The sequence below is a fragment of the Notamacropus eugenii genome, chromosome 3 (assembly GCF_028372415.1).
Source record: "Notamacropus eugenii isolate mMacEug1 chromosome 3, mMacEug1.pri_v2, whole genome shotgun sequence".
NCBI classification, from domain to species: domain Eukaryota; kingdom Metazoa; phylum Chordata; class Mammalia; order Diprotodontia; family Macropodidae; genus Notamacropus; species Notamacropus eugenii.
Genome location: NC_092874.1, coordinates 166,939,068 through 167,083,246, shown reverse-complemented (window position 1 = coordinate 167,083,246; position 144,179 = coordinate 166,939,068). Strand labels below are relative to the sequence as shown.

General features: G+C 38.0%; 1 protein-coding gene and 1 non-coding gene across 8 annotated transcripts; one reads left to right on the top strand and one right to left on the bottom strand.

The window, feature by feature from the left end:
* Window positions 1-34,788: 34,788 nt before the first annotated feature.
* LOC140533499 (protein FAM107B) lies at window positions 34,789-125,527 on the bottom strand. Of its 7 annotated transcripts, none has more exons than XM_072653258.1 (5): window positions 123,817-123,946; window positions 90,955-91,038; window positions 50,961-51,144; window positions 39,123-39,276; window positions 34,789-37,675 (listed from the first exon to the last, which is right to left on the bottom strand). In XM_072653258.1, the coding sequence occupies exons 3-5, from the start codon at window positions 51,086-51,088 to the stop codon at window positions 37,559-37,561; spliced, it is 399 nt and encodes a 132-aa protein (XP_072509359.1). In that variant the 5' UTR covers window positions 51,089-51,144; window positions 90,955-91,038; window positions 123,817-123,946; the 3' UTR covers window positions 34,789-37,558. The 7 variants fall into 7 exon arrangements, with proteins under 7 accessions (XP_072509359.1, XP_072509360.1, XP_072509361.1 ...); XM_072653259.1 differs by lacking the exon at window positions 123,817-123,946 and adding an exon at window positions 96,160-98,583; XM_072653260.1 differs by lacking the exons at window positions 90,955-91,038; window positions 123,817-123,946 and adding an exon at window positions 124,822-125,527.
* Window positions 86,879-86,985, top strand: LOC140497968 (U6 spliceosomal RNA). The gene has a single exon (XR_011964963.1). It is a non-coding gene; the product is annotated as a U6 spliceosomal RNA (small nuclear RNA).
* Window positions 125,528-144,179: the final 18,652 nt, after the last annotated feature.

Here is a 144,179-nt window from a genome sequence, read left to right as displayed (position 1 = left end):
CTAAATATGTTACAAGGGAGGAAGTAGATCCAAGAGTATAAATGGGATTCCAATGGGAAAGCTCCCAGACTGCCATTCAAATAAAATTTCATAGGAGAAGTCCCTAACCTATGGAGCAGATAGCATTTCAAGACCCTGGGAGTTAAGGGATAGTGAGGGACTATAGCCCTCTACATGTAGATAGCTAAAGCATAAAAATTTCTTTGTTTCATGCATAACTGAAGGCTTTGCACTGGTAACACTGCAAATGGTAGTTCCCAAAACATATAAACCACCTAGGGGGACACAGTGACTTGGAGATTCTCTTACCACACCCTACAAGACTGTCCTGGTCATGACTATAGATGTTGCCTCTGTGAGGAGAGGTCTTGTGCTCAACTGAACCAGAAATGAGTCTGTACTAATAATAGAGGACCAGAACCAGAACCAGCAGCAGGGACTATAAACAAGCATCCTTGCTCCGTATTCAATATCAGCATCTTTATGAATGAATGTAGCCTGCAGGCTAGATTGTAATCACAGAGCCCCCAAGGGAAATGTAGTTCCCTATGCATCCTTGCCATTTCTCCAGCCTGGGGAAAAATGAAGGAAACACCAAATGAGATCTGAGGGAAAGAGGGAGAGTTAGGAGTTTGAGTGGAAAGAGATTTGGGACGAGAGTCATGCTGTAAGAGAAAGAGGGAAGCCCAAAGATTGTGGACCATAAAAGGGCTAATGACTGGGATCCTTCTCCCCCTTCTCCCCCCAGGAAGCAGTGTTATCCATGCTATCACAAACTGGAGCCTGAGGAGTAGTAGACTTTTTCTAAGGGGGCATCATCTTTTTCCTCGCCTCTCCCCACTCCTGTCTACTTTAGAGTTAAAAGAAAATTGTCTCCCAGTTGCCCTCCCTGCCTCTCCCTTCACCATCCCCCCCCCCCAAAAAAATCTACTTTGTAAGACTGATTCTTACTTATATAAATGAGTTTAAACTATATGAAGGCCATGTGGCTCCTTGTGATTAGAGTGGGATGAAGAGGGGGTAGCTGAGCCCTGAGGGGTTCTCATATTGTACAAAGTATATTAACTAAAATCCTCCAGATTTGGGGAGGTCACAAGATTCTCCCTGGGGGCTACCAAGCAGCAGCAGCAGCATATTTTTATAAGTAATTACATAATTATCTCACCAAACAGAACTTCTAAAATATTAATTCAAAGTCACTAACTTTTATTATTAAAAAGAGCCTCACCATCCGTTATTATTGAAAGCAAGAGTAAAGAGTTTGGCCTTCCCTTTGTGCTTGAAGCTACTGCTAAACTTCCTCTCCTACACTTGTGAGGGTTAGAGAATGAAGTGAGGAGTGAGTAGTGACCAGGAGAGATCTACCCTCCTCCCCACCCCCCAGCTTGCTCCAGAAAGTAGAGCTAGGCATAGTCTATGAGGATCTCAATCCATATTCTTTCCTATACTCTCCTTGCACTGGACAATCATTTATGACAACCAGATACTTGGGCTTAGAGCTTCTTCAGCCTCTGTAGCCTTTTCTAGCTAAATTTACAGCTTCTACCATGAGCTCCCAGGAACTAGTACTCAGCCATTAAAATTGCATTAAACCTCTGACAAGCCTCAGGATGGCACTAAAAGTATTGGAAGGACATGGAAGAAAAGGAGCTGTTGAGGGCCAGGGGTGCTGGGACCCAGAAATAGTGACATGCGGGTCTTGCCCAAAGAATTTGATGTAAGTCTTCCTTCCACCAAAGAAAAACAAAGTTTATCAAAGATCCTCCATATTGGGTAGACTTTTAAGAAATCTGAGTATTTGTATCTCTAACATAAACAGGACAGAGAGAATCCGAGCAGCTTCATAGTGGCAAGATAGATCTTATAGAAACAGAAAGACTATGGGACTGTGGGATCTAGGGTTGACCAAGTAGTTTGGGGAAGAGGGAGTCTAGGGAGGATCCTGGTGTGAGCGGCCAGTAGACTGGAGTGACTAGAGATAAGAGGCTTGGAACCAAGATAGGTTTAAGGGCTAGAAGTAGCCAAAGGAGAGCCGGTAACAGACAAGGGAAGGCTAGGCTAGGTTAAGGATAACGGAGATTTGAACATAGTGATAATAGAAAGCTTATGACCTCAGTAGAAAGCCAGATCAAGTGAGAAGATTCAAGGAGAGTTCAAGGAGGTGCCCAGAGCCCATACCCCATCAGAGCCACTGCCTGTATTCCACTGTCATGTTCAAGGATTGGTCCTGCCATACACAGTCAAGTATGAAGCAACATTAAAGTCCATGGAATACTCTCAATACCTCTTTCCCTTCAGAATTCCTTTAAAGCTCAGCTCAAACACCAGCCATTCTGGATTCTCGATAACAACTTTCCCTCACCCATACCCTGTTTTTTGTGAAGTTATTTCATTTGTGTTAACTTTGTGACCCCATTTTCGATCTTCTTGGCCAAGATGCTGGAGTGCTTCACCATTTCCTTCTCCAGCTCATTTTACAGGTGAGAAACTGAGGCAAACAGGGTTAAGTGACTTGCCTAGGATCACATAGCTAGTAAGTGTCTGAGGCTGAATTTGAACTCGGGTCTTCTTGACTCCAGTTCTATCTGGAACTCTATCCACTGCATTGGAACTCTAACTCTATTAACTGCCTCCACATGACCTTTACAAAGTATTTTGTTTCATACCTCTGATGCACATGTCTATCTGTTTTTATAATTAGCAGTATTATGTATCTTACCTTCCTATAACTTAGTGAGAGTTGGGAATTTTTCTTGACTAAGTTTGCATCTCTGTCAGGTCATGTCCAATGATCGTAAGATCTTGGATTCACAGATCTAAGGCTGGAAGGAATTTCTGAGGCTATCTAATCTAACCCCCTCATTTCACAGATAGGAGCTTACTAAGTGTATGTTAATTTGAGTTGAACTGGAGTCACAGACATAACTTGAGTAGTAAACTGACATAAGCTTAAACGGAATCTCAGCCTTTGCAACAGATGTCCCAATAATGTTGATGAGCAGATAAGCTGTGGGCTGTCACTTGGGAAAATGTGGACAGTGTGGCACCTCCACAAACAACATGAATGTGAATTCGTAACTCTCCAGGGGCATTTTCCTAAACCAGAAAAAGAAATATGTTTATAGTGAGAAGTGTTTCCACACATAGCATTTACCTCCAAGGAGGTCAGAGCAATTCCCCAAAGTCATGACCTTTTATAACTTCTCTATTTCTTTTTGTCCTATATATTGATAAAGCTCAAAATTTTGGATCAGGAGCCTCTCGTGGAAGTAAGCAGCATCTATGGAGGGTCTCTTCACTAAATGCTTCTTATTCCAAGAGTGAGTAACAACCCAACCAGGAAACCTGATCCTTCTTTCTCTCTGCTTAATTTCATCCAATCCTAGAAGATGACATCGCTCTATTGTGTAAAGAATATTTTTTTCATGGTGAGAGAGGGAGAGGATTTTGGCTAATGAAGAGCTGTTTGATGGTTGCATAAAAGAGTGAGGAACAGAGAACAGTGGTCAATTGCTAAAAAGCTCACCCAAATTTTAAAAATTAAATGCAGTACTTACTCTAGTGACCAGTGCAAGTGAATTCAAAGCAATTTCTTTTGACTAACGTATTCACCTCTGAACCTAGTTAGCCTCTTTCTCACTTCTATCTTTTTATTTCTTTCTGTCTCTTTCTCACTCTTTTCCCTTTTCTTTTCCTTTTAGCTATTTTTCATTTTCCTCAAAGCATTCTCTTTCCTTTTTCTCTCCTACTCCTCTATCCCTTCTGTCTCTTCTCTTTTACCTTTTCTCATCAGTTGTTTTTTTTTCCTTTACTAAGATTGGAAATTTTAAATCATACTTTGAATAATTTTGCTGTTCCTTATTTGAAAAAAAGAGTCTCCATTGAAGCTAACCCTTTTATATAGCCAAGAGGAAATCTAGGGTGTGTTCCAAGTCTATACTTCAGTTTTTTTCTCCATGCAAAGTAATATTTTGGGATGTCTACCATTTAATACAGGCTACATCCCTAAAGTTATCTTTGAAAGGAAAAATGTGGATAAGCATAGACTAAAAATCATGAAAATTGTAGGCCACATTTAGGGTTTGGAGGAAAAAGTATGGTCTATGTTGGAACCAATAAAGCATTTCATAGGAGTGTCCAGGTGGTCCTGGGAGCAGTGACAGGGACTGTAAGGAGCTGTGGCTCAGAAAGTGCCACATATAAGGTGAACTTCACAACTGAGCACTCACAATGAGCCTCTGTCAAATGATGGCACAAAGGTTCTTTCCTACCCAGATGGGAAAATGAAAACCTGGTGAGATGAAGTGATGCAAAGACCACATTTATTAGGCACTTATTATATGTCAGGCAGTGTGGTGAAAACTGGAGATAGAAAAAAATGCAAAAGAAGAAAAAGAAATTACAGATAGGCCAAAAAGTCCCTGCTTTCAAGGAATATACAATCTAATAAAGAAGAAAACATGTAAAATCTGAGTACATTCTAACTATATACAGAGTATATGATCATAACCTGAAAAGAGAAGGCATTAGCAGCTATGGGGATTAGGACAGGCTTCTTGTAAAAAACTGAATTTTAAGGAAGCCAGGGAAACTAAGAAGTCTATAGGACAACCGGTTTGAGGTATCTAAGGGAAAGCTGAAAAAAATATGATTCAGAAATAACTATATTGAGTCTTAGATGTAAGGGGGCAGAGTTGTGAAGGTAGGAAGGGGGTGAGAGAAAGAAATAATAGGGAGATAAATATGTGTATATTATATAGATATATTTAATATCTATATATAACATCCTATATATCTTAAACACACACTTAAGTGCACATTTATATGTATTTCCACAAAATACTAATGTGTTAATATTTTTTGTGGTCAATGCCTTGTCCTTCTCTCTAGACTAAGCTTATGGCTCAGGCCCTCAGCACGAGATTTAATTTGCGACCTGCAAAGAATTTGCAGCTGTGAATTTCTTCTCTTTTGCTTTACTTATCTTATTCCACAGCTGGAGTTGACTGAATTCAGAAAGACACATGAATGTGATCCTATGAAGAGAGGGACCTCTAGTGTTAAACTAGTTTTCTGCCTCGTAGTAATGACCTATTTATGAGTATTCTTTTCACAATACTCTTCAATTCCATTCAACATTTATCTTAAACACCTACTATGTATCTTTTAGCTGTGCTAGACTCAGGACACTGGGATTTCAAATACTGTATTAAAAAAGGAAATAAGTCCTGTGCTTCTTCTGGGGGTTGGAAAGGTAAGTTAAAAATATAATAGAAATGACTTAGAAAAGATTAGATTAAAAAATATAATAGAAATAATTGAGCAAAGAGTATTTATTGAGCATCTAGCATATGTCCATTATTATGGAAGACACATTTTCGCCCTAAGGAACCTTCCAGTTTAGTTGGGAATATGAGACTAGCATGCATTAATATATATATACATACATACATGTATACATATATGCATACATGTATACATATACACATATAGAGAGGAGAGACAGAAAGAGAGAGAGATGAGTGGCAGCATGGGGTAATAAATAGGCGAGACAAACCCAAAGCCATCCTTGTTGAGTATCCTTTCTATGTTACTGAGCTACTAGGGGAGGAGGGACCTGTGTGTCAGGCTCTGCCTATTCCACTGGCTCAGTTGCCAATCTTCTTAGACACAATGTCAAGTCATGGAGATACTCAAGGATTAAGTAGAAGTCACTGGTTCCTGGTGTCCTTTATCAAGGAGCCAAAATGTGGGGCCTACCAGAAGGGGCCAGAGCACATGCTAGGCTCCACAGTAAGTGTTTCTGTCTAGTAGATTGGGGTGAGAGGACCTTCAATGAGTCCATCCATTACAACACTATTCTTTTCTGACTTCTTCATTGTTGCTCTTCCCCTTATTTTTATAGTTGAAGAGGTAAATAATTTGCTCCAGTGGAAGTCAGTGAAAGTCCTTGCACAAAGTAGATACTTAATAAGTGTTTGTTAAATTGACATGAGCTAAATTGGATTGAGAGAAGAGATTGTTGCCATACTGGCTCAGGGGTCAAACCAAAAGACAAGGGGGCAGATCATCAATAACACTAGTGTTATTGAGTAAAATCTGAGGCCACTGCCACTAACACTCAACCATTTCTTGCCAAATGTCACTTTTCCACTTCCCTCTCTCTTATTATTTATTTTGTCCTTTTTATCCCATGTCTGTGCTTTAGAACTCCCAGCGGTAACACAGGGTTGTCACAGTCAAGGCTGAAAAGGTTGCTGATTCCTTGGGTAATATTGGACTTAGAGTCAGAAGACCTGGGTTTTAAGTTCTCAGTTTTCCACTTGATGGCTGTGTGATGTTGGTCAAGTTGATTTACCTCTTTGGGCTAATCTGTAAAGTAAAGAAATTGGACCAAGAAGTTGTTGTCACTCAGTCATTTCAGTCATGTCCAATTCTTCATGACCCCATTTGGGGTTTTCTTGGCAGAGATATTGCTGTGACTTGTCTGCAACTCATTTTACAAATGAGGAAATGAGGCAAACAAGATTAAATGACTTGCCCAGGGTCACATAGCTAGTAAGTATCTGAGGCCAAATTTGAACTTGGGTCTTCTTGACTTCAGGCCCAGCACTCTATCTATAGTACCACTTAGCTAGTTGGACCAAGAGGACATGAGATCAAACCTTACCTCTTGTGTTTACTACAAATGTAAATCTTGGGCAAAGACGTGTAACCTCTCTGGGACTTAGTTTCCTCAACTTTTAAGTGAAGGGTTAGATCAAATGCCCTTTGTCCCTTTCAACTCTAGGTCTATAATTAGGGCACTGAAGTTAGAAGATGATTCTATGCTCCCTTCCAGCTCTGACAGTCTGTGATTCTCTATGGATATTTTTCTGTTATAACAGGATAATAGATTTGGAGCTGAAAAGGACTTTAGAGATACTGAATTCAACCCTTTCATGAGGAAACTGAGGCAAAAAGAAGTTAAATAACTTGCCCAAGGTCCCATAGGTAACGTAACAAAGCCAAGATTTGAAACTAGGTTTTTGAGCTCCAAATGACCATATTCATTCCACCATGTTGCCTCTCATTCTAATCCAGGTATCTGCACTTATTGTCAGTAGCTTATGTGCTATTTCTAGTTGTCACGTTCTTCTTTGTAGGAAGGACGAAACCAAAATATGTTTTAAATAATTCTTTAGCTACTGTAAAGCTATTTGCATTCATAGCCTTCTATAAATCACCCCAGAGGATACCTGAATGCTAAAAAGTAACTGAGCTTTTAACAAAGTGATGTCAGCAAGGAAGCAGAACCCGATACAATGTAGTCACTGAGAACAATTCTGTTTTCATTTCACCTGTGAGTAATGATGACCCTTTTGCCATATGGCAGCTATAAGCTCATGAACAAACAAAACAAAGGACCTTGCCAGTGATAATCAAGTGGAAGCATTAGCTGCTAAGAAGATCTACGGCTTAGGAATTTTGAATCAGTTACATCTGTTGCAAAAATGGCAGCCATTCAGATTCAAAAAGTGTAATATCTGATCACCTGGGCTGTATTAAGCCTTAAGAGAACTCACTGGCTTGCATGGCCTCAAATGGATTTTTCAATGGAATGTGGATTTACTAATAAATAATGGACCAATGAGTAGAGGGCTGGCCTTGGTTTCAAGATCTGTCCCTCACTCATATTGGCTTTCTGACCCTGAGCAAGTCACTTAATCTTCCGGTTCTCTAGGCAGCTCTTTAAGACTCTACGTCATGGACAAATTGCTGATCTGTAGCTCTTGAATTCCCTACATCAAGAGAAAGAGATACTTTCTATCAACAGCTTGGCGCACTTTTTCCCCCAAGTAGGGAGAATCTAGCTTACACACGTTTAATGAACACTTAATACTCACAAAACCTAAACCTTAGAAAAATGTACCATGTAATGCATTGATCTTGAAGTCAGAAGATTGGGGTTACAGTCCTAACTCTAATACATATTAGCTGAGTTACCATGGGCAAGTCCTCTTATCTGTCTGAGCCTCAATTACCTCATCTATGAAATGGAGATAATAATACACTACTTACCTCATTGGGCTGTAATGAGAAAAGTATTTTCTAAACCTTAAAATACTATAAAAATATGAACTTGTAAAATGAATGATATCAAGGGATATTGCCACTAAGCTAAGGCAGCCTAAGGCAGTCTGAGTGCTCTTCACTATAAAAGCTATAACTACAAAACAAAGATCCACCACAGATACTTATTATGTGTATACATTGACTCCCTATTAGACTGTAAGGACCTTGTGGGCAAGGATTATTTTCATTTTACCTTGGTATCCCCAGATCCTTGCTCACTATGTGGCACATAGTAAGTTATTAATAAACATTTGTTGATTGGTTGGATAATCTTATTATCGATCAGTGAGGGCAGCCTCTCTAATGGACATTGTCAGTCCTGTGGAAGGAAGGAAGGAAGGAAGGAAGGAAAGAAGGAAGGAAGGAAGGAAGGAAGGAAGGAAGGAAGGAAGGAAGGAAGGAAGGAAGGAAGGAAGGAAGGAAGGAGGGAGGGAGGGAGAAAAGGAGGGAGGAAAGAATCAAAGAAGGAAACAAAAAAGGAAAGGAGAAAGGTAGGGAAGGGGAGATGGAAGAAGAAAAGGAGGGGGAGCCAAGATGGTGGAGTAGAAAGATGCACCTGCTCTAGCTCTCCCCCCATAGCTCATAAAGTACCTGTAAAAACTGACTCTAAATAAATTCTAGAGCAGCAGAAGCCACAAAACAATAGAGTGAAAGAGATTTCTAGCCCAAGACAGCCTGGAAGGCCAGCAGGAAAGGTCTATTGTACCAGGTTCAGAGTGGAGCACAGGCCCACCTTGGTCACACTGTATGGCACAGATAGAACTGGAGCAGGCTTCAGGGTGCAGAATCACGGGTAGCAGCTGCAATTTCCAGATTTCTCAACCCACAAACGCCAAACACAACTTCAAAGGTCAGTGAGAAAGCTCTTTCATCTGGGTAAGAGGGGAGTATAGTCTGGCCCTGCCCCTGGGCAGCAGCAGCATCCACTTTTCGAGCCTTCAGTCTAAAGACTCTAGAGGAATGGATCAGTTGATCTGAGTCTCGGTTCTGAGTGGTAGTCCTGGAATAGTGGAATTGATGGAGACTGTATAGAGGGAATCCTACTCACAGATCCTGGAGAAAAAAGAGTGCTTGTGATTGCTCATAGACCAGAGCACTGGCCAGGAGAGGAGAAAACTCTTCTCCCTTGATTGTGCCACCTTGGAGGAACTGAGGATTTATAGGTCCCTAGAGTATACTCTCTACTTGACAAAGGACTCAAAATGCCCAAAAAAGGGAAAAAAGCAAGACCATAGAAGGTTTTTAGTGATAAGGTATTTTCTTCCATTCTTTCAGATGAGGAAGAACAAAGCATACCATCAGTGGAAGACATAAAAGTCAAGGCTTTTACATCCAAAACCTCCAAAAAAATATACAATGGTCTCAGGTCATGGAAGAGCTCAAAAATGATTTTGAAAATCAAATAAGAGAGGTGGAGGAAAAATTGAGAAGAGAAATGAGAGTGATGAAAGAAAATCATGAAAAGCAAGTCAACAGCCCAAAAAACTGCTGAAGAAAATAACACCTTTAAAAATAGACTAACCCAAATGACAAAAGAAGTCCAAAAAGCCAATGAAGAGAAGAATGCTTTAAAAAGCAGAATTGGTCAAATAGAAAAGGAGATTCAAAAGCTCACTGAAGAAAATAGTTCTTTAAAAATTAGAATAGAGCAGATGGAAACTAATGACTTTATGAGAAACCAAACCATAAACATCCAAAAGAATAAAAAAATAGAAGGGAATGTGAAATATCTCATTGGAAAAACAACTGACCTGGAAAATAGACCCAGGAGAGATAATTTAAAAATTATTGGTCTATTTGAAAACCATGATCAAATAAAGAGCCTAGACATCATCTTCCATGAAATTATCATGGAAAACTGCCCTGATAGTCTAGAACTAAAAGGTAAAACAGAAATGGAAAGAATTCACCTGCTGAAAAACATCCCAAAAGGAAAACTCCTAGGAATACTGTAGCCAAATTCCAGTTCCCAAGTCAAGGAGAAAATATTACAAGTAACCAGAAAGAAACAATTCAAGTATTTTAGAAATATAATCAGGATAACACATGATTTAGCAGCTTCTACACTAAGGGAACAAAGGGCTTGGAATATGATATTCCAGAGGTCAAAGATAGGATTAAAACCAAGAATCATCTACCCAGCAAAACTGAGTATAATATTTCAGGGGGAAAAATGGAATTTCCATGAAATAAAGGACTTCCAAGCATTCTTGTTGAAAAGACCCAGAGCTGATTAGAAAATTTGATTTTCAATAAAAGAATCAAGAGAAACATGAAAAGGTAAACAGAAAAGAGAAGCCTTAAAGAATACATTAAAGTTGAACTCTTTACATTCCTACATGGAAAGATATTTGTAACTCATGAGACTTGTTTCAGTATTAGGGTAGTTAGAGAGAATATATATGTAGGTATATATGAGTATGTATGTAATTGTATATTATATATGTGTAGGTATGTATATGTACATGTGTGTATATGTGTGTGTATATATACACACATGTATATGTGTGTATACACACACAGACAAAGGGCACAGGGTGAGCTGAATATGAAAGGAAAATACCTAAAAAAATAAAATTTACTGTTGAATGGAATGTACTAGGAGTAAGAGAAAGGGAGAGGTAGAATGTAGCATATCATCTCACATACAAGAGGAAAGAAAGAACTTTTACAATGGAGGGGAAGGTGGGGAGATGAAAGGAAATAATTGAGCCTTGCTCTCATGGGATTTGGCTTAAGGAGGGAATACCACACACTCAATTGGATGTGGAAATCTATTTTACCCTACAGGAAGGCAAGGGGGAAGGGGATAGGAGAGGGAAAGTAATGAAAGGGACAGCGAATTGGCAAAGGGGATAATCAGAAGCAAATACTCTTGTGAAAGGACAGGTCAAGGGAGAAAATGGAAAAAATTGAGGGCAGGATAGGACAGAGGGAAATGTGGTTAGTCTTTTACAATATAACTATTAAGGAAGTGCTTTGTATTGTTACCCATGTATGATCTATATTGAATTGTGTGTTTTCTCAATGAGGGTGGGTGGGGAGGGAGGAGGAGAATATGGAACTCAAAGCTTTAAGAAAGAATGTTAAAAACTGTTTTAGCATGCAACTGGAAATTAAGCTATATAGGCAATCGAGTATAGAAGTCTATTCTGCCCTACAGGAAAATAGAGGGGAAGGGGGATGGAAGAAGTGTGGGTAATAAAAGGAAGAACAGACTGAAGGAAGGGGTGGATGGGGGTGCATGCTGTCCTGGGGTGGGGGCGGGGAGAGATGGGGAGAAAATTTTGAGTTCAAATTCTTGTGGAAGTGAATGTTAAGAACTGAAAAAAAACATTTTTTTGAAAGAAAAAAAAAAGAAGGAAAGAAGGGTCCTAACTATTTTCTATGCTATCTGACAATGTGAAAATAATGTTGTGCTGTTTTAATAATTAGAAAATGAATACTAGGTCTAGTACTATTTATCATTTGACTAAAACATTGCCTTATGTTAATTTTGGCTATTTAACCTGTTTCCTATTTCACTCTTCTCCTAATTTCTAACATCATAGAAACCTATAAAAAACCTTTGGTCCATTATGCAAAGGTCATTTTGATTTCCTGAAGCTTATATATTACCCTGCTTTTCATTCTCAAAGTCTCTACATTCTATCTCCTGTGATTTTCTTGAACACACTCCCTTACAAACCTTGATTTCTACACCTGCTGTTTTTCTTTCCCTGACTTCAGTCTCTCCCTTCTCCAATCTATCGTCCATGCAGGTGCCATATTGATATTCCTAAAACATACCTGACTTGCCAGTCTTCTGCTCATTAAGCTTCAGTGGCTCCCTGTTGCCTCTAGGAAAATATACAAATTCTTCAGAAATATAAAACTCCTTAAAATCTGGCTCCAAACTGTCTTTCCAGATTTATTTCATATTACTCCCTCCATGTACTCTTTTCTTTTTTTTGCTCAACAAGTTTCCTTGCTACTCTCCAAACTGGACATACCATCTCCTTTGCATGGTTTGTCTCCCAAGCCTGGTATTCCCTCATCTCCACCTCTTGGAATTCCTAGTGTCAATGTTCATTTCAAGTACCACTTCCAGCATAAAGCCTTACATTGGTATTTACTCTGTGTGTGTGTGTGTGTGTGTGCGTGTGTGTGACAGACGCACACACACACACACACACACACTGCCAAGATATCAGGAGACACCCTCTTTTCCAGAACTAAGGCCTAACAAGCAAGCTGTGGCCTGAGCTTGCCATAACAGTCCTTTCTTGCACTCACGCTCTGGATGATCTCAGCCACAGCAAGTATAGAATCATTATATTGCTTTGACCAGCACCACATGTTCTCTGAGCTCAAACACTGGACAAGTACTCATGTTCCATTCATGAAACCCTGCTGCGAATCAAACTTGTTCCATTGTTGCTGTGCCCCTCATTGTCAGGGCTACAGTTCACTGCACAGCCATTGTTGTAAGTATTGAGAGATCTCCCCACACTGCTTTGGGTCCCCCTACTAGGAGAAGGGCCCCTGCACATGTGTCTAATTTGCCTCCTTGCTTGCAAGCTGTTTCCCTCACTTTGAAATTAAACTTCTGTTTGACTCCTGACTCTCCTCATCTCTAGCCTGCTTTGGTTGGCTCCAGCTTGTTTCATCCAGTCAACAATACAAGTATAAGAGCTGGGCCTCAGAATAGATTTCTCCAGATGGGTGTAAGGTTAATTAGCTCTTCCCCTCCTATTAATAGGCCTCAAGTACCTTTTGCTGATTTCTATTGAGGCCCTGGGTCCTGCCCTCCAGCTCTGAATGGTGTATAAATACTCTGAGCTGAGGTTTTACCTTGGAGCTCACTCATTGGAAGTGTTTGTTTGGTCAGATGAGACTCTAGGCAGCCACTGAGGAACCCCCTGGCTTTGAAAACCCAGATGTTGGTGCTTCTCTCTCTGGTAACTATGTATGTATGTAATGGTCAGACAGTTGGATCTGTCTGTTGATCTGTGATGTATATATTGCTTATAGTCAGGCAGCTATAAGTCCTGTTTGTTGATCTTTCTTTCTGTTCATATTCTCTCTAAAGTTCAGGTTGCTGACTTTTCCCCCTGAACTAAGTGAATGATATATGTGCTTGATTAAAGTGATTGTTGACCCCTCAAAAGTTGCCTTTCCTTTTAGAAAATCAGATCTAAGAACCTGTGATAGCAGGCCTTCCTCTGTATGTCAGGGTGCTTGCTTTTATAGTGAGAAGGATGCTAATGAGGAGGAGAAAAATTCTGAAGAGTGAGGAGAGTAAGTTCAATTCAATTCAACAATCATTTTTAAGTACCTCTGTATGTTAAGCACTATGCTAGGGATACAAAGATAAAAATTTAAATAGCTCCTATCCTCAGTCAGTTTAGATTCTCCTAGGGGTAAATAGCACATACAGAATAAATCAATACTATGTGCTAAGCAATAACATATATAAAATATAAGATATAAGAATATATAAATATAATGGGTATAATGATATATCATATAGTAATTATGAAGATATATAATAATATGTAAACTATAGTAAGATATAATATAAATAATTGATTATCCTCATTCAAGTAATTAGTTGATCAGTTGTTTGTTTTCTTACAATTAAAAAAATTTGCTATATGAGATGCTCCTAGAGGTCAGAGATTGCATATATTAAGCCAAAATCTTTGTTTTTGAGCCCAAACCTACTTCCATGTGAAAATGCCCTCTGATTCTGGTTCTGCCCTTTGGTGTCAAACAGAATAATTCTAATTATTCTAATATTCTGGACAGGAATTATCTCCTTTTGTAATTCTAATCCTCTTTCACCAGAAAAAACATTTACAACCCTTGACAACAGCTAGTATATGTTTTCTAAGCTTTTTTCCCCCCTGAGGCTAACTATTCCCAGTTCATTTAACTGATCCTCATGCAATATGTTTCTTATCCCTTCATCATCCTGATTGTCCTTCTCTGCACACACTGAGGGTGGATGTCATTTTTAGAAGCAACTAAAAGTCATTTTAAGTGAAGCCTGATAAACATGATCAAACTCTCTTAATGAGATGTGATTATTCAGTGACTGTATGGTTCAGAAAGCAGTTCCAAAAGAGGAGAAATATTCTAGCATTACTGGAATAAGAATATGGATAATAATAACAATTAAAAATAAAATCATTTACATAGCATTTATGTTTGGTTATGCAAAGCATTTTACAAATGTCATCTAATTTTACCCTCATAGCAGCTCTGGGAGGAAGCTACTGTTATTGTCCCCATTTTACAGATGAGGAAACTGAGGCAGATAGAAGTTAGAAGTTACATGACTTGCCCAGGGTCACACAGGTAAGTACCTGAGGCAGGATTTGTACTCAGGTCACTCAGTATGACTCATTTAAAGGATACATACTCTTATGGTAGAATGAGCTATGGTCAATTTCAGAGGTTGGAGTTGGTTTAATCTTATTGTCTTACAGTTACACAAATATATCTTAATATGTGGTTTCTTCCCCCAGACAATATGTGTATTCTCTTTTGTTCAGTGGCCATTTAAAGTTGGGTTTTTTTTTGGTGGATTCAGGACATTTGATTGGCATATACCCAAAAACTGATTGATGATTTCCCAGTCTGTTGTGGCATTTTTTAATCCAACATCTATTCCAAATGTGTGAATGTGCCAAAAGATGATGTCATGACAGGCCCATGTCTTTACAAAAACAACAAGGAAAGTGGGGAAAATGCACTCTCAGAAAGGCCTTGGAGGTTTCATTCACTGATTTAGTCTAAGTATGCTGATTGTAAGTATGATGATTGGGTTTATCTCCCCAGAACTGACTGATGTGTGTCTAGAGCCATGAAGCTTTTTAGGAATCTTGAAGAGAAGTGTGGTTCCCAGGACAAAAGGTTAATAGGGCTTTTCGTTTCCATTTGTCTAGGGAGGGCAACCACATGCAAAAGGAACCTAATTTAAATCCCTCTTTGCCATCATTTAAGAGGCTTCCCTCTTGTACCATGCTCCCTCACCTCACATACATTCTATTACTGTTTTAAGGATCTCATAAATGACCATGACATTCCTATCTACAGACAATCTGATTATTAGGGACTATTTTAAACATCTTGAATGCTTCACCTAATTAATGATCTCATCTGTTTGGGGGCCTCTTCCAATACTACAGATTGCAATTCATCCACACCTCTTGTATTGTTCTTGACCACGTTCTCCTATCAACCTCTAAAGATGATCAACCCAATTTTATTCAATTCAACAGACAGTTATTCAACACCTTTTATATATGTAACAGCCCTCACAAAGGCCCTGAAAGTTATACTTATTTTTTTGCAGCTTGGGAAGAGAAGAAGCTAACCTGAGATCAGAACTAGTAGAATTTTTTCCAATATAGGAGGAGTTTTGGAGCAACTGTCTAGAGGAGAACACAGGAGAGGAAGGAGGAGGAGGAAGACAGGATAAGGAAAGGAGGGGAAGAGGAAGAAAGGAGGAAGAGAGAAGAGGTGATAGGGATTCACACACCTACCTGCATCCACATACATACAGGATCTCTATGGGAGATTATTGAAAGGTGACACCCAAATGGATAAGTGGAGAGGTATATGTGCTTTTTTTTAATTGATTGATTGATTGATTGACTAATTGATTGATTTAACTCAGGCACTGGTTGTAGTAGTTGGAGAGCTGAGGGAAAACAAACATAAGGAACTGACAAATCTTCTGCCTTTGCCTTACCACAGCATACATTTCTACTTGGAATTATAGATATAGATATACAGATATAGATATAGATATACACACATATGCACATATACATACATACACATAGATATACATATATACATATATTATATATATATTTAAATATATATAAATATATATATTTTTAGGACTACATTTGACAGATTTAACATTATATCTCATTAACACTTACGGTTCCTGGTTGGCTACATAACATTGTAGGACAAATCAGGGATGATCCAAGAGTTTTTTGCTCTCCAATTGGGGGCATCATTACAAGCCATTTCATAACTATACCTCCAAAAGCAGAATTACTACAGATTAGGTTATTTTAAAATCTGTCCTAGCAGAAATGAGTCTAACTAGTGACCATAGGTTACATCAGAAACAAAAACACCACCAAATAGACTAGGCTCTTAAAGACCTTACATCCTTCTAGGAGAAATGACATTCTTACCTGGTGAGCTGGAGACTTCCCTTGAGTCTTTTAACCTTGTCTGGGTACCTATGCAACTCCCACACTCTTTATATGCAGTGTTAGTTCCTCGCCTTCAATCCATGACAGGCCTATTTCCTTTTCTAATTATCCATTTCATAACTGATTCATTTTATGTCACTTTCTGGGCTCAAGTAACCCTAAATGCACCCTAATTAGGCCCACGTCCATTTTTAAAAAATCTATTTTCCCCCAGATTCATCTATACTCATATATAATTAATTAATATGACTAATATAACTACATCAAATTACATTATAATATAGCCAGTTAGTATTACTTTCTATATAAATAATATATTCATTTCTATCTCAGGTTTAGCCATTTAACTAATTTCTCTTTCCATGGATATAATTAGTACTACAGAGTCATTTTGCTTACTTTCCAGACTCAGGCTGCAGATCCAAAAAGGCACAGAAACTTCTGCTGTGCCACCATTTATGCATTCCCAAAATGCCTCAGGCTCTGCCAAATTGGGTAATAAGACCACAGAGCTTAGGGGGAAAACACTCACAGTTTTTGAGGGACACTTGACAAAGAAAGATAGGAACCCAATAATAATGGTAGCACAGTTTTAAACGAGCGCGTATAAAAGAAACATATCAATATGTACAATGTATAGTGGCTGCGATTGCTGCTTGGCTTTGGCCCCGGCTGTTGGAGCAAGTTAACAATTCTAGGCCTCCCCTTGAGGTCAGGGTAGCAAGGGGTGGAGGTGGGGGTGAATGTGGAGATGGAGGCTGGGCGGACCAGCTCCTCTCCACAGCACCTCCTGCACCAGAAGACATGGAATAAATATGACTTTACCTTGAAAAAGAGCTGAAATTTGCTCATGGTGGTAGGATTTCAAGTTCAACCCTGTAAGTTATTGTGAAGTGGTACAGTTTCATTCATTCTTGCTGTTTCAGAAGAATGGAGCAGAAGCCAACCCAAAATTCAAGATATGCTCAGAATGTTCCCTGATAAATCAGTTTTGTTGCAATAGATTCACGCCTTCATGTTACAGCAGAACTGACTATATGCGATGGTAATTTCTGGGACCTCAGCAGCCTTAAAATTAAAAATGAAAGCCAGTGAGGGCTGTGGGAGAAAAAAACAAAACACAACCTTCCTGAAAGCAGCAGTCTCTAAAATAGGGTTGGGTCTTTCTGGAGGACCATGACTGTGATCTGTGATCAAGCAGGTTCCACTAAAGCTGCAATGAGGAATATTCCCTTCTGAACACCCCATTCCCACTTCCCTATAACCTACCTCTTTGGGGTGTAAAGTGTGTTCAGGGAGGTCCAATATCTTTGGTGTGATGGCTGCCTAGCCCTTTTGGGGGCTCTTTCCACCTTTGGTGTCCACCTGTTCCACCCAACTCTCACCTGTGGCTCCAAGAAGTTGCAGCATATGCAGCGGCGACACCGTAGTAAACCACGTCAACAGGCCAAACCAGGTTGAGGGTAACCAAGGGGTCTCAAACCCATTAGTGAATTAAGGGGGCGTCTACCCCAAGCTTGTGAAGAATTCCCCTGGTGGAATGGGAGGAGGAGAAGAATTTGTTCCAATGGGCATGAAGGCAGATGAAGCAGGCGATGTGGAGTGCTTAGAGCTTGGTTAGACACCGAATGTACCAAGGTTATCCACTGCATCCTGAGCCATCACCAGTCATCTTGACTCTGTCCTGACACTGGAGTATGATGACTCAGGAGAAGAGAGTGAGGTTGACTCTCATGCAACTCTGCCTCACTTAAATCCAGTTTATGAAAGAATCGAAAGACATCACCCATTCCATTTCACTATTATGCCTTAAAGTCCTGTGGCAACACGCAAGTGATGAAGCAGCAGGTATGAATACACTGGGAGCTGTAGTAACAACCCTGAACACAGGTGGCCCAGGCCACAGGGTCCTTTCTCGCTGGAAGCAACAGTGGAACTCGGTAGACCCCTGGGTGTCTGAGCCTTTTAAGGATTGCGCTGCTCACCTCCGGGTGTGAGGAAGGGGTTAGAAAAGGAACTCTAAAAATTGTCTGCCTACCCAACACTGGCCTGATTACCGTGGCAGGCAGGGAATCCCACTATGCAGTCAAAACACAAAAATATGTACAAAATGTACAAAAACATTTGCAAAGATGATTCCACTCACCATCAGCACATGGAATGTGTGCACACTTATAGACAACACAAAATCCAGTGAGCCTGAAAGAAGAACTGCTCTTGTTGCAAAAGAACTCAACAGATATCGCATCCAAATAGCATCCCTAAGTGAAACAAAGCTGGCAAATGAAGGCCAGCTTATTGAAGTTGGAGCTGGATACACATTTTTCAGGAGTGGCTGCAGGGGAGGGGAGTACCGTGAAGCTGGCGTAGGTTTCGCAATCAAAACTAATCTAGTCAGCAAGCTGGTATGCCTGTGTTAATTTTGGCCTAATAATCAACACCAAGAAAACACAGGTGTTCCATCAGCCACCACCGCACCATCCATACGTGGAACCATTGGTTACAACAAATGGAGAAGTTTTGAATGCTGTGGATAAGTTCACTTACCTTGGTAGTGTACTTTCCAGGGATGTACACACTGACAATGAGATTGACATACGCATTGCCAGAGCTAGCTCAGTGTTTTGGAGGCTCCGAAGAAAAGTTTGGGAGAAAAAAGATATTAGACTGACTACCAAACTGAAGGTCTACAGGATTGTTGTGCTGACCTCATTGTTGTATGCCTGTGAAACGGGGACAGACTACCAGTGCTATGCCAGAAAACTGAATTACTTCCATTTGAACTATCTTAGGAAGATTCTGATCACCTGGCAGGATAAGGTACCAGCCATTGAGGTCCTTGCTCAAACTAAGCTGCCAAGCGTTCAGACTATACTTCAGAGAGCACAACGCCTATGGGCTGGCCATGTTGTTCGAATGCAAAATGTATGCTTGCCAAAAAGACTATTTTATGGAGAACTTGCATGGGGCAGGCGATCACATGGTGGCCAGAAGAAACGATACAATGACACCCTCAAGGTCTCTCTCAAGAATTTTGGATTTGACTATGCAACATGGGAGACACTAGCCCAGGACCACTCAGCATGGCGTGCCCACATCAGAAAAGGTGCTGTGCTCTATGAGCAAAGCAGAATTGAGACAGCGCAAAATAAACATAGGATACACAAATTTGGAGTAACCACCCCAAATGTTCGTGCAGACTATCTGTGCCCAATCTGTAGTAGAGCATTTCAAGCTCCTCTTGGTCTGATCAGCCACAGTCGGACACACTGAAACTTCACTTTATCATGGTGATGTCATTTTGGTCCTCTTTGAGAACAAAGGACAACGACCAACCATAACCTACCTCCAACATCATTTTTGTTTTGGGTTGGATAGACTGAGCTGAACTATTGCATAGATAGATAGATAAATAGATAGATGGATAGATAGATAGATAGATAGATAGATATAGATATAGATAGATAGACATGTAGATGGATGGACGGACAGATGCATGCATATATGTGCATAAAGACATACAAACATGTGCATACAGATATGTGTATATATAAACATGTGTATGCATATGTATAAATATGTGTGTATATATACATACATGTATATGTGTACATATAGAGATAATTTATAAATATATAGGATTGAGCTTTTAAAATATTTTTTAATTGATATGCACACAATCCAAAAAGTTTGGAGATCGCTGTTGGAAGACTGGACATTTTCCAAAAAACCTTCCTGAGCTAAACTACCTAGGAAGGGTGGAGAATCTGCATCTTCCAGGTCACAGGTGACCCTCTCAATCCTCAAGAGGGGCCCTTTGAATCCAAACTTCACAGTACAAATCCCCTTAATAAAAGAATTTGTTCTGTAAAACTTGGACTCAGTCAAAAGGCCACACTCAAGGACCTAGAATGCCACATGTGGCCTCAGAGATGAAGGTTCCCCACCCCACTCTTTTCTGAGCAACACATATTCTATTGATACCTTTAAGTCTTTCAAAACCCCAGTTTATTTTGCCAAAAAACAAACAAACAAAAAAATCAGGGCTAACTACTTAGCTTTCTATTAATCAAGAAACAGCCACTAGGGGGCTCAAGAGAACCTTTTTTCAGTGGTTGTTCCACTGTAGTGTCTTCATTCATTTGCTCTTTGCTGGATTTTTATTAGTTTTCATTTCCCTTAGCACTTTACATTAATATTTCTTTAGACTGCTCATCATATTCTTATGAAGGTGGGCAGCACAACTCACTTTATGACCAAGGAAATTGATTAATAGAGTCAATTAAGTAACTTTCCCAGCTGAAGCCATTAGGCCATGGAGGCAAAATGAGAATCATGGTATGTCTGAGCCAGAAGGGCCAGTTAGAGAGCAAATCCAACCATTCTTTTAGAGATGAGGAGACAGACACTGAAAGCGCTGATCGTTAGTTTAGACAGAGCCAGAACGAGAAGCAACGGACTCCTGGTCCCCATGGTGGGTCACTTGCTTCATCAGTACTTCTCAAAATGCTTTAAGCAGGAACAGACTGCTCATGCACAAGGTTTCCTTGTGAACTTGGCTCCTGATGTGAGACAGGAGAAATTCCCCATATCCCCTTGTTAAAAGAAGGGAAAGTCAAGAAGAATTTTAATCTTTGGCACATGTGAACTGATGTAAAAAAGGAGAAATACTTCACCATTTGAAACTAGTGGTATCTCTCTGACAGGGAGATGGCATTCTGAAGGTCAGAAGTGAACCTCATAGATGACTTTTCCTAAGGAGTAGCATGTACGGCATTCTTTCACTGTGCCTGCAGGTTATTTTTGCTTGTTTTGTTTTACTGAGTACTAAAGCAGTTTCCAGGGAGGTCAAGAGGGAGACTAGAAATGGGGAGCTGAACTTTGAGGTACTCTAGCCTGAGGGGCCACTGCCTGAGGTTTGAGGCACACTGTCCAGTAGCTGCCAGAGCTCCAGGGGTGGCAGCTGTCTCTGCTTTCAGTGACCAGAATGGGACAATGGTTATTTGGGAGAAGAGTTAGCTGACTGTGAAGTAAGGTCTCCCCTTTCCTTCCCCTCTTCTCTGCTAAAATAAGAGAAGCTGATTTCAAAGGTTATTTTGTTATGAAAAGTTACTTTTCTAACTTGTTTTTCAGTCTTAAAATGTTTAATAATGATATGAGTATTATTATTCCAGACCCCTATTTCCATGGCTCTTTAATTACCATAGATCCAAGTGTTTCTTAAGTAATAAAAGCTGACATTTATACAATGCTTTAGGTTTTGAAAACAGATATCCATATACTTGACCTAAATTCCATGATCCTCACAATGATCTTGCAGTACTACTAGAGTACTCATTGGAATACTACTGCTACTCCCTTCCACCATTTTATAGGTGAAAATACTAAAACTTGGAATTAGAGTCACTTGCTAATGGTCACAACAGCTGGTTCACAAGGCAGATTTCCAACAGAGAAACCATTTTGACCACAGGTCTAATATTCTGTCAACTACTCCAATGCCACTTTGTTACTTTGTCACATCTAACTTCTTTTTAAGTAGTCTGAATGTCTTTTGTGTTAGATAAATCTGACTGATGTTTATCTCCTATTGGTTTATCTAGGAAGATAAGGGAGGACATTGGAAAACAGGGATAGTCAAAAGACCAGAGTTTGAGCCCTTGTCCGTGGAAGTGATAGACTTTTTCCTGCAAGGAAGCAGAGACAAACTGGTGGAGAAGCTTATGATTTTGATTTATTGATTTCAGAAGATCTTCCCAACAGACAGAAAATAAACTGAATCTGGGGTGGTGGTGGTGTTTTTTTTCCTTTGCTCTAGGATAAAAGTTAGTCAATGTACTATTTTGCTGTCTGGGACAACTTGAGGCTGCCTTGCTCACTTCCTTCTTCCCCCTCTCCCCACCTGTCATGCATGTATGTGCAGAAAAAGCTCTTTGCTAGAGTCAAGGACAATGACCAAATAGAGTAGGAACTGAGAAAAGGTGTGGCTGGACCAGGTCAGCAAAGCTCACATTCCAAAGGTGGGGGCCAGAGGAGGAAATATTTTTTTTTAACCATTTCGATTTTATCTCCTACTCCCAAGGTACAGAAGGCTACATACAGATTTTTCAAAAGTACCTAGGTAAACTCTCCATCTAAAATTACTTATTTCCATATAAAATCAGTTGCAGAAACTGAACTGGAAAGATCTGATCTTAGCTGTATTACTCGTCATGGCATAGGTAGCTGGCCTCACACCAAGGACCTGAAATTCTTCGGAATCTTGAAATACTAATGAAACAAGGCACTCTAGCTGTATAGCAACATTTCATAAATACACACACACACACACACACACACATATTATATATATATACACACACACATATATATGTCCACAGGCACTAGATGGCAGCATTAAATATTATTAAATATTATTTCAAAAGAAGTTCTTTAAAGAAAAATATTTGTATTTGAGGAAATATATTTGAGTACTTCAGGAAAAATATATATATCTATATGTGTGTGTGTGTGTGTGTATGTGTTTATGTGTGTTCCCAATGAACTAAAGTAACTACTGTTCAGCTGTTTTAATAATATAAAAAGTTGGCTTGCTGAATTTTATTCTCATTTACCTTATATTGTCAAAACATATTGTAGGTGTTTGTCATATTTACCTGTAAACGGATACCCTTTAGGTGCAAGAGTTCTTCATTCATTATGGGTAGTTCCCCTGTGAACAGGGTAGAGGGGCATCCTGAGGATTTCTACTGGGCTTCAATGCCTTTTTTCCCTACCTACCTGGCATCAGACTGGAGCAGGGCCTCAGATTTATGAAATATAGCTTTCAGTGGTCAACTGCTTCCTCATTCTGTACCCTCCTCTCTTTTCTGCTCCTTCCACTAAACTTTCCCTGCTCTTTCTGATGCCTCCAGGCTGTCCACCCCATAAAACACTGCATACTCTGGGCCTATGCCAGGTGAAGACGTAGGATCAGAGTGGTAAGGGACTTTCGGTCATCTAGCCCAACCAATATCCAGGGAAAGGAAAGGAAACAAGCAATGATTAAGTATCTACCATGATCCAGGCACAATGCTAAGGGCTTTTACTGATATTTTCTCATTTGTGCCTCACAATAACCTAGAAGGTAGGTGCTAATAGTATCCCCCATTGAGGAAATGGAGGCAGACAAAAGTTAAGTGACTTGCTGAGGATCATATAGTAACAAGTGTCAGAGGTGAGATTTTAACTCGGGTCTTCCTGACTCTAGGTCTGATGCTCTATATCCAGTGCCATCTAGTCCATATACAACCTCCCTAACAACATTTGGTCTATACTTATTAACCGCTGGTGACAGCAGACCGCCATTTCTCTGGCACTGCCCATTCCAACTTCAGACACCATTAATTATTTATTTAATAACTTAATTTAATTAAACTTAGTAATTTACTTAATTATTAAAAGGAGTTTTCTTTCATTAAACCAAAATCTGCTTCTCTGTGATATCTGCTCCCTGGTTCTAACTCTGCCCCTTAGGGTTGAACAAAACAATCCTAATATCTCTTCTACTTGAGAGCCCTTCAGATATTTGATGATAGCTATCCTGTCCCCCTTTCAAAGTTCCTCTGAAACTAGAACAAGGGGACTTAGGTGAGCGTGGACGCCTGACTACCTTTTCCATTTTTTTCTCCCTTTGCTGAGTAGGAAAATGTGCATCTATACTGAAATGTTTGTGTCCAGGTTTGGAGGTGACTCTGTGCATTCTAAAGGCCCTGCATCCAAATGACAGCCAACAGATAGAGCTTCTGCACCAAAAAAGACTGACATCAAGATGAGGCCTAGTCCTGGCTTAACTGTTCAGAAGGCAGGGAATCTGGGAGATAGGGGAACAAAATAGTTCAAGGATGAGGTGAAATGTAGATATGCTTACTTAGCAGTCTGGAAACTTTGATGAGGTTTAAGTATCAACCTCTCAGGAGAACATAACAGTAGTTATAAATGAAGTTACTGAAGCCTGTTTTAAAACTTGCAATTAATGTATGCTTGTGTTTAGTGTTTTGAAAGAAAAAGTTCACCCTTTTTTCAGTAGAGGCAGCCTTCTTCCCCAGCCCACTGCCTCCAGTCTAGATTACAGGTGTGGACACAATGAGAGGGGTCACTGAGAAGAGAAAGGTGATCACATACCCCTTGGGCTCAGTAGCAGCTATTACAGTCATCCCTTCCACTTTGCAACTTTCCCCATCGTGGTTTTGATATATCACAGCTCTGCATAAGAAATTAAATGGGAATTTTAGGGGAGTTTTGGGGAAGCCACAGATGACATAAGGCCAGCAGACAATACAGAAAAAGTTTAGAAGCTCAGAAATGCATAAAATATATGTACAATATAGTATAATATCAACTCAAATTTTAGAATAAGTTACTGTAAACACCTCAGAAAAGAAAAAGAAAATATTCTGACTTCTCTGCTACAAAGAGAGGGCCAAAAATTTTATGTGGATTTTCTAGATCAAGGGAGTACTGTGACCCTAACCCCCACAATGTAGAAGGGATAACTGTATTTCTCTGCTACAGGCACAGCTTTTTTCACATAAACTGAAAGGACATCTACTGAAACATATAGGGGATCCTCTCCATTTCATTTGTTACCCATTCCGCTGTGGTTTATATTTTCCAATTTGTGTTTACCCTATCCCTTCTTGAAGCTTATATATCAATACCTCTTACAGAGGATGAAGAACTAGAGAAATTCTATAAGGAACTTGATAAAATTCTCCAAACCATGTCAACATACTCCTTGATACTTGATGACTCCAGTATGAAGGTAGGTCCAGGGGAAGATGATGAACAGTATGGCGGAGAATATAGTTCAGTGTTACTTTTTGTTCATTCATTCCTTTGGTGACATCTTTGACTCCATTTCGCCTTTATAACTCCTTCTCTACAATGCGTTGCATCCTGTTTATTCCTACCTTGCAACTCTGCTTTGTCCTTTGAGTGAATTTCAGTTTCAATTCTTTGGACATTTTAGTGCTCCACGACTCAGAGCTATATAACAACCTTGGAAGAATATTATCACCAGCAGGTTGAACCTTAGTTTTAGAGCCTGTACCTTAATAGATAGGAAATGACTGATTATTCGCCTGAAAGTCATTTCAGAATCTATGCACAGTCAGATCATTGTCTAATTAGAGCAAAGTTAAAAATCAACTCCATACTAAAAGAAAAGGAATAATGTGGTGTCACTGTGTAATTGTGAGAATTACAACTTGAGCTATTCAAAACACTTACTTGGACCAATTTTAATCAATATAAAATAATGCCACAATGAGGAGGTTTAAAAAAAAAACAACCCTAATATTTACTTGGGTCAGTGTCTAGGCCTAGCCAAGAGACACAGCAGTCATGAGCAACACCAATTTAGAGTATTAACTCATTTACAAAATGTCATAGAAAAGATTGGTAGGTTATGAGCAACATCACCTCAGAAAACAACAAAGAGAAGAGAAAAAGAAACAAAATGGTAGAGAGCTCATGAGCCCCACATAAGCTGCATTATTCCAAAGAGCCTGAAGTGTTCTTTGTGAACATGAAATTAAGCATTCAAAAAGATGATGTGGGAGGTATAGGGCAGACCAAACAGTCACCAAAATCTGTGCTAGGTATGACACGAATGGTTGATTTTCAAGATATTCCAAGGAGGGCAAGATGCCGAAAAAGGAGAAAGAATAAAATCACTTTTATGTTCCTGTTCTAGACCTCACTGGATATTACTTACCAGAGGATCATTGAACAAAGGTATGTCTGTCATCACATCATTCAATTTTGTGTTATCGGACCATATGTATAGGAAATATCTTACAGAAAGCTTTCAGGGTTCATTTTTCTCTGTGACACATCAAATGTTTTCCTATAAATGATAATAAACAATACAAGGCCTGATACTTTCTATACTTTAGGGCTAAATCTTTTTCAATGTGATGATGTAGTCTGCCGTTGAAAATGCTTTGCAAAGGGCTGCTAATTGTCTTATTTTCATCAAGGATACGTGTAAAGATTCATAAATGTGAGAAAGTGAGGACTAGTTATTGATATCCCTCTCTCCATTGAAATAGACCATTGGTTCATAGATCTTGGACAGGGACTGCAGATTGACTCAGAGAATAAGGTTATGTAAGATAGAGGAAAGAACACTGGCTTTGAAGCCTGAGGATTGCTTTACATCTTCCCTCTATCCTTGGAAAATGACTCATTTAACCTCTCTGGGCCTGTTTTCTCATCTGTAAAATGTAAAATGAGGGGATTGAACTAGATGGCCTTTGAATTTCCTTCCAGTTCTAATCTTATGATCCTATGATCTATAGATATATCATTAATTTAAAAATTTTTTAAATGATATTTTAAAGCTAATATTTTTTAAATTGTTATTTATTATTTAAGCTAATATTTATGGAACAAAGGGGTGGAAGGTGCCTTGGAGGGAGGTTGGAGGGAGCCTGTTAAAAAGATGGGGCTTCCAAAAAACCCAGTGAAATGGATCAGAAGTGATTGGACATTACTGGAATGGGCATGGGTTCATGAAGATGGAACAGGAGCATGCAGCTTGCAGCTAGGGCAATAAAGTTAGAAGATACGAACGGGCAAACTAATATGATGGAAAATACACTAGAAAAGCATTTGATAGCAGGGGAAGAGGACTTCTCAGTAGGCAGAAATTAGTCAGTGGAGGACCTTATGGAATTTACCAGTCCCCCAAATTCCAAATACAGTCTAGAATGTTTATATTTTAGAGGGTTATCTGCACCAAGCTTCACTCCCAGGGGTTGTAATACCACATTGCCTCTATTTCTTTATATACAAAATGAAAAGAGGAGAGGATAGATTCTGTAGTGTCTTCAATTATAAGTTGGACATGCTCTCTAAGGATTCTTCCAGTTCTAACATTCTTAGCTTCTAATTCCATGAAAGGTTTCAACTTGCAAACATTCAGCTTACTTCAGCTAGTAACAATTTAAAACAAGATTGCTTGTTTCATTATTTTAGTACCTGAGCTAAAAAAAAGGGTGGGGGGGACTGGACCTATGATTTAAGAAGTGTTAGGAACTCCTGAATTTTCTTTACCAATTCAGGTTAGCACTTTCTCTGAAGCTCAGTCTTACAGAGTTGCCTAGAGCTCTGAGAAAGCTGTGACTTGTCCAGGATGCAACCATCAGAGGCAGTATTTGAATCCAGCAAACATAGCTGCTAAATGTTCGATGCTTAATTCTCCAGGTAAGCTACAGCCAGTGAATAACCTAAATCAGCTAAGTCGATCTCTCAAAAGTGGCATGCTAAATTTTCATTAATTTATGACCTCTCAGACTAACAGGTTTTCTAAACACAGTATTCAGGGCTCTGAACCAAAGACTCACTTGGGTAAACTACCCAACAGAACCCACTGGCAGGAGAAGTGATTGGAGATACCAAGGATCAGGTTCCTAGCAGCATAGCAACCTAAGTTGTAGTGGCTTGGAGAAAAGGTCAGACAGGAAAGGAAGGGCAGTAGGCCTGGATTTCCAATGCACATAAATGCATATAATCTTCTGTAAAAGCAATTCTACATGAATCACTGTGTGCCCCTTAAAATCAGTCTTCTTGCCACCTTTAGCATGCATGTCATAAGTTGTTGGCCCTTAGCCTAGACATAACCTGTTCAAGATATAGGCCCGTAGAAAGATCATTCAAAATATCCAGAATAGCCACAGTTTGGTAGCATGATATCACAAAAAGAAGATAATGACTTCATACATTTTCTTTCCATTGACAAAAGTTATTCTGAAAAGCTTGCTATAAAATTGGAGAAATTTGGTGTTATAAATTTGTATAAGATATTACCTTTATCTACAAAATATGATAGGGCCTCTTCTCAGCAATGTAAAGACCTAGAACGTTTCCAATCCGTATCCAGAGAAAGAACTATGGAGTCAGAACACAGAATGAAGCAGACTATTTTCTCTTTTTGTATGTTTTATTTTTTTCTGTTTCTCCCATTTGCTATATATTCCTCTATGCAACATGACTAATGTGTAAATGTGTTCAATGGGAACCCATATAAGACTGCATGCCATCTAGGGGAGGGAGTGAGGAAGAGGGAGGAGAAAATTTAAAAGCTTCTGGAAGTAAATGTTGAAAACTGAAAAAATAAATTATGATAAATATGATGGGACCTTTTCCCCTTACCAACTAAATCACAGATATAAGAGAAATGAAGGGAATTAGTGCATTGACTATATCACAGGATGAGAGTGCAATCTAGAGAGATCCAAAGGTCAACACCCAGGTGAACTTCCAATATTCTCAATGGACAAAAATGGGTCCAGGCACTGATCAGTGGCAGAAGTGGATCTTGGGATCAGTGTAGGAAATAACAATCGGGCACCAGGGAGAACCAATCAAAACTCTCATTTCCATTACCTGACCCCATTATTGTATGCTCTAAGGGATAGTCTGCCATTCAATTGATAGTAACAATGTAAATATGTACTTTTTTTATAGATCTGAAATTTTATCAGTATAGAGAACTCCCTCTACCAATACACATCAGCAACTAGTCTGCAATTCATAATCTTGGAGGATTGCCTGGGAGTCCGAGATTAAACAACTTGTTCAGGGTCACACACAGACAGCTACTATTAGTAAAAGGTAGGACTCGAACCCAAGTTATTCTATCTTCCAGGATGGCCATCTTGTATCCACTACATCCATGGTATGAAATTCAAATAGAAAAGATCCCTGCCTACTGCAAATTGACTGAAAACCATAGTATGTTGTATCATATATTTTGTTAACCTTTTCCAAATTACACTTTAATCTGGCTCAGGCCTCCCTCTGGCTGGGAGTTTGACAGCTCTGTCCTACCCACCATCTGTCAGTAACTGCATTACAGGCAAAATATATCAGAGCTTTAGACTGGACACCTGTGGGAGAGAGGGAACAAAGGTTCACCGATAACCTTGAGGAGTACAACTGGGAGTGGAAATCTGGAAAAAAATGGAGGTTACCTCGTAATCCAAGATGATGTGGGAGGAGTAATAAAATCATTAAAGTTGGGAGTTTTTCTTCTATTTTCTATTTCCTTCTATTCTGGGTTTTCAGAGTGTCTTGCTTTAAAAAGCACATCTAAATGAAATATCATCCAAAATCTCATTTGAGCCATTCTCCACCTACGTCCCTCACTAAATATTTTTGTACTTCAGTGTGTTCATCTTGCCTCTTTTAAATCTATTAGGGTAGCATTTACTGTCAGTGACTCACTCATTGGGCACTGAGCCCTTACAGCCATTTACCCTTGATTATCTCTTCCTGTGTCCTTGTTTTATCATCCAGTCCTAGTTGCCAGTTATCTATTCGAGGCCAGTACACAGGAGGGGTTTGCTAAGCATTGGCTGACTGATTGATGGGTAGGAACTCTTGTTCTTCAAGAAGGAAAGAAAAAAATGGCAGGAGAAAGCACTGAAGAAGAAGCTAGAGAACTAAAACAAACTAAACAAACAAACTAAAACACTTCTATATCTAAGATAGTTAAGTAACTAAGTCTGTTGCCAATGCCATTCATTTGTTGTTCCGCTTAGAAATGTGGCATCATGAAAAAAGAAAAGAAAAGCTAATTTGGATTCAAGAAACCTGGGTTCAGTTCCCAGCTGAGTTGGGCAATCCTGGACAAATTACTTAGGTGTCTTCATTTGTCTGAATTCTATGATTGTTCACTCTATATAAAAGTGGGCCCATAAAATGATTCCCACCCAATGTGTAATAGAGCTGACAGCAGATTTTTCTGAATCATGTAATTTGCTCTTTTTCATCTTAGCACCTAGAAGATACAATGTGTAACTGTGTCCTGAGACTTGTAGAATGAATTTGGAAGCTCAAAATTAATTTCTATAAGCAAGTTGCCCAGAATACTTTTCAGGTTAGTGTGTTGTCTCAACACAAACCTCAAAAAAAAGCTTGAGTTGTCCAGTATTGATGCAGCTGAACACAAGCTTCTGTGTAAATAAGTCATTTATATTTTTTCAATTAACAAGCATTTATTTTCTCTCCTTCCCACTTCCTGCCCCCAGTTGAAATAAGAAAACCCAAACTTGTAAAAAAAAATTTAGTCAAGCATAACAATTTTCAGCACTAGCCCAGTCCAAAAATAACAGCTAGCCAGGCTCAAAATATCCCATTTGATCTTGACAACCACCCAAGGAGGTAGATGCTGTTTCTCATGCTATTAGCCCATCCTTGCCTTGCACGCCTGACATGAGGTGCAAAGGTATTATGGCTCTTATTATGCCTCTGTGATGGTTTTTGATGTGACCAATCAATAGTCAGTCAATCTCTATATTCATTTGGTGTTTCCACCTAGTCAAGATGGTTGTAGCATGTGCAGCGGCCACACTCTGGTAAAACCATCTCAGCAGATGGGCTAAACTAGGCTGAAGATAACAGACAGGCCTCAAACCTGTCAGTGAGGTGGAGAGCAAGGTGTCTATCCCAAACATTTAAAGACTCCCCAAGGGCAGAAAGGGGATGGGGAGGGGAAATGAGAACAATTTGTTACAAAGGCCATGAAAGTAGCAAAAGCTCCGCTGGAGTTCTGTCACACATCAAAGATGCCAAGGTCATCCGCTGCATCCTGGGTCATCACCAGCTATCTTTTGTCCTGCCACTGGACTTTGATGAATCTAAAAGAGAAAGATTGTAACTCAGCCTCACTTAAATACCATTCACATGCTAATGGAGATGTCCTCTTCGAAAATGGATGAGCACATATGCTAGTGTTATCCCCATTTTACAGATGGGGAAAGTGAAGCAGATAGCAGTAAAGTGACCAGCCCAGGGTCACACAACTTTGAAGAACTCAGGTCCAGTTCTCTAACCACTGTGCTCTCTAGCTGTTTCTAAGCATAATGTTCTAAAGATGAATATACAGAAATTGGTTTCTTTTAGCCCTCTAAAATTTTTTAAAATTAAAAAGTATTTATTTTTTCTACCTCTGACTTGCTTCTTCTAAGAGTTTAAATAACATAGAAGACTCAGGAGTGGTTTTGTTATGTTCCAATTATCTTAAAAGAAGAAAGGAGAGAGGGTAAATTTTCTTTTTAATGACCAGTAATCACCATTTTTTCTAGTTCCTATTCCATCTTTGTAGTCACCAAGGAACTCTTCCAAACCCCTCCCTGACCTGCTCTGAGGTTTGACCAAATCCTTGAATTTAAAAAAGGTGGTGAGAGAAGAGTTCATTTTAGTTGTAAGAAGGTGACATTTGTAATCATAAGAAAAAGGCTGGCAAATTATCCTATTCTGTTACACTAGACTTTCTACATCACCCAAGAGTGGAAATTTGTGAGATATGAGTTCATTAAATATTCTGGGACTAATTCCAAAGCTTATAATGCTGTAGAAAAGCAGTAATTCATTACTTATTTACCACTTCCTGGCATTCCTCTACACCTAGATGCCAGCCAATAAAAATAACTGTGGGAAAAATCCTAGCAAGCATCAAACCCACAATTCCCTTAATTGCTGGTAGTAGTGGAAAAAAACTAAAGGGGAAAAGTTGTTTTCCTGAGACTGAAAGATGCTTGTGAACTCTGGATCCCCATTGGCTGCACCCCTTTTGTAGACTGAGAGTTGCAGCTTGTACTCAGACCACAGGGTTGAAGGCATTTCAACACATTAGATGATCTGGAAAAGGAAGAAATAATAACCCTGACAGCAATTCAAAATATACAAGACACTGTGCTTCCTACTGGGGGTAGAAGAGTAAAAAAAAAAAAAAATGTCAGTCACCATCCTGAAGGATATTCTACAAAGAGAAATGACATATTCAGGATTGTTAAATATTCAGCGTGAACATTTATATAGAAATAAGCAGAAATCAGCAAATGCTACAAATTAAAGCTTACTTTATTGATTTTCTGACCCTAAGAAAGTGATGGAAAAAATGCAAATAATGCAGATAAAACTTAAGTGTGTCCAATGCCTTTTTTCTCTGGAAAGCCAGTTTCTAAATAAACATTTACCAGCACACCTCTTAAATACAAGCTAAAGGGTCCTAGAATGGAAGGAAATAGAAGGTGTAAAGGGTAAGTATGCTAATCCTTGTACAAGGTTCCCTGAAGCCTACATAGTAAGCTTAAATATGGAGATTTTTAATGATATTTTTAATTATTTGTTTAAGTATTTCCCAATTACATCTTAAATCTGGTTCTGCCCCAAATGGGAATGCGAGAGGCCCTGGGTTTCCCTATGGTGTAGCAGACAGGGCATTAGACTACTAGTGTCAGGAAGGCCTGGGTTTGAATCTTGCCTTACACATTTATAAGATGTGTGGTCTGGGGAAGTGACTTAACCTCTGTGTATGAGATGTAAAACAAGGGAGTTGTATTCAGTGGCCTCTGAAGTCCCTTCCAGCTCTAAATTCATGATCTCATGTGAAATCCAAATTGTTCTAAGGAAATTTGAGTGGAGGTGAGAACACTTTCATTTGTGGGAAGAGGGGGATATCCTATCAGAGTGACTAGTTTCATGGATAAGGTGGCACACCTGAGTTGAGTCTTGAAAAGCAGAGATCAAAGCTGGGAGGGACCTCAAAGACCCTTTGGCCCAACCTCCTTATTTTGCAAATGAGGAAACTGAGGCCCAAAGAGGTAAATTGACTTGCCCTTAGCCCAGTGCCTGGGGCATAGCAGGCACTTAATATTTTGATTGACTGCCCAAGGTAACATTAAGTCAGCATCAGAGGTGGGACTGAAACCCTCATGCTCTGATTGCCAGAGCCAAGGCTCTTTCCACTAGAAATTGTGAAAGATTGCAAGAATATTCAGAAGTAGGAAGGATAGCCTGATTTCAGGGGCACTACTAATAATCTAACTGGGCTGGAACAAAGGGTGCATACTGGATTCTAAATTTTACATTCCTATGTCCTTGGACTCACATCCATCAAGTCATACCAAATGTTTTTAGTAAATTTGTTAATGAAAAGAAGTACTTAGAAACTTTCTAAAACACTTTTCAAATCAAATTTTAAAAATTTTATCATTTCAGAATTATGAAACCATGATATTTTAAGGCACTAAAATATAATTCAAAGGTAAATTTGCCAAATCCATAGACACTATCCCCACCCCAGAAAACTACAGTTCCATCATGTCCTACAAATGAAATGGTGTACTGATAATTTAAATGGGAAGATCTTTCCCATTCATTAACAGGTCCATGTGACCTGCCTGGTCTGAGTGGTGGGAGGAGTTTGCTGGAACAGGAAGAGGCAGAGCTGGGAGGAAGTTAGTCATGAGAGCAGTCAGAGCTGGGAAGGATGCTGGCAGACAGGCAGCTGGCTAGTGTGAGTGAGAGAGCTTGTTTGTGGTTCTGTTCAAGGAAGCTGGTTTGGGGGAAGGCTTGGGAATGGTGTTGCTCTCCGCATTGTTATTGTGTATAAACTTTGGTTGCTATGATGGATTTGGCTTTCTGGTGTGTGAATAAATGTTTTGGTTCTGTCTTCCATGTGGAGTCTATAGTATTTCATTATTCAGAATTGCGCCAGGATATTCATGGCCGCTGTAGGCGCTACGAATATTGCATTGGTGCTACAAATGGGGATATTCCTAAAAAAAGATAGTCTCTTTCTTGTAGTCACATCACCTTAGATTTGTGAAATGTGCTACAGTTTACAAAGCATTTTCACACGTACATTTCCCTTGATTTTCATAATCCTGTAGCAACAAACAAGCCCTAATGGCAAGGCAGATAAGGCAGGTGTCTTCATAGTGGCTGCAGAGACATTAAAAGATCTTTCCTGCTCCCACCCCAACCCCTCAAAAGTACTTTTAATAACTGAAATCACTAATACTCTCATTGAAAGAAATGAAGGCTCCTCCTATTAATAAATCAATCTATGATGTGACAAGGGCTATCTACTGAGACATTAATACCTATTAACATCTTAGCATGATGCAATACAAGCTCCTCAGTCACCTAGCAAGGTCCTGAAGGAATGGAATACCAGCTCAGTCTAAATGCCTAACTTGGGGGCAGGAAGAGAGTAAGGAATTGGAGGTGATGGAAGCAAATGTGAAGAATGCTGTTATTTCCACTCATTTTCAGTCATGACTGGTTCTTCATGACCCCACTTGATGTTTTCTTGGCAAAGATATTGGAAGGGTTTGCCATTTCCTCCTCTATCTCATTTTACAGATGAGGAAACTGAGGCAAATAGACTTAAGTGTCTATAGACCCTTGTCTAGGGTCACACAGCTAGTAAGTGTTTAAGGCCATTTCTGAACTCAGGAAGATTTGTCTTCCTGATGCCAGGCCTGGTGCTCTATCCACTGTGCCACCTAGCTGCCCAAAGAATGTATTATCAAACAAACTTAACTGACAACCTGAACAAAACTACCTTTTAAATTCAAGTCATTTCTTTTCTGTATGACAGACACGGTGGTATAGTTCAAGCATGTAGTAGATTTTTATTAAGCATAACTTTGGTTCTAAGTATTCCACCCTCATTTCTGTAATACTTTCAGTTAAAAACAATTATATAAGAGCAAATACAAAAAATATTAAATTATGAAATTGTGAAAACAAACCCATTAAGGCTCCCTTTATATATATTATATACACTCAAACAAGTCAAAGTTTTTCAGAATAGAAGAATAAAGTCATATGTAGCTTAGAAAGCAACACAAATTTGTTACCATGCTATCAAAGTGGGAGACAACAAAATTTTCCAATATTTTAAGAGGACAAAAAAACAGCTAAACTAAAACGTTGGACCATTGCAAAATTAGAAAGTGGCTCAATAAACAGAACTGCTCAGAAGACTTCTACAAATTTTAACCAAGTTAAATAGCTTTTTGATCTTAAGGAAGATTTTGCTTGCCATGTTTTAACTCAGATTTATAAGCTGGGCCCGTCAGGATCCTAAGATGAACTCTAACTATATATTCTACTTGCTTTGTAACAACACACATTACTTTCACACTATATTTACAGAGCTGTTTTGAGGCATTTTGTCTATTAGACTGAAAACTACTCAGCACACCTACTAGTGAGTTTGGGAGGAAAATTCCAATCCATTTCTCCTTTCTGTTATTCCTTCCCCCACTAGAGAAGAATAAGTTTCAAGCAATCTAAAGACAATGAGGGAGAGTATGATCCTTTTAAAGGACTGTGCTGAGCAGGCAAAGCAGATGAGTATCTCTTCAATTTGAATAGCTCAAGATATCTGTCAAATGGGAGATTTATCACAAATTGCAGGGATCTAAAGATCTAAGATCTTGCTGAATAAAAGAGTTGTGGACTTATCCTAAATACCAGTATTATAAATCACTCCATCAACACCCCACACTCAAAAGGAAAAAATCCTAGTCAATATGAAATTGGAAATGTACTCTTGAGATGACCCACCACCACACTTCTTCTCAAAAGGAGTAGAGAAACAGGAGGAAAATCTCAGCCATCACCATTTCATTTTACAAAGACAAAACTAATAGGATAAAATAATATATCATACTTGTATTCTATAGCAATAATCCTCAATGATGAACTGGATAATCTATTTCAAATATAATTCCTATAACATGTTCTCCTTCTTTATATGTTGTAACTTTATGTATTTATGCTATGCTGCTCACTTGAAGATTTGAAATTGGGTCCTACAAAATATCCCCCAATGATGCCAATTTCCATTATGGTTTTCAAGGCCTTCAGATGGCTTCAAGGTTGAACTTTATATATTAAGTCAGGCAAAAATAGTGTCTTGCCCAAAGAAGTCACTGGCTCTATATCCTAGACAGAGAACAATACTGAAGCTATATTTTTCCCAATTTCATATCCCAAATTTCATCCAATATGGGAGGCACTCTTGCACATGCCCAAGATAGAAAATACATTTGCATAAACATTTAGCTATTATTTATAATTGGGAATTTGCTTCTCAATAGTGCTCTGGCTAGCAAGAGGAATCTTAGCAGTCTCTCCCTTAACGTTGGCTTTTCCTGAGAGAGGGAATTTAGTAGTCATTATCACTGAGACAGTGGTAATATTCTGCCTTCATAGGAAAAAAAACAGTAAAGGCATGTGTGATCATTAATCAAAAATTTTCAAGGCTTCAGTTCTAACATTCAAAATGTACAAATGCAAGAAAATCTTCTAAAAGTAAGTCTCCTTGAGACCAGTTCACACTTGCATCACACATTAAGCTAAAATATCTTGCTACAGAGCTCCCACTTGGGATCCCCCTCGCCATGTGGCTAAGAGTAGATCAAAGTAATTCAAGGATCTTGACCTCTACTTGCAACACTGAACTTGGGTCTACAAACTCCCAACATTTGTCTAAATAAACGAGCTTGGAAAGAACAAAAAAAGAGAAAATACTGAGAGAGGGACAACTATGCTATCAAATCATCAGAGAATATGTCAAATACCCTTCTTTGGGTTGGAATGTTAATCAAATAATATGATGTTGCTCAAAAACAGAAATGAATGAAAAAAGGAAAAAATTCTACCTAATCTATGCATTTTGGTTTTCCTAAAAGTGGGTTTGGAGTTCAGATTTTAAAACTTCCTCACTGCTTCCTAATTCTATAATTTCAAGTCAACTAAGATACAACTTGTGCTGATCATTCCATACAAATGTACATTTTTCCACACTTAGGTGTTAAGATTTGACCCATGCTAAGATTTTCAGGCTTTCAAAACCAGAATCACAGTTATGAAAAGTAACAGATTAAGCACATTTTTGTGTAAGTTAAATTCTTTAAAAGATAACCAAGAATTAGAAAAATAATATTTTTTAAAAGAAGAAAAAATAAAAATACTATATGTCCCCACTACAGTTAGGTTGGAAGAAACCAAGTAGTGCAACGCTTAAGATACTCCAGTGTCCTCATCCTTTCTTTTGAGTCTCTGAAGACATATCTGTTATACCAACAATAAGCTGCTTATCTGCTGGTCAACATATTTCATTTGGCGAATCTGAACTGCAGCTATCATAGGCAATTTGTCCCCCCAGATTCAAGGAAAAATGATAAACAAAATAACCCCTTTTAAAAATTAAAACTTCTGCTGGCTGGCATTTTCTCAAAAACAGATGTCTCTCCATGCTACTATTGGCTCAAGAAGAAGCAGCACTGGAGATGATCCCACAGAAACAGGAACATCCTCTCTGCAGCAAGGGGCTAGAATTCAGCAAGTTTTTGTACAGCGTATGCCTAGGAATCTTGGACTTCTGCCATTTCTTGGCCTGTTCTTCTCAGGTTTCCTTTCACCTTCACAAATTCTGGGGCATTTTCCTGCTCCTCTTGAATCTTCTGTTTCTCAAGCTCAAGCTTAAATGAGAGTCACAAATGGAAAAAATATGGTATTCAGAACAAGTTTTTCAGAACCTCATCCCTTCCCAGCACTCACTACCAATATCTGTCAAAGTCTAACCTTTTTTCCCACTATTCCCCACTTTACCAAGATGAAGACAAAAACTATGATTCCATTTCAGAGATCAAGTAATACTACTGACCAATGATACTAATGTGTGTGCAGTTAGATAAAGACTTCTCCCTCGTACTGCTAGTTTAAAAAAAAAAAAAGTAGTAATTGTCCATGAACAAATTGTTTGAAATCTCAATTTTCTGAAAAAAAAAAAGCTCTCCCCATTCATCCATGTTTCCCAGAGCAAAAATACATCAGGTACAGAGATATAGTAGAGAGAATCCTAGACCTTATAGTCAGACAACTGGAAGCTCTGTCTGTTGATTTTTATTTCTCTGTATTTTCTCTCAAGTTCAGGGTGCTGACTTTTTTCCCTGAACTAAGTGAATGATATATATGCTTGGTTAAAGTAGATTGCTGACCCCTCAAAAGCTGCCTTTCCTTTTAGAAAAGCAGATCTAAGAACCTGTACAACAGGCCCTCCCATGTATGTCAGAGTCCTTGCTGATATTGTGGGAGACAGCAGAGCATCAAATTTATGGCAAAAGTGGAGAGACAACATAGTACTGCAAAGTTAACACAGGTGTTTTTTTTGGAATGCAGATTTCTTTCAGGATTCTTTATGTAAGGTCAAATTTGCATAATACAAATTTATGGTAAAGTGAAAATTGTAGATACATATTTATATCTACTATCTGTAGATGTATGTTATTTGTCCAAGAACTTGTATGTTTTTATTGTCATTGGTGATACTTGTATTTGGAACCTGTAATACTTTAGTGTTGGGGACACTCCAAACATGGAAACAAGTTATGAAAAAAGACTGGTAACTTTGACTTTAAAAAACTGCCTGGGGCCTTGAGAGGTTAATTTTCCTTCCAAGGTCACTCAGAATGTGATCAAGACTGGATGTGAATCCAAGTCTTCCTAACTCCCAGGCTAGACACCTCCATCCAATATTACGCCATGCTGTTTCTCTCTTTATGTAAATGTCTAGTGTCCTATCTGAGAAGACTGAGCCTTGACTTGTGAGCTGCAATTCTCATACCAATTGCAAATTCAGAAACAATTTCCAAAAGAGTCTTCTCTTGTACCTCTCCCACAGCCACCTTTTGCTTTTGGTGTTTTCTAAGAATACCTTTGAGCTTCTCTCTGCTTCTATCTCTGACTCCATAGTTTTGTCTCTATGTCATATACCTTTCCTTTCCTTTACTGAATTTAACTCCACCCATTTCATTAACTGAACATATTTCTTCTATTCCAGAGCTCTTGTATGCCTGTCAGCTGGGCTCCAACTTTCTTCTGTCTCACTAAGCAGACAATATTTGCATCCCACCACTACCCACTCACCTGCTCCAATTTTTGCTGCCGTTTCAGTAGTTCTATCTCCAAATCAGACTTCTTTTTCTGGGCTTCCTCTTCCTTCTGTTGCTTTATCACTTGGTCTCTTTTTCTCTTCTCCATCACCTTCTGCAGCTCTGGTTTATTCTGAGGTGCAAGACCCCTTCAAAAACAAACACATTTTTTAGTTTAACAAGAACACTGCTGTTTTTTTTTTTAAAGATCTACAGTTAACCAAAGCCATCCACAGGAGTGCCAGAGGAGTACTGTGGAGAGTACTGTGGCATTCCAACCCAATTGATGAATAACTAGAAGATATGGGTTCAAGTTCTATCTCTGCCATTCACTCCTAGTGTGACCTTGACCTTGGACAATCACTTCCTTTCTCCAGGCTTTAGTTTCTTCATTTACAAAATGAAGAGGCTGGTTTAGATCAGGGTCCTTGAATGTGTTTTGTGTCACAGACCTCTCAGCAGTCTGATACCTACCTATATTCAAGGTGCTGGCACTGTCTCAGGCAATGGGGACAGAAAGACAAACATGAAATAGTCCTTGCCTTCAACATTACACACCAAAACAAAGTTGTACAAAGTAATTTTAGGAGATAAAAGAACACATAAGTTGGGTGGGATAGGGTATTAGAAATCTGGAAAGGCCTCGTGTAGTATTTCTAAGTATTCCTAATGTAGTATCATCAATTTGCAAATTAGTGTAAAATTCCAAAGGTGAAAGACAGGTTGTTAAAAATCAAGAAACAAAAATGGAGTGATCCTGGTATGGGCATCACACAATACATTTAGTTACAATAACTGAAATACATTTTGATCACATGTCCACAGTATATTGCTCATTTTAAAAAAGAGGAAAACTAAAGGAATCAGTTTCATACATTAAATTTTTTATACTTCAGTTACCTCAACGTTGGCTGTCTACATTTTATGGATCAAAGTATAGCAATATTATTCTTCTAAAAATTTATGAAATGACTACCAAATTATTTTAGTAAGTATCCCAACTTAATGACTGCATTTATAATTAATAACATGGCAATATATAACTAGTTATATTACTAATTACTTCAAAATTTTAAGGTTAAAGAATTTAACTAGCTGTATATTATTTAAAATTTAGGCTTCATTTTCCTATTCTCTTAGCCTGAAGTACTTCTACAATTATCAAATTTTCTGGATTATGCAAAACCCATTCAATAGAGTCAGGGATCCACAAAGCTGACAGTCTCCTTAATATATGAACAGCTTACATATTATATAGTATTCAGTTCTTAAAAGTTTTACATAATAGCACCACTAATATAAAATATGTATTAAAAAATTCTCAAAAAATTATGTTTGTACAATATTTCAAATATACTAAAAGTTGTAAGATTTTAATTAATATTTCATTACAATGAATTGCTTTTAATTTTCTGTACATGCACAAGAAAAGCCTGAAGTTCTGCAATTTTGATTCTCTAAATCACAGACAACCTGTGAGTTTTTAACTATGGCCCTGGCAAAATGAAGGAAAATCCATCCTTCTTAGGTTACTTTAACAATGGTATGGATTACTGGGTGGGGAAGAAAAAGCAATCCTTTTGGAAATTCAAGTGAAGGGGAAAAAGACAGAGGTAAAAAGCAATCATTGTGCTATTATCCAAGTATGAATGAAGCTAACACACTTAAATCAAACAGAAAAACAAACAGCTATGCCAGTTGCTTCAGAAACAACTGAAAATGTAAAAAAAACAAAAACAAAAAAACCCTCAGTGTGATTCTAGATGCTGAAAATTCTGGTGGCAGCATTCATTTCAGAAAATTAAATATCTTCAAGCCTTCTTCCATGAATCTTTAATAATTCAGGGCAGAAATAAGATAATCAAAATGGAATAGAGGACAGAGCACACAGACTATAGTAAGGAAACTTCTTTCAAAATCAACATCAAACATACAGTTGCACATTTTAATATATATTAAGGTAAATTTTATTAATGATATAAATCAATATAAATTTTCTTTTAATTTCTACCGACAAGTACAAGTATTCAGATGCATAAATAACAGCATAAGCAAGGGGAAATGAGCATGGAAAAGAAACAAAACACTGATTTTGTTCTTTATTTTGTCTATGAACTTGTGATTATTTTCTGATAATTCTAGCTCCAAATACACGTGTATTGGCATTAACGTAACTGACCTTATCCTTGTTTCTTTAATCCTTTTTGTGTCTACCAGCCATATGTTGCTGTGATTGTCTCACTACAAGCAATACTGATTTCTTTTGGTTCTGCTTTATTTATGAACTACATCACTTTTTCTGTTTCTTACCATATTTCTTCAAATTCTTCATTTTAATTATTTTTCATGGTCCAATACAGTTATTTATTTTAATTTGTTTAGTCATATCCCAAACTCTAGAAATCTAGTTTGTTTTAAGGTTTTTGCTACTAGGGGGAAAAACAGTGCTGTAAGGACTATATCTGGAAAGATGTTTTTCTTTTTCCTATCTGTAATCCCTAAATAGTGTGAACACTGGGACAAAGGGTATAACAATTTAAAAATTCTCACTGCCTAACTCCATACTGATTTCGTTAAAAATTTGGACCAATTCTCAGCTCCTTCAAAAGAATAACAGTATGCCTATTGATGATATAGAACTTTAATACTAACCCAAAGTACCCTGGTTTCTGGTTTCTGTGAAAGACATTCAGTTCCCTATATTCTTGCCCCAGTCTGACTTCTTCTAGACTTAACATTAAATGATGTTCAGTTCTTTCACGGAGATTTCTTAATCTTTGGCTTTACTGATTTGATTTGCAACTGTGCAAAATGGTATAGTTGTTCCAGTTTGTATGGATTTCACATTGGGTAAAAAAATCCTTTAGAACAATAAAGACATAAATCTCAAAGGACACGAATGAATAGGTAAGTGGGTAATCAACTGAAACAGAGGAAATAACCACATTAATGAAGTGGCATAATACTTTCTTAAGTACTGACATATAATATCCATGGATACAAGGGTAAGTGCTTCTGTCCTGTACTGCTTATCAATTTTCATCTATCAAGTCAGATATTATTTCTTGTTCTTGATATTAAAAACCTTTTCAGGTATGTATATATATTAGTGTGAAAATTTAAGGTTTCCGGTTACTAAAAGATGATTATTATAATAATATATATATTTTTGCTGTTCATTTAATATTTTGTTTTTTCTTATTACACATATAAACAATTTTTAACATTTGTTTTTAAAATTTTGAGTTCCAAACTCTCTCTCTTCCTTCCTACCCTCCATCATTGAGAAGGAAAGCAATTTAATATGTTATACATGTGTAGTTACACAAAACATATTTCCATATCAGTCATACAAGAAAACATAGAAAACCCAAGAAAGTTTTTTTTAAAAAGTATGCTTCGATTTGTATTCAGAGTCCATCACTTCTTCCTCTGACGATGGATAGCGCTTTTCATCCTAAGTCCTTCAGAGTTGTCTCGGATCATTGTATTGCAGAAAACAGCTAAGTCATTTGCAGTTGATCGTGATGTATATACTTAAAGACAACAAGAATTTATTATTACCTGTTATATGCTAGAAAATGCTTTTTGGAAGTATAGGTGGCCAAATATATCTCATACCACTTTTATACATGCCATTCAGTTCACCCATAGGAAAAAAATGTCTTCAGAACGTATGAAACAATACGTTCTTTACATAGGCTAAGTTAAATCTTCTCACTAGTTTTCTACCCCATTAAAAAATGCTGATGCTTTTCCAAAATGGAAAAAAAAAAGTAGACAGTTATAAACTTTTCAAGTCAGTCAAATACTGAACCCTCAATTTTATACACAGACACACATACACAATTATCTCTGGATATTATCTCATTTGATCCTTAAAATAACCCTTCAATGTGGGTGCTTTTATTTTATAGATAAGGAAATTGCCTAGTGACTAGTCTAGAGTCATACAATTAGTGCATGTCTGAGGTTAAATTTGAACTCAGGTCTTCCTGATTCCAGGACCGCACAGTGCTCTATCTGCTGTGGTCCCTGCATGTCTCTGAAAAACCAAACTCAAATGGACAGTCCATGTTCTTTGGGAGAGGAAGCCCCTGGAAACCTGTCTATCTAGTGAAAACATTGTGTCTGCCAGATTGCCCATCATGAACCAGATGAAGGATATAATCTCTTGATCCACATTAAACTATAACCAGATCACAAATTCAAAGGACTGATCCAAAACTTGGCTGGGACTCAGAAGATACAATATGCTATAATATATAATAATACTATATAACTATAATGATACTATAATACAATATACCTTTAACATAAAATATGACTTCCCTGAGCTTAATAATCCACATAAAATTGAGACTGTTTACAATCAACAGATGCTATGATATCTGAGTTTATTAATAACTACTTTAAGGAATATTTGAGATTCTAGAAAGCATTTGAGTTTTGAGGAGAGGGAAGAAATCCCTTTTCTACTCAGATGAAGTAGAAATGATGAAAGCAAGGACTATCAGATAAATTTTATACAAATGGAACCAGTTTGACTGATGGGTCAAAATTCTGAAATAAATTACTAGTAATGTCTCTCCCTCTCTCTGGGTCTGTTTTATCTATAAAATGAGTACCCTGGACTGAATTATCTTATCTCCATGGTCTCTCTTCCAGCACTAACTCCTATAATTCTATGATTTTCAGACAAATTGGCATCATCCAGGCCTAGGCAAAACAAACAAACAAACAAACAAAAATCCAACCCTATTAGGAATGGCCAGGTGATGATATGTAAGGAATGGAGGAACACTTGCATCCTCTCAACAGTTTTGAGACATAGGGGTCTAGATAGTGAGTGAAAGGTAAACTCGAGACAGAACAAAGATGAGAAGGAAGAGGCAAATGCAAGACCAAGTTTTAGCTGTTACATTTATTGTACAAAAGATATATGCACCTGGTAGTATACTTTCATTTGTATCATTTTCTGTGTACCTGGTAAAAGCAGCCTGGTTCTAAGTACATTTGGAAGAAAGGTAGCAATTTGATACCTCTCCCAAAGAACACTGGCTATGTCCATTTGTGTTTGGTTTTTCAGAGGCATCTAGGGGGCACTGGATAGAGCACTGGGCCTGGAGTTAAGTCAAAAAGACCTGAATTGAAATCTAGCCTCAGACACACTATGTGACTTTGGCCTAGCTACTTAATGTTTGTGGCAGTTTCTTTATCTACAAAATGGGGATGATAATGGCACCCACAAGGAAGGGTCATTTATAAGGATCAAATGAGACGGTAAAATGCTTAGCATAGTAGCTGGCACACGGTAAGCACTATACAAATGTTAGCTATCATCATCACCATTATTATGACTATTTTGTTTTTGCCTTGATTATCATCAACCTTAAGTGATTCTACTTTATTTTTCTTTTCAGTGTGAGTTAGGACTATAAACAAGAAAAACCTAAGGATTAGTAACAATGCCTCCACAATTCTTTTAGGCCTTTTATAAACTGATACATTTCTTGCAGTTTTAAAGGCAAGTAATTCTGGTAGCTGAATCCACATCTCAGATTTTCAAGTCCCACCTCAGACAACAGTATGATCCTAAACAATTCACTCAGCACCACCCAGCCTTTCATTTTCCTTATCTATAAAATAGGGATAATACCTATAGTTACTACCTCATAGGCTTTTTTTGTTACAAACACAAAAATGAATATAAGTGCTTTTCAAACCTTAAAGTACTCCATAAATAGAAGCTATTATTTCTTTGAAAACTTCTGAATAGGGGGGGCGGGGGAGGTGGAGCCAAGATGGCAGAGTGAGAGCAACTACTCACCTAAGCTCTTAAACAAACTCCTTCAGATACCTCTAAAAATAGAATCTGATCAGATTTTGGAGGGACAGAATCCAATAGGAGACAGACTATGGCAGATTCACAGCCCAGGACAGACTGGAAGATGGATGGGAAGGATCTGTTCCACGAGGTTGGAGAAGCACACAGCGCATAGGCTGTACCAGTGCATCCTCCATCGGGGCAGGGCTGAGTAGGAAGCCCCGGGGCAGTCTGAGGTAGCTGCTGCACTGCAGAATCTTGAGAATATCAGCCCAGGACAGGAGCCCAACCGCACCTAGCAAGTAAGAGCTGCGGAGCTCCAAGTATCAGCAGCAGCTGCTCCTGAGACTATCAGCCCACACATTAAATGTCTGTAAGTTACCTAACTGAACTTCCAGGAGCCAAAATGGCGGAGTGATCAGTAAATGCTCTCTCCCCCTCCCCTTGTTGACCTTGAAAGAACCATAAAACATTTCCCCAGAAAAATCCTGGAACAGTGGGATCAAGCAGAAGGGGCAAACAGTCTCATAACAACTGAGGCTAGGAAAATTGCTAAGGAGGATCCCTTTTGCTGTGGCTGAAGGGGATCAGTGCAGGAGCAGAGCTATCCCAGACCTCAGCAAACCGAGAGGAAATCCAGAGCCCTGGGGGGGTAGAACCCCACAACCACCAACACCAGGACCCCAAGCGTGCCTCAGCACCCCAGGGGAATCAGAAGATTCACCAACCACTGAGCTTGCCTATGCTCTAGCTCAGCAGAGGAGACCTCCTGTGGCCAGACCACCCCTCCCTCACACTTAACAAGCTAGCTCCAGGGAAAATCCAGGGAAATGCAAAAAGACTTTGCCTCTGCTTTCCAACACCAGCCAGCTCAGCAACAGGTAAGCTGTAGCACTTTAGCTTCTAGCTGAAAGAACCAGAGGCCACAACACACAAAGTCTCAAAAGTTCAATGTACAAGAACTGTGGAACAGAGCCCCTCATGCCCTACAAACAGAGATCTATTTTAAAAGCCAGTGAAAGGATGATTATCATCATCATGAGTAAAAAGCAAAGCAGGGAAGAAAAGACCACAGAATCTTTCTATGGGGACAAGGACCAAAACATGAATAGCACAGAGGTCAGCATTGAGACTGTACTCCCATCTGAAACTTCAGAAACTGGTCGCAAGCACAAAGAGCACTCCTGGAAGAAATGGTGAAGGATTTTAAAAGCCAAATTAGAGAAATAGAAGAAAAATTGGCCAATGATTTTAATAGTGCGAAGAAAGAATTCACTGAAGAGAACATCTTAAAAAGGAAAATTGGACAAATGGAAAAGGAAGCATAAAACTTCTAAATCAGAAAGAAACAGAACATTTGTGTTAAAAGGAATTCCATTCAATGTAATTCTCAAAAAGACAATCACTCAGATGGGACTGTGCTACAGTTTAACTAGGAAAGCCCTGAAATATGGTCTGTGCCATTAAACACACCATTATGCATTTAAAGGTTATAAATTTGAGTTAACTGTTTTAAACAGTATATTCCATTAATCTGAATAGTTTTCAGGTGAGCATGCCAGTTGGTTGGTTGTTGTCCTTTGTTCTTCAAGAGGACCAAAATGATATCACTATGTTGGAGTCAAGATATATGGTATGTTCAGCTGTGGCTGATCAGACCAATACTAGCTTGGAAGGCTCTACCACAGGTCAGGCACAAATAGTCCCTGTGAACATTTGGGGTGGAGATGCTTCTAAATTTGCAATTATGTTTCACTCATGCAGCACAGGGCCTTCTTTGATATGGGCATGCCATGCTGAGTATCTTTTGCCAGCATCTACCATGTCACATAATCTATTCCAAAGCTCTTCAGAGAAACCTCAGAAATGTCCTTGTATAGCTTCTTCTGACCTTCATATGAGTATTTGCCTGGTTTGAGTTCTCCATAAAATAGTCTTTTTAAGCAAATGAAGGTTTGTCACTCAAATGATGTGGCCAGTCCATCTGAGTTGCACACTCTGCAGCACAGTTTAAATGTTTGGCAATTTAATTCAAGTAAGGACCTCAGTGGCTGGCACCTTAACTTGCCAGGTGATCTTCACAATCTTCCTAGATAATTCATATGGAAACAATTCAGTTTCCTGGCATGGAGCTGGTATACTGTCCAGGTTTCACAGGCATCCAACAATGATGTCCGCATCATGACTCTGCAGACCTTCAGTTTGGTAGGCAGTCTAATACATCTTCTTTCCCCCACTTCCCTTTGGAGCCTCTCAAACAATAAACCAGTTCTGGCAATGTGAGTGTCAGTCTCATCACTGATGTGTACATCCCTGGAAATTCAAAATTTCTAATTCAAAATTTCTCTACTTACTGTAATGAATGGTTCCATGTATGGATGGCATGGTGCCGGCTAGTAGAGAACCTCTGTTTTCTTGTGTTAATTGTTAGGCCAAAATTAGCACAAGTGGCAGAGAATCAATCCATATTCTCAGGTTTTCTCTTCTCTAGGTTCAGCATTCTCTGATTCCCCTATGGCAATGGTCTGGGGATGGGTCAGGAATGCCTGGGAGACCATGGCCCAATTCCAAGAGAGATCATTTTCAAGAGAAGAATGGGATGGGGCTCTGATGCAGATTAACTAGGAAAGCCCCAATGTATTCATAATGGTTTGTGCCATTAAATATACTATCACGTATTACCATATATTTTAAAGCACCTTGGGAACCATGGCCTGGCTCCAATGTATGTGTGATTAACCAATGAGAGAGAGAATATCACATCTTGCCCTCAGTATTATAACTAACTGTCAATAGTGGAACTTCTCTCTACCAGAACCACTACCCTTATAACTCAGCACTTAGCCCTTCCCTCTGTTACACCAATTTCCCTGAGGCCTTCTGAACTTGAAATCAGCCCCTTAGGGAAGTTATAATGTAAATGGTCACTGCACAGAGAGCACTGGGAGAATCAGCATCCTCCCCCTATCACCTCATGGCTGCAATAGCCACACCTTGCAGGGCATGCTTTGGAGCAGGGACTGATGAATAAGAGCCTCACCTTTCCCCTTCTCATTTTGGGTGAGACTGAGTGATTCATAAAGAAAGACAGGCATGGAAGCATTATAATATGAACCTCAGTTATTACATTATCTTTCCCCCCCAAATCACCCATTTTCAAAACATTCCTATTACTGTTCAGGGTATTGCCATTCTCCTAGTTTCCCAGCTCACCTTTAACTCCTCATTTTCTCCCTCATCTCACATCCATATATCCAACAGCTGCCAGATCTTATAGCTTCTCCTGCACATCTCTCATACATTTGTCCCCTTTTTCTTCACATAGCTACTACCCTAGATCAGGCCCTTATCAACTCTCACCTGGATTGTTTTAAAAGCCTCCTACTTGGCCTCCGTGCTGCAAGACTTTCTCCATTCTTAGCCAGCCTGACAAGTATGCCAAAGTGACATTTCTAAAGTAAAGTTCTGATGATGTTACTTCCCTACTCAGTAAAGACTTGCGATTCTCTACTGCTCCAAAAACAAACACTATCCATCTTTATCTCATCCTTTCTTAAATTCTATTTTTGTGTAAGTTTTAAAATTTACACAATTAGTATAGCAGTACATGAGTACAAGTATGTAATTTACAAGTAAGTAAATATGCATAGACTAGGGACACATGCTCACTTTTTATTTATCAGGAAAACATGGAAATAGTATTTTATTGAAAGGTACAAGACCAAAAAAGTTTTGCCTATGGCATGATTTTTAGTCCTTTCACTATCACTAATCTAGTTTTGCTCCAATCTGCCAAAAGTCCTTCTTAAAAGATGGTACCCAGAGCTGGACACAATGTTCTAGATGTAAGTCTGACCACAGCAACATAAACAGGATTATCACTTCTTTTACTCTGAAATTATGTTCCTTTTAATGTAGTCTATGGTCACAGCAGTGTTTTAACAGCCTTGTCACACTGGCTCCCTCATATTGATCTTGCAGCTCATGGAAGAACCCAGAGGTCTTTTGTATGAGAATTACTTTCCAGTTTCATGTTACTCCATTCTGTACTTATGCGGTTGGTTTTTCTTATATTCAAGCACAGGGTTTTACATTTATCCCTATTAAATCTCAGTGTGTTTGCTTCAACCTACCATTCCAGCCTGGTGAAAGGTTTCTGTAGTCGGATTTGGTCATACATGGTATCACCTACCTATATCTCCCACCCATGTTTGGTAACTTAATATCTAAACTACCTTCCAAGTTAGTGACTAAAAAATTTAACTGAATAAGGCCAAGGACAGAGCCCTGAATCAACTCACTGGAAATTTCCTTATAGGTAAACCTAGATCATTCTTTAGGGCTAGTAAGATATCTGTAATTTGTTTGTATGATTTATGACTAGAGGACTCTATGTATGTACAGCTCTATGCAATTCATAAATAATGTATGTCATGTCTACCTCAGTCTCTTCTCTCAAAACACAAAAGCATATTAGCATTAGACAATACAAAATACACCAATCTGAAAGAGTATATATTAAACATCTTGGGCTAAGAGCAATATTTTAATTCGTCCTCCCATGCAGGCTAGTTTTTACTCTAGTTTTCCCTTAAGAAGTTTTAAGCCATTCCTGCAGACTTTGTTGGCTCAGGGGGACTAAGGGCTCAAGCTGTGGATGTGACTTCTTTACCTCCTGAATACAAAGCAAAAGAGGGGGAGGGGTGTGAAGGAGATCAGCAAGGTTTGGCTGGTATATCATGAAGGTAAGACAGGCCCCATCAGGCAAGGGTTAAATCAGCTGAATAAGCTCAATGTGTCCTCGATGCCTGCCCTAGTAGAATTATCCATCGTCTATAATGCCTAAGTAAATCTTTTGTTAGTAACTGTTGACAGTTGGCTTACCAGTGTCTCTCATTTTATTATTTTATCAAAGCACTAGGGGACTGGCCTGACTCAGGCTTAGACCAGGATATACCTGCTGTGTAAAGCACTAGGCTAAGCATAAGAAATTAAAAACAAAACAAAAACCCAAACCACCTCAAGTCATTTATGGCCAAAAAAAAAAAAAAAAAAGAAAAGAAAAAGTGGGGCCCATAAATGGCTTATATCTAAACAGCTTAAAAAGTATTTGTTTTCCTACACTGACATAAATTATGGGCCTACATCCAAACATTTTATGACAGCTTCCTTAAATGTAAATTTAACAGTTCTTTAGCAAACAAATCCCACTACCTGCCCCGCCTGCTCACAGGGCCCCCAAAGCTTAGGCAATAGGTTTATATGCCTATTTTTTAACCTCCCACAAAACACAGAAGAGGAATTCATATGTGTGTGTGTGGCGGGAAAGTTCTCTAAAAGAAGTTCCCTATTTCAGTTTTCACACATCTTTAAGAGCACTATGTGTCTCTCCTTCACCCTTTAGGATTCTCCAATTAAAATTAAATTAAATTAAAACCTTCTAACATTTAAAATCTTCTTCAGGGTCAAAGGTAAGAAGAGACTTAGAGTAACTGAAAAACTGATCAGCAACAATGGCAGCAATCTATAAAATAAATCACAAGTATGATTTCAGAGAGAAGTGTTACAAGGCAGGGGAGTGTGTATAAAAATGTTGAAGATTACAATAAGATGAAATTTTATATTGGATGTGTAGGAAAATGTGCGTAACTGTGTATTCATGTTTCTTTGGTACCTTTGAACTTTAGTGCATAGAATTTACCATCAAATCCAATGTGTGAACCAAGAACAGATGCGTAACAGTTTGAGTTAACTGACAAACAGGTGGAATGGTCTGGGACCCAGATTTGAACCCCCAGGGCAAGACGACTGAAAAAGAAGCTTTAGAACTTTGGCAGGAAAGCTCCCAGGGACCCTAGAGAACCCCCACTGGCAAAAGCCGGACTTTAATCCAGATACCTAGCATCTTAATTTACTCCAAAGAAACAATTGGGAAAATGAAAGGCAAGAGATTCTTCTACTCCCCTCCCCCAAACATACTCCCCTGTAGGTCAGAGAGAAACTCACCTTTTCTGATTCATCAGAAGTTCTCTGTGAAGATCTTGATGGTTCCGGGAAGTTTTGACAGGATTAATTAATTTCTGAGGCTTGATTAATTCAGGATTGTCATCCTCTATGTAGTCAGGTTCAGCCATGATACTTTTTGGAATGAGAGTGAAGTCTTTTAGTTCAGGATCCTCAACTGTATTATCTGTAACAGAAAGAAGAAACAGTTGTAAGCACTCTACTTTCACAGATTTTCATGCAAACAGGGATGTATAAAATGCCATATTAACATATAGGAACATATCAAGGTCACTCTTCCATTGATAATAATGCTTTGCAAGATACGGGAGAAGGGGTGGAGGAGGATGTGCTAAGGGATGTATGTTTTGATTAAAGTTTCAGGATTGATGACTCACCATCACACCCTGGAGCTCCTGGGTTGTATCCACTGTTATTCCCCCACCTTTTTTAGCTACTTAAAGCAGGTGTCAAACAAGCTACCTGAAGATCCACTGAAAGGTTAATGTCAGAAACTGGACTTGGACTGAAGCCTTTCTGGTTCTGAGGCCAGCACTTTAACCACTACAACCACAGTTGCCTCTCTTCTGAGTAGAAATGACTTAGGTTCAAAACCCACCACAGACATAAGCTGAGTGTTCGTAGGCAAACTAACCCGCACAAACCTCAGTCAACTCTCTATGAGTTATTTAATAAGACCAAGATGGGATGTTGTAACTGTGTGGTGGAAGAAGCAAGTTCTCTAAACTGATGAAATGTCCACTGAGGCTGATGTAATTCTGGTACTCCCAGAGGAGATGTGAGAAAAAGTTTCTCAACTCTTCACCAGTGGTCTTGATATGGCCACTTAGGTTCCTTCTATCAGATTCTTTGATTTTCAACATCCTACCCTTCCCCAAGGCAAACTCATCTCTACTAGGCCAAGGGAAATACAGCTTCCTTGGTTCTCAGGCCACTTGAACAAGAGGAAGGGAAGCTAGTGACTTTGCACAGCCCTCCCTCACTTAAATCCAATTCACTTACATGTCAGGGCATTGCTTCCCTGATGTCATGGCCCTCTCTTCCAGAACAAATGACAAACAACAACCACTGTTCAACTTCTATGTCTGAGAAGCAATAAACAACAAATGTCCTTAATACACCTCCAAGAGCAAATACACTGGATTGTACATTTAGGTTTTTGATGACCTCACAATAGTTCAACTTTTTCATTTGTAAAATGAAGACAGCACAGAACCCTTATAGTAGAATGGTCAGATCCAACATAAGCAAAACTTTTTTTTAAGTTTGTAGAGGAACATTTTAGTTACAAAGATTTCATCAAAGAAACTGAGCATCCTTTAATGATTTACATTTTATGGTCATACTTTTCTCTTTTAAATTAATTTTTTTAATGTATTTTTTTCTCCTTCCCCTTTCCTTGAAGAAGGAAAAAAAGCAAAATTCTCGTAACTAATATGCACAGTCAAGCAAAATAAATTCAGGCACTAACTATGTTCAAAAAATATGTCATAGCCTTCGTCCTAAATCCATCACTTTTGTCAGAAGGTTAGTAGAATGATAAACAAAGTTCTTTATGGAAGCTAGGCACTTTTTTGCCCCAATCAGTTCACTCGGTTAGTAATTCTACAGCATAACCCCACCCCTACAATTCTAAATTTGACAAAGCACACCCTGTATGCCTATTCATCACAACAATAGTCTGCTCCTACACATGGTGATGAAACTCTGATAAGACAAGTAGCTAGGACTGTAAGAAAGTTACATCAATCAGATTTTCACAATGCTCTATGCATGTTGATGCTTTTGGAAGAGAAACAGAGAACTAAGGGACTTAAACTCACTTAACTCATTAGTTTTTTCAGGTACAAAGCAATCCCCAAGATCAGTTATATGGTGCTTTAAAATTTCCCAAGGAAGGGGGTGGAGCCAAGATGGGAGAGTAGAAAGACACACATATGCTAGCTCCAAACCCACAGCCCATAAAATATCTGTAAAGAAGAACTCCCAACAAATTCTGGAACAGCAGAAGCCACAGAACAATGGAGCGGACGAGATTTCTGTTCCAGAGAGCCCTGAAAACCTCTCACAAAAGGTCCGTCGAGCCCTGGACCCAGAGCCGAGCCGAGCCTTGCCTTGGCCATGCGGCGCCAAGAGGAGTGGATCAGAGCAGGCTTCAGGGACTCAGGGACGGAATCTCCAGTGGCCATGCAGGTCCCTCCACCCATGGGCCCCAAAGGTTGGTGAGAGGGTCTTCTCGGCTTGCCGAGAGGGGAGTGGGGTGCCCCCATAACTCAGGCCCCCTTGGGAGGCAGCAGCGGAGGTGGCAGCAGACCAGGGCTCCCCAAGCAGGCAGGAGCCTGGATCCATTGTTGAAAGTCTCCGCATAAACCCCCTGAGGGAACTGAGCCCTGTGAGGTGGCCCTGCCCTTACCTGAGCACCTGAACATAATCTCACACTGAATAGCAGCCCTGCCCTTGCCAAAAGCCCTGAGGCTGGGAAGCACCATTTGAATCTCAGACCCCAAGCGCTGGCTGGGCGGATCTGGAGGCAAAGTGGGTGTGAAGAGAATACTCAGAAGTCAAGTTACTGGCTGGGAAAATGCCCAGAAAAGGGAAAAAAAATAAGACTATAGAAGGTTACTTTCTTGGTGAACAGATAATTCCTCCCTTCCTTTCTGAAAATGCCCAGAAAAGGGAAAAAAAATAAGACTATAGAAGGTTACTTTCTTGGTGAACAGATAATTCCTCCCTTCCTTTCTGATGAGGAAGAACAATGCTTACCATCAGGGAAAGACACAGCAGTCAAGGCTTCTGTATCCCAGCCCACCCAATGGGCTCAGGCCATGGAAGAGCTCAAAAAGGATTTTGAAAATCAAGTCAGAGAGGTAGAGAAAAAACTGGGAAGAGAAATGAGAGACATGCAGGTAAAGCATGAAAAGCAGATCCACACCCTGCTAAAGGAGACCCAAAAAAATGCTGAAGAAAATAACACCTTGAAAAATAGGCTAACTCAACTGGCAAAAGAGGTTCAAAAAGCCAATGAGGAGAAGAATGCTTTTAAAAGCAGAATTAGCCAAATGGAAAAGGAGGTTCAAAAGCTCACTGAAGAAAATAGTTCTTTCAAAATTAGAATGGAACAGATGGAGGCCAATGACTTTATGAGAAACCAAGAAATCACAAAACAAAACCAAAAGAATGAAAAAATGGAAGATAATGTGAATTATCTCATTGGAAAAACAACTGACCTGGAAAATAGATCCAGGAGAGACAATTTAAAAATTATGGGCCTACCTGAAAGCCATGATCAAAAAAAGAGCCTAGACATCATCTTTCATGAAATTATCAAGGAAAACTGCCCTGAGATTCTAGAACCAGAGGGCAAAATAAGTATTCAAGGAATCCACAGATCACTGCCTGAAAGAGATCCAAAAAGAGAAACTCCTAGGAACATTGTGGCCAAATTCCAGAGTTCCCAGGTCAAGGAGAAAATATTGCAAGCAGCTAGAAAGAAACAATTCAAATATTGTGGAAATACAATCAGGATAACACAAGATCTAGCAGCTTCTACATTAAGGGATCGAAGGGCATGGAATAGGATATTCCAGAAGTCAAAGGAACTAGGACTAAAACCGAGAATCACCTACCCAGCAAAACTGAGTATAATACTTCAGGGGAAAATTTGGTCTTTCAATGAAATAGAGGACTTTCAAGCATTCTTGATGAAAAGACCAGAGCTGAAAAGAAAATCTGACTTTCAAACACAAGAATGAAGAGAAGCATGGAAAGGTAAACAGCAAAGAGAAGTCATAAGGGACTTACTAAAGTTGAACTGTTTACATTCCTACTTGGAAAGACAATATTTGTAACTCTTGAAACTTTTCAGTATCTGGGTACTGGGTGGGATTACACACACACGCACACACACATAGAGACAGAGTGCACAGAGTGAATTGAAGAGGATGGGATCATATCTTAAAAAAATGAAATCAAGCAGCGAGAGAGAAATATATTGGGAGGAGAAAGGGAGAAATGGAATGGGGCAAATTATCTCTCATAAAAGAGGCAAGCAAAAGACTTTTTAGTGGAGGGAAAAAGAGGGGAGGTGAGAGAAAAACATGAAGTTTACTCTCATCACATTCCACTAAAAGAAGGAATAAAATGCACACTCATTTTGGTATGAAAACCTATCTTACAATACAGGAAAGTGGGGGATAAGGGGATAAGCAGGGTGGGGGGGATGATGGAAGGGAGGGCATGGGGAGGAGGGACAAGATCAAAAGAGAGAATAGAAGTAATGGGGGGCAGGATAGGATGGAGGGAAATATAGTTAGTCTTATACAACACGACTATTATGGAAGTCATTTGCAAAACTACACAGATATGGTCTATAGTGAATTGCTTGCCTTCCAAAGGGAAGGGGTGGGGAGGGAAGGAGGAAGAGAAGTTGGAACTCAAAGTTTTAGGAACAACTGTCCAGTACTGTTCTTGCTACTAGGAAACAAGAAATACAGGTAAAAGGGTATAGAAAGTTATTTGGCCCTACAGGACAAAAGAGAAGATGGAGACAAGGGCAGAGAGGGATGATAGAAGAGAGGGCAGACTGGTGATAGGGGCAATTAGAATGTTCGGTGTTTTGGGGTGGGGGGAGGGGACAAAAGGGGAAAAATGTGGAACCCAAAATTTTGTGAAAATGAATGTTAAAAGTTAAATAACTTAAAAAAAATTTCCCAAAGAAGTAGTTATTAAAAACAAAGTATTAAAACATTTTTCACAATCTCCAACAGAATCCAAGAAAATAATTCCCAGATTATGCATTGCCATCAACATAAGATTTAAAGCAAGACTGAACTGAACTATTAAAAAAATACCACTAAAAAAGTTGTGAAAACAAATTGTACGTAAATCTTCACATGAAACATGCATATAGTAACTTTAGAAAAGGTATTTATATAGTCTAAGTACAAGATAACAAGTTTGAAACTACTGAGATACTGGCTATGATAACACCAAATTCAATCAAGCAACAGAAAACTCACTACTAAAATTATATACCAAATACCTTAGACACAACCTGACTTAGATACAAACATTATTTTTTTAGAAAGCCCACTATAACAAAACTTTTAAAACCTTGAACAAATGAATTAATCACAGTCATCCCTGGTTGTATGTTGCCTCAATATAAAATGCTCTTGTTCTCACCCTAAGGTACCAAAAGAACTATCTTCATTAGCAGTTAAAATACACCATAAGCACCTTTATTTAGTTAAAATACACTATAACTACCTTTATTCTACTATAGGTGTACATAAAAAATAACAGTACTTTCAATCTGGCTAATCAGTTCAAAAGACATGTAATATAATTCCAAAAAAGGGATGGGTTTCTTTTACTCAAATAAAGGAGGATACAGCCCAGATAGCCAAGACAGATGGTGTTCCAGATTCAGTCTGATAACAGAAGATAAAAAGTAAACAAATGCCTAACTGCCCAGAATCTGAATCATAATTCTCTCACTGAATGATGTATGTCTGCCTGTCCTACAGCTATCTCTTTTTAATGAAACAGTGCAAATATATATTATAGTATATTATAAGAGTAGCCGAGTGCTTTAGACACATCATTTTATTTGATACTAATAGCAACCCTGTCAGGTATTATTCCTGTTTTACATAGGAGAAAACTAAGTGAGTTACCATTAACCACAACGCATGTAAATATTACAAGCAGGAACTGGAATTAGATAAGGATTTGAGGCCGACCCTCTAGACTCCAGTCAAGTATTCCCATGCCACACAGCTATCTCGGTGGTTGTGTGGATGCTTCATGGCCCTCTCTTACCTCCATCATCATTTCCACACACAGTCTGCATGGTTACTGAAATTGATTTTTTTTTTGTCCATACAAGCATTTTGCATTTGCTGCAAATGAGTTATCTGAGTTGTGAGCATCACAATAGTGAGTCACAGGTTTCTGCTCACCTGCAGTCATTCCCTTCTGTCACTACATTGCTTAAGGAGTTACAGCATTACAACATTTCCCTTCTTTATGTCAAGGCCATTTTTCTCTCCTAAGTACTCGTCACAAAAAAAAAAAAAATAACTGAAAATGTCCCTCCACCATCTTTTTTCCACGTACAAATGTGGTTTCTTTGTAAAAATCCTTTTACAAATATAAACTCTGTAGTAAATAATGCATCATAAAAAGACTTGTTTTAGGAGCAGCTAAGTGGCACAGAGAATAGAGCTCTGGCCCTGGAGCCAGCAGGACCTGAGTTCAAAGGCCTCAGATACTTGACACTTAACTAGGTGTGTGACCTTGGGCAAATCACTTAACCCCAACTGCCTATCATTCCCCCCTCCAAAAAAACAAAAGACTTGTTTTCTAGTACAAAAATTACTCACTAATTTCCCCTGTGACCTTGAAAATGGTTACTTAACCTAAACTTTCTTCTCTTCATCTTAAATTAGAGGTCATGAACTAAATAATCTCTAAGGCCCCTCCCAGCACACTTTCTATTTAACCTAATACTTAACATCAGGGGTAGCATGTGGCCAAATTTAATACTTGATATGTAGTAGCTACAAAATAAACCTAAAACTTTCATTTATAAAATTAGAGAGAGAGAAAGTGGGTTTCTTCAACTAAGAATCTAGTGAGAAAGATAGCAAAAGTGAGGATAGGGGTAAAAGGGCATATGGGGGTAAACAAGAAAAAGTATTTTGCCAGAAGCAAGTAATTTCCATGGTATACAAGAAAAATGTTTTTAATCTAGCAAAAAGTTTATTGGGAATCAAGGAAAATTAGCCAAGATGTGTTCAGATTGTCCAAACCTATGCCCAATCTTCAGTTATAAAATTCAAAACTTAGGACTGACTCAAGGAGAAGATTGTCATCAGACTCTTTATTCAATCACTGCAGGCAAATCTTCAACTTCTATTTCCTGGAGGATAAGAAAATCCTAGCCTTAAGAGTAAGTATTGTTTCTTTGCTTTCTGTGTTCATTTTCCAAAGGTACATTCCAGCTCCACCTCCAGCTCCTGCCCTGGGATTTTCTGAATTCTTTACATCAGCAGGGAAAATACCATTCATAGTGATGAGTTTCCCAACTACTTTAAGGAAACAAATACTTTATTTCATACCAATCAAGAACTCACCTGCACAGGACAGTAAAATGAAAATGGTAAAATTCAGAACCATGAGATGAAAATCAGAATCAGTAGGAAGACATCATAATTTTCCCATCTGCCTAGACTTAGAAATGATACTGCACAGAAGTACTAATGTTTGACTCACTTTTTAAACAATCTCATGAAACTTTATAGTCTGAACAGGCCCAACATGTTCTAAGTCTACTCGAACCAAAAGATCTTTTTGTAAAAGTTACCATTTTTTTTAGAACTCTGAACTGAAGGGTTTGTGGTTAGCTACAAGTAATCCCACAGCATTCTTTCAGAGAAATTTGGTCCACACTGTGGTGTACAATTTTAAAGAAAAACACTAGCGGTGCTCTCCCTGGATATACATTAGTTACATAACTAAGTTTTCAAACCCTAGGCATACAGACATTGAAGATGAAAGGAAATCCTCCAGATCCTATTATCATTTTCCTTACAACAGAAACAGTGCTGGTTCTAGGGTCAGAGGACCTGCATTCCAATTCTATCTCTGACCTTTACCTAGGACAAGTCACTAGGACCCTGGTGAGTAATTTAACTACATATCAGTTTCATTATTTGTCAGATGAAACTGGATTAGATAGGTTTCTTCTTTAGATTTATGATACTACCTAGGTAAGGCAACTTACTCTAGCACTAGCTTCTTCCCAGCTGCTTAAGATGCCTAGGAATAAAGGATAAATCTGCAGATCTGGGGGGGTTTTTTTCTGCGTACGTAAAAACAAAAGAGTTGGACTAGAAATGATCCTATGAAGATGGAAGAAAATAAAGTGTTTCTCTAGTCTCTCTACAGAGAAGCTGTAGGAGGGCAGTCCCATCCTACTGGAAGCAGCAGAGCGAACTCTGTGCACAAGAGGTACTGACATACTAAACTGAAATGATTTCATCTGACAGTCTCCCAACCCTAAAATCCACAGGTCCTAACTACTGACTTTTTTTCCTGTAAGGCAGAACTAAAACTTCAGTGAACGCTACTGTGGACACTGTAACTGCCGCCATCTCCTGACCGATGAGCCCTGGACATACGATCCACAGAATCCTGCTTGAAGTCAACTATTGCTCTCCTTTCCCCTTCCAGAAGGAAGGTCTGATCCTACATACACAGCATAAAGACAAGAGTACAAAAAGCACACTTTGAGCATGCATCAACCGTTCATTCTATTTTTTTCTTGGCTCCAAGGCTGCCTCCAGGCAAGTCCCTCAGAGGCTCTCCAAATCTCTATTTACATAAAATAACATCTAACAGAAATAAATGCAAAGCACTTGGCAAATAAACTTCTGTGTAAATGCCAAAGACTGACATGCTTGGGAAAATATCAAAGGCATTTACTACCTCCCCACAGTATGTATCTTTGCAGATGCGTCACAAATTTAAAGTTCAAGGGATGAAAATAACGGGAGAGACCCTTATGAAAAACAGAAGGCACAGTCCAGATTGCTGGACATGAGCCAGAGAAGTGGTTGAGGTTCCGTCATTGGTCAGTAGGTGGCACTAGCTTTACAGGTAAGCATACCTCCCTAGTTAAGAATAGTAATAGTACTCTAAATCCTATTAAAATCTGCAGAACAAAAAGTAATTTCTCAACCTGTTTCCTAAAACATATTAGTGAATTTGCATTACAGGACAACATTATATGACTCAGAGATGTTTTATAAAAGGAACAAATATATCTTGGAACCCACAGCTGTTCCTGGTATTTTCTCGCTGCAGCAGCGCATTGTAATAGAAATTACATGGGAGCTATAGTCAGAAAACCACGGTTCAAATACCAGTTCTACCACTTAACTAATAACTATGTATCCTTGGGATAGTCACTTTCCCTCTTATATATGTGTAAAATAAGGCAGTTGGACTAAAGCAGGGCCTAGTCTGGGCAGGGTCCATAAACTTAAAAAAAATTATTTTTGATAAATGTATTTCAATATAATTGGCTTCCTTAGTAATTCTATGTGCTTTAGTTAATGTATTTAAACACATTATGAGAAGGAGTCCATAGGAATCACCAGACTTACCAAAAGAATCCATGACACAAAAAAAAGGTTAAAACTCTAGGAGTCAAGGACCTTTAGGGGCTCCTATCCTGTGTAAATCATATGAAAACCCTATCAAAGTTACACAGAAAGAAACCACAGCTGATTCTACTTTAAAATGACACATTTGCTGTGTTTCTGATGCCTGCACATTCTTCCTACTTTTAATTTAGTCATGACTTTTTAGGAGTAATAGAGCTATAAGAGCTACTAGAACTACTCTTACTAGATATCAGTTGGTCCTTCAACTAGTTTGAGTGTGTGTTTGCGTGCATGTGTGCGTGCGTGTGTGTGTGTGTGTGTGTGTGTTATTTTATGCAGCTAGAAAAAATAGCTACATTCATCTGGAAAAAAAAAACTCAAGGATATGGTCTAGCCATACCAGATCTCAAACTGTATTATATCGTAGTAATTACTAAAGACAGTGGTGGATCAATGGAATAGTATACATATAAATTAAACTAAAGCAAATCACCATAGTAATCTAGTCTATGATAAATCTGTACAAAAATGACCAATATGGAAATGTTTTACATAATTGCATGTATATGACTTGCCAAGGTCACAAAGCCAGACTAGGTTTTTGGTTCTCTAAGTCCAATGCTCTTTCTGTTCCACCACAAAAACTCCAGCACCCTAAATTGTACTTTTTTAAAAAATTGTTTATTTTTATTTTGTTTTATTGTTAATTCGTTTCTGTAAGATTTTGAGTTCCACATTTTCCCCTTACCCCACAATTTCCAGTTTTTGCCACCACAAAAAGAGCTGTTATAAATATTTTTGCACATAAAGGTGCTGGGTAGCCCTTTAGACAGAGTTCCAAATTGCTCTCAGGATGGTTGGATCAGTTTACAACTCCACTAACAATGCATCAGTTACCATTTTCCTGTTTTGTCATGTTAGCCAATCTGAGAGGTGTGATGTGGTACCACAGAGTCATTTTGATTTGCATTTCTCAAATCAAGAGTGACTTAGAAGAATTTCTTCATATAACTATAGATAGCTTTAAATTCTTCCCCCTGTTCGTATCCTTTGACCATTTGTCAATTTGGAAAATGACTTGTATTCTTATAAATCTGACTCAGTTCTCTATATATTTGAGAAATGAGGTCTTGATCAAAGTTACTGGTTGTAAAAGTTGTTTTCTGGTTTTCTGCTTCCCTACTAATCATGGTGGCATTGGCTTTATTAGTGCAAAAACTTTTCAATTTAATGTAGTCAAAATTATCCATTCTGCATTTCATAATGTTTTTGATCTCTTGTTTGGTCATAGATTCTTTCTTTTTTCATAAATCTGACAGGCAAACTATTCCTTGCTCTTCCAGTTTGCTGGAGTATTAGCTTTTATATCTAAATCATGTACCCATTTTGACTTTATCCTGGTACAGGCTATAAGTGTTGATCTATGCCTAGTTTTTGCCATACTATTTTCCAGTTTTCCCTGCAGTTTTTGTCAAATAGTGAGTTCTTATCCCAGAAGCTGGAGTCTTTGGGTTTATCAAACAGTAGATTACTATAGTCAGTGACTACTGTCTTGTATACCTAACCTATTCCATTGACTCATCAATCTATATCTTTAGCCAGTATCACGTAGTTTTGATGACTGCTACCTTATAATACAATTTAAGATCTGGTACAACTAGGCCACCATCTCTTGTATTTCTTTTCATTAATTCCCTTCATATTCTGGGCTTTTTGTTCTCCCAGGTGAAATTTACTATTTTTCTAGCTCTATAAAATAATTTTTCAGTAGTTTGATTGGTATGGCACTGAATTAAGTAAATTAGTTTAGGTAGGATTGTCATCTTTATTGTTTTAGCCCAACCTACCCATGAGCAACTGATGTTTTTGCAATTATTTTGATCTGATTTTATTCGTGGGAAAAGTGTTTTGTAACGGTGTTTATTTAGTTCCTAGGTTTGTCTTGGGGGTAGACTCCCAAATGTTTTATAATGCCTATAGTAACTTTAAATGGAATTTTCTCTATCTCTTGCTCTTGGGCTTTCTGTAATATACACAGAAATGCAGATGATTTATGTGGATTTATTTTATAACCTGTAACTCTGATAAAGTTGTTTATTATTTCAAGTAGTTTTCTACTTGATTCTCTAAGTACACCATCATACGATCTGCAAAGAGTGACAGCTTTGTTTCTTCTTTGCTTATCCTAATTCCTTCCATTTCTTTTTCTTCTTTTACTGCTAAAGCTAACATTTTTACTACAATACTGATTAACAGTAGCGATAAAGGACATCCTTGTTTTGCCCCCAATCTTACTGAAAAATGCTTCTAGCTTATGACCATTACATGTAATGGTTGCTGATGGTTTTAGGTAGATGCTACTTATCATTTTAAGGAAGACTCCATTTATTCCTATGCTCTCTAGTGTTTTCATGGGAACGGGTGTTGTATTTTGTCAAAAACTTTTTCTAAATCTATTGAGATAATCATATGATCTGTTAGTTTTGTTGTTGATATGGTAAATTTTGCTGATAGTTTTCCTAATATTAAACCAACCGTGCATTCCTAACATAAATCCTACCTGGTCGTAGTATATTTTATCCTTCTGATAAGTTGCTATAATTGCTAATATTTTATTTAAAATTTCTGCATCTATATTCACATTAAGGAGACTGGTCTACAATTTTCTTTCTGTTTTGGTCCTTCCTCGTTTAGGTATTAGTACCATATTTACACCATAAAAAAAATTGGGTAGGACTCCTCCTTCTTTGCCAATTTTCCCAAATAGTTTATCTACATAGCATTGTAATTAATTGTTCTTTAAATGTTTGACAGAATTTGCTTGTAAATCCATCTGGTCCTGGAGATTTTTTCTTAGGGAGTTCATTGATGGCTTGTTCAATTTCTTTTTACGAAATGTAGTTACTTAAGTATTTTATTTCCTCTTCCATTAATCTGGGCAATTTATATTTTTGCAAATATTAATCTGTTTCACTAAAATTGTCAAATTTATTAACATACAGCTGGGCAAAATATCTCCTAAGTATTGTTTTAATTTCCTCTTCATTGGTGGTGAGTTCACTTTTCATTTTTGATACAGGTAATTTGGATCTCTTTTTAATTACATTGATTTTAATTGATTTTTTATTTTAAATTTTAATTAATTAAAATCAATTAACAAATTGTCCACTGTATTTTTTTTCCCATAAAACCAGCTTAGTTTTATTAGTTCAATAGTTTTCTCAATTTCAATTTTATTAATCTCTCCTTTGCTTTTCAGAATTTCTAATTTGGTATTTAACTGGAGATTTTTAATTTGTTCTTTTTCTAGCTTTTTTAATTGCATGCCCAATTCACTGATCTTCTCTTTCTCTATTTTATTCATATAAACATTTAGAGATATAAAACTTCCCCTAAGAACTACTTCTGTTGCATACCCATAAGTTTTATTATGTTGAACTGTACTTTTTTAAAAAAAAATGAATTTATGTTTTATTAAATCACAACAGCATTCACATACATTTGAAAAATATACACATAGACATATTTATTCAGCCCACAAGTTACTCAATAGTTTTCTTAATCTGTTAGGGGTTTACTAATTGACAACAGGAGGTTGGTAAGACAACAAATTCTACAGATGCCCTTAGCCAAGTATTAAATTTCCTGTCTGATGACTAATTATAAGCATTTTTTACTAAAATAAGCAGAACACATTTCTGCAGTTAGAGACCTCACACTCATATGTTCAGGACTTCCTGGTAAAACTTGTGCCTCACACCTATAGCAAATAAGCCTCACAGACCTAGATCAAACTCAAATGAATACCAACCCAAAAGGCAAATAGGGCCAATTAAAGCAGTCAGCCTCAACGTGTTTCCTGGGGGCAAAGAGGTTCTGACCTTGTTACACATTCTTGTATAAAATGGGCAAAAGGAGACCCACAAATCAAACCAGGATATATCTACTAATTAGCCTATGCTAGCAGAGTTTAAAATTACCTGAATGAGAATGGCTTAGAGTGATTTTAAAATAATAAATTCAAAGAATTTAGGGTCCTTTCCCAGGAAAGTGCCTGAATCCATTTAAGCAGAGGGAACTTACACCTGACTATAGTCATGGAAATTGTGGTCCTTTCTGAAAGTCCAGGTCAGTCCTCATTCCTCCCACACTTAGTTATAAATGACTCAGAACTTTTTCCTCTGCTCAACAGGGTGGGGCCAGATGTTCTTTCAGTGAAAAGGTCCTACCCCTTGTTCCTCTCTAGGGCAGATCACAAAACCCATAGCAAGAGATCTAACTTTCTGTTCAAAATAAATGGTCAAGTGAGTAATCCTGCATCAAGCAGAGAATAAATGCAAGAATCAAATAAGCAAGATTCTCATTTGCTGAGTCAAAATCCAGTTGGTATATTTCTATCATTCCAGGCAAGCTAAGTTCATAAAGAGAGTTTGGAGTTGTGCAGTCAAAGGGCCGCACTTGAGAACCTAGAGCGCCAACGTGTGGCCTCGAGGCTGCAGGTTCCCCACCCCCTGTAAACCAAACTTGCCTATTTGAAACTTGCTCTTCCTTGACTTTATATTCATTTCTTCTTCCTACCCCTCTCATTTTTGTTTCCTTTGGTGACTTCCTTCTTTCCAAACCTTCTCCAGGACAGTTTCCCCACAGTTGAGTCGATGGCTTTCTGTTCACCTTTCTTTTCACTCTGTCCCTGGGTGGCCCTTTCACAGTATCAAACAACACAAGATCATAGCATGTGGAGCTGGAAGAGGCTTCAAAGAGGCCGTTCAGTCGAACTCCCTTATTCTGCAGCTGTGCCCTGACTACAGAGCCAGTATCCTTTCCACTGTATCATGCTGTCTCTTTATCTATACGAATGACTTAACCTCAAAGCTGCAACTGCCTTCAATTAAAAAAAAACCCTAAAATTAAGCTTCATCGATTCACTCACATTGGCACCCACTACTGACTTCTGTCAATGGTACTATCATTCTTCCAGACAGTTACGCTAGAAACCTAGAAGCAGAACTGGAACTAAAGTAGGCAAGACATGAACCTAACATGCAAAGAAATGCAGTTTTAATTATCATTTTACAAGCAATGTATTGGTATGACAAAATGCCTTGCTGCTTTCCTTTCTGTCTACCAAAATTCTGTGCATCTTACTCCAATTCTGTTCTCCATGAAGTTTTACCTGACAATGCCAAATGACAGTAGCCTACAACCTTCACTTGAATTGCTGTCTATAATATCATTTCTTGTCTATATCACTACTTTGACAATTAACAATGGTAGATAATTTGCTTTTCACATGGATAGGTCCAGTAATCCTCAGTAATACTGTAAATCCGAGAGAGAGAGAGAGAGAGAGAGAGAGAGAGAGAGAGAGAGAGAGAGAGAGAGAGAGATCGATCAGTTAGTGAACTCAGTCAGAATCTGTATCCTCCTTGGTGTTGTCAATACCCCGGACACCTTCAGGAGGCTTGAGACAGTTGATTAGTAAATCAACTTTATATAGATCCAACAAGAGTGCTGTGGTTAGTACGCAGACCAAGGCTGACAGTCACTCTTAACAACCCTTCACATCTTGCTGCTGGAAACTTCCCTCTGAGGAGAAGCTTTCTTCTCAAACAAGCCTAGAAAATATGTCAGATGTCAATCCTAATGCCAGCCAGGTCACCACTGATTCAGTTGCCTAGAGAAATCCCAGTAAAAGTATTTTCTTTGTCCTGTGAGGCTGTTTAATAAAATAAAAGTAATAATAAACTTTCTTTTAAATTCTGAGCCCCCAGTTAGAGGGTCAACTCTGGCATCTTCTCACCTAATCCAGCTTTATTTCTCCAATAACAATGTAGATAATTAATAGCTTTTATCATATTTGCTCATTTAAAAGACAAAAGATTAAAAATTGAAAAATAAACTCATAAGAACAGAGCTAAACCTTATACTCCAAATTAGAGTCTCCAATAAGAAAGGGAAAAGAGTGGAAAAAAAAAACTTTTAGAAGGTGGGGGTGGGAAAATTATGAGTCACAGTCCTTCCAAAACTCCCAAGGGGAATATGGTCTGATAGATGAAGGAGAGTGGAAGAGAACCACGGATACTCAAGTTCAATATCCAGATCTCTTTAAGATGCCTGGAGTAGATGTGGTCAAAACTTTTAATAAAGGAAACCGAAGAGTCAAGAAGTTTTTTATTTGTTCTCTAGTTGTTTTCCATCAACGTAGGGTCTTATCTCATATCTAAGGGCTCTTCTCTTTCTTTTGATAAGGGAATGGTGAAGAGAACCAAGCAATAATATAAACCAGTCTGTCTTTCTGTCTGGTTAAGAAATAAATGCAAACAAAAAATCTGGCACAATTATTCTCATTAAGTAATTAGTGATTCATCAACATGAAGAATTTATTCCAAACAAGATCCCAAGAGACTGAAATTCTATTCTATTTACAAATTACTTCTTTTTTTTACAGATTACTTCAAATCAATTAAATTTAAAATTACTATAGATTTGGAAAAACTATATTTATCAAGTTATTTTTTGATAAGTCCTAATTCAGAAATTCTATGTAAGGTGTTTTTTTTCCTCTTCTACATAAATTCAAGCTGTATAATGAAATCTGACACTCAAGAGCACTCCTGTTAATATAATTAACAAATGATAGGTGTTCAACATATATTTACTGAAGACCAACTGCATGTAAGACATTGTCATAAGGCTGAGGTGAATTATACATAAGACTTGCTAATAAAGAATTCATATTCTAGAAGCAGAATGGCAAAAAAGTATACCACTAGTTTTCTGTTATAGTTTAGTACATCCAAAATGTCATCCAGTTTCACCCCGCATTCCCTCACATCTGCAGCATAATATGTGCTCCTGAGGGTCATGGCTATCTTATCTCTTTGTATTACCAGTACCCGAGTGTGCATTGCCTAAAATAGGCACTTAAATATTTGCTGAAGCATGCCTGGCTGGATTCAGCTTAAATGCAAAGGCTTCTACTGTATTTTAAAATATTATTTTGTATATGCCTAAGCAAAGTCCGACTCAGATGGTTTATTATGCTATGAAGGTGACTTGGTGTTCTTAGACGTCACGTCCTGACAGGTTTCACCAAAGTGGAAAGGTTCTGAGTATGAGTAATACTACTTAACTATACAGTTAAGCTTCTTTGAAGAAACTACTATCATGGTGGGGATGGTAGAGGAGATTAACAAAACACACACCAAAACTCTACCAGCTAAATAAGACCTTAACATCACTGACTTAGAGTCAGAAAGGGACTTTATCAGTCACCTAGACCAACCCTCTTATTTTACGGATGAGGAAAAACTGAGGACTGACCAAGGTCAAATACGTAGTTATTGCAAGGAGCAGAATTTGAACATAGATTTCCTTGTTTTCAAAAGTCCAGTACTCTTTTCATTTGGTAAATGGTCTTCATGTATTACTTTGGATAAAAGCTTCATCAGCCTTTAGTGATGAGCTTCATGAAACAGCTTGGCTGGCAGTTAGACAAGAGACAGAAAGTCCATCATTGGGACTAATACTCAAAACCTTTCAAGTTTGGTGGAACTTGAAGCATTCTGTAAAACAATATTTTTAAATGATCCACTATTATAATCATTAACTGAAGATGAGAAGAGGTTGTTGCACCCACTGGTTCCTTTTCTTTAGAAAGGGGAAACTACACCAAGATGGCAGAGAAAAGGCAGGGACTCACCTGAGCTCTCCCAAATTCCCCTCCAAACAACTTTAAATAATGTCTCAAAATGGATCCTGGAGCAGCAGAATCCACAAAAGGACAGGGTGAAACAATTTTCCAGCCCAAGACAATTCAGACAGTCAGGGGCAAGAATGGAGTGCAGTTCAGTACAGGCAGTACACCGGTAGCATCTCAGCAAGCCAGAAACAGTCTTATGGGCAGCAGCAGTTTCTGGAGGCCTCAGCCAACAGACAATAAGGGGGTTGGACAAATAGTCATAAAGTGATTACTGGGGTCCCTGTGATGGCACTGGAGGCAGAATTCTGTTGCATTGCACATATGATCTGGGTCACAGCCCCAAGGCAAGGAGGAATACTAGCACACCAGAGCTTGCAACTGCAGGGTAGTGGGGACCCTGGTCATAGTTCCAGGATGGAAAAGAGTGCTTGTGATCACTCACAGAACACAGCACAAGCCAGAAGAACAGTGACCACATTTCTTCTTAGAACATACCACCTTGGAAGAACTGAAAGCTTACAGATCTCCAGAAGTAGCTCAGAAAATAGCTGCACAAAAAACCTAAAGCTTGAAGTGGTATCCCCTCCACCCCAAAAGCAGAATCCAATTTTAACATCAAGTTATAAGTTAAGATGTAGGTTGGAAAATGAGCAAACAACAACAAAAACCTGATGGTAACAGGGAAAATCAAAACACAAACTCAGAAAAAGACAACAAAGTCAAAACTGCTACATCCAAAGTCTCAAAGAAAAAAAATGAACTGCTCTCAGGCCCAAAAAGAATTCTTGGAAAACCTCAAAAAGTATTTTAAAAATCAAATAAGAGAGGAAGAGAAAAAACTGGGAAAACAAATGACTCTTTGACTCTTTAACTCAAATAGTTTGTAAAAGATTTTCCATCTATTCTGAGGATCCCTAGGGTTTCATGGAAGTATTTAAGAACATCAGATTTCAGGTATATTTGTGAAATGAATATATATATATATATATATATATATATATATATATATATATATATATATATATATATATATTGCATATGTATGTACATTTTAGATTATATGTAACAACTTGGTAAAGAAGGCATAAAAAATTGAAGAAAATAACAACTTAAAAAACTGAATAGGCCAAATGGTAAAAGAGGAACAAAAATCCACTAAAGAGAAGAACACCTTAAAAAGCAGAATTGGCCACATGGGAAAAGATGTACAAAAATTCACTGAAGAAAAGAAGTCTTTAAAAAGTAGAATTGGCAAAACAGAAAAGGAGATACAAAAAGCTCACAGAAGAAAACAATTCTTTAAAAATTAGAATGGGGCAAATGGAATCTAATGATTATAATAATAATAATAATAAGACATCAAGAAATAATAAAACAAAATCAAAAGGACAAAAAAATAGAAGAAAACGTGAAATAACTCATTGGGAAAACTACAGACCTGGAAATCAGATCCAGGAGTGATAATTTAAGAATTGTTGGACTACCTGAAAGCCATGATCAAAAAAGGAGGCTAGACATCAATTTCAAGAAATTATATATTAAAATCCTAGAACCAAAGGAAAAAAATAGAAAGTGAAAGAAAAGACTCTACCAATCACCTCCTTAAAGAGATCCCAAAACCAAAACTCCTCATAGTATACACACATTCCAGAGCACACAGGGCATGGGTATAAGTTGATTATGATGGGATGAGAGCTAAAAAAATTAAAGAGTGAGAAAGAGGAACGTACTGGGAGAAGGAGATGGGTTCGAGAAGTAGAATGAGGTAAATTATTTTACATAAAAGAGATACAAAGGAGCTTTTATAGTAGAGGGGGAAATAGGGAAGGAGTCTGGAGCACCTGAACTTTACTCTCATCAGAACTGGCTCAAAAATTCAACTGGATATAGAAATCTATCTTACCCTATGGGGAAGTAGGAAGGAAGAGGGATATGAGAAAAGAGAGGCTGATAGAAGGCAGGTTGGATTGGGGGAGGTGGTAGAAGCAAAACACTTTTGAGGATGGACAGGATGAAAGGAAAGAGAGAGATAAAAAGGGTGGGGGGGAATAGAATGGAGGGAAATACACAGAAATCACAACTGTGAAAAAATTTTACAGCAAATTTCTCTGATAAAAGTCTAATTTCTCAAACATATAGAGAACTAAATCAAATTTATAAAAATAAGAGGATATTCATAAAGGATATGAATTGGCAGTTTTCAGATTAAGTAATCAAAGCTATCTATAACCAAATAAAAAAATGCCTAAACCATTACTGATTAGAGAAATGAAAATTAAAACAACTTTTGAGATACCATCTCATGCCTATCAAATTGGCTAATGTGACAGAAAAGGAAAATGACAAATACTGGAGGGGATGTGGGAAAATCAAGATACTAATGCAGTGCTGGTGGAGCTGTGAACTGATCCAGACATTCTGGAGAGCAATTTGGAACTATGCCCAAAGGGCATGTATACCCTTTGACCTTCCAATATCAATACTTGTTCTGTATCCCAGAGTTAAAAAACAAAAAGGAAAAAGACCTATATGTACAAAAATATTTATAATGGCTCTTTTTATAGAGGCAAAGAATTGGAAACTGAGGGGATGCCCATCAATTAGGGAATGGCAGAATAAGTTATATGATTGTGATAGAACACTATTGTAACTATAAGAAATGACAAGCAGGATGCTCTCAGAAAAAACCTGAAAAGACTGACATTAACTGCAAAGAGAAATGAGCAGAAGCAGGAAAGCATTATATATAGTAACAGGAAGAGTGGATGACAATCAACTGTGAATGACTTGACTACACCCAGCAATACAATGATCCAAGACAATTCTGAAGATGAAAAATGCCAGCCATCTCCAGAAAAAGAAGTAATGAAGCATCTGAATGCATGTGAAAGCATACTTTAAAAAAAACTTTAGGTTTTGGTTTTTTTTTTGCTTTGGTCTGTGTTTTCTTTCCCAACAACTAAGATGGAAATATGTTTTGCATGACTGTACATGTATAATCTATATCAAACTGCTTGCCTTCTCAATGAGAGGGAAAGAAGAGCAATAGTAAATTTGTAACTAAAAATTTTAAAAAACAGATGCTAAAAATTGTTCTTACTATGCAATTGGGAAAAAAAATATTAAAAACAAAAAGAATGTGAAAGCCATTTCAGAATGCCAGACTTATTTAAGGTAAGGAAATGAACGAAGCTACTACCTTTGATTCACTCCACTTTTCCTATGGAGTAATGTCTCTTTAAGTTAAAAGATTATCTGTAAGACACGTTTTGAGGAGTTTTTCAAACAATGATGTTAGATTTGCCCTAATCCATGAACTAAACACTCTTACCAAGCTCTCTTTGTGACCTGATGAACATGGCATTTTGTCAAGACAATGAACCTGGAATTAGACAGTCTGTATAACTGCAGAACAAAACCAAGCAAATCAGCACAAGATCACAAAGGGATCAAACTCATAAACTTTAGCACAGTGGTCAAACATAAGGGTTTTCAAAAATTTTTAGGTATTAACTAATTTAATTTAGGCATTATATATTTTTAAACTCACAGAACTGTAATCAATCTGAATGAGATTTAATTTTCTATAGAAAAAGGCAATGTAATAATAGTAGAAAAACCAAAGGCTCTGTAGGTAAAGGATGTATATTCAAATCCTACCTAGTTCCTCTATGACTTTGAACCATTCATAAGTTCCATGATCTTGGTTTCCTTATCCATAAAATGAAGAGATGAACAATATGCGTTGAAATCCCTTCCAGTTCTAAAGCTGTGATCCTATATGTTACATATAAAGTAAATGGTAAAAACACAATTTATGCCACTTTGTGACAATAATCCATTCTGAAATGGAGAACTGGGGGAAGAAGAAGAGAAAACAAATAAATATTTGGATGGAAATATCAGGGGACAAAAGTTGTCAGGTTACAATAAAAATGTACTGAGTTAAAAGCCAGGGATCTACTTCATCTCTAAGCATGAGAAGTTATAAGGATTATGGCATTCCTTATTATCAAGTATTCCTTGATTACAACACTTGTTAACAAGTATATCACTCTAGAGTACAGAGAACTATAACTGTCAGAAGAAAAACATACTAGTTTAAGAAATAAACATCTGCACACAAATAGAATATATGACATATAATCTAAAATATACACATATATACAAGATATATACATCCATTTCACAAATATACCTAAAACATGATATTGTTAAATACCTCCATGAAACGCTAGGAGTCCTCAGAATATAGACAGAAAATCTTTTACAAACTATTTGAGTAAAAGAGTCATAGGATTGCTAACAAGAAACTGTTTCAGGAAAGTTGAGATATAAAGCAACAGGCTTTGGGATCAGTTTTCCGTTCTTCAAATGACAGCAGCATTTCATTGCCTTACTAGTTCTAGAAAAAGAAGTGGCTGTGGTAATCCCATGGGGATGCTGTTACAGGAACCTATGGACCTGCATTTTGTCACAAACTTAAAACTAACCAAGTAGGTGAGGGGATGCAGAGAGCAGAACAAAATGAAATAGAATAATGTTGTTTAAACAGAAAACTAACTGTGTGTTTGACAGTCACAGACCTTAGCTTTAACAATGTTAAGACATAATAATTAAATGCCCTAAAAACTACAATCCAGGGAAATAAATGAAAAGGTAGATCCTGACTTCTGAGTGAGTCAGGTAAAAAGTATCTGGTATAGTCCAAAAAAAACCCCATGGTTTTAGAACACCTACAGTTTTTCTACCTTAAAATTCATTCCCAATTTAAGAGGCAATATAATGTAAGGAAACTGCATTGGACTCAAAGAGAAGCCCAACTGATCCAACCATTCTGGAAAGCAATTTGGAATTATGCCCAAAGGGCTTTAAAACTGTGCAAATCCCTTGACCCAGCAACACCCATCCCAAAGAGATCATAAAAAAAGGGAAAGGGACCCACATGTACAAAAATATTTATAGCAGCTCTTTTTGTGGTGGCAAAGAACTGGAAATCAAGAGGATTCCATCAACTAGGGAATGGCTGAACAAGGTGTGGTATATAAATATAATTGAATACTATTGTGTTATAAGAAATGAGGAGTAGGCAAATTTCAGAAAAACCTAGAAAGACTTACATAAACTGATGCCAAATGAAGTGAGAAGAACCGGGAGACCACTGTATATACACAGTAACCGCAACACTGTGTGATCAACAACTATGACTGGCTTAGCTCTTCTCAGCAATACAACAATAAAGACAATTCCAGGAGTAACGATGGAAAATGCTATTCACATCCAGAGAAACAAGCATGGAGTATGAATGCAGATCAAAGTATACTGTTTTCACTTTTTTTTTCTTTCTGGTGCTTTTTCCTTTTTGTTCTGATTCACAACATGACTGTAATGTGGACATATGTTTAATATGATTTACACATATAACCTATATCAGATTGCTTGCTGTCTTGGGCAGGGGAGGAAGAAAAATTTGGAACTCAAAATCTTATGAAAGTGAAGGCTGAAAATTATGGTTACATGTAATTGGAAAAAAATACAATACTGTTAAGTGGAAAACAAATAAACAAACAACAAAAAGAAGAGTCCTAGATTCTAGCCTTGATTCTACACTTAGCTTGCTATGATACCCTGGGCTGCTGTGAGAGAAAAGAAAAAATCACTATCCAATGGCCAGCAGAAAGGCAACGAGCCTCTCAAGCTCACTGGTAGATCCCTACCTGAAACTATCATAGCTTAGAAGGCCCTACTGAACTACCTAAGACACAGCCTTTAAGAGTCCAAGGACATGTCAGTGCCACAAGGGGCAGTGACGTAGGAACTAGGAAGGAACAGTAAGAGTTACCTACATGTACATAATGCTTTAAGGTGTATCAACTATACTCTTTACAGCCACCCAATGAGGTAGATAGGGCAAGTATGATTTCCTGAGTGGAAAGAACTCTCAATTCTGGAAAAGTTTATGCACCGAAAGGGGCTGCAAAACTATGATTTTAGCAGCCTAATCCTAGAGAGTCATCTGAGGCACTGGAGTTAAAAAGGTGATGACTACAAAGTCACATCAAAGGAAGGATTTGAACTAAGGTCATCCAGACTCTAGCACTCTGTGCATTTTGCCCACAGCTATCAGACTTTTTGGTCTCAGGATCCTTTTACACTCTGAAAATATCTTGAGCATCCCAAGTAGCTTCTGTTAAGGTAGGTTATATCTATTGATGTTTTATAGTATTTTAAATCAAAATTGATAGATTTAAAAATAATAAACCCATTAGATAGTGAATCCACACATTTTTAAAAATTAGCTAGAGGAATGACACTGTTTTACACTTTGTGCAAGTCTCTTTTAAGTTCTGACTTAACAGAAGACAGACGGACTCGAGTATTACTTTAATAGACAAACAGAGTCTTGGTATTTTTATTAAAAGTTTTGACATTAAGGACTCCGAGAAGGTCTCCGGGAGAACTGCTAAACTCTACCTTGATGTTTCCACTAATGGAAACATTATTACCTTCATTTTAAAGTTGGAAAAAGCAGATTTAGAGAGGTAAAAATACTTGCCTAACATCACAACATTATTAAGTATTGCAGGCTGGACTCAAATCCAGATGTTTAGACTTCATGTCCTGTGTTCTTTGTCCTACATTATATAGTATCTCTCAGATAAATCACATAACTCTACCTCAGTTTCCTCACCTGTAAAATGACTGGATTGGATTAGATAATCTTTTAAATCACTTTCACTTCTACAATTCTTGAGACTGTGTGAACTCTTATCACTCCCATATCTCCATCCAGTCAGTGATTTAGACGTCATCTTTCTCTTGTCCTTGCTTACTTCTACCAATAAAGTCCTACTCCCTCACTTTCTTAACTTTGCGGGGGGGGGGGGGGGGGAGAGCCTTTGTTCATCTTATCTATGTACTACTTACATCACAAGTACTTGTGAACTGGCTGACGCATTTAGTTCACTGAGGCACAGAAACTAAAATGGTACAGCGATGAGACTGCTTACTAAGCAACTAATTAACTAGTGTCAAATGTCCCAGGTGAGCCTTTGAACTCCATCCCAGAAGCAGCTTAAACAAGGCTAGAAGCAGATATTACAAAGCAAGAATTTAAAAGAAGACCAAAACAAAATAATAACAAAAAAATCGCACAAGTGTCTGGTCATATATTTTGTCTTTATCTCATCTTTCACTCTGCTTTAAGAGGGCTGATGTAACTCATACTACAAAGATTTAGGTAACCCATGAAAACCCTGTTTAATAAAGCTAAGCCACACTGTTGCAATCAACTATTACAACAGCAAATACAGCTGGGAGGCGTGAGGATTTTAGGATTTAGGAAAAAACCTCCACAAAACATGAATTGACCTAAACTATTTCTTTTTATCCTTACATTGTAAACATTTTCCCCCCTAAGGACTCTTTTGACTTAGAAAAAAAAGGTATGAAGAAATCACTACAAAGTAGAACAGGAGGATGACATAACTCGTTTCAAAAGTCATTTAAGTAATGCTGGCTGAGGGTGAGTACAGACTGTCCTTTGTACACTAGACCGAGGAGTGACCACACACCAGCCAGGAAGACAGGAAGGCGAATATCTCTGTATCCTCCTTCCAATCACAGATAAGACTGAGCACCCTCTTTTTCTAGGGAGGTCTCACATTTTGCTCCACTTTTTTTTTAAAGTTACAGATGACCTGACTTTTGTGTTCCTGAGCAGATATGAAGTTACCCTAGTACAGAAAAATTAGAAAATTGGCCTATACCCATCTGTGTAACTCATCACCCTTTCACCCCAGCTATTCTTTACATGGGCAGCCTAACCTATCCTCTGGATTTTGAAAAAGACCACAGAAATATCTATGATTGTGACGCTAAACCTCTTATGTGGGATAAAAATTTACCATGAGAGTAACTGAGACACCGGTTTAATTTGCTACCACACTGTGTAAAAAAGTGGGTGGTTACATACTTTCACATATATAACCAAAGGCTTTTGGCTCCCTTAGGAAGGTCACAATAAACAGGCAAAGATTCTTTTCCTTTCTGAATCATTCATAGCTAGGGTAATGTTTTTGTCATAAGCACAGAAAAAGCTTCCCTTAATTCCCTCTCTCCTTTCCATTTCTTTTCTCTTACCCAATTAGCTCAGAAAAGTTTCTCAATTCCATTTAGAAATCAAAATACAACCCTACTCATAACTGATTAAAATATGATTAATGCTAGTAATATACCTCCCCCAAAAAGGAGATGGTTGGAGGGAATGGGAATTTACAGCTTAAAATTCTAAAAAATATTCCAGTCCCCTTAGGATCACCACAAGTTTCTTCTCTCTTCAATATCCTCCAATTAAACCTATTCATTTTCAAAAATATCAGTATTTATTCAAAATGTAATGAAAAAAATTGGCTTAATTTTGTTATTGTTTCCTTTCATTATCAGTATTGTATAGCATAGCTTAGGCTATATTCAAGAAACCTAGATTATGACCATTTAGTAGCTTTGTGACGTTTAGCAAGTCACTTAACACTCTTAGGCTTAAATTCTTCTTCTGTAAAATAAAAGGGTTGAATCAGATAATTTCCAAGATCCCTTCTAACTTATGGTAGTATTTTTCTTAGCAAATGCATAGAACTTCAGCTACATTATCAATTAAATAACAGGTTAAGAATCTATTTGGCACTTCTAACATTGTATATGTGAAAAATATATTATAATTTCAAAACAACTAATATATACAATCAGCTTTTAAAATATAACATGCTTGTGAGCTGGAGCTTCCCAAGCTTGATGACATATGAATAATCACTTTTAAAGAAGAAATTATTAGTATCATTTGATTTTTAGCTCAAAAGGAGAAAGAAAAATATACGAGGATAAACAATCAAGCATTTCTATCAGTCTTCTGAGGCTTGTCTGTGTCTAGCTACACTCTAGGGCTTACTTATTTATACAGCCTAGGGGCTTTCAATTAAAGTCTGTTTTCCAACCTGCCATAGTTTGTGCTGATCCTTTGGGGTTTCTATGGATAACAAGTGCTTATCTCACCACTGACTATCAAGCCAAGGATGGGCATCCAAACGCAAAAAGAACCATGTCACTGAAAGGAGTAAGGTCAGGAGCAATTCTGCCCTAGTTACATCATCTGCTAAACCAAAGGAAGAAAATTTCTCCATTTTAGTGGGAAGTGAATATCCCTACAAATGAAATAAATGCAACTGTTTAGTGGTTGGAGTTTAAAGGGTAGTGTGAGGTCTTAAGTGTTGAATTATAACCACGAATGACTCTTTATACTAGCATGGGCTATCACTTAGCCCATCTGCATTTTGATTACAAAGCAGTGAAGTGGTAACCATAGCAGCAATAACTTCCTCTATAAGATGTGAGGTTCTGTAATAAGGTACAATAAGTTTATGGCATCATTAATGGTAGTTTGCTATCATGCATTTATCCTTAACTTTTCCATCCATGATGAGTATCTTTATTTAAACTAAAAGTTTTGACAAATTTCAAATACTATCCTTCTTTACGTATGGTTGCATTCTCAATAAAAAGACCTAAGAACTAAATTTCATTTATTTCATCTTTAATCTTTACATGCCCTCTGCCCATCGATCCAATTCCCTTAGGAGGCTGCTGGTAGTGTCTTCTCTCTTTTCCCACAGGTTGACTTGCATATTTAAAGCAAAACAAAAACAAGAGAGGCTAGCCATCAAATAATTTACCATAAAGAGCTATTTCATTCTCCTTCAGACTCCTCACCTAAGAATTTCCTCACAAAATGCTCCAAAGCAGCACCAAGTGTTAAGTACAACAAGGCCCAGGGCAGAAAAAACACTAAATTTAAGAGTTGGAGGAGATCTCAGTGGCTTTTGATAAACCAATCAAGGTCAGTTCTACACAGGATTTAAATAACTATGTGTTCCCTCTGAGTTACCCCAAGTTGCACCAGTTTTTCTTGCAACAGAACTCACTGCTCAAAAACTTCGCACTTTAACTATATCCAGTAATTTCCCAACAACATTAATGCCTCACTCAGTTCTTTTAGAACAAAGGTTCTGACCTTCTCTGGCTGTTATAAATGTTATTTGTTTTTAAGTCACACATATTATATGAGGCAGGGGAGCACTAGACCTGTTACTTTTATTAACTGTGGAAATGAGCTGGCAGGACAGACGGTGTGCCAATATGTCCTTCCCTTACAGTAGGCTATAAAGGAAATTGTTAATCCTTTCCGGAAGAGCAATTATAAAAGACTTCTCTAACGAGAAATTTCTGTAGTATTGTGTTAAGCCATTTCTGTTACACTTTTTAAAGAAATCATGTCTAGTCTATCAAGTTTTAGGTAAAAAAAGTTTTACCTTTAGGGTTTATTTCAGTTTTAGGGTTGAAATGGTTTTAATATTACAGACTTTTGATGCAGTTTTTATTAAATAGTAACCAGTCAAGAAAAACAAAAGGATAGGATTAATTCATTCAGCAAATACTGTCTTATATATACTAGGCACATTGGGTAGTGTCTCAGAGAATGCAAAAAAAAAAAAAAAACAGCTCACATTTATCTAGTATGCTAAGGTTTGTAAGGTACTTTACATAAATTTTGTTCCCTACCCACAAAAGTTACTCTTTCAAGCAGTGATTTCAAGAAGATATTAAAAACTAAGACAATGCTGAGAAACAGATATACTATACTAATACTGTGTACCTTATGATTATCAGACTGGATACAGTTGTCATTACACAAATAATTTATCTAAAGGAGTTAAATATGCATATTCACACATCCCTCTATACATTTACAATTTGTTCCTTCACAATGCTAAGTAGAGTAGGAATGCTCTCAATAAAATTATTATTCTTCTACCCTGCAATTTAAATAAGTCCAGTTCAGTAGTAACTAAAGCCATAAAGCTTATTTTCACCTTTTGAAAGACACATTCAGTTTCCCAAAAATCACTAATCCAGCTAACTGAATATTAGCTAAGTTAAACTCCCTTCAAATTATTTGTGCTTTTTGTTTCCCATTTTTTTAATTAGGTAGTTTTTGTTTACTCCTTTGCTTAGTTACCCACCTAAACTTAAAACACAGTCAAAATAATTCCCACAGCTTACCAAATTCTTTCAAAGCCCCAAAGTTTTACTTCCTTAACAGTTTATAGGAAGACACCTAACAACACAGCAAAAATTTCCATTGATCTCATCCTTCCAATCCACTTCCATCACTGACAAGTTCTCTGTCTTTATCCTGTAACACAATTCTAACCTTAAAAGATTTAACAAAATTATAATGGCCTAGAAAAAGTAAAATATTCAAGAAAACAGAAAAACTAATTAAATATGGGAAATTTCAGTGATAATTATAGGACCGAGTAGTTTTCTGCTCCAAACCTCATGAAAACAAGACCACAAAAACCATAAAACTCCAAACTGGACACATTAACTCACTTAGGGTGTGATCAAAATATGGCTAACACCAAAAAAAAGATATTCTCCATCAAAAGCTTTCTTCCCATAGAGCCCAGACATTTCTTGAGGAACTATGAAGACAAACTGAATTCAACTGGCCAGTGTTACAGAAAATCTTTTAAAATTATCAAGCTAAGAAAGAGAAGAACCCTTTAAGATAATATGGCTGCTCACTGCTGCACCTGCAGTAGTTAGCAACTCAAGTTTACAACAAGACTCTATTGAAATCCCTCCCCTTTTCAAGACCTAGGTGCTACCCCTTTCACATGAAGAATTCTTCCCTGATCTTGGTTCTCCACCCTCTCCTCCATCACCCCATACAATTCCCCAGCTTAAAGTAATTTCATGTTCTTCAAATTTTTCATAATAGACCTCTAGTTTGCCCTAATTACATGATGCCTTGCATCAATTCATTTAAACTGACTTTTCAACCCAATGGAATGTAAGTTCCTTGAGGATAAGGCCTCTGCCTTATTTCATCTTTCTATCCACAGCACCCAGTACACAGCAATTATTTCACTTGTTTATTGGAAGTATAAGAATAATTTTCTCAATTGCCTACCACAATCATTTCTGTCAGACACTGTAAACTCTAACACGTAAGAGGTGGGAGTGGGAGACAAAGAAAAGATTACTATTCCTTTTTTCCCTTACTTTTCTAACTTTTAAGTTAAAATGAACAGTTTCCCTATAGACAAATGAAAAGGTAGAGAATCAAAAATTTTAAACAGTAGACTTTTTTTTTTTTTTAAGAAAGATTACTAAAACATAAAAGCTAAGTGTTATCTCAGGTCTCTGGCACCAAAGCTTAAAAAATTCTGTACATGTGCAAAAATAAAAAAAATCAAACAATAAAACAAAATCCCAGGAGATCAGTGCTAGAATCTTTGTGTTCATTATAAAGAGCCAAATGAATTATTTTCCCATTTCTTGTTTTTCTTCTTTTCAGTTGAGAAGAAACAAGATTAAAATTAGACTTTTTTCTTCCCTTTGATATCTCTGATAATGTTTGATACAGCAACTGATATTGCCAAACAGAATTATCTTTTGTATCATCACTGTCATCTGTGATTTCAATTTCTACTATTTTTCCAGATATCACCCCTCCTGACCCTCCCCACCCAACTGATTGCCACAAAGGTGACTATCAGGGTTATAAAAATCACGTATGGCCCTACTTAACTTATTTAAAGTGAAATTGATCCTCAATTTGCCATTGTGTGTTTGTTAGATTTTGGTTTGGAGCTGCATTTGTCCCCAAAGGAATGTTCTACTCTATTCTACTTCGAATGATTACCTTCAGTTTAAACTGTGTATATATCTTGCTTGTACATGGCTATTCTCAGACTGTCTCCCTCAGAAAAATGCAAGTTCCTTCAGAGCATGGATTTGTCTTTCATCTTTCTTTGTATCCTCGGTATTTAGTGCAATGCTGAAGTAGGCGATTAATAAATATTTTAGGGACTGACGAATAAGACTAGCTTCTCGGAGCAAGCCAAATTCATTGCAGCATTCTTTATTTGTTGTAATATGATGATTTTTTGGTTATATTTAACTCTTCACGACCCCATTTGAGGTTTTCTTGGCAAAGCTAATGGAGAGGTTTGTCATTTATTTAAACAGATAAGGAAATGAGGCAAACAAGTTAAGTGACTTGCCCAGGGTTACATAGCTAATAAAAGTGTCAAAAGTCACATTTGAACTCAGGAAGATGAGTCTTCTTGACTTGATCAGGCCAGGTGCTCTACTCACTGTGGCCTAGATACCTGTATAGTACAAGTGTGTATAATGTTAGGTCGAACATTACAGGGAACTCAACTCCAAAGCTGGGCTATAATCCTCAGATGCCAAAATTCAGCTTAGTTTAGTTCTGATAATTCTTGGGATGATAAAGAAATAGAGGGTAACTGAGAATTCAGTAAAGAGTGGTGAGTGACAAGTGTTTTCATCTCCTCAGGCTTGTCTTACATCCCTATTCATGATAAATAAATGGGAACATGGATGTAGAGTTCAAAGAGACACTCACAAGGTTATCTAGGCCAAACTTCCTAATTTTACACAACAAAAATTGAGGCCCAGAGAAGTTAAGTGACTTTTCCAAAGGTCACACAAATAGTAATATTAATAAAGCAGCTAACATATGTATAGAACACTTTGAATATTGTAAAGCACTTTACATTATCAGAGACACTATTTAAATGGAAGTTCTCTGAATCCAGAGTCAGTACTCTTTTCATGTTGCTTCCCTTTCTTGAGGTGAATCTGGCACTAGGAAAAAGGACAGAAGCAGGGAGTGTCATGGTGGTAACAGGTATCTTAACTCTGTCTTCCCTCTTCATCTTTGCAGAGGTCATCTTAACATTAACCCAGTCCAGATGACTAAAAAGAGATGTTAAAATCTCAACCTAGATAGGTGATGAGAAAGAGTTAGCACTATTATTAGGGTAACAGTTACCACCAAAGTCTCTTCATTGGATCATTATGACACAGAAGAAAGATATAGGTAAAGATAGTTTAAGAGGGTACTGTATCAGCCAACCATCACTTGGGAAAAGGTTCAGAAATGTCATGTGCTGGAGCTTCAGATCATGAAGGAATTTTACCTAAGGGAATAAGCTTCCTTGTAACTAATTGTATTAAAATCAATTCTGGAAATGGCAAATGCTATGTTGTATGTAAGTTTCAACAAAATTTTCAAAACAGAATTAGTTTTATTTTCTTTAACTTTCCATTTCTGCTTAGTAAATTTTGAAAACTACACAATACCTATTTTCTTTTGATATTAAAGAAGTTTTTGCAAATAGATGAAGGTTGTTGATATGTGCTGAGGTCACTGTAGTATACCAACTAAATTAATTATAAAGGCTGAAATTAACTAAAATTGTCAAGATGTATGACTTAAAAAATAAAAATCAATGAACCCAGAAAATTGTGCTTGTTCTATTTTTAAGTTAAGCAGAAAATACGTCTACTAAATTAAGCTATTATGATAGTTTTTGAATACCATAGCCACCAGTGGCTAGATTAATAAAAATGACACCTTATTTGGATCACTGAATTTCAGAGCAAATAAAGACCTTATGATTCATCTAGTCCAACTTATACATTTTACAATTAGAAACAAAGAGACTGAGGTTAAAGGGTTGAAGTCCCATGCTAGCAGACTCCTCAATTCACTGTTTTTTACTATTCCATACTATCCACAAGAATCTATTTCTGAAGTAACAGAGAGCTCTCCATTTTAGTTTTGAAAATATATTAACTATCACTATAATGGTTGCAAATTACAACTTTTTTGGTAAATTAAAACCTGTGATTTTCACTAGTTTATGGAAGTTCTAGTGTAGAAACTACAATCTCAATAGAGTTGCCTGTGAGGAACTGAGGGGTTAAGTGACTTGGCCACAGTAAGTCACACAATCAATAAGCATCAGAAGTCACAAAGCTTTTAAATATTAAAAGGGCTACTAGAACATAGGTCTTCTTGATTCCAAGGCCAGATCAACCTTGTATCTACTGTACCACACTGCTCCATATTACAATAAAGAAAATTTCCTAACAACTGGAACTGTGCAAAAGTGGACTTCCTCTTATTTTAAACCTGTAAGTGAAGACTAGATGGCAACTTGTCAGGGATGTTGGAAAATGCCCCAATAAGGTTCAGACCACATTGCCTCTGAAGTTCCTTCTAATGCTAAAAGTCTGAATTCTACCTTTAAAACCTAGGAAAATCACTGATGTCTAAGTTTCAAGAAAGGAGATAACAACTTCTATTCTTGGTTGAAAAAAGAAAAGTCATCTGTAAGCAGTGATGACATAAATGTTTTAAGCTTCTGAATGGTCAGAAGAAAAGAACAGTATTTTTTATATTATTTAATATTTTGAAGAAACATGAGATTTCTTAGCCAGGCTTTGAAAGAGCGAAAAAAAGAAAAGAAAAATTAATTATTCAATGGACTATTATATTAAATTCTATTAGCTAAATGTAAAAAGCTTTAATATTACATTCGTTACTTTAATAAAATCAATCATGAAACTATGAGCATAGTCAGGACCTTCCCTTCTCTATAAATTTGCCCTATAAAGCACGTGCTACTATATCTACAAACAAAATATTCCAGATTGATCGTCAACAATCAAGAATGATGTATTAATTCCTTATTGTGCTAAGTGCTAAGAATACAAAAGAAGGCAAAAACATGGCCCCTGCCCTTAAGGAGCTTAGATTATGATGGTGGAAACAACATGAAAACAACTATGTAGAACAAACAGACAGTGTAAATGAGAGGCAATCTCAGAAGCTAGGAACAGTAAGCGGTTGGGTGGAGGGAGTCAGTGAAAAGTATGGAGTCCGGAGTGTCACTGCATTACAGATTAGGTAGAATGGAATAAAATGTAAGACGACTCTCCGGCCATAAATGTATTCTTTGAGAAGGAAGAAGGAAGTTGACAGACATACATTATAGTACATAAAATGTCTAGGATAGATGATATACAAGTTGTTATTACTAATAACCATAGCCTTCTTGATACTGGCATTGTTACATATGGTGATAAATAATTCCAAGGAGTAGAATTAAATTATTTTGCTAAGTCACTCTTATAACAGAAGAAATGTTATTGTTTTTTCCCGTCATCAAGAACTGAATTATTTCCTTAATCACAGTAGTGCACTTCTCAATGACTAGGACTGAACTGGTGTTAATGACCTACAAGAGCCCTAGTACTGGGTAAACACTATTTCTGAGGCTTAGTTAACCACAACATGTGCAGTTCCCTTCGAGTCCCTAAAATAAAAAGAAAAATATGATTTTAAACTTAAAAAGTGTTTGAGTCTTAAACAATTTCTTTTTAATGAACTGCAAATGCATGCAGCTTTAATAAAAAAGACTAGAATGCATTCAGATAAGAGAACTGTGACTCCTGAGAGAAAGGATATTGTAAAAAGAGATGCCTATGGTTTGGTTTCCCTTGAACTCTTGCCGGACTTTCCCTAGGGAGAATTCATGAAAATCACACACTTTCACTTTTCAACTTCCTATATAAAACTATGAGTTTAAAATTAGACTGCCAGTTCATCCATTTCTCAAAGGAGTACTGGGAACACCTACTAAATAGTAATGCTTGCTGATTTTAAGGTTAGCAATATACAATGGATCACACTCTGATATTCTTTGTTACCTTTGTCACTGCTAGCCTCAAAATGATTTTTTGTTTGTACTGATTTTTGTTTCTCATCTTAGTCCATAGACAGCTGTGACAACCCCTAAGATTTTTGAAAAGAAATGACATGACTACAGCATTATATTAGAAAAATTATTCAGGCAAAGTTCTGAAGAATGGATTCACAGAACGGAAAAACTGGAGGTAAAAGACTAAGGAGGCTGTTGCAATTACAAGAAAAAGAAAGAGGGATCGATACATAAGATATCAAAGAGGCAGAATTCACAGGATTTGGTAAATGAGTATAGTGAGCAATAAAGAGGGAAACTGTCTATGCCTAATACTGAAGTCAGTCTAATTTGTATTCAGATTTTGTATGTATATATATGCTCAATTATGAACACAAAAATCCATACCTGATATTCTTTTATAGAGTAATTATGGGAAAATACAAACTGAAAGGGACCATGACAAGCCATTTAGTCTACCCTCTTCACCTAATCATTCCCTCATTGTTTTCTCCATCTCCGACACTTCCTCCCCAGCAATAAGCTAAAACCATCCCATGAAAATTCAAATTTCTTATGTTTTAAAGACTATCAAAGATGTTTACACATACATAAGGTGTTTCACTGTTCTCTTACACTGTGTTTTTAACTATGATTTTTAAGGATATTATAACCTGAAGGAAACATGCAAAAGCTGTAGTTCATAAAGCCCTCATAAAGCACTTCGATAGCTCTAAGAGATATTGTGGCTGTTGCTGATGTGGAGAAAGCAAGCGCTTTATGCAGTACTTAATCAAGTCCACAGGAAAACACTATCGGTCACACCAAAGAGCAGAGTCAAGTGTAATAAATAAAATCACCAAGAATGGACAATCCAGCGCTGCAAAATAGCTTGATTTACTCTTGGGGAGGCAGGGGGCGGAGAACAACAAAAGGAAAGACCTTCAGAGGAAACTAACAACCTGACATCTGGAGGTGTTCTTCATTTCTTTACCTCTCCTTGTAGGCTTCTTGGGAAGAGCAGCTAAAAAGCCAGTTTTTAAAAATGACGAACAGCTGATACTGCTAGAAAGAAAAACACTTCTTTTGGGCAAGACAGCATGAAGTCTGGAGTTTTGAAGATTGGAAAAAAATAATTTTATACTGATAAACCTTCCTATGTGCACTGACAAAAAATAAAGTAAGCAAAGCCAAGAAAATAATACATGCAATGATGACAACAAAGTAAATGGCAAGAACCTCTATCACAACGCAATAAAAATTAATGCTGTAAAATTATAAGTAACAAGCTTGTCTTCAGTGAAGACATGAGAAGACATCTTCCCATACATTAGGCTGTAGAGTTTCTAGAAGTGCACTACAGCATATAAAGTAAACTATTTTTTTTTTTGGATGTATTGATTGGTTTTGCTGAATGTTTTGTTCCATTATTTTTTCTTTTCTTTTTAATTCTCTGTTATAATGGCTTACTTCCTGTGAGGAAGGGGGAAATCTAGGCAATGTGAAAATAAAAAATATTGCTAAAAATCTATTTTTCAAAAAGAAATATATCCAAGATAAAGAGATAAACCTTCTTCAGTGACTGGTGAACTTATCTGATTTAAGCTTCACTGAAACAGGCAACGTCCAAAACCACACAATTATTCCTACAGATGCAGGAAAAAGTCTATGACAAAGTACAACATTCATTTATGCTATCACAAAATTTAAAAACCTTATGAAGTATTGGCATAGTATCTTCTCTTAATATCATAAAAAGTATCCACATAAAATCAAAAGCAAACATCATATGCAACAGCGACACAGCAGAAGCTTTTCCAAAAAATACAGGAGTAAAGCAAGGATACTCACTCTCTCCAATATTATTTGCTATAGTTATGGAAATGCTAGCAACAGTCATAAGACAAAGAAAATAAAATTTAGAGAAAAGAAATAAAACTATCTTTATTTGCTGATATGATGTTACGCTTAGGCAATCCTAGAGAATCAATAAAGATACTAATCAAGAGCTTCAGCCAAGTTGGAAGCTACAAAATTAACTCTCAAAAATTAAATGTATTTCTAGAAAATAACAAAAAATTAAATAATAGAAAAGGAAATCTCACTTCAAATGACTACAAAATGCATAAATATCTGGGAATATATCTATTAAAGTACACAAAAGACTTCTGTGAATTCAAGAATAACAAATAGCTGGAGGAATATCCAGTGCTTACAGTTGGGCCATGCCAACACAGTAAAAATAATGATAATACCTAAATTAATTTATACTTTCAATGATATACTAAATTATCAAAGTTCATAGAACTTGATAAAATATTAACAAAACATTCAGAAAAACAAAAATCTAGAATATCAAGAGAAATCATGAAAAGAGAAAGAAAAGTGCTTGCTTCGGCAGCACATATACTAAAATTGGAATGATACAGAGAAGATTAGCATGGCCCTTGCACAAGGATGGCATGGAAATTAGTTAAGTGTTCCATAATTTTCAACCAAAATTCGGCAGGTTGTAGAAAACTGGGAAAGAATTTTTACAGCTAATGTCGGTGATAAAGGCCTCATTTCTAGGATATATAGAGAATTTAGTCAAATGTACAAAAATACAAGTCACTCCCCAATCGATAAATGGTCAATGGATCTGAACAGGCAATTTTCAGAGAAAGAAATTAAACATATCTATAGTCATAGAAAAAATGCTCTGAATCACTTTTGATTAGAAAGATGCACATCAAAACAACTCCGAGGTACCACATCATACTTATCAGAATGGCAAACATGACAGAACAGGAAGATGATAAATTGGAGAGGATGTGGGAGAGTTGGAACACTAATTCATTGTTGGTGGAGCTGTGGGCCCATCCAACCATTCTAGAGAGCAATTTGGAACTATGCCCAAAGGGCTACAAAAATGTGCATACCCTTTGACCCAGCAATATTGCTTCTAGGACTGTATCCCCAAGAGATCATAAAAATGGGAAAGGGTCCCACACATACAAAAATATTTATAGCAGCACTCTTTGTGGTGGCCAAAAACTGGAAATCAAGGGGATGCCCATCCATTGGGGAATGGTTGAATAAATTATGGTATATGAACATATGGTATTGTGCTGTAAGAAATGATGAACAGGAAGACTTCAGAGAGGCCTGGCAAGACTTACATGATCTGATGCTCAGTGAAAGGAGCAGAACCAGGAGAACTTTGTGCATAGCAACGACAACAGTGTGTGAGAGTTTTTTCTGGTAGAATTGGAACTTCATTGCAATGCAAGGACTTAAAAATTCCCAATGGTCTTCTAAGGCAAAATGCCTTACACAACCAGAGAAAGAACTATGGAATTCAATTGTAGAATGTAGCAGATTATTTTGTGTGGGTGTGTGTGTGTGTGTATTACGTTTTGATTTGTTAGATGATTTCTCCCACTCATTTTAATTCTTCAATACAGCATGACTAGAGTGAAAATGTATTTAGTAGGAATGTATGTGTAGAACCTATACAAAATTGCATGCTGTCTCAGGGAGGGAGCGGGGAGGCAGGAGGAAGGGAGGGGAAAATAATAGTCTAAGTTATATGGCAGTTATTGTAGAACACTGAAAATAAAATTAATTAATAAAAAAAAGAAAAGAAAAAGAAAAGAAGGGGGATTAGCACTTCTAGACCTTAAACTATATTATAAAGTGGCAGTCCTCAAAACTACCTTGTAAGAATAACCTATAAATTTTTAAAAAGATGAAGTATCACAAAAATTACAAATAGGTTAAAAAAATAGAAAGATAAATAAAATAGGAGAGGCTAGACAAGGAAGAATCAGAAACTGCAAAATTTAATAACCCAGAGCTCATCAGAAAACAAGTTACTAAGAAAGGAACTTACCATTTGATAAAAGCAACTGGATAAAACTGGAAAGCAATCTGGAAGAAATTAGGCTTAGACCAATACTTTACAACATATTCTACATTACATTTCAAATGAATATATGTACAACTTTCATATTAAGTTATCACTGCAAAAAAAAATTAGAAGAGGAGATCATACAGTTTACATGGCTGTGGTAGGAGATGTATTCTTAATCAACAAGGACCAGAAGAAATTACAAAAGATATAATAGATAAATCTGATTATTGAAAGTGAAAAGCTCCTGCGCAGACAATATTATTGCACCTCAAATAAGGACGGAAGTGATTGAATGGGGGGAGGAGAACTTTGTCAAATTCCCCTGATAAGGGTTTGGCATCCCAGATATATAAACAATTAACATAAATGTGTATGGCAAATAGCCATTTCTCAATAATAAGTGGTTGAAAGATATGAAACAGCTCTGCCACAGAAGAATTGCAAAGTATTGTCAACAACATGAAAGAGTGCTCCAGTCACTAATAATAATAATAGAAAGGTACATCAATACAACATGAAGGTTTCACCTCATATCCTGCAAACTGGCAAAGGAAGTTGTAGGAAGATAGACATTAGATGCACTGTTGGAGGAACATTCATTGGTACATTTTGGAAAGCACTTTGGAATCATGCAAATGAAGGGACTAAAATCAGAGATTCCATTCATAGGTTTATTCCCCAAGGAGGCCACTGATAAGAAGAAACTTCCCATATACATCAAAATATTTATATCAGCATTTTCCAAAGAACTGGAAACAAAGTAGATGCCCATAGATAGGGGAATGCCTAAACAAACTGTGGTATATGAATATTATGGAATATTATCAGGCTCTAAGAAATGAAGTGTGATGAATACAGAAGCAGCATGTAGAGATCTACAGGAACTCTTGCAAAGCCAAACAAAGAAAAAAAACAGCACATACAATGACGACAACAAAGTACATGGAAAGAACAATGATACGACTCCTCACAAAATCAGAAGTGAACACTGACTCAAAGAAGAGAGATGACAGGATACTACTGAACCATCCCTTCTCAGGAGGGAGAATGTTGCATGCACATGTTTCTGAACTTTTTCAGAAGGAAGGAAATAAGCATTTATTAAGTGCCTATTATGTGCTAGGTACTGTGCTAAAGTGTTGAGTCTACAAAGAAAAAAAAAACAGACCCAACCTTCAAGCAGTTAACAATCTAATGGAGGAGACACCAAGCAAACAACTCCGTGCAAACAAGCAACATACAAGATAAACAGGAATTAATCAACACAAAGTATTAGAATTAATAGCGAACTGGAAAGGCTTTCTGTAGAAGATAGGATTTCAGTTGGAACTTGCAGGAAGCCAGGGAAGCTAGGATGTGGAGGGGGTAGGGAGTGCATTCCATGCATGAGGGCTCATCAATGAAAGTGCCCAGAATTGGGAGATGATGGATATGTCTTGTTCAAGGAACAGCAAAGAACCTTTTATAATCTAAACTCAAAGTCAAACCTATTTTGCAAATGAATAAAATAAAAAAGCAACAGGCTCTTTCCCAGACTCTATAAAAGAGCATACACTCAGCATTTCTGATCCACAAAGTCAAAGAGAAATAGAAATGCTAAGAGTGAACAGCCCCTTCTAGAACTCAGTCGAATCCAGGAGGTATTTTTTTAGCAAGGGAAAAAATGAAATATCCCTCAAGTGCCAGTCAGAGGACTGGATGATCTTTTAAATAAGAGCACCATTAAAAATACCCAATTAGACATCTCAGGCTACTAACAAAACAAGTGATTTTCTGTGGCTTAGTAAACTAGAGGAAGATTCAAAATATTGGCAGATCAATAATACAGCATATATGCACCACTGATTTGACGCATTAACCAAATCCATAGTATTAGACACTAGTATTAAGTTTCCCTGAGCTCTAATTTCTTTTTTCAGGAAATACTGAATATAAACAATATCAAAATGTCAGAAGATATGATAGCTTTCTAACAAATAGTTGCCCTTTTTCTTTTTACAAACTTGCAAAATCCTTTAAGTGTGCTTTATATCTCCTGAAAACACATGTAATCAACTATTATAAAGAATGTAAAGAGAGGCAGTATGACACAATAGACAGAGAACTATTAAGGTCTAGTAGACTTGGGTTTAAAGTCCCACCTCTTATGCACACTAAATATGTGACTCTAGCAGGTCATGTAACTTCTCAGTACCCAGAAAACTCTCCAAGAAGCTAAATTTTGGGGCAGAAAATGACCCACACGGAAAGAGAGAGTTCCTCACCGAAAACAAAAAGAAAGAGGTCCACAAAATAATAAAGAAAATATGACAGAGCCTACATTTTAATGAAGAGAGACAAAATTTGGATTTATATCTAAACAGAGAGATTAGATTAGAAACTCAATGGCTTTGTCTTATGAGTATGTCAGTCCAGTGTACACCAATCAACAAACCTTACTAAAACTAAGGAAAATTAGGGAGCTAATCTTTACATGTGAGAGTTGCCTACACATTTCAGCATCCTCTAAGGTCATGTGTTTCAAAAGCTGCAATGAAATTCTAAAAGAGAAACAGGCAATACTCACAATACTGGCAAAATCAGCAACCAGTGCTACAAACGTTTTATCAGTTTTTCTTCCTTTCTCCCTCCGCTTCCATCCACCCAGCGTCTGCATTAACAATGGGAAAAATAAAGGAAAGAGGAGGAAAAAACCCTTAGGTAAAACAGAGAAAAGGGAAACCTGGAACTGCTCATATATGAAGGATGTATACTTAAAGTGGTGATTGTCACTACATGGAATCAGTGGCCTGACTAATCTGAAGAGTTGGAAAGTACTTCTGAGCTTCCATTTGATCCAAGGATTCCCCACTCTCATCTCCAACAAGTCATCAAGGAGTAACTGCTTGAGTCCCTCCAGGGAACACTTCCCTCACAAGTTTTCCAACAGCCTTAATTATTATTAAGTTCTTACATATATTAAAAGCAAAATCTGTTTCCCTGCAGTTTCTATTGTTTCAAGTTTATCTTCTAGAGCTACATAATAAAATATAATGCTTCCTTCTAAGTGGCATACCTTTAAAAATATTTGAATATAGTTATGCTCTCCTCTCCACAAATTCTCTCTTCTCTAGGCTAAATAGTCTCAGTATCCTATATCTGTTGAAGATACTCTCATCCTTCCAGTCATGCAGGCTGACAACCAGATCTATCATTGACTTTCCCTTCTCCTTCACCCTCTCAATATCCATTCTTGTCAATTCCACCCTCACATCTCTCACAGCTGCATCTATTTATCCCCTTCTCTTTACTCACAGGACCTCTCTTCTCACCTCTACTCAAATACCTTGCTAAATGGTATCTCTGTGTCCATTTCATTCTTCCCCCTCTCCAAATAATACTCTATACAAGTGCCAAAATAATTATTCAAAAGCACAACCCAATTATGTCATTCCTTTGCTTAAAAAACTTCAGTGATCTCCCCATTTCTTTCAGAATAAAATACAAACAGTTCACAGTCTGGCTCTAGGGCTGGATTTTCAAATATAAATTCCAGACAACCTAGCTGTTACTTAAACTCAGTGGTCCCTAAAACTCTCATGCATGCATGCATGGAATTTTAACCCCTTAGAATCTTAGCTTCTTTCAAATCTTATTTCGTGAGCCACCTCCAATAAGATGCTTTTATTGATCCTCCTGGTTTTTTTTTTTTTTAGTACCTTCACCAGATCTTACTAAGTCTTACCTGCTTTGGTGGAAGGAATTCTCCTTGATTAAAATCACAGATCTTTTCTAGAGTACTGACCTACATATTTCTCCCCCTGAAGGAAAACTGTAATTCCTAGAAGAGAAGGACTATTTTTCATCTTTGTATTTCCACAGATACAAGACTTAGTCATCTGAAATCCCTTTCAACTCTAATTTTACAATCTGTGTAATTAGTAATTGACTATAGATTTTTTCTCCTCCAAATTTATTTATTTTCAATTTTCAACAATCACTTCCATAAGTTTTAAATTTTTCCCCTTTCTCCCCAAGACAACATGCAATCTTATATGGGCTCTACACATATATTCTTATTAAACACATTTTCACATTTTGACTATAGATTCTTGAAGAATTTCCTGGGACAACGTGAGGCTAAATGATTTGCCCATGGTCACACAGCAAGTATCAAAGACTGGACTTGAACCCAAATCACTGTGACTCTAACTATTTGTCCAATATATCATACAACATCTCACCCTGCACAAAGTGCTTAATAAATGCTTATTAAATTAAATTTCCTAGACAACTTAAACAATTCTTATGGCTTGAAAAATAGATCTATTCTCCCATTCACCTCACCCCCTCCCCCAATTCTGCCACCATCAAATCTCTTTTATTGGTTCCTTGTTGCTATCTTGATTTCCCATCCTGTGCTTCCCAGAATAAAGTATGTTTGTTCTTATTATTGTATTCATTAGAACAGGAATTGGATTTGTGACCATTGTTTATTTACTGTTTTTCTATTTACTATACATTGTTTTAATATTATTCTGTTATTAATTTTTCTAAGTCAAAAGTTATTCACAATGCACTATAAAGGAATCATACACCCTTTTACTTACAAATAGAATAACAGACACATAGTATTAACACTGAAAAAAAAAGTGAGGCTGAAAATGTGTACATACACACACACACACACACACACACACACACACACACACACACACATATATATGTATATGCACATTGCAAAGTCAGTTTTCATTTCTTAAAAAATAAATCCAGGAAATCCTCATGGATTTGCTGATGTAATCTCCAGTAAGCAACAAGCAGTAAGAAAATAAATTTTCTAGTAAATGTCAAAGGAAAAAATTTAATCCTTCTCCACAGGGTTTAGGGTGCGGAGGAAGGATATTACAAAGACTATACCATCTGGTGATAATAAGTCCAATGGTTGGCCAAGGGAACTCACCCACAGGGTTTATTGTTTCATATAAACAATTCATCTTAATGGAGGGTGGGACAGACCTGTAGAGGAAAGAAGTCTGCCCAACCTTCTCACCTCAGACTTCCCTTCTTCCTTCCCCCCTAAATTGGGTACAGGGAGGCAGGTAATGAAAGAGACACAAAAGGGCCCTAGCACTTCCATAGTAGTCAGTGATCTGGGAAATAAACTATTAATGATTCCTTAATCTGTTGTGGTAGAGTTATAAACTCCTTTTCCTCCCTTAACATACAGGGAATGCGCCTAGCTTTACTCCTATTTGATTTTCTTTCCTCTTCAACCCTTTAATATATGGCCCCACAAACCATTCTTAACAAGAAGAGCTGTGACTCAGGCCCATTCTAAAGCTAGTCAAGTTTCACCTAGTGTTATCCTAGTTCCTCCATGAATTTGGGAGAAGATTCCAAGGAAAGGACGCAAAGTTAATAGGAGATGGTGGGATTCTACCCAAAGGTAGAATCACCACCCCAGTGGGCCTGCAAGGCTTGGATACTCAAAACCTTAAAAAAGGGAACCCAAGCTGTCCACCTGTAAAAGTGCACATGGGAACTATAAGAATAAACCCCAATTTAATAAATGAAGTTTCTACTAATTTAATAAAGAATTATTTCATTAGATACTCAAAAAGGATAAGATTTCTTGGTAAGACTTCAGGTTAAATATTAAGCTAAAAAGTTATGAAACTCGCTAAAAATTTAACTTCATGTAAATAAAAATTTTTGTACAACTTGAAGTGAAGTAAATCAGCAACCTCTTTTGAGAAAAACAACCCATATTTTCTAAATGGGGATATTGTAAATCCATATCAAATAAAAACATGAACTACACTCAGTAAGGAATTATTTTCATGAATTTTCTTAGTGAAAAGAGTTGAATTATTATTATTATAAAAGGGTTGAATTATTCTTTTATCTGGGCAAAGAGTGAATGTGCAATTTATTTAATGAGTACTATTTCTCCTTTCCTCCTTATAAGAAAATAATTATGTAAAAAGATTGTGGGTGAACCACCAAATATCTTGAAGCAATCAGATTTCCTGATTGGCTGAAAATGATCTTTGTCTTGTAAGGAAAACAAAAAGAACTCAGTGCAGGCAGAGAGCACCTTATATGGGACAATCCTAAATGGCCACGTTCTATTTTTTTTTTTTTTTTTGAAGGAGGTGGCAGAAGAGGTCTGTAGGAACATGCTTTGACATGATTCTAGGGTAAAAACATTTTATATTTGTCCACTTTCAAAGAAACAGGACAGACTCAAAAGCTGGATGATATCCAGTTTGGCCTAGTCATCTAATCTTTTAAACATACTTCTATTTAATGTACCCTGCTTTGTTATCTGAATTTATATCCTCTCTCCCTTTGTAAATAAATATCTTTGCTTAAACTCAAGTTGGTTCAGATGTGCTAGAGAAGAAAGAGGGTGCTAGAACTGGATATCCAGATCAGGTGCTAGATGAAAAGGTAATATGTAATCTGCTACAGCAAGTTTCTAAATTCAAAGAGGCTCAACAATTTTGAGCCAAGGATTAGAGATCAGTAAAAGTTAAGAAATTAGTAAAAACAGAAATCCTTGAGATCAAAACAAGGGTGCCCTAGACAGTACCCAGAAAACACAGGTATCCCATGAAGCTAAAGGAAGAATTCAAAAGAGTCCACGATTGATTTAATAAGCTACTGCAAAAATGAACACAGCAACCCCCAGATAAAAGAAAACAGTATCACAATTTGAGTTGTTGAGTACTCTAACTATGCTGGAAAACAAATTGCTTCAGTCCTTACCAATGGAAAGCACCCTGGGCAAGAAAAAAATTTTCCCTGATTACAGTCAAAAAAATAGTAAGAAAAAAATTACATTTACAATGCTTTTTGGAAATGGCTCTTCAGCACAGACTTAAGCAAATACAAGAAAAAATTAGAGGGTAGGAATAAGGACTTGGAGAATTATAATTTTAAAAAGCTTTCAACTAGTTCATGTTAAATTATTATGCAGACTTCAGATAGTCCTTTAATAATAGATCAGCTCTATAGTTTTCATTTAAGACTGTATTTGGTGATGCTAACAACTTAATAAGAAAACCCACAACCTAATTTATATTTGAATTCCCCAGCTCTACTGTCGTAATGGCTTGGATGCAAAAGGTGTTTATTTTTGCATTCATTTTTATAAAAAATAACCAAAATACCAGAGACAAAGTTGAACACAAAAATTCACAGGGAAAAAAAGAAGAAAGAAGAGGAAAGCAACTGAGATGGAAGTGAATTTAAAGTAGCAAGGGAAAAAGTTGAGTTTTCTGGGAGCAACGGGAGCACTAGGGTAATAAAGAGACAATTACTATTACTTTATACCATTTTCCCACAAGAATAAATGATGTTCAGTATCTCCACAGCATACGCAGTAAAATTTCTGAGTTTCCTAGGGTATGTTTTCCTTTAAAAATCTATAACTTAAGACTTCATACCTCCTCTATCAAAATACTGTATCTAGAAAGAAACTATAGGAAGATTCCAGTAGGTACATATTTTCTGAAGTTCATGTCTAGTTCCTGTTGTAAAATGTGAAAACAAAGTGTTGGGGAAGAAAAAAAACTTTTTTGGCAAGAAAAAAGGAACCTTTTCCTCATATTTCCACCTAATCTTGCGTTTAGATGGAAAAAAGATATAAAATCCAAATATTAACCTCCTACAATACTAACTATTCAGTCCCCAAATTCATGACAGAACTCAAAAAGTTCAATTAAAAAGGCAGATACTAATTTTCCCCCCCCATGGCAAGAGAGAAAAACTTGAAATAACTTACCTTTTCAGAAAGCCAAATTAGTGCCCAAAATAAAAAAAAAGAGAACTAGTAGCAACTTTTAGAGAAGAGTTATATCTGCATATACCAGTCTTTGCGTACAGCTGAATGACCTCACATGGCAAAGAAACGAAGGCAAACAATGAAAAACAGACTGTACAAACTCTAGTACCAGTTACTGACTGCCTGAGCCAATAGAAAATGCTGTTTCTAAGAGCTGTAAGATTTTAGTTCTGTACAACTGACCAGCTACCCTGAATGTAAATGCTCTTGGTATGAGTTAATTTAAATCTATTCATTAAAGCAAATATTGTCACTTATGAACCAACTCCCTCATTAAGTGGTGTGACTGTGTAATATGTAAGTATCTTCAGTTTTAGAATGGCCATAGGGCCCCTATTTACACTTTTTTACAAAATAACCATGATTCCTTACTTTTTTATCTCTCTTCCAGATCTCTATAATCAACTAATGTTTCATGGGGAAAAAATTTATAAATAATACTATTTGTTTGGTCCACATTTTCTACACTTGACTTCTTTTCCAAATGAAAATCTGACAGTAAAAAAAAGAATCACACACTGAACCTTATGAATTCATTCACCTGTTCTTGTTACTCAACCCCACCTCATCTGAACTCATTTAGGAAATGATGTTGCACTTATCTCAGTATAAAATTAGAGTCAGAAGAACTGGCTTATATACTTAGGGATCTGAATTCTCTTTTAGTAAAGACAAAAAATATAATTCATCGAAAACAGCTTCTGCACTGGTTTTTAAATTTTGTTTTTATAACAGAAGAGTTCCACATGAATGTATGTATGTATTTTTAACAAAGGAGTCTGAAGAACTAGGTTTCAGTCCTGACTCCCCACACTTAACAGTTGTGTGGACAAGTCATTTTATCTATTGAAACCTTGTTTTCTCACCTGTGAAATGGAAATATTAATACTTGCACAACCTTCCTTAAAGGATCATTGTGATGAAAGCACTTTGGTAAACTGTAAAGCATTCTATGAAGGTTAAGTTATTATTTACTATCACAGAAGTCCAACAAACTTAAATTATTTCTTAATACCTGGGGCAAAGAGAAAAAAAATTCTTTCTCTATTCACTTTTCCAAGGTTTCAATTCTCTAAATTCTTAAGGTGTGACTATCATCTCCACCTCAAATCCCAGATGAGGTCAAAGAAGTGTGTGTGTGAATTTCACTATTACATTACATATCCCTCTGCTTGCCAATCCCCAGTCAACTGTGAGCTAGACAGCACTGTTTCTGTTCAATGAGCCAGCGCTAATCAGGGCTAACTTTTGAGAGAGATCTTAGCATAGAGAATTATAATTCTAGTTTTCTTTCTTTTTAAGTAGCTATTTGAGAATTGGATTCTTAAGGTAAAAGTGGATGAAATACATTATAGATACTTTAAAAATAAGCAGAGTATCATATCTCTCCAACATTCGCCTGTAAAACCAAATCAATCACATTCAGTCAGGAATCCTATATAGGCTGGATGGATCTCTAATTGACTCACTCTAATTCCTCACCCTAACACCCTAACTCACTCACTCTAATTCCCCACCCCTATTCCTTGACAGCTGAAGCTTCTTCTTTCTAGTAACTGTTGCTAGGTACTACTTAGATAAATCTCAAGTAGGGAGGGAAGGCAATTGAATTTTCCTTTAATTCATTTACATAGGAGCACCCAAGTATCTCCTAAAAATAACTTAACACAAGTTCTATCAAACATCTTCTATTGTAATAGTTACTTTAAGAGGATGACAGTAAGATTATGAATGATTTCCAGACTAACAGCTAAGTTCTAACACTTGGCTTTCTCCAATGTTCCTCCTTGGCCATATCTATCACGTCTGAACAGCAGCTTTAGAAAAAGAACTGAGTAAGTATCCTCTGCTGAGAAATTAACGGAGAAGAAAGCTCAAATTAAATGGTAACGAACATTGAAATAAACAGCAAATCAAAGAAATTCACCACAGCTGATAAGCAGCACCCATACTACCCAATGCATTGTTTTCTGAATAATTATAATTATTTTCAAAAGAAAATGCATACACACCAAAAGGCTGGATTTTTAAAGATATCTTGGGGGAGAAAAAGGCTCACAGTCAGAATCTGTAAACTGAAGGAATCAATAAAAATTTATTTTTAAAAGATGCCAGGCACAGGAGCAGCTAGGTGGCACAGTGAGTAGAGCATGGGGTCTGGAGTTAGGACAACCTGAGTTCAAATTTGGCCTCAGATACTTACTAGTTATATGACCCCTGAGCAAGTTACTTAAGCCTGTTTGCCTCAGTTTCCTCATCTGTAAAATAAATTGGAGAAGGGAATGGCAAACTTTGCCCAAATAAAAAACCCAATGGGTCATAAAGATCTGGACACGACTGAAATGACTGAACAGCAACAGGTGAAGGAGGCTACAGAGGAAGGAGGGGCTAAATCGAGCCAACCCCCCCCCCCCAAAAAAAATATGAGTACCTAGGAAACTACTATCCATTCAGTGTTCTCTTTGTTGGTCATATAAATCTAGAGTACAGTGACCCATTTAAGGTGTGACCCTTTTAAGAGGAAGTATGACAAACGAGAAAGCAATCTGGATGATGGGAGATTTAAGAACCATTTCCTATGATGATCAAGAGAAGTAGGATATTTAGCCTATAGGAAACAGACTTAGGAGGAGGGTACCGAAAACAAACAGATCTGTGGGTAGAATTTAACAGAGAAGACAGGTAATGGCTCTATAATATAAAGAACCTATCCAAAAAAGTGAACAGGCTTCCTCACAAAGCAGTTAAGTTTTCAGTTCCTAGAAGCATTCAAGTAAAGTTTGGAATGGTTACCGGTCGAGGGCACTGTAGCGGGTAGAGGCAGAACTGGACAACCTATAAATTCTCTTTCAACTTTAAGATTCTATGACTACAATAATAATAATAAATTTGACTTGTGTAGTCCCTAAGTGTTCACAAAGCACTACCTTCTGAAGCAGACAGTGCAAATATTAGCCTCTTCTTACAAATTAGGAAACTGAGACAACAAGAGGTTAAATAACTTGCCTATTAGGTTTGGGCTTAATGCAATCTCTTTAGAATTTGAGTTTTAAGGCATCATTTATTTATCCCTGAGACCAGTACTGAACCACAGCCCTAAGACTATAGATTAAAGGAAGCAAGGGAAGCCAGTAGGCAAATATGAAGAGGGAAGGCATTCCAGGCACGGCGGATAGCCAGACAAAATTCTGGAGCTGAGAGATGGAGGTCTTATTTGTAAAACAGCCAGGAAGCCAGTGTCAATGGATTGAAGAGTAAATAGGAATTACAGATCCCCAATCAGCACAGAAAGAGCAGGGCCAGGGCCTTTACCTCTCTTTCATATGTAACTGCATCTTTTGTATGTGTATTATGCTCATGATTTTTTTTTTCTAAAAAGTCACTAATCCCTCAGCCTTTTCATTGGCAACTCCCAGATCAAAAAAAAAAACTTATTTCCTTCAAGGAAGGAAATATTCATGGATTGGGAAAATCATGGCAAATAGGAAACAAGTAGGCAATTTTAGTCTGTCCTTAAGTATAGGATGTTCAAAATGATTAACCTTTATTTCCTAGATACTGATCAGCCTGACTAAATGCCAGAAACCAAAATGAGCTCAATGTGATTACTCTCTTTGATCTGGCCTCAATCCATTTTTTTTACACTGGGCCTAGGTTAATGATGCTTCCATGTAAAAGTGGCTACTTCCTGAACAAACAGAATGTTTATTTTGCATTCAACCAACTCAGCAAAAGGTAGACCATTCGTACTATGTCTAAGCTCAAGGGGGTAGGGGAGGGAGGGAACAGGATACGCAGCCAGTTTGGGGTACTCCAATAAAAAAGTAAAGCAAAACAGATTATGGAAACTGGGGCTCGTCATAACTTGTCTTCCATTACCCATTCATAAAGAAACATATTAAAGGGGAAAAAGTAATTTTAAGAGAAGGAAAATGGATAGAAGAAAAAATACTCTGGATGCCTTTTAAATTCTGACTCTAAAATCACACTTTCTGGAAAAAGCCTTTACTGGTCCCCTTAATGCTAGTGTCTTCCCTTCGACATGGCTTTCCATCTACTTGTATATATCTTATATACACGTATTTGAATGCATGCTGTCTCACCCATTACAATGTGAGTTCCTGGAGAATAGGAACTGAGGTTTTTTTCCCTCTCCTTGTAGCTTTGGTGCTTATCACAGTGCCTAACACTTAAAAAACGCTTGTTGACTGATTAATCTGCAAGACAATGTGGTACAGTGAAAAGTGCACTGTATTTAGAGTCAAAGTACCTGAATTCCAGTACTTTGTGACCTTGGAAAAGAAATCAACTCTCTAGACTTCAGTTTCTTCATCTGTGATTTTTAAGGTCCTGTCCAGTTCTAAATCTATAATCTTAGGTTTGGAAACACTTTCTTAAACAGGATCAGTCTACAATCTGAAATAGTTAATAGGCTTAGAGAAAGGAAGACTTAGGTCTGAATTTTGCTTAATGGTCACAAGACAGTCTAGTCATTTAATCTCAGAGTCGCAGCTTCCTCATTTATAAAATGAGGATAAAAGTGCCAATGTGTATATACACTGGCTCCAAAGTGTTTCTGTAAGGTTCAAATATGAGAATTCATGTAAAATGCTTTCAAAACTCTAAAGCACCACTATAGAAATGTCCTTACTTAGCTGGCTGTTGTCCTTTGTTCTCGAGGAGGACCAAAATGACATCACAATGATAAAATCAAGTTTCAATGTGTCCAACTGTGGCTGATCAGACCAATACCAACTTGGAACGCTCTACCACAGATAATCCGAGTGAACATTTGGGGTGGGTACTACAAATCTGCGCATCCTACGTTTCCTTTGAGCTGTTTCAATTCTACTTTGCTCACAGAGCACAGCACCTTCTCTGATGTGGGCACGCCATGCTGAAGGGTCTTATGCCATTGTTTCCCATGTCACAATCAATTCCAAAGTTCTTGAGAGAGACCTTGAGAGTGTCTTTGTATCACCTCTTCTGACCACCATGTAATTGCCTGCCTGCAAGTTCTCCATAAAATGTCCCTACTACTATAGAGGGCAACACCACCCTCCCAGTCCCTAAGGCTCAACATCTAGGTGTCATCCTTGACTCCTCACCACCTCCCACCCTACATATCCAGTCTGTTGTCAAGGCCTCTCAATTTGATATCTGCAACACCTTCTGAATTTACCCCTTTCTCCCCTCTAACACTTCCACCACGAAGAGGTGCAGACCCTAATCACCTCATGCCTGGATTGCAGCAATAGCCTGCTGGTGGGTAGACCTGCCTCAAGTCTTTCCTTACTCTAAAATATTCTCCATTTAGTCACCAAACTGATTTCCTAAATGCCCAAATCTGACCAGGTCAACCAACTCCCTGGTCAGTATACTCCAGTGGTTCCGTATCAACTACAGGATCAAATACTAAATTATCTGTCTGGTGCTCAAATCCCTTCAAAACTTAGTCCCCTCCTGCCTTTCCAATTTTCTTACACCTTCCTCTCCTGACATATACTCTTATCCACTGATATGACACTGGCACCCCAGTTATTCCATGAACAAAACCATCCATTTCTCAGTTCTGAGTATCTTTTCTAGCTGTCTCTACTTCCTGGAATGCTCTCCCTCTCTTCATCTATGCCTAATTGGTTTCACTGGTTTCCTTTAAGTCTCAATTAAAATTCCATCTTTTATATGAAGCCTTTACCTGAGTCTAGTGCCTTCCCTCTTTTGATAATAGCCTATTTACCCTCTATATAACTTGTTTGTTTGTTGATTAGATTGTGAGCTCCTTGAGGGCAGGTGCTATCTTTTGCCTCTTTTTGTATTTTTGTGTTTAGCACAGGGTCTAGAACATAGAAGGTGCTTAGTAAATATTTATTGACTAACTTATGCACAAGTTAACTTTTGGGCAACAAGTAACTGTACTTTTCTACAGCAATATTGTTTCTTGTCTAGATTATGACATGCAACACATATGCATAGAATCAGCACTAGGGATGGAAAATAAGCAAGGCCCAGAACTACAGGGGCAGGGAGGGGAAAGAATTGTGCATTTAGAAAATTGTACTACACTTCCAAGTAAGACCATGTGCCCCTTCCCATCAAAGCTCATCTTTTTAACACCAATATTCTCCTAGTGGAGCTATGTGGCTATCACCTATGGATCTAAGAAAAATCAAAACTGGATATGCATTATGTTTTGAAACAACAGCATATTATCAAAAATAAGCTGCATGAGTTAAATAGTATAAAAAATATATCATTAACAACATGAATAATGGGAAAAAGAGATGAGTTAGTCATATAAAGAGAGTGAAGCAGATGACAGCCAAAGCACTGTACTGGTATTAACAAACATATTACAAGTGTTAGAAGAAGTTCTCCATCATGTCAGGCAGATCTTCTATGAAGGATTGCTAGAAGGATATGAACAAAAATCTAAGAAAGGATAAGAAAGCATGGATAGGTTAGGATCTGTCTCAGTAAAGAAAACGCCCACACATATGAGCTCGCCGATATATCCAAAAAATTATTCTATCACCACTTTGAGTATGTGTCTTAAAAATCTTGACAACTAATAAAATATCTGCTATTCAAATCCCTCCTGCGCTCTAATTGACTTCTTAAAATGTCATATAATATACTAAATTATAGGATCATAAATTCAGAAAGGATCTCAGTCATCTAGGTAAGAGAGTAATTTACACATGAAATATTGAGAGTGCATTACATGTAATCAGAAAAGCAAAATATGTTATATTATATAATTATAATACCAATTAATGACCAATCATAGTGACTTTTCTAATTTCTTTAGAGAATCAACTACATATAGCAATAAATAGGCAGCCTGCTACATAGGTATCAATAAGTGAGACTGTCAATGGTACCATATTAGTACTCTACCTCACATATTTTTTTTAATTCTCAACATTTCTCCCTTCCTTTTCTCATATAAGTTAATACAAGATAATTTAAGGAGGAAGAAAACACTACTTATTCAGAGAATCAGGAAAGGCTTTGTTATAGTTGGTCACAGGACCATAATGCAGAGCTGAAAGAAGTCATTGAGGTAACTCTCTCATTTAACAGATGAGACAATTGGGTAACAGAGAAATAAATAGACTTGCAAGATCACAAAACTACTATCTAAACTGATATTCAGACTCAGATCTTCTGATTCCAAGTATAATAATCTTATCTGCTGCACCACCTGGTTGACAGCTGAAAGAAGTGTAGAAAGAAGACAGAAGTTCTAAATGGTGGAAATGAGGCAGAAGTCCACTGGGGGCACCACCGGAGGTCAATCTGGGCAAAGGCTTCAAGGTGGAAGACTGGATGCTAAGATCAGGGAACAGCAAGATAAGCCAGGCTTGAACACAGGATGGGTAAGAAGAAGAAGCCATAAGCAATAAATGTGGAAAAGTGAACTGGAGTCAGATTGTAAGGAACTTTAAATTGCAGGATGAGAAGTATTTATTTTTTTCCTAGAGGCAACAAAAAAACCCTGAAGCCTTTTGACTATGGGAATGACAGGGCCAGAATTAGACTTCAGGATGATAGCTTGGGCAACTATATGGAAGACTGACTGGAGATGTAAAAACCAGGAAGCAGAGTGGGCAATTCAAAGGCTGTGGAAACTGTCCAGGTGAAGGGTGCCTAAACAAGAAGACAACTATGTGATTAGTGAGATGGGACCTGATAGAAGAAATGTTTTGGAGTTAAAACTTACAAGGTCTGACAAGGGATTGGAGAGAGAAGAAAAGGAAAGTGTTAAAGAAGAGTCCAAGATTGTAGCCCACAGTGACACAAACAGGAAAGTTACTTCAGTAGGAGGAAGGGAACGGAACATTTACGTAGCATGTAGTATGTTCCAGACACTGTGCTAAGTACTTTACAAATATTATCTCACTGATCTTCATAACAACCCTGTGAGAGATATATGCTGTTATTATCCCCATTTTACAGTTGAAGAAACTGAGGCAAACAAAATGACACAGCTGGTTAACTTTCTAAGGCTAGATTTAAACTCAGGTCTTCCTAACTCCAGGCCCAGAATTTTAACCACCTTGTCACCTCTCTATCAGTATAGATTGAAGTAATACTGAAATAACACAACTCTATATGACTCCATAAAACCCATGCTTTCACATGGAAGAAAAATCTGTTTCTTTAAGATAGTGATTCATGTTCAACCCATTCATAATGCACATAACAGCATAGATCATTTAGTCTGTATTTGCCACTGGGTTGGCAGCATTATATTGGCTATTCTGAAAGAGGCACCTTCAGTCAAAAGGAATTTCATTTATTTAGTTTAAAAAAATTCCTCTTAGGCATCGGAAAGACACACAGGGAATATGGTCTGTTATTTTAGAGAAGAGTTGAGGTTTTTTCAGAAGAATAATACGGGCATTCTGTCTGCCTAATAAATCACTGAGATCATAAGTAAGACAAGTGTCAGTCTTTGCAATATTATGATTTGTGTGCCATTATTAATTAAATTATGTATCTCTTTTAAACACACTCCATAGTACTTCTTCAACTCTGGGTTTTAACCCCATATGGGGTCTTGAAAAATATGGCAACAGTAAAAGGTTTCCGAGCATGGAGACCAAAATTTAATTCAAAATCAAACTCATAATGAATCTGAGATATTTCTGGCACTTGCCATGTTGTATCACATAACTTCAAAGCAGCCCTGGTTTTGAACACAAAGTGTGCACACTTTCCACTGTGAATGCTGCCAAAATGCAAAAAGGGGTCTCTAGTGGAAAAAGTTTAAGAAAATATGAAGTTATATTCAAATATAAGTTAAGAAATATTAACATAATTCACTTCTTGACTTTAATAAGAGAAGCAGCCACAAATTCCCTCTTTTTCTATTGATGTTAAAACTGAATGCACACATTTGGAAAAACTTTTACTAAAAAGTGAAGCCTAAATCAAACTGGTATATATTTATCTAATTGGTAAAAAATTTCTTAAAGACATAATCATCTGCCCCCATTTACCTCCATAAGCTTCAATGGGATAACTAGATAAAAGTTAACTGATCACATTCATGACTGGGGAGAATTTGAAACCAAATATGGGGAAGAGATGATGAAAAGAGAGACAATCTTGAGGATATAAAATTAATGCAGCTGTAATAGAAACTCTCAAATAAGAGAGGGAAACACCCTTTTGTACCAAATAGCCCCAATAAATGTTTGGCACCTAAGACATAGACTGATGTGACTCAAATATGCTGGATTACCAGTGATTCCTACGGATGAATGGTCAAAACCAGGCTGCACAGCGGACACAGAGCAGAACCTGGAGTCAGGAATACTTTAGTTCAAATCCAACCTCGGACAACAATTAGTGAGGTGACCACGTACAGATCATTTAACCTCTACGTCGGATTTCTCTTATACAAAATGGGGTTTTATAAGAGCACAAACCTTTCAGGGTTGTGAGGATAAAGTGGGAATATTTGTAAAATGCTCGGCAAATCTTAAAAATGCTATATGCTAGCTATTATTATCAAAGGGTGAAGAGTTATTCAAAGGAAAAACTGCAAACTCTCAACAATCAAATGAATATCCCCCTCTCAGATTTAGAAAAATCTAACCAAAATATAAGCAAAAAAGGAAGTGAATAGAATCTTAAGCTCTCTCTCTCTCACACACACATACATGGAGAGAACTGAACAGGAACAGAAATGAATACACCTCTTTCTCAGCAGTAGATGGTTACCTTTACAAAAACTGACTATATAATAAAAACATAAAAACTTTAAAATAGGTAGAAAAATTTATTACAGACAATTTCCCAGATAAAGGTCTCACAGTTTAAATACATAAAGAACTTTGTCAAATTTATAAGAATACAAGTTATTCCCTAATTAATAAATGATCAAAGGATACAGGCAGTTTTTTTTTAATGAAGAAATCAAAAATATAGAGAGCAATGTGAAAAAAATGCTCTAAATCACTACTGATTAGAGAAATGCAAATTAAAACAACTTTGAGATATCATCTTATTTCTATCAGATTGGCTAAAATGATATACGGGGAAAGTGACATTTTACATCTATGGATAAGGAATACTATGCATACTATCAGATGTGGTCACTCTGTTGATCAGGTTTACAGTTTTTTGTTACAAAGGTTGATTTCTACATGGTGTTAAGGAACGCATATTGATAATGGGTACATTGGAAAAATTACTTTTTTAAAAATGTCAATAAATTTTAATAGCACAAATTAAAATGCATTTCTTAGGCCCTTTGGAATAGCAGTACTTAAATATTATTGAATAGTTGTAAGTATGATAAATTAAGTTCTTTTCTGAACTTTCATTAGGTAGCTCTCAATTTTGTTAAGTTTTTTGTTGTTTTTTTTAAAGAAGTCACTGAAATGGTCACAGCGAGGACTGTTCCATTCAAATCCTAAAGTACAGGATGGGAAAGTAGGAAGGAGATATAATACAAGCCCAGCAACCTGCATATTTACTTACTATTGCTGCCCAGAAGGGAAGGGGAAAAAAAGGTTATTATGTAAACAAACTAAGGAAAAAAAACTTTAGCGACCTTAAAAATACATAGAAAACCACCCCCATGCTTTTCAACAATAGCCAGGGCACTATTTTACACATTCAGAGTACCCTGACTCATTCATTTAATTCAAGAAGCATTTAAGTACCTACTACATCCCAGGAACAGAGGATACAAAGACAAAACAAGCAGAAGCAAAGGCAAGGGAAACCTGTGTCAGTAAACTGCTTCTTTTTTTTTTAAGGACTCCCTGGGGAGTTGGGTTTTGTTGATACCTAACTAAAGGGCTATGGAGAAATAAAACAGATGGAAAAACCAAACTGAATGACAACTGTAAAAACAGTTATTTCTGACTACTGCAAATCCTTGATACTAACAAAGTTTGAAATAGTTACTGACAAAAGACAAGCTGAGTATTACCTAATGAAAAAGAGGTTCATTCTATCATCAGGAAGCAGGCAGCAAGGCACAGAGAAGAGTCCCAGGACACAAAGTCTCATCCTGACACTATTGCTTACTCCAGGATGACCCTGAGGAAATTAGGTAATATCTCTGTCTCATCTGGGAAAAGGGGGGTTCAACTTGATAACTTCAAAGTATTACTTCTAAGCAGATTATTTTCACTTGACCCTAGAACATTGACAAGCACTAGGCTTGGGTCTTCATATCTGCTCACACATGACTCAGAACCACAAGAAACACCAAGAAGCAGTCACATTTCCTTTTACTCCTATTCCATTTCAGTTTAGTGGACCTCTTATTTTGTCAGTGTGAGGAACTAGTCAATTTCTAGAGTACAGAGCTGCCTGGAACATGGAAAGGTCATAAATGACTCCTAGACGGTCACAAAGCTATGGTTCAGAGGTGAGGTGTAAACCTCAGTTCCAAGTACTCACTCATTCACTACTGAATGATATGTCTCTCTCACAGCTGACAGATTACTGCAACAGCGCTTCTTCAACTTCATTCATGAAATGTTTTCAGAGGCACAGGGGGCCAAATCGAGAATCTAAGCTTCATTTCCCATTCAGTCAAGGATATGACCAGTATAATATTTTTTGTCTATACCTCTTTGGCTTTATTTCATCACACCTATGGGGGAGAGGGGGTCATAGAAGGAGAAATAATTTACGCTTCTAACAGCAGAAACAACTCAGTTTTTAATGACCGTCAGAGGCAATAACCACAAGATAGAGGTTTTACCCCATTAAAGCACTGTTTTTCCCATGCTACTCTTGACAGCAAGGCTTTAGGGGATTTTGCGTCATTAAAAATGAAAAAAATATATACTTGTAATAAATTTTAGCAATACTCACCCTACAAAAAAATCTGAGGAATTGTTTTTCCCCAGAGAAAGCAGTATTATTACATTAATTCTTATCTATGCCATTCAGGACTTTAACAAAAATAGAGATTATAATATTGTTTCTACTTCACATCACCTTATTCATTTCCCTTTCTCCTGCCTATCTGTCCATGAAATAACACAGTAAAATATGTCTTATATTATTTGTTAACATTTTCAAAAAGAATTTTATATTCGTTTCATGGGATTCCTTGCCCAAAGAATTCACCATCTAATAGCGTACCAATTGGTGACCTCTCCATACTTAGCTTGAGTTGTCCATAGACAGCTGACTCAATCTGATGCTAAGAGCATATTGGAAAAGTCTCTCCAACTAGGTGAAGTATTCTGGAACTTCAGTTCTATTGGAAGAGTCTTCAAGAACTCAGGAATCAATTCCAAACTCAAATGGGGTATTAGTGCAGGACTTAGTAGCAGTCGGCCACATAGTGAGCTCAAGGTACAACCTAAGGTGTACACTGGTAGCCATAAAAAGATAAGAAAAGAACAGAATTAGAATTATAAAGGACCTTATGTTATCCAATCCAAGCCATTCCTTGTAAAGACACAGAAAATTGAGTCTAAGAGGGATTAAATATGTTGTTCAAGGTCATACAGTTAAGAGGGAGGTTTGAGATTCAAATCCAGGTCTTCTGACTCTAAATCTAGAACTCTTTCCACTAATATGAAGAAAACATTAATAAGAATCATCATAGAAAGAGAAACTATAGATGGGTTGAGTTCAATACAGATGTAGGTCATACCCGTACTGATGAATCCACAGATTCACTGAAGTATGCTTAAAATTAAAAGCAGAGGATTAAAAATGAAAATTATTAAAGGTTCATCAGTAAGATAGGCACAATGATGCACTAGGAAGCAGTTTGAAACTAACCCACCCCCAAGCACTAAACTTCATTGACCCTTTAACCCGGCAGCTAGGTGGTACAGTGGATAGAGCACCAGCGCAGGAGTCAAGAGGACCTGAATTCAAATCTCACCTCAGACACTTGACACTCACTAGCTGTGTGACCTTGGAAAAGTCACTTAACTCCAATTGCCTCATCCTGGGTCATCTCCAGTCATCCTGATGAGTATCTAGTCACTGAATTCAGATGGCTCTGGAGGAGAAGTGAGGCTGATGACCTGTACAGCCCTCCCTCACTCAAAACAAAGTCAAGTGCAAGTCATGTCATCATTTCTCTGATGGCATGGTCTTCTTCAGCAATGAAGGACGAACACACACATCTCTTTTAGACCTATTTGCTGAAGACAGCAGAGAAAGAATAAAGATTCCTATGTATAAAACGTTTTCATAGTAGCTCTATTGATAGCTGCAAAGAACTGTATACATAAGAGAGTACCCCCTAATTGGGATATGGATGAACAAATTACGGTATATGAATGTAAGATGATATTGCAACCCAAAGAAGCTGAAAGGAATGGTTTTGAAGAAACCAACCTGAATAAACTGATGGCACACTAAGATAAGCACAGTAGAACAATTTATATGGTAACAACATTATATAAAATAGCTTTGAAAAACAACTCAAATTCTTGGGAAAATACAAGCAAGAATTACAACAGAAAGAACACTATACATACAAGAATATACATACATATGTAGAAAAATACTCAAACTTATTCACATCCAAAGGAGAAGTCAATGTTTACTACAAAGGTACATTTGGAAATTTACTGAACACCTGTAATAATGAGTAATAGTCTTATGGCAAGTGTCTTTCAGAAGCAAGGGAACAGGATGAATATAGTTAAATGATGCAGAAATTCTCCTTGCTTAATGAGGGGCTCTCTCAGGCACACAACATATTAATCTCATGTATTAATGTTAAAACGAAAATATGGACATTCAATCAATCAATAAGCATTTATTATACATCAAGCATGGTGTTAGGGACATTATCAACAAAAGTGGAACAATCTGTACATGATAAATAACATTTTAAAAATAGATCATTAGTGTCTCATTGTTCTTTCTGTGAAGTTTAGGGGTTCTTGTGGTAGCTAGAAGAAACATGGAATAGAAGTATATTAACTCAAAAAGTATATTAACCAAAAAGAATGCTTTATTACATGAGTCCTGAGGCTCATTTCTAGCCTTAAGATTCTATTACAATTTTCAAAAAAAAGCCTTAATAGCTACAAGAGTAAAATAATACATTTTACAAGAACTTTAGGGTATACAAATAAAATAGTCATCACTTTTGAATCAATAAGTCAGTTACTATGTACCAGACACTGAGCTCAGATATAATTCAACTATTTTATCTGAACTTTTTAAAAATTGTTTTTTTCTTCATAATTTTGATGAGTGAAACAGGAAGAGCAGGAAGAGTCTAATAAGACAGACTATAAATAGAAAATATTTGAAATTATTCCACTGTGTCGCTATAGTCCTCAATGAAGCATATGTACACAACATGTTCCAAATTGTATTTGCCAGTTATTTTGTTTTTAGCACAAAAGGGGGGAAAATCTTAGTATTTCAATCATATCTCAATTTTTAAAGTGTAGAAAAACAAGAAGCTTATGAATAACTGCAGACTGGAAGCTTAAGAGCAACTTATTTATTATGTCTTTAAAGTATCTGTGCTAAAGTGAAGTTTAACAATAAAAGCCTGAAGAATGCACAAAAATACAGAGAAGTCTTGGTTCTATTAGAAGAGTTAGTTCTGGGATTGAAGCTCAGGGCTCTGCTCATTCCATGCTAATTAACACCTATTCAGTTTCTCTACCAGGACCTCACAAAAGAGTGACTCTGTTAAAGCAGTGGGAAAGGGAAACAAACATAACTCTACCAACTGGATCTGGAAGGTTGTAATAAAAATGGCGTCAAAATGTGCTAAAACAAGATAACGAAAAGTGATAGCTGAACAGCACCAAGTTGCCCATAATACATTCAAGCCAACAGGCCTAGGCTTCCCAGGATAATAAATCCTCTACCAGAAGTAACAAAGAGATAATATCGCTTGTCAGTCATATTGTAGGGAAGGGCCCTATACAACATACTAAATTATTGACCTCTAAGTGTGTCCCCTCAAAAAAGAAAAAAAAGTCCCTAAGCCTAAAAACACACAATTACTCCACGAACACTACTCTTTGCCCCACCCCAAAGCATTACTTCTGTGATTAGCCCTCCAACCTTCCTCATTAACCACATTCCATTGTGACACTATCCCTCCTTAAATTAAAGGTTATCTTTTTGCACTTTCAAGGTTATTTCCTGATATCACTTAGGGGAAAAGGAAAGAGGAGGTCAAGAAAGGTAGATCAGCAAAATCAGACTGGGGAGGTTCCTGCTTTCCAAACCTTGCAAATTAGTCATTAGTGATGACTTCAAATATCTTGGTTCTATATGTTCAATAGATTTTTTTTCTGTTTCATGGATCATCATGGATAGAAAAAATTCACCATGTAGCAGTCAATCTTTTCTACTGATGAGTACTTCATATTTACCTAAGCTGATCCTACAGTTAAGCAGGGACCTATCACCTGGTTGTTGTTAAAACCTTTTGGCATAACAGAACTAGTACAAGCTTGTGCCACACTAATCTCTGAGCTCTGAGAGCACAACTTCTCACCTATGCCCCCACAATAAGTCATGAAAATATAACGTATCTGTTCAATTCAAAATTTCTTGTTGTTACAGGGAATCTTATGCAGAGGAAAGTATTAGTTTAAACTTTTCTAGGTAGCTTTTTAAAAATGAAATGTGCCACCTACACAGCATGGTATAGTGGAAAGAACTTTACTCACAATAATATTATGAGGCTAGTGAAGCCAATTCCAATTTGAGAGATGAAGAACCTGAGATCCTAAGTGGTCCTGTGACTATTCAAGAGAACAAAGTTTGGTTAATGGATGAAAAGGAATTCAAACTCAAATTCAAACTGCACAGTAATATATAAGAGTTAGCGTTATATATCACCTTGAGATTTGCAAAGCACAGTTTATCTGTTATCTCATTTGATCCTCAAAACAATAATGGGAAGTAAATACTATTACCCTCATTGTACAGATGAGGAAACTAAAGCTAAGCAAGGTTAAGTGACTCATTAAGTAAGCTTACCTTACACAGCTAGTATCTGAGTCAATGTCTGAACTGAGGTCTTCCTGACTCCAAGTCTACCACTCCGACTCACAGCATCACCTAGCTGCTTCAGGCTTCAAGTCCATGGTTCTTTCCATTATCCCCAATGCTGCCTTTCTACATGTTTTAAAATACACTTACATATATGCTGTCTTTCATTTCTGGAAAGTAAAAGGTGAGAGAAAGAAGAAGCTAAGAGCATCCATGACAAACCTGGCATCATTCCACCTATACATATAGTATATAGTAGGTGCCTAATGTTTTTTGATTGATTGCCTTGAATTGCCCTGTATATCTTCAACTTAACTATAGAAAAATAAAGGCTATGGAATAAGGTGCTGTATCTCAGTGGCTACCAGAATGGACATCCTACCAGATGCATTGACTAAATTACTTTTAATTTAAAAGTCTGGCATCATACAATTTTGTCTTCTCTTAGAATGTAAATTACTCAAAAGCAGGGTGGGGCTGTGGATAGAGTACCAGGTCTGGAGTCTGGAAGACTCATCTTCCTGAGTTTAAATTTGACCTCACACACTTACTAGTTGTGTGAACCTGGGCAAGTCACTTAGCCCTGTTTGCTTTAGTCTCTTCATCTACAAAATGAGCTGGAGAATGAAATGGCAAACCATAACAGTCATCTTTGCCAAGAAAAATCCAAATGGATTTTTGGAGTCAGAGTGAGTTATAACCGAAATGACTGAACATTTATTTTGTCTGTTATATCAAATCAAAACCTAGGACTAAGTCAAAATTAAAAAATTTATTCTCTTTGAAAAGATTAATCTTCTGATATCTAAACCAGGAAGTTCTGTTACCTAAACCAGAAAGAGTCAAAACAGAAAAAGAAAACTATAGACCAATTTCTCTAATGAATATAGATGCAAAAATTTTAAATAAGATATCAGCAAAAAGAATACAGCAACTTATCATGAGAATAATACATTGCAATCAGGTAGGATTTATACCAGGAATGAAGGGCTGGTTCAGTATTAGAAAAACTATTAACATTATTGATCATCTCACCAATAAAACTAACAGAAATCATATGACTATCTCAGTAGATGCAGAAAAAGCTTTTGACAAAATGCAACACCCATTCCTACTGAAAACAGTGGAAAGCATAGGAATAAATGGAACTTTCCATAAAATAATAAGCAGATTTACCTAAAATCATCAGCAAGCATATGCAATGGGGACAAGCTAGATGCATCTCCAATAAGATCAGGGGTGAAACAAGGACGTCCATTATCACCACTGTTATTCAATATGGGATCAGAAATGTTAACTGTAGCAATAAGGAAAGAAAAAGAAACTGAAGGAATTAGAATAGGCAAAGAAGAAACTAAGTTATCACTCTTTGCAGATGATGTGATGATATACTTAAGAGAATTCCAGAGAATCAAGTAAAAAACTACTTAAAATAACAAACAACTTTGGCAAAGTTGCAGGATGCAAAATAAACCCACATAAATCATCTGCATTTCTATATAATACTAACAAAGCCCATCAGCAAGAGATAGAGAAATCTCGTTTAATCCTACAGTAGACACTACAAAATATGTGGGAGTCTACCTGCCAAAACAAACCCAGAGATTATATGAACACAATTACAAAACACTTTTTGCACAAATAAAGTCAGATCTAAGTAAGTGGAAAAACATTAGTTGCTTGTGGGTGGGCTGAGCTAATATAATAAAAATGACAATTCTACCTAAATTAATTTACTTGCTCAGTGCCATACCAATCAAACTACCAGATAATTATTTTCTAGAACTAGAAAAAATGGTATCAAAATTCATCTGGAAGAACAAAAGGTCCAGAATATCAAGGGAACTAATGAAAAGAAATGCTAGGGAAGGTGGCCTAGCCCTACCAGATCTCAAATTGTATTATGAAGCAGCAATCATCAAAACCACTTGGTACTAGCTAAGAAACAGAAGGTTAGACCAGTGGAATAGGTTAGGTTCTCAAGACACAGTAGTTAACGAATATAGCAATCTACTGTTTGATAAACCCAAGGACCCCAGCTTCTGGGATAAGAACCAACTGTCTGACAAAAATTGCTGGGAAAACTGGATAAGTGTAGCAGAAACTGAGCATAGGCCAATGCCTGACACTGTACATAAGAATAAAATCCAAATGGATACGTGATCTAGGTATAAAGATTGATACTGTACACAAATTAGGGGAGCGAGGAATAGTGTATTTGTCATTTATAGAGAATGGAGAAATTTATGACCCAACAAGAGATAGAGAACATTATGAAATGCAAAGGGGATAATTTTGATTACATTAAATTGAAAAGGTTTTGCACAAACAAGCCCAATGCAACCAAGACCAGGAGGGAAGCAGAAAACTGGGAAAGAATTTTTGCAACTAGTGTCTGTGATTAAGGCCTCATTTCTAAAGTACATAGAGAATTGAGTCAAATGTACAATACAAGTCATTCTCCAATTGATAAATGGCCAAAGAATACGAACAGGGAATTTTCAGAGGAAGAAATTAAAGCTATCTATAATTATATTAAAAAATTATTAATATATAATATAAATATAATATACAATATAAATAATATAATATTTATAATATAAATATATATAATATAAAAAATAATTAAAAAACTATTGATTAGAGAGAGACAAATTGAAACAACTCTGGGGTACCACATCACACCTATCAGATTGGCTAACATGACAAAACAGGAAGATGATAAATGTTGGAGAAGATGTGGGAGAGGTGGAACACTAATTCATTGTTGGTGGAGCTGCGAGCGCATCCAACCATTCTGGAGAGCAATTTGGAACTATGCCAAAAATGTGCATTCCCTTTGATCCAGCAATATCACTTCTGGGACTCTATCCCAAAGGGATCATAGAAATGGGAAAGGGTCCCACATGTACAAAAATATTTATAGCAGCTCTCTTTGTGGTGGCCAAGAACTGGAAATCAAGGAGATTGCCTGATCGCCCATCAATTGGGGAATGGCTGAACAAGCTGTGATATATGAATGTAATGGAATACTACTGTGCTATGAGAAATGATGAACAGGAAGACTTCAGAGAAGCCTAGAAAGACTTATATGATCTGATGCTGAGTGAAATGAGCAGAACCAGAAGAACTTTGTACACAGCAACAACCACAGTGTGCAAGGAATTTTTCTGGTAGACTTACTACTTCATTGCAATACATGCTCTTAAAAAATTTCCAATGGACTCTTGAGGCAAAACACCTTACACATCCAGAGAAAGAACTATGGAACTGGATCACATACGGAAACAGACCATTTTCTTTTGTATTATGTTAGGTTTTGTTTTATGGTTTCCCCACTCATTTGAATTCTTCTTTGCAACATGCATTTAATAGAAATGTACGTGTTGGATCTATATAAGATTGTACGCCATCTCAGGGAGAGAGTGAGGAGGGAGGGAGGAATAATGGGGAGAGAGTGAAAAAAATCTAAGATATATGGAAGTGATTGTCAAACACTGAAAACAAAATAATTCAACTAAAAAAGATTAATCAACATTTTTTCTCTTTTCGTCATCTTAGAAATTAAGGAAACTATGGCAGAGATAAGTACTAAATGTCAGTGACTTTACCAAGAATGAGCCAGAGTCTAGGTTATAATACTGTTGAGTATAGACTCAGCCCTGCTTTAATCCACCTGAAATTCCTCTTAGCTCTGAAAGTGACCCTAATTTTCTAAACTAAAACAATCAGGACACATGGGTTAAGAAAGGATATTCCTTTTGTAAGGCCTCATTTTTAAAAGTGCAGTTTTTTTTTCCTTGAAATTAGGTCTAGCCTGGAAAATCTGTGTCATGTGGTCATCATACTCATAACTTACCAAGGACAAAACTAGAATAAACACTTGACAGGGTGTTCTGCTTAAAATCCTACGGCTGAGTTAGAATCATGCATTTGGAACTTTAAAAATCCTTAAATAACTAGTAAACCACCACTACCTCCCATTTTATAACGAGGAAACTTGGAATCTTAAGTTAAATGATTTGCCCAAGACCACATGATTCAGTGACAAGGCCAGAAGGAGAACCCAGGTCTCAACTACCAGCTCAGTACCCTCTGTATTAGACTACTATCAAATATTGTTTCTTTCAAAAACAAATATTTGCAATATCCAGTGAACTTCTTTGCAAAATAATGGAACTGGACTAGATGACTTTCAAGTTCATTCCCAGCTCTAATTTTCTTTTTAATTCAACAAAGGGATATAGTCAGTTAAATCCAATAACAGAAGATGACGAGAAGCATTTGGGTCTCTTCATGAAGAGCCAAGAGAATTATTGGAAAGTAGTATTTTTTTTAAGAAACTGAGGATACTATGCACCTGTGGTGACAAGTGAGGATGCATGGTGAATGTCCATACATAAATAGTAAAAAGCTAACTATCTTGTTTGATGGTGTCATTTTCTACCAAGCTGATGCTTCCAATAAATAAATAAACAAAAAAAAAAAATCAGATTTTTTTTTTCTGAAAAGCAAGCCTTATCTAATTATGTAGCTGTATGTTTTTAATTAAGGGCAACGTAATTTCAACAGTTTCTACATGAATGCTATATAAACAGATCACACTTCAATTTCTATTTAGTTAACTCTAGAATTTAAATGTGATATACACATATACTTTTCCTCTCCTTGAATCATAAATTATGATTTCCCAGGTAAGAGTGCTTTCTCATCTGTGATTCCAATAGCATCAAAGGGCCAAATAGATTTGAGTATCTTTATGTTATACTTATAATAAGACTGCTTACTCCGATGGGGGTTAATTCCAGCAATGTAGGAAATAATTTCTCATCCTTCTGTAGGTAAAAGATATTGTTGAAAAGCAAAGTATTTTCTCAGTCTGGTATCCTTGACTTCCTCTTCCCATTTAACTTCATGGGCCCAGCGTCCCTGACACAGCTTCCTCCCCATATGTAACCAGCTAGGCCCTAGCTCCCCTAGACTGGGGGCACAATGGTCCTAGCCCCATCTTGTTAATGCCTCTCCAACTTGTCAGACTTGGTATCTGGCTGCCAGGGCCTAGTACGGAGAAGTTAAGGATCACTATCTTTGCTAAATACACTTATTGTGTTTGAACACACTAAGTAAACTTTCTCTGTTCAATGATTCAGGAGTGCCTCATTACATTTCAACACCTAACTTTAACTGAGGAAAAGTGGGATTAGAACCCTGCCTACATCTAAATAAGGGCAACACTTATTCTTTAGCCAACACTTATTCTCTTATCTGCTCCTTCAATTCTATTATAAAGGCTGTCCTAATAGTCTTAGTGCAGTTTTAAGCTTTAACAAGTTGTTTAGGTAGCATGTCCCAAAACTCTTGATTTTTGAGAGAGCCTATACTTTACTTTGATCAAGATGCTGGTACCTTTGCTTTCAAAGATTACTCCATCTACTCTGTATGCATCTTATATGTACCTATGTATTGTTGTTAGTGTGTTCGTCCTTCGTTTTTGAAGAGGATCATGACATCAGAGAAACGATGACATGAATTGCCCTTTACTTTGTTTTGAGGAAGGGAGTGCTGTGCAAGGTCACCAGCCCCACTTTCTCCTCCTGAGCCATCTGGATCCAATGACCAGATATTCATCAGGATGACTGGAGATGACCCAGGATGCACTGGGAGACCTTGGCCTTTTAGTCTAAGGCCTTTTCAGGTACTCACTTAAAGTGAGGTAATGCCCATTCTGTGAATAGGACCCTTTAAAAAGTAGTCAGGGGATGGCCACTTTAAATAGAAAAGGAAAGGAATGAATGAATGAATGAATGAATGAATGAATGAATGAATGCAAGAATGAATGAATCCAGCTGGGAGGGGCAGGAGCCTAACTATGACACTGACTATATGACATCCACTATGACAATGCCTCTCAAATATATGTACTATTTTTCAAATAAGTGTAGATGCTCTTGTCATTAATAAAATACAAAAACATTTAGCAGTGCTACTATGTTCAAAATAATTTTGTCACTGCAGACTGTGTAAGAAGATAATCACTTAGTGATGAAAAGGACCTGAGAAGTTATTTAGTCTCTCTCTCTTTCACAGAAAATGAAACTTGAATGAAAGGGCCACAGGGGTTAAATGACTTGCTTAAGATAAACATATCTCCAACATTAGAATGTAAGATCCTTAAGGGTAAGAACTATTTTTGCTTTTTCTTTGTGGCCCCAGGACTTAGAGCAATGCCTGGCATGTAGCACACACTTATTAATTATCTGTTGGATTGACTGATTTGACAAATACTGCTTTCCATAAACTCAGACCATAACCCCTCTACACTTAGCAGAACTTCTAGAGTTATTATGGCTGAAAAGTTAATCACCCTGAGATCAACCAAGTGATGAATTTCTCTAAATTATACAAGCAGGTTGCAAGATGACAGAAAGAAGGTTCCCTCCACCTTGGGCCGGTGCACTAGCTGGGTAAGAAAGGTCAATATTACATGGTCATAATCTTGAAGAACCCTGTGTCACCTTCACAACACAATGAAGCATCAAAGTAGGGGGAGGTAAACAGAATTGCTATTTTACAGTTCACCTGTGTAGAAATGAGGAAATCAAGGACCAGATGATATACTAAACTAATCATTCAGCTAATTCTGACAAGAACAGGATTCTAGGAGCCTGTCACAAAAGAAAAGGACAAGTTAGTAAAGAAATAACAGGTATCAGTGATGTCAGTGTCATGGTCTAAGCAGGGATTTAGTTATCAGAAGACTGAAAAGCAAGATAGCATGGACCAGGAGACATGACAACCTGGTCTCCTTACTGAACTCATCCAAGGGTATGTTCCCTGTCCCATCCTACATCTCATGAGTTACATGAGAATGCAGTTATTATTACTATGTAGAATCAAAGACTGATTTTCTAACATACTAGAAAAGAATCAGGTACCTGATAAGGAATAAAAACAAGAGGAATTCAGAATTCATACATGAGAAGAAATGCATCACTCTTTAAACAGTTTTAAAGTCATCAGTGCCTGTTCAAAAAACAAACAGGAAGAAAAAGACTGAAGGAGATGGTGGAAGTTACAAGACTATAAACCATACTTCATCTCAACATCTTACTTTGTCTAAGGAACTGAGATGATCTCAAAACACTTCTTCAGTTAATTAAGTCTCACAATCTCTCTAAGAATTCTGTATCTTCACAATTTCCTCATTTAAAAACAGGGTTGAAACTAGAGAATAGTAAAATGACATATCCAAGAGCCTATCATGACTCAGGAACAGAACCAGGTATATAATGAATGATGCTCAGACAATTCCAAAGCAGAGAATGACTTCGAAAGTGACATTAAATATAAAACTCCCTTTTTCACAGTAGATAAGCCTAAAATCCTTATGTTTTTATAGAACGCTATTATTTCTCAATTATCTCCCCACGCCTTAAATTATGAATTTCATGAATACTACTAGATGGTTAGATATTGCTGTACACTACTATATGCAAAGTTTCCTTTTGTTTTTTTAACAAAGCCTCTGAAACATCCTGCTAAAAACGCATGTGAAGTGCAACTGGTCTCCATTCCTCTATGGACAACTCCTCTAATTCTTCCTTAAAAAAGTATCTAGTTTCAAAATATTTACTCAACATATATTTGTTGAGCACTTATGGTGTACTGAACATCTATTATGTCCCAAGTGAGTACCGTACAATACATAAAAATGAATAAGACAAAGATACCTCTCAGGCTTTCAAAAAGCTTACCTTTTTCCTATTCTTTGCTAAATCTCCCTAATAACTGTTAGTTTTCTATTCAACTACATATTAGCTCTGAGTACAGGACTAAGCTATGCCCTCCCACCCACATATACCCAGAACAATACTAGCCCTCACCTAGATACCAGACCTGAATTCTCCTAGATCAGTTCTGACTGTTGGGGACCTAGGACCAATGTCTTGCAATGCATAGAATGTATGGAGAGATTAGGTGGGGCAGGCAATTCAAGGGCACTAAAGTGGAAAGGGCTTGACTGAGTACACAAACCCAAACACCAACTTAAGGTTATAAACTTCATCATTACAGATGCAATTTTAAATCACCCTCTCCCTAAGACTCCCATTAACACAGATGATCAATCTCCTGAAGAGCATCTTTCACTTGATATTTTCCCCATTATACATTCAGAAACACTCAAATATCCATCATTAACTATAATAAATATAATTCTCATCCAGGTGTCCTGTATACATGGGGGGAAAAACATAGCTCATAAATGAAATTAGGATTAGATGGTGGCCTAAGATAAGGAAGACCCGAGTTCAAACAAGGCCTCAGACATTTACTAGGTCAGTGACCATGGGTTCCTCACTTTCTTCATCTGTAAAATGGGGATAACAGTATGTACTTTGTAAGGGCTATTGTGAGAGTCAAATGAGATTGTATGTAAGATGCTTAGCAAATTGCCTGACACAGAGTAGGCGCTATATAAATATCAGCTATCATTATTAGTTATTTCACATAATGGACACTGTTCTTTGAACACATCATAATGGAAAACTCACTGGACTTGGGTTCACAGGGCCTAGGTTTGAATCCCAGACCCTGCTAACTAATACCTTTATGACTTTAACCAAGTCACCTAACTCCTCTCTGGGTTTTAGTTTTCTTTCCTATACAATGAGTTTAGTCTGAATGCTCTCCAAGGTCCTCTAAATGCCATGAGCTTGTCAACCTCCTATAAACCTGTAGGTAGCTAATGCATATATTATCCCTAGAGCCCCTTACCTATATTCACAGTGGCAGAATGGTACCCTGTACCAGGCAAACAAAAAGGAAAGTTGATTTTTATCCTCCCTTTCATTACCAGCATGCCTTCCTCCAAAATAAGAGGAAGGCTAAGTTATTGCTTCCATTCTTTACTCCCCCACCCCCAGCCAGTAGGCTGCCCCAGGCTGAGTGTAAAAAAGGCCTATATATGGAATCAAGAGGACCTGGGTCCAAATCCCAGCTCTGCTACTTACTATCTACCTTGAACAAATGTCTGGATTTTAACTTCTTCATCTGTAAAATGAGGCTAAAACAAGTGACCTCTAAGGTGGACCACCTCTTACACAATTCCTAAATGGCAAGGTAAATCAAAGTTCACAAAAAGGAGCAAAGTCCAGCATGCCCTCTGGACTACAGAAAGAAAAAAAAACGTTCATTCAAAGGAGATCAACAAAAATAAGTCAAGATTAGAGAGAAGGGAAATAAGAAAGGAAAAGGAAGTGAACTAGAACAGGGGCCCCATCAGGTGACCTGCAGCTCCCCACAGCTATTTCACACTGGCTTGGTGGCTGAGCATACCTCTGCTTCCTTCTCCCGAGCTAAGTCAAGTCTTTTGCTTGAGTGTTATGTAAAGGTTTCACAACTTGCAGTACCATCTGAGAGGATGACAACATGAGCCGTGGGCCCCGTTCAGAGGAGCAGAAGTCAGGATACCATCCATTCACTCTAACTGTAAAGTTATACTTCTCTGTCTCTTACCAATACACAAAGAAGAGTTGTGAAGTCTTTTCCACCCCTAGCTTCAATGGTTTAAAAACAGAGAGTCATCTGTCCTCAACCCCCACTCTCCCTGGAGGCCAGAGCAGCATCTCTCAGATTTACTTCGATCTAGTTTTAAACATCCAAGGAATGCAACGCAACTTCTGTTCTTTCCCTCAGAACATTTTCCAGTCCAATACGCCAGGATGAAGTTGCCATCCTGTCAAAAAGAGAAGGATCAGAGCATGGCTCCAGCAGAGAAAGAAGACCTGAAGAAGAGAAAGCCAAAAGAAACCATCTCTCCATCCTACCCTCTTACACATGGTTCACACCAAAGACAGGCGGAACACCAGGCTCAAGGATTCTGATGGTTGTGTTTTCCCATCTGCTTTACAGGACGACTGTTAAATCTCAGAAACATTTGTGCCACCACCCTGGCATCACGCTTCATGGCCCCACCTACCCCATCAGGCACTTTCCTGTCTCTTCCACTGCAGGCCTTTGCATGAGCAGCTTGTCCACTTTTAAAGAGCACCATACATCCCCACAGCAGCTTTCCTCCTCTAAGTCCTCCCAACTTTTATCACGTCATCTTACTACTCAAGTCAAGCTAACTAAGAATTGTACTTCTGACACAACAATTAAGAGGGGAGAGCCTTCGTACCCACGCTGTTCAGGGAGCGCGGTCGTGTAGTCGCACACGCAGCATTCCCTGATGTAGAACTGACTTAATACAGCCCCAGCGTCCCTGACTCCGACTTGTTTCCTCTCTTCTCTCTCCCTGTCCGCGTCTATGCTGGGTATTGGCCGGGCTGTATGGAAAGGACAAGCAGTACTTTACAGCAAATATTAGCATAATGACGCTTTAGGTCTCAAAGTGACCCAGCTATCTATGCCGCACGTGCCAAGTTTCAGGCCGATGTGAAGGGAGATAAGAAGTTTGGTTTTGATTCCGGAAGTCCAGTCCACTAAAACGCAACTCAGGCCAAATGCCACAGGCGATACCCTGCCAACACAACTACTTCCTGGCCATACAACACGGGGACCTACTACCACCGACACTACCGGGGAGGAGGAAGTGAATGGGCCCTGCTCACTGAACACCTCCGCTTCCCCTTCACTGTGCCCATGTTTCCTAGTCCAGGAGGAGGACAGTAAGTTTTCGTCCGCAACCAAACCAGACAACTGCTCCGCTTCTGGACCCGAAGCGAGTTGGGGGATTCGTTGGGTCAGCCGTCCGGCCACAGAGCCACCTCCGCGGCCACTTCGGCTCTCACTCCCACTACTGTGCCACGCCGTTTTGGTTAAACATGCTACCTGCCTAACAGATCTAGGGTCAGCCCCGAGGTCCAAACCACCTCCGTGACCTGACCAACACGATGGCCACCCCGGGCGCAGATCCTGGCGCAGGTCCTGGCACAGTCCGGACGGAGTCAAGTCACCAGGAGGTGATGTGTTGGGAAACAAAGCCACCCTTCCCCTAACACCCCGGGTGGCAAGGCGCCTCTCCCACCCTTCTTTGTCTGCCTGCTGTCTGCCCAGCCCCGGACCCATCCCGCCCCTGGCACGCCCGCGGGGTCCGGGGCTCCGAGGCAGAAGGATGCTGCCCCCGCGGGGGGCGACCCCTCCGGCTGGGGGGGGGAGCACGTGGCTGAGCGCGAGGCAGAGCTCCTCCATCACCTCCGCTCCCTTCCCGAGACGAGCAAACAACAATAACCCCGGCCCGGCGGGGGGCGGGGGCTCCCCCTCCCCGGACTCCCTCCCTCTCGTCTCCGCTCCGCGGCAGCATCGCTCCGCGGCCGGGCAGCCCCCGCCTCTTTGCTTCCTACGTGGGGATGCGCCGGGAAACTTTCCCCCTGACAACCCCGGGGAGCGCGGTGCCTCGGGGGAGCAGAGGGAAGGGGACCGCCTGGCAGCCTGCCGGCCGAAGCCGCCCCTAGCAGCCCGTCGTCATCCCTCCCTTCCCTCCTTCACGCGTCCGTCCGGGCTCCGCGGGAAAGCGGGCGGCGGGCAGGGGGGCCCCGCGGCGGGGCGCGTGCCCTCCGGCTGCCCCGCTCTTTGTGTGTCCGGCGAAGGAGCGAGCCCGAGCGGGGAACCTACCTCCCTCCCTCCCGCGGCCGGGGTCTCACAAAGGAGCTTGGCGGCGGCGGCGGCGGCGAGCCCGAGCTCCTCCCAGCGGCGGCGGCGGCCGTTGCTGCGGCAGCCTCTCGGCTCCGGCGCGCGGCGGGAGGGGGAGGGGCGGCGGGCGCTCCTCGCGGCGGGGCGCGGGCCGGTGGGGGCGGGGGCCGGCGCGGCTGCGGGGCTCGCGGGCAGGGCCGGCGCGCTCCACACTGCGGGGCGGCTCTTTCACAGCCGGCGGCCCGAGCGTCGGAATTAAGCGGTGGGGCGGGCCGGGGGAGGGGCGCAGCGGCTGAGTCACAGACCCGCCCCTGTCCCCCCCACCCCCCCGCCACTCCGCACGCACCCGCGGGTCCCCTCTCGGCCCCGCGTCCGGCTCGGCCGGCCCTTCCCCGCTCTGTCTCCGAGGGGCCGACGAGGAGAAGTCGGGAAGGAGTCCGGACAAAGTTTGGTGCCTGCGTGGGGGCGGGGAGGGCTTGGGGGGTGGTTTTTGGTCAGAAGCGGGGAGCAGCGCCTGGGAGGATGGGCTGCCCCGGACGGGAGGGTGCTTAGAGAGGTGTGCGCCGGGAGGAAGCGAAGGTGACAGCTGAGCCACACCGCCCCCGGCCTGGGGAGACCGGAGCCGGCCAAGTGCGCGGCTAAGTTTTCTTTGAAAAGCCCCCCGCGCTCCCTCGTGGCCGCGTCCGACGTCTTCTGCTTCTCCTGCCAAAGAGCGGGAGAAGGGGGTCCCCCAGACCTGCCCAGAAGAGCCAAGAGCCGGGGCTCGGAAGCTAAGGAGAGCAGCCGGTCCTCTCTCCTCTCCCCTGCGGACGCGCGGCCCTGCCCCGGCCGGCGTTAGAGGGGGACCGGAGATTGCGGTCCGAGCCCGGCCCGAGAGTTCCCGGAGCGTCCTCCCCCTCACCCAGCCCCAAGCTTCCGTCGGACGGCTCCGACTGCCACCCCCGCGGATCGGCCCAGCCCTCCGCAGACCTGGCGATGCCAATCTACCTGAATCACAGCCGGCCCGGCAGTACCAGGAGCGGCGCTCGCCAGCGCCCACAGCGAAGCTCGCAGCTATTCCCGGAATGCGAGCCCAAATGCTGCTTGGGCTGCGGGCTGCAGGGCAGGGTTTATTAGATTTACTCGTCTTGATCTTTCGTGTCTATTTTAGACATGAAAGACAAAAGCATTCCCCGGACGCTCGGTGACCGCGTCTTGGTCTCTTAATTGCAAGTGTTTCAGAGGAGAGCAGCTTGGGTCGTGATGAAGGAAACGATGACTTCGAGATCTCATTGACGGACCTCAAAAAGAAAAGAGCCCCAACATCAAGACTCCCTCCTGGGCCGAAGTCTCAGCCTGCGCAGAAGCGCACGTGGGCCCTCTCCGATTGGCCTGCGCTAGACTCTCCAAAGTGTCCAGAAAGCGGCTCAGTCTCAGTCTGAACGCCCCACATGGGCAGGGAGTTCTACTTGCCCGCTATCCCAGAAGGGAACCTTCTCTTCCCAGCCTTGCCTTTTAGCAGGGTTTTAGTGCCCAGTGCAAGAGAAGCTGGAGGACTGGATTCCGCTAGGATTAAGGGACACATTCCCTTTTGATACTAGACCCATAGGAAGATCTTAAGGGATAACCAGATTGATATTCATTTTCCATACTCCCAGGGACGAATGTTGCCTGATAACTTTCTGGAATAAACCTTACTGCCTATGTAACAGGAAATGAAAATAAATGATGAAAGATAGGGAGTAGAGTGGAGAGAAAGCTGGGGGCAGAGCAAAGACCTGGATTCACTTCCCCATCTGACACATGCTGATGGCCTTGGGCAAGTCCCTTGACATCTCAAGTGCCCTCAAACAATTCCCTAAAGCTGCAAGTTGCAAAACAGTTGTGGATATGAGTTGGCAGATGAATCTCCTCACCTACTCACTGGTCTAATTCCTACCTTGTCTAAGCTAAAAATAGTACTCAAATGCCACATGAGTCCCCTGAGGCCACCAGAGATGAACTAGGCACTGGAGGTTCAAAAAACAAGAGTCCTTGACTTCCAGGAGCTGACATCTTAATGGGGGTTGGGGGGAAAGATACTATAGGTACACAAAAAAACATTATACAAGGTAATTTGGGGAGGAACACAGCACCCACAACTGACCACTGTTCAAGGAAGGTTTCATAGAGGAGTTGCCACCAGAGCTAAGCCTTGAAGGATATACGGATTCTGAACAGCAGAGATGAAGAGAGAGTGTATCCTATCATGAGGAACCACTTATGGAAATACACATAAAGAAGCATGAAGTGAAATGTATAAATTAGGACACAGCTAGTAATCCAGTTTGACTTGCTACCTAGCAAGTAATACTTTCTGGATTAAAGATTATCCAGAGTTCAGCCAGATTGTCCAGGATTGCATCACGTTATAATGATATTTAAAAAAACAATAATAACTCATATAAATATATCATTCAACAAGTATAAAATTATTTTCAAATAGAGGTTTAAGCCTCTGAGCGTAAATCCAGAGGTCAAAACAACCAGTGGGAAAAAAATGTTTAAAAATACCTTAGCTTCTTCAGGCAAAACAAATTGAGCATAAAGCTATGAAGGAAAAAGTTGTGGCAGCATGTGTCAAGAGATTGGCATCCTGAAGTCAAAGTTCAAAGGGAAGAACATATTTAGAACTATTAACCCTTCTGCAATGCTGATTTCATATGTGCTTTGGGAAAGACAAAATGGAGCAAGAGATTGAGAAAATATCCAAACAAAAGATCTATCCTAAGGACACACAAGGACCCAGGAAGATGGGAGTTCAAATCCCTTCTCAGACACTAACTCTGGGCAAGTCTCTTAACTGCTGTCTCAGTTTCCTTCACTTTAAAAATAATAGCACCAACCTTCTAGGGTCATTATGGGAGTCAAATGAGATAATATTTATAAAAAGAGTTTAGCACAGTTCCTGGAAGGGTGTACCCTTTCTCTCTCCCTGAAAGAACAATAATTGAACAGCAACTTGTCCCAAAACTTTCTGACCTCTAACAAATATAAGATGAAGAAAAAGAGAATATAATAATAAAACATTATACTTTAACAGTTTATAAATTATTCTCTTAACAACCCTGTGAAGTAAATATTGCAAGTGTTATTCTCCCCATTTCACAAATAAAATCAGTTGACTGAAGGTCACAAAGTTAATAAGCAGCAGAACTAGGACTGAAACCTAGGTCCCCTGATTTCAAGCCCAAATATCCTGAAATCACAGCAGACTCCCAACCTTGAAACTATTGTGATTCAGACCCCATTTACTGAGGCTAGTCCAGCCTTCAGAGACAGAAAGTGTCTTCTTTTTCTTGTATCACAATAGTTATCTCAACTATCCTTCCCTCTTCTCTGCCATTGTAGAGCCATCCAGAGTACTTTTTTTAGAGAAGAAAAAAAATCAATACAATGTATTGATACATTGAAAAAGTTCAAAAAACATGTAATGTATAACATCTGTGAAACCTCCACCTCAATGAAGGGGTAGGGGTCCATTCAAATCTTTTCATTCAATTCGTGCTTGAGCTTTATAATTTTGTTATATTTGCTTTTGATTTTTTTTGTTTTAGTTGTTCATTGTTGTAGTTACTGTGTATATTGTTTTCTTGGCTCTGCTTTCTTCCCTCTGCATCATTTCACATAGATCTTTCCATACGTTTTTGGGTTCCTCATACACATCATTTCTTACAACATTCTGTTTCATTCATGTACCAAAATTTGTTTAGCCGTTCCCTGACTGGTGGGAATGTACTTTATTTCTAATTCTTTGCTATCACAAAAAGTGCTACAATAACTGTTTTGGAGTTTACAGGGACTTTCATTGCTTTCTAAAATGGCTGTCCATTTAACAGTTCCACCAACAATGTATTAGTGAACCTATAATTCCACAACCCTTCCAATGTTAACTATTACTATTTTTGTTATTTTTGCCACCTTTCAGGGCATGTGGTAAAAACCTCAGGGTTTAATTTGTTGGGTTTTTTAAAAATTTCTCATTATTAGTGATTTGCAGTATTTTTTTCATGTAATTGTGAATACTTTGCAGTTCTTCTTTGAGAACTGTTCTTTCATAGCCTTCTGATGGAGTCCTAATAGAGCTGCCCCCAGCCCCAATATTCTAACTTCATTACAGGTCCACTGTACCTACCTAACCCCTTCCCACCAATGTCTTAACTTCTTCATGTATGTCTCACTGCTTGCTAGAACAACAGGTGTTTTCCTGAACTCTTCGTTCCCACAGAAGTAGCAGGTGTGTCTATGTGATGGGAACCCAGCCACTGCTTCTACCTAGATACTGCCCCCAGACCCATTCCCACATATTTTGAACAGTTGTGTTCTTGTATTCAATCACAGTCACATCATCCATCTAGCCCAAAACAGGACCACAGTACCTAGCTATCTGTCTTGACCAGACAGGACCACAATAGCTATTCAATTAGAAGGCAGTATGACCAGAATGTATATCCACTCCTCCTGCCTTTTTAAAAATATTAATCATATTCCTATATTCTATGTAAATTTTGATTGTGTAATCAGCATCTTTACCCTATAAAAATCCATCTTGCTTTCTCTGTAGTTGCTTGCTCCTCTTGGAACTTAGCCAGCTTCATGAAAGGTGTCAATCTCAATAAATGCCTATCCTTGGATTGGAGGAGTTCTGATTCTGAATTCTTTGAGATGGTTCCACCACAACATATCATGAAACCCCAGTGGTTTTTGGTGTCCCAAAGCTGAAACCTCAACACTTATATCTATTGAGGAATGACTATTAATCTTATACATATATTTTTATTCATTGGATACTGACCCCTTTTCAGAAAAATTTGATACAAAGATATTTTTCCCCATTTGACCACTTTTCCTTATCCTAACTGTGTTAATTTTGCCTATGCAAAAGCTTTTCAGTTTCATATAATTAAATTTATACAATTTATCTTTTGTAATTGCCTCTGTCTCTTGTTTGGTTAAGAACCCATAGCTGTGAAAGATATAGTATTTGTTTCTCTTCTAAGTTTTTTATAATATGATCTTTAATATTAAGGTTACATATCCCTTTGGAGTATATTGTGAATAAAAACCATGATTATATCAATATACACAGACAAAGCTTTTGGCAAAACGCATCATTCCTGTTAAAAACACTAGAAAGCATAGGAATAAATGAAGTTTTTTTTAAAATACTAAGTAGTATCTATCTAAAACCAAAAAGAAGCATTATCTGTAAAGGGGATAAACTAGAAGCCTTCCCAATAAGATCAAAGGTAAAGCAAGGATGTCCATTATCACCATTACTATTCAGCATTGTAATAGAAATGCTACCTATAGCAATAGGAGAATTAAAAGTAATTGAAGGAATAAAAACAGGCAATGAGGTAACAAAACTGTCACTCTTTGCAGAAAATATGATGGTGTACTAGAGAACTCTATAGAATCAACAAAAAAAACAGTTGAAACAATGAACAACTCTAGCTAAGTTATAGGATATAAAATAAATCCACACAAACCATCAATTCATCTATATATTATTAAGAAAGTCCAGCAGGAAAAGATACAAAGAGAAATTCCACTTAAAATAAGAGGAGACATTATAAAGTACTTGGGAGTCTACCTGCCAAGGCACATACACAGAAACTATATGAACAGAGTTACAAGATACTTTTCGCATAGAGAGACCTATACAATTGGAGAAATATTTAATTGCTCATGAGCAAGTCAAGCCAATATAATAAAAATGGCAATTCTACCTAAATTAACTTATTTAGTACCATTCTATAAAAACTAGCACAATTACTTTATAAAGCTAGAAAATAACAAAATTCATCTGGAAAAACAAAAGGAACTAATGAAAAAAGTGAAAGAAGGTACTCTAATATATTTCAAACTATACTACAAAGCAATAATCATCAAAACCATCTAATAAGAAGTAGAGTTCTTGATCAGTGGAATAGATTAGGTATACAATATAGAAAAGTAAATGACTATAGTAATTTAGTGTTTGATAAACCCAAAGACCCAAGCTTTGGGAGCAAGAGCTCACTATTTGACGAAATCTGCTGGGAAAACTGGAAAACAGCATGCCAGAAACTAGGAATAGAACAGTATCTCATGCTCTATACCAAGGTAAGGTAAAAATTGATATGAGGTTTAGAAATAAAGGGTGATATCATAAGCAAATTATAGAAGCATGAGAAAATGAGATCTATGGATAAGGGAAGATTGTATGATCAAATAAGATGAGAAAGGGTCACAGGACATAAAATGGATAATTTTATTTAAACAAAATTTAAAACGTTTTGCACAAATAAAACCAATGCAGCCAAAATCAAAAGGAAAGCAGAAAACTAGAGATTGGAGTGAAATTTTACAGCAAGTTTCTGTGATAAAGGCTTCATTTCTCAATTATAGGGAACTGAGCCAAAATTTATTTTCATAAAAATAAGAGCCATTCCCCAAGCGATAAATGGTCAAAGGATATGAACAAGCAGTTTCCAGATGAAGAAATTAAAGCTATTGTCATGAAAATGTACTCTAAATCACTAATAAATAGAGAAATGCAAATTAAAACAATCCTGAGGTACCACCTCATACCTCTCAGATTGGATAACATGCCAGAAAAGAAAACTGAGTAATGCTGGAGAGGATGTGGAAAAATTGAGACACTAATAAACTGCTAGTAGAGTTGTGAAATGGTCTAACCATTCTGGAGAACAATTTGGAACTATTCCCAAAGAGTTATAAAATTCTGCATACTCTTTGACCGAGCAATACCACTACCAGGTCTTTATACCAAAGAGATCGAAGAAAAAAGGAAAAGAACTTATACGTACAAAATATAACAGCTCTTTTTTGTGGTCCAAAGTTTTGATAATGGAGGGGATGCCCATCAGTTGGGGAATGGCTGAACAAGCTGTATAATTATGATAGAATACTATTGTATTATAAGAAATTATAAAAGGATGGTTTCAGAAAAACCTGGGAAAACTTTTATGAACTGATGCAGAGTACAATGAGCATAAGAACCAGGGGAACATTGTTCGCAGCAACGATATTGTAATGACCAACTATGAAAGTCTTAGCTACTCTGAACAGTACAATGATCTGTGACAGTTTCAAAGTACTCATGATGAAAAATACTATCCACCTCTAAAAAGAGAACTGAGTGTAGATTGAAGCACACTTTTTTCAGTTTCTTTACTTTTCTTGCCTTTTTTCTTTTGCAGCATAGCTAATGTGGAAATATTTTACCTGACCACATATATAATTGATATATTGCTTGCTTTCTCAGTGATTATGGGAGGGATGGGAGGAAGGGAGAGAATTTAGAACCCAAAATTGTAAAAATGTTTTAAAAAAGAGAGAAAGATTGTCCAAGTGGCAGTCTTGAAGATTTTCAGTCAAAAGATGTCATACTTGCAACATTACAAAACACTAGAACAGGATCACAGATTAGGCTACACTTACAAAAAAACAAACAAACCATAGACTGTTTGCAGCAAATAGATGATGAATAAATGTGCAAGCTGTGATTCTTAGATTACAAGGAAATATGTTTGATAATAAATATTTTCATTCACCTAAAATGGAGTATATTTTGAAATATGATGATGTGTTAAAATATTTCAGCCAGACAACCAGTTTTCCCAGCAATTTTTATCAAATAAGGAGCTTTCCCCAGGTGATTTATGTTTTCCCCTTTATTAAACACTGAGTTATTTAGTTCTTTTGTTTGTGATTCACCCTTGTCTATTCTATTCCATTGATCGGTCTCTCTTATTTTTTAACCAATACCAGATGGTTTTGATGATTGTTGCTTTATAGTATATTCTGAGATCAGGAAGCGATATTTCTCCTTTGTCTCTACCTCTTTTCATCATTTCTCTTGATATTTTAGACATTTTGTTTTTTCCAAATGAATTTTGATGTTATTTTATCAAGTTCCATAAAATAACCCCTTGGTCATCTGACTGGTATAACATTAAAAGTATAAATTAATTTTGGTAGAATTGTCATTTTATTTATTTTGGCACAGCCTAGCTATGAGCACTGAATATTCCTCCAACTATTTATGTTGTTCTTTATTTCTTTAAGCAGCATTTTATAATTGAATCTATACTTCTTTGTTTGCTTTGACAAGTTGATCAACAGATACTTTATGCATTTTGTAGTTATTTGGAATGGGATTTCCCTTTCCATTATTGCTTCTTGTGTTCTGTTATTAAATAGAAATGCTGTTGATTTTTGAGGATTTTGTAGACTACAACTTTGCTGAAGGGATTGTCTTATTTAGTTTTTTTGCAGATTCCCTAGGACTTTCCAAGTATAACAAATAAAAGTTTTATCTTCTTTTCGCCTTTCTTTTTCTTTCCCTTGTGGTTAACATTTCCAGAATAATATCAAATAATAGAGGAGAGAATAGGTATTCTTATTTTACTCCTGTACTTATTGGAAGAGATTGTAATAGGTCCCCATTGAATATGATACTTGCTTTTGGTTTTAGATAGATGCTTTTTATGATATTAAAAAAAGGTCCCTCTATGCCTATTCTTTGTAGGGTATGTATAATATATCATAGATACATGTATATGTGTATTTCTATATATATCCATATGTGTGTGTGAATTAGTCATAGAGCCAAAATAAGAAATGGAACATATGTGTACATAAATATACATATGCATATATGTGTGTATATGGATATATATGCACACCTACATATATACCTATATGACCCAAAAAGTTAACTTTCTTCTTTGGGCTTTTTGCCCCTGCCTTGTGCTTAAACCATGAAAATCCCAAAATATCACTTAGATATAGTCCCTGTTTAGTATTGCACAAATCCACAGAACAGAATGTCAAGGAAACAAGTGCATATGGTCATCCCTCAGCCTTGAAAAATGTGCAAGGTATAAAAGACTCACAGAATTTATAAAGTTATTTATTTATTTCCAGAAAGCTTAATTCCAAATTATCGAATATAAGACTGCTTTTTAGTCAATTCACAAAAGTGAGATTGACCAGAAAATCTCCCTTGTATAGAGAGAAGATTACCTCTAGAAATAAAAATCTCCTTCTTCTGCATAGTAGGTTGAGGTTCAAGATCCTTGTCTATGAACTTCTCTCTGTCTGAATGACCAAACACATCTGCCTCTGTCCTGTGCTTCTCTCTAGGAAACATCCACCAATGCTCCAGCTGCTGCCATATTTTATGTTGAGAAAGTGCTCTACAAGAAACTCTTCCCTTGGGCTGAATAATTCCCATATGGTTCTATGCCAAAGCAGCCATTAGTGGTTCCTTGGGAGATGACACTGTGCACATATACAATAAACACAGATTCATCCTGCAGTGTCAGTTGAACAGGGAAATGGAAAGGGGGACAAAAGGGGAGTTTAAAAAGAGCTTATCTAGGTTTATTTTGATACTCCCTTGAAAGGGGCCAACTCTTCCAACAAGATTCCAACCTTTTGAGTCCCAGTCAATCTCTCATCATGGAGACAGCCCCAATCCCTGAAATGTAATCAGGAACAGTTAGTCAATCAAAAAACATTTATTAAGAAACTATTGCATGTCAGTCACTGTGTTACTTCATGCAGGTATTGGGTATACAAAATGAAGCTTTCTCAGTTGTCAAGGAATTTATACTCTAGAGAGGGAGAGAATAGGTCTGTGTCCTCTTAACAAGGCACAAATTAGCATGCCCATACCTTTATGGGGGAGTGATTTCCTGATCCCAGACCTGGGTCACACTCTGTTGTTTATCCTTTGTTTTTCTTTTATTATTATTATTATTATTATTATTCATTTATTTGCTTTCACTTTTCTACAATCACTTCCATAAGTCTTAAATTTTCTCCCCCTTGTTCCCTGGGATGGCATGCAATCATATGGGTTCTACACATACATTCTTTTTTTTTTTTAATTAAATTTATTTATTTAACCTTTAACATTCATTTTCACAAAATTTTGGGTTACAAATTTTCTCCCCTTTTATCCCCTCCCCCCCCCAAACACCAAGCATTCTAATTGCCCCTATGACCAATCTGCTCTCTCTTCTATCATCCTTCTCTGCCCTTGTCTCCGTCTTCTCTTTTGTCCTGTAGGGCCAGATAGCTTTCTATACCCCTTTACCTGTATTTCTTATTTCCTAGTGGCAAGAACATTACTCGACAGTTGATCCTAACACTTTGAGTTCCACCTTCTTTACCTCCCTCCCTCTCCACCCCTTCCCTTTGGAAAGCAAGTAATTCAATATAGGCCAAATCTGTGTAGTTTTGCAAATGACTTCCATAATAGTCGTGTTGTATAGGACTAACTATATTTCCCTCCATCCTATCCTGTCCCCCATTACTTCTATTCTCTTTTAATCCTATCCCTCCCCATGAGTGTCAACCTCGAATTGCACTCTCCCCCCCATGCCCTCCCTTCTATCATTCCCCCCACCCTGCTTGTCCCCTTATCCCCCACTTTCCTGTATTGTACGATAGGTTTTCATACCAAAATGAGTGTGCATTTTATTCTTTCCTTTAGTGGAATGTGATGAGAGTAGACTTCATGTTTTTCTCTCACCTCCCCTCTTTATCCCTCCACTAACGAGTCTTTTGCTTGCCTCTTTTATGAGAGATAATTTGCCCCATTCAATTTCTCCCTTTCTCCTCCCAATATATTTCTCTCTCACTGCTTGATTTCATTTTTTTTAAGATATGATCCCATCCTCTTCAATTCACTCTGTGCACTCTGTCTCTATGTATGTGTGCGTGTGTGCATGTGTGTGTGTGTAATCCCACCCAGTACCCAGATACTGAAATGTTTCAAGAGTTACAAATATTGTCTTTCCATGTAGGAATGTAAACAGTTCAGCTTTAGTAAGTCCCTTATGACTTCTCTTTGCTGTTCACCTTTTCATGGTTCTCTTCATTCTTGTGTTTGAAAGTCAAATTTTCTTTTCAGCTCTGGTCTTTTCATCAAGAAAATTTGAAAATCCTCTATTTCATTGAAAAACCAATTTTTCCCCTGAAGTATTACACTCAGTTTTGCTTGGTAGGTGATTCTTAGTTTTAGTCCTAGTTCCTTTGACTTCTGGAATATCCTATTCCATGCCCTTCGATTCCTTAATGTAGAGGCTGCTAGATCTTGTGTTATCCTGATTGTATTTCCACAATACTTGAATTGTTTCTTTCTAGCTGCTTGCAATATTTTCTCCTTGACCTGGGAACTCTGGATTTGGCCACAATGTTCCTAGGAGTTTCTCTTTTTGGATCTCTTTCAGGCGGTGTTCTGTGGATTCCTTGAATATTTATTTTGGCCTCTGGTTCTAGAATCTCAGGGCAGTTTTCCTTGATAATTTCATGAAAGATGATGTCTAGGCTCTTCTTTTGATCATGGCTTTCAGGTAGTCCCATAATTTTTAAATTGTCTCTCCTGGATCTATTTTCCAGGTCTGTTGTTTTTCCAATGAGATATTTCACATTATCTTCCATTTTTCCATTCTTCTCTCTTTGTTCTGTGATATCTTGCTTTCTCATAAAGTCATTAGCCTCCATCTGTGCCATTTTAATTTTGAAAGAACTATTTTCTTCAGTGAGCTTTTGAATTTCCTTTTCCATTTGGCTAATTCTGCTTTTGAAAGCATTCTTCTCCTCATTGGCTTTTTGAACCTCTTTTGCCAATTGAGTTAGGCTGGTTTTCAAGGTGTTAATTTCTTCAACATTTTTTTGGGTCTCCTTTAGCAGGGAGCTGATCTGCTTTTCATGCTTTTCTTTCAACTCTCTCATTTCTCTTCCCAGTTTTTCCTCCACTTCTCTAACTTGATTTTCAAAATTCTTTTTGAGCTCTTCCATGGCCTGAGCCCATTGGGTGGGCTGGGACACAGAAGCCTTGATTTCTGTGTCTTTGCCTGATGGTAAGCATTGTTCTTCCTCATCAGAAAGGAAGGGAGAAAATGTCTGTTCTCCAAGAAAGTAACCTTCTATTGTCTTATTTCTTTTCCCTTTTCTGGGCATTTTCCCAGCCAGTGACTTGACCTCTGAATATTCTCCTCACACCCACCTCGCCTCCTGATCCTCCCAGCCAGCTTTTGGGGACTGAGATTCAAATGCTGCTTCCAGCCTTAGGGCTTTTGGCGGGGGCAGGGCTGCTATTCAGTGTGAGATTAAGTTCAGGTGGTCAGGTTGGGGCAGGGCCACCTCTCAGGCTCAGTTCCCTCTGGGGGTTTATGCACAGACCTTCCACAATGGATTCAGGCGCCCATCCGCTTGGGGAGCCCCTGTCTGCAGCCGCCTCTCAGCTTCTACCTCCCGGGGGGGCCTAAATTATGGGGGCACCCCACTCCCCTCTCGACCCACCAAAGAGACTCTCTCACCAACCCCGTCACCTGTGGGTGGAGGTACTTGTGCGGCCGCAGGTGATCCTGTCCCTGAAGCCTGCTCGGATCTCTTTCTCTGGGTGCCGCAGCCGCGGCCGCAGCAGGTCTGGGCTGGGCTCCGCGTCTGCAGCGCGACAGACCTTTTGCGAGAGGTTTGCAGGTCCCTCTGTGGGTGGAGGGACCCGCGTGGCCGCTGGAGATCCCGTCCCTGAAGCCCGCTCAGATTTTTTCCTCTCGGTGCCGCAGCCACGGCAGGGCTGTACTCAGCTCCCAGTCCCGGCGCCCAGTCCGCAGCGCAAAGGACCCCCCGCGAGAGGTTTGCAGGTCTCTCCGGAACAGAAATCTCCCTCGCTCCAATATTCCGTGGCCTCTGGGTGCAGAATTCGCCATGAGTTACTTCCTTGTGGCTGTTCTATGTGTTGTGGGTTCGGAGCTATGTGTATGTGCGTCTTTCTACTCCGCCATCTTGGCCTATCCTTTGTTTTTCAAAGAAGACTAATGACCATCACAATGTGTTTGGCTGTGGCTAATCAGGCCAATACAAGTTCAGAAGCCACTACCACAGATGGTAGTGGTCTGTTAGATATATTGGGTAGAGGTGGTTCTGGATTTGCACAGATTTGCTCTGGATTGCACTTCTACAATTCTGCATTGCTTACAGAGTATAGCACCTTCTTTAATGCATGTACACTATGCTGGGTGGTCCTGTGCCAGAGTTTTCTGTTTCACAGTCAATCCTAAGGTTCTTCAGAGATACCTTGAGAGTGTACTCCTTATGCAATTTCTTCTGGCCACCATGTGAACACTTACCTTGTGTGAGTTCTCTGTAAAATAGTTTTTTGGGTAAGCATGTATTTGGCATTCATGTTACATGACCAGTCCATTGGCATTGCCCTCTCTGCAACAGAGTTTAAATGCTTGGCAGTTCAGCTCTAGATAGGACCTCAGTGTCCAGTACCTTATCTTTCCAGGTAATCAATTCAAATGGAAGCAGTTCCGTTTTCTGGTATGGTGCTAATAGACTGTCCAGCACAATGGCTCTGTAGACCTTCAGTTTGGTAGGCAGCCTAATACCTCTTTCTCACATTTTCTCTCAAAGCCTCCCAAACACTGAACTAGTCCTGGCAGCATATGCATCAATTTCATCATCTGTGTGGAAAGCCCTGGGGAGTTTACTACCAATGTAGACTAAGGTCACACTCTAGTCTATGACTTCATCAGACTGCTCAGGGAATTTTCTTAATCAGCCCCTTTTATATGTGAATGTGGCAGAGACCATCAGTCTTCATCGCTATTTCATCAGGGTTGAATCACCTCCCTGGCACTCATATGACAACAACCATCAGCTCTGCCTCCTTCCCCACTTTGTTTCCTTAAGGCTTCTTAAGAAAAGTCCCCTCAATGCAGTCATAGAGTATGTGCCCTAGCCCAACTAACTCAAAGACCAGCTGGAAGCAAATGCTCATGGTTCAGTGGAAGATGTTGAGCACCGTCACCCAGAAGCTAGAGAAGGTACTCACTGGAGGATTCAGCACAACTCAGACAGGACTAAAAACTGATGACTCAGTAGAACAGGACACATAAAGAAAGTGATTCCCACAGCTGCCTGAGGAGACCCTTGAGTGAACTGGACTCACGCAAAAAAAAAAAAAAAAGAAAAAGTTTCAAGTGACATGAAAGTATTCTGGCCATAGGCATAAAAGAGCTGTGATGTTGTTCGTCTAGTGGCTTAAGCTCTTAGAGAGAAGAAAGAAGTGCAAATGAGAGCAGAGGAATGGAGCATTGATGGAAATGGAAGGCTAGTGCCAGAAAGCCCGAGTAACAAAGCTGAACAAGACAACAGTAGCAGAGTTACACAATGCGGAGAAGAGGAGATTTGCATGGCAAGGAGCTGAAGTAATGGAGTTACAGAGCAATATGACTAGAGGGGGACCTGACCAAGGGACAATAGGGCATACAACTATAATACAGAAGAGCAAACTAGGACCTTGCAGCTAGATGGAACTGCATCAAGGGCATTACCATCAGTCAGGTGAATGGGATATGTCTCTTGAGGGGGCTAATCTGCTAGAAGAGAAGTGACAGAACTAGTATACTCTGAGTTATTGCTCCTTGCTGGGGGCCCCACCCAAGGTAATACTGTAAGTCATGGAGACTATATGGTTGATGGGGGAAGATAAAGGCCTATTGAGAGGGAAGGAAAATCTTGACTACTCATGATCCTTTACAGTGTTCGTCTGATGTGATCTTGAGTGCTTCTAAGGGAAACTAATGGTCACTCCCTAGGAAATGGCAGATACCTGTGATGCAAGGTGTCAGCAAGGTGAGGATAGATGAACTGGAAAGATTTATAAAAAAACTTCCAAATTCTAACTGGGATCTTTGTTTCAGGAGAGAGTCTCTGACCAAAAAAATTACATAAGTTATTAATATTACTTCCCTTATTTATTACTGCTACAGTTCCTCATTAAGACATTCACACCTCACCCCTGAGAAACTTTCATTTCAAGAAAAGACTATCCTGAGGAACTGTTAAATTGAAAATATGTTCAGTAAATATGACAGTGTCATTATTTGTTTTAAAGTAAGTGGAAAAGACTGAAATGATCTAGGTATACTTACTGGAATATGTTGGAAGCCAGATGATCTGATCTTTCACAAAAATGCCCTCTTTTCATTGACATTTATGATTAAAAGTATGTAATCGTTTCATTAAATATACCATATGTCACAATAATATCAGCAGTGCTGAATATTTTTCCTCTTCCTGTACTTTTCAACTTCAAAGTATTTTGTAAGCACCACCTGACAACTCAAAGTGCTTGTGATTTAACCAAATTCTTCTCTCTTTTTTTTACATCTATGGTTTTACAATTTCAGAACATATTTTATTAGAAAAAATAAATATACTTGCTTTTCCCAAAATGTTTGAAATCTGAATTTTCACAATATGCATTTTGAATATTTTGATTTAAAAAACAAACTCCATAAAAGAATGACCGTAATTGTGTAACCAAATTGAGTTAATACACTAAAGAAACAGCTGTTGCTCACATATTCAGAAGCTAAATGATAGGAATATCTGAGTTTTATGTCATTTTCTTTGCATGAAGCCTAAAGCAGAAAAAGGATTTCCTGAGAGTTTTCCTGTGTATTAAAACTAGTTTCAAAATAACATTTTATCTTAGATTCTTCCTCTCTGACAAAAGGAAATAGTTAGACCAAAGCTCAAAAAGCCAGAAAGAAAAATCCAATCCCAACTTGCCAAATCATTAAAATATTCTAACACTGGAAATTATTAACCAATGTACTATATTTCTACATATAATTTAACAGAGTTAATTCTCTTATGCTGGTTGCTGGATGCTTGTGGCTAACAGAACTCTAAATGTTTTAAAATTTAGTACACTTTTTTCCCTTTTTTTGTTCTTCCTGACTTTCTGGTGTTTTCTAAGAGGAAATAGCCTTATTAAACCTCTCTTCATCAACAATTTTTAACTTGAAATTCTTATGGTAGCAATATCTGGCTGTACACCTTTTCACACACTCTCATTCATTATACAGTGGTATGAAGTGTGTTGTTTGATACATTAAAGAAAGAATACTTATTTTACCTATATGTCTATGTATTACAAAATTAATGGATAAAAGTGAGAATGAAGGCCAGAAAATCCTCCACCTTAAAAATATAATTATATATTACACTCTTCATTTGAAGAGGATGTCACTGATGACGCTGTTTCTAGGTATGGCTAAAAAGCTCTAGTCCTTTTCATATTACATTGACAGCTAAAGTCCAAACTATACCTAATGATAACATTAATAGTCTGGTTAATATTCACTCTGACTAAACAAGAAGGCTTTGCTTATTAACTATGTTTAGAGAACCGTATCATCTACACATTTAAAATGCTAATAATTGCTGGACTTTGATGGTGATTTTAGAGATAATAGTATTTGGTTAGTTTTGTCAAGATTTAACCAGACCTCTAACTTATATTAACTTTAGCCAATTAACGTGGATGTTAATCAGTTTCAACTGAAACAGTATAGAATCATTGAATATTTGTTAAAAGGGAACTTAGAGATCATTTAGAGTGCAACTTCAGAACCCTTGCCAGAATCTGCCCTACAGACCTCTCAGGTGGCTACAGCCGGATGTCTGTTTAGATACCTCTAGTGATGAGGAGCTAGGTGGCTCAGTGGATAGAGCACTGGGCCTGGAGTAAGGAAGACCCGAATTCAAATCCGGCTTCAGACACTCACTAGCTGTGTGACCCTGGGCAAGTCACTTAACCTCTGTTTGCCTAATCTAAAGGAGAAGGAAATGGTAAATCACTGTGGTATCTTTGAAAGGGAAACTCCACCTATGGAGTCACAAAGAGTAGGATACAACTGAGTAACAACAAGTGATAAGGAAAGTACCACTTCATTCCTTTCTTGGGCTACTGAAGTCAGGTTTTTGGAGAGTTTCTGCGTCTTCCCAACTCTATGTCTACATCTGTCTGGTTCTCTATGCTCTGGTTACAGCTTCCCAGCCTATGGCTCTTATTCCCCAAACTACTTCCAATTACATTGCTTTAAACTGTACTTCAGCACATCCTATGTTATGTCTGATTTTCCCATGTCAGCTATTTAAAGCAACTACTTAAATATCCTGTTGTCAAAAGTATTATAACAGAAAACAGCTGGGTAAGGGTGTGTGTGTGTGTGTGTGTGTGTGTGTGTGTGTGTGTGTGTGTGTGTGTGTGTGTGCGTTTCTAAGTGACAGCCTTATCCTACTCAATTCTATAAAAAATGAGCTTTTTAAAAAAAATTGTGACATCAGGAAAAGTTCCTGATTTCTTATTCCAAATAAATTTTTTCCCATGTAAAACAAAATGTCCAACAGTTCCTGGTAGTTGGAAAGAGAATGTTTGTTAAATACACAATGAAGCCTTAATTGATGAAAGCTTGGCTATATAAACAGCACAAGATGAGAAAAGGTTTAATCTCCAAATCTATTAGGTTGGGCAAAGTAACACCAGTAACAGCCACTTTGCGACATTACAGGAGGTCTCATTTCTGTCAGGGGTTAAAGTGGCCCACCTTGATAAGGGGCAAGAGAACTGAGCAAAATAAAAAGCTAATTTGAGAGGGTAAACCTTCTTAATCATCTGAGAGTTTTTAGAACTGTCCAAAAACCCAGAACTCTCTTATTTTTATCTTTAACTTTCTCCCCTACCAGGCCCCAAATGCAAAGAGTAGAACGACTGTCCTTTTTGTGTTTAATATGCTTTGAGATCATTTCATTGCATCTCCCTTATTCTCTATATCTAACCATAAGTAAGCAACAGAAAGACTTTCCTCACTCTCTCACCTGCCATCTGCTTTGAGCGGTTCTCTAAGAATCATCTCACATTCATACTAAACTTTTCCTCCAACCTGATCCTAAATGCCTTAGCTAAATTGAACAGCTTAAAAACTACCCACAGTCCTAATTTTTGTAAGCCATCTTGTAGGTCTAGGTTAAGAGGCAGCATGGCGCAGTGGCTGGAGGTCTGGTCTTGGAATCAGGAAAACCTGAGTTCAAACCCTGCCTCTGATGCCCATTAGCTGTGACACTGTTAAATCACACAACACTGCTGAGTGTCAGATAACTTTATAAAACTTCATCTTCTAAGTTATAGAATATCAATGCTAGTGGAAAGAGTTCTCCCCTCTCTACCTCCTTCACCTCCTCATTATTGACATGTAAGAATAGCAATCCTATTCTTCTGGAATATTTTATTATCTTATTGGTGGACATCAGGCCATCTTACTTTAACAAGTAAAAAAAAAATATTGCTTTAAGTTAAAGAGCCTGATGCATTTTTATAAATAAATTATTTCTTTTAAACTTACTGCATATCTTTTTGTGGTAACAAAGAACTGGAAATTGAGGGTATACCCATCAACTGGGGAATGGCTGAAAAAGTTGTGGTTTAGGAATATAATGGAATACTATAGTGCTATAAGAAATGATGAGCAGGCGGATTTCAGAAAAATCTGGAAAGACTTACATGAACTTACACAAAGTGAAGTGAGCAGAACTAGGAGAACATTGTGCACAGGAACAGTAAATTTGTGCTATGATCAACTATGACAGACTTAATTCTTCTCAAGCTCTCCAAAAGACTCAGGATGAAAAATATTATCCATATTCAGAGAAAGAACTGATAGAGTCTGAGTGCAAATCAAAGAATATCATTTTCACTTTGTTTTTCCCTCTTGTTCTGTTTATTCTTTTACAACATGATTAATGTGGAAATATGTTTTACATGATTATGCATGTATAACCTATATCAGATTGCATGCTGTCTTGGGGAGAGGGGAAGGATGGGAGGGAAGGAGAAAAATTTGGAACTCAAAATCTTATAAAAGTGAAGTTGAAAAGTATCTTTACATGTTATTGGGAAAAACAGGACACTATTTAAAAAAATAAACTTACTGTACATTATTCTATTTCATTCACTCTGCATTCCAACCAAATTAGCCTTATTGTGAGACTTTGTTCATGACATACATTTCCTGCCTTTAAGCCTTGGTACAGCCTGTCCCCATGCCTGGAATGTACTTTTTTCTTGCTTCTACCTAATAGAATCCCAAACTTCCTAAAGACTCTTCCAAAGTACCACCTCTTAATCAAAGCTGATCCTGAATCAACTTTGTCCTTACTCAGTACATGTCGTATTTGCTTATCTGTGTATGTGCCTTTTCCTCCTGTTAAAAGAATTTATAGAATGTTAGCTTCTCGAAAGCAAAAAAAATTTTTATATTTGTTGTTTCTTCAGTACCTCGCATAGGGTCTGACATTTTTTGTTTTAGACCAGACCTGTAATTCTAAGGGTGCAGGTAGTTTCTGGTGTAAAACAAACAAATAAACAAAACCTCCTCTATTAAGTGGAAACAAGGAATTGTTTTGCAATTTATAATCTTAGAGAGTATACTGAAGTACTGTGAAGCTGTCAATCAATAAGTATTTATTTTTCATGTGCCTTCTATACAAGGTACTGTCCTAAATACTGGGAATGTGAATCCAAAAAGATAGTTCCTGCTTTCCTTAAATGGAGGTTTCTAGCAAGAGCCACCCAGTCAGAAAGGCGAGGATAGGTAGGACTTTCAATGTGTGAATTTCAGGGCAGGAGTGAGCTTCCAGGATAAGATTTCAGGAGCACAGTAGAATAAGTCCATATTACAACCTGGAAAGGAATGAAGTGACTTGGATCACAGAGCCAGGATTTCTCAGAGGCAAGACACAGTAGGCACTTATTGCTTTTTAAATGAATGGATGATTGGAGGTATCATGATATGGTGAAAATATCTAGATTGGAATTGAGCTTCCAACCCCAGCAGTTTCAAGTCCCAACTCCATTGCTTACTAGCTATGTGACCTTAGAAAGGCAACTTGGCTTCTGGGACTCTCAATCTCTAACTCTGTAAAATGGGGTTAATAATACAGACAGGCCAGGATCCAAACCCCAGGAACTCTGTATATTGCAGTAACTCCTTTTCCTAACCACTGGTCCTGCCATGACCAATATTGGTATACCATTTTGCCACTACCAATACAAATCGCTAAATAACTGTCACCTATGGCAGGTAAGCTCAGTAGTTATCCTGGCCACTGAAACAATCATCCAGGGGAGTAAACCCTGTGGAAAAGAGGCTTATGTTCCCCATCATCCCAACTGCCACCCATTAGGCAGGTGAGTCAAAATAGCTCAAATAGCAAAGAGAAATAGGAGGCAGCATTACCACATAGGACCTAAAGCTCAAGACCCCCAGGAATTGCAGTACCTCCCAGACTACCAACCTTTCTTCTAGCCTGGCCTCCACAGGTATCATTGAGAAGGGCAACCCTTCTAGAAACACAACCTACCAACTAGCAGCCCTAGTTACTGAAGACCTGGAAAAAAAGAAAAGTTCTTCTCACCAAAGTCCTTGGTATTATCCTTGGTT

What these genes read in the sequence shown, in the direction of transcription:
- LOC140533499 (XM_072653260.1), bottom strand. Translation starts at nt 51,088, where the DNA reads ATGGCTGAACCTGACTACATAGAGGATGACAATCCTGAATTAATCAAG. An exon ending in CTTCTGATGAATCAGAAAAG is followed by an intron (nt 39,277 to 50,960) that starts GTGAGTTTCTCT and finishes TTGTTTTTGAAG; the next exon opens with GGGTCTTGCACCTCAGAATA. An exon ending in GGCAGCAAAAATTGGAGCAG is followed by an intron (nt 37,676 to 39,122) that starts GTGAGTGGGTAG and finishes CTCTCATTTAAG; the next exon opens with CTTGAGCTTGAGAAACAGAA.